General features: G+C 43.7%; 1 protein-coding gene, 1 long non-coding RNA gene and 1 pseudogene across 2 annotated transcripts; 2 read left to right on the forward strand and 1 right to left on the reverse strand.

Annotated features, from left to right (window-relative positions):
• Window positions 1–28,738: 28,738 nt before the first annotated feature.
• LOC116956556 (interferon-induced very large GTPase 1-like) lies at window positions 28,739–103,359 on the forward strand. The gene is made up of 9 exons (XM_032978252.2): window positions 28,739–29,650; window positions 42,378–42,674; window positions 44,126–44,194; window positions 59,465–59,549; window positions 74,259–74,357; window positions 75,152–75,286; window positions 92,711–92,830; window positions 94,312–94,434; window positions 97,950–103,359. Exons 1-9 carry the CDS (start codon window positions 29,632–29,634, stop codon window positions 102,763–102,765), a joined length of 5,763 nt encoding a protein of 1,920 aa, XP_032834143.1. The 5' UTR covers window positions 28,739–29,631; the 3' UTR covers window positions 102,766–103,359.
• Window positions 51,994–80,303, reverse strand: LOC142906495 (uncharacterized). Its single transcript, XR_012930337.1, has 3 exons — window positions 77,578–80,303; window positions 77,298–77,349; window positions 51,994–52,392 (listed from the first exon to the last, which is right to left on the reverse strand). It is a non-coding gene; the product is annotated as an uncharacterized LOC142906495 (long non-coding RNA).
• An 11,363-nt stretch (window positions 103,360–114,722) lies between the features above and the next one.
• LOC142906518 (uncharacterized) lies at window positions 114,723–120,027 on the forward strand (annotated as a pseudogene).
• The last annotated feature ends 15,493 nt before the right edge of the window (window positions 120,028–135,520 follow it).

Here is a 135,520-nt window from a genome sequence, read left to right on the forward strand (position 1 = left end):
TTCAACCGCCTTTCCAACAAGAAATCGGACCCACACACCGAAAAGCTAGACGTTAACAAAGTCGTAATTAATCGCAGTAACAGTTATATTTCTGATGGTCTGAAAGCTCTTTTAGCTAAAGGACTAAACTTTGCAGTCACACCTAGACACATACCAGTTAATGATATCATTGCCCATGTCGACGTGGCACTCAAGCGCCTGGGTCACATCGCTGCAGACGTAGCAAGATCTGAAATCGCTGCAACCCTCAAAAACGCTAAGATGCCACCTAGCAACATCAGCAAAGATGAGTGCTTTGAATTATCTCAATTAAAAAAGAGAGATGACATTGTCACCCTCTCAGCTGACAAGGGCAATGCCACTGTCATCATGGACAAAATAGAATATAACAACAAAATTCAGGAACTACTCAACGATGGCAGCTATACAAAAATAAGAAGAGACCCCACCAACAGCCTCATTACTAAAACCAACAGAATCATTTCTGATTCAACAGCATAAATTGATCAAACCAAACAGTTCTCGTTGAAACCTTCTGCGGCCAGGCCACCAAAATTATATGGCCTTCCAAAGATGCATAAAGAAGATACACCCCTTCGTCCCATCGTCTCCACTATCAACTCTCTGTCCCCAGATGACCTGCTTGTCAGTTTTGATGTGGTTTCCTTATTCACCAAAGTTCCTGTACCTGACACCAACGCAATCATTGAAGACTTGGTTCATCAAGGACTGAATACTGGTGTACCCCCCCTGGTGAGACACTGCTTAACCAACACATACTTCACCTGGAATGGAACTTTCTACAAACAAACTGAGGGCACCCCAATGGGCTCCCCCCTATCTCCGGTTGTAGCAAACGTTTTCAAAGAGAAATTTGAAACTGACGCCATCCAGACTGACACTCTACGCCTGACCTTATGAAAGAGGTACGTGGATGACACTTTTGTCATCTGGCCACATGGCCGGCCTGCTCTAGACCAATTCCTCGACCACATCAATTCCATACACCCAGCCATCAGATTTACCATGGAAGTCCAAAAAGATGGCAAGCTACCCTTTTTGGATGTCCTAATTAAAAGGAGACCTGATGGTTCAATGAGCCACTCTGTCTACAGGAAAGCTACCCATATGGATGGTTACTTAAAACCGGATTCCCACCACCATCCGTCCCAGAAGAACTCCCTCATCAAGACTCTATACCATAGAGCCCAATGCATTTCCGACTAGGAACACATTGCCAGTGAACTCAAGCATGTACACCAAGCTCTCAAGGCTAATGGTTACTCCGACTACACAATCCGCAAAGCCATCACTCCTGCTATGAAGAAGGCTCCTCTTGAGGAGCCATTCAAAACCATCATGTTACCCTACATTACGGAGGTCACAAAAAAGATCTCCAAAATACTGAATAAACACAAAATCCAGGTCCGATTCAACACAGTAAATAAAATCCATGATCTGGTTCCGTCTGTAAAAGATGTGGTTCCAGACATACAGTACCCGGGCGTCTACAAGATAAGTTACCTCTGTGGTAGCAGCTACATTGGAGAAACCAAACGACATATATCGGACCGCATCTGTGAACATGAAGAGGACTTGAAACACGGTAGGACGAACACCTCAGCCGTGGCAGATCACTGTTATAACTCAGTGGGCTCACATGACATTGACTTCTCCAAGACGGAGGTTCTCTGCAAGCCATCCGGCTACCATGAGAGATTCGTTCATGAGGCCATCCACATATACAAACACAGAGACAATTTCAACCGAGAAGATATGTATAATATTTAGATATATTATATCTACTATAACAATGACTATGAAATACAACAATTCGGCCAAAGTTGGAATATTGCTATTACATCGAGTAGAGACTACTCCGTCCCCAATTCAATTTGTCTCGATACAATCCCCATTTAAGCAGTCAGATTTTTGATGATCCCACACTCAATGATTCACTTTAGTCATTCGCTCACCGGAGGTCAGTCACCTATTTATCACCCTTCCTGCGCTTTTACCATCGTTCATTTTGAAATAGAATTTACTGATTTATTCCACCACCAGTGATGAGGAATACGTCTACAGACTGCATGTATGTTCTCATTTATGATCTAATGTTCGAATTAACTTTGTGTTCAACCACTGCGCTGCAAGTGAATTCATTTCTAATTCTGCTTCTTTCTTTGCACTCTTGGACTTTAAAATTACTTCCTTTTATCTCGGTTTCCAAGATCTCCAACCTTGCTCAGTTTAAGAAACTCAATCTCTTATCTCTGACAAGTTTAATCATATTGGACACTTTTCTTCTTCTCATCATGGTATGGGCTTCCTGATGCCTGCTACTTTCTATTTTAAACTGTTGGATCTTTGCTCAGCAACTATAATAGAATTAAACAAATCGTTCCTCTATTATCTAACGCAATCCTTTTAATTACAATAATGTTTCTATCTACTGAGGAAACGTAAAACACTTCAGTTCTGCATGAATCAACATGAAAACATTTCCTGGCTCCATCTCATTCAACTCAAGCTGGATAGCAATATGTTCTTTGTTCAAAACCACGCTACTCTGGCCCCATCCAGGCTGAAACAAACCCAGTTCATTCAGCTCACAAGTCTGGCTTGTGTCTGCTTGCTCGGGAATTCATCAGATAATTTGAAAAAATTCCGTTCAGGGTCTTGTCAGTGAGATTGAGCCCTGTGTATTTTCACTGATAATGGACTGGTTTTTCGATTTGCACAATGACAGCACCTACCTGGTGTTCCATATAATTATTTGCCATAGGATAATATGTAGCATGACAATGAGATAAGACTGCACGAACTTGAATGAAACTTTACCTGAGCATTGAAACATTGAAGTGAACAAAAAGGATTTTGACGGTTGGTAAATATAATGCACTCCAGGCATAAATAAAACAAGATTGTTGAGTCATTTCACGCACAACGCAATTTATCATATATTTGCAATAAAAGATATAGCAATGAAGATTACTTTCCAGATAGACGCTTGAATTGAAGACCACTGTCTTTTGAAGTCAGAAAATTTTCAATCATTGTTGACGAGATGCAACAACTATGGACATTATCAAATAAGCAATATATTATAATTTTTAAAAAACGTGTATAGCCTACCAAATATGTATTTCACACAATATAATTCCTGGCTCATTTAAGTTTAGAGACGACATATGATTTAGCTTCATCTGAGTTGCAAAAAACCACAACCAGAACAAAAAATGATTAGAATATGGTGAAACTGTTCCACGGAGATTATTAAGTAAATACATTGAACATAGTGAAACTGTTACACAGAGGTTATAAAGTATATAGATATAACATAGTTAAACTGTTACTCAGAGGTTATAAAGTAACAAAAAGCCAATAAATATGAAACGTATAATAGCCAAGAATCAGTAAGGCTATTTGTTGTCACACCAGATGATATCGATCCAAAACTAAATTGTGACCAGGTGAATGGATTAACCATCTCATATTTGTACATGCCAGTTATTACAGCCGCCAACCGGAATGAACGTGAAATGTTTTACTTAAACCGAGCGAAATAGTGGGACAAAAGAGAAATATGAGAATGAAAATGTCACGAGCAATGTAAGAGACATTGACTTCAATATCTCTTTTTTCGAACGCAACATTCCCATTTCATACACATGTTTGCGTTACTTGTAGTGCTTGTGCTAGGTTATTGAGGTTATTCTTTTACAATCCATCCCTGGTTTAGAGTTTGGGTCTTAAACACATCGGTCTTCCCACAATGTCACTCATTAGGAAAACCTAGGATGAGGTACATTGTAAAAAATCTCCAAAAAGTCCAACAAAATGCACTGTGAATGGTTATTTCAAGGTGCTGTACAAACAATGACACGTCACTCTTAGGGAGAAGGGGGTGTAAGTAGAAGTAAATATATTTCGACGATTTGATTTAAAGCTTTCGTGACTGCAGGGATTCATATTCTCGGTTCTTTCGGTAAAGTCACGTATAAGAGAAACAATAAAATAATAAAAATATAAAACAATTAAATTCTCACGACGTTTCATGCTGTGGTTTTCACATTTGATGATGATTGCTTGTGTTACAGTCGAAACGTCGTGAGAATTTAATGTTTAATATTTTTTATTATTTTATTGTTTCCGTTATACGGGACTTTACCGAAAGAACCAAGAATATATTTCGAAGCATTAAACCATAACGGCATAACATGGTTGCTGATTTATGACTGTCAAATAGTAACCTTGGCCGAGCAAGTTTACTCATTTTTTGCAGCATTTAATTTCATATACCTGAGAGGTTTTTTTAATAGGAAAATTGTGCCAGATAGAAAATTTAAAGAAGTATACAACAGCAACATATAACACATATAACACCATTGTAGCATCTAAAAGGATGGAGTTCCGTAACTGTGGACGTGACCGAAGATACTGTGAGCATGACCAAAGCAGTGTCATCATCTTCTAAAACAAAATTAGAAGTTTTTCAAACAGCTTCCAAGGGAAAGAAGATGGTAATTTATATGCTTCAAGTATCCAATGATATATTTGTCAGAAATGAGTGATGGATACCATTTGCCTCTTTTAATTCAAATCCATTATCTTTTTAATTAGGTTTTCACTGTTCATACCGTGATGTTTAACATTGCACCACAGATTACATGACACAACTGACTTAGCCACAGGTGACGTGCTTTACGGCCTCGAATGCATTGGGAGAAGACAGTGTCGAGTATAGAAGAGGGAATTCTGTTTCTGGACATTAATTATGAAACAAGATACGTATAATATTTAGATATATTATATCTACTATAAAATTGCTATGAAATACAACAATTCGGTTAAAGTTGGAATATTTCCATTACATCGAGTAGGGACTACTCCGTACCAAATTCACTTTACTGGAAACAATTCTCATTTAAGCAGTCAGATTTTTTATGATCCCACACTCAATGATTCACTTCAGTCATTCTTTCACTGGATGTCAGTTGCCTACTTATCACCCTTCATACGCTTTCACCATCGTTCATATTGAAACAGAATTCACTTAGTTATTCCACCACCAGTGATGAGGAATACGTCTACCAGTCTGAATGTATGTTCTCATTTGTGATCTTATGGTCGAATTAAATTTGTGGATCTTGTGTTTATTCAAGATTTTGGAGATCTTTTTTGTGATCCCAGCAATGTAGGGTAAAGTGATGGTTTTGAAAGGCTCCTCAAGAGGGTTCTTCTTCATGGTTTGAGTGATAGCTTTGCGGATTGTATAGTCGGAGTAACCATTAGCCCTAAGAGCTTGGTGTACGTGCTTGAGTTCACTGCTTATGTGTTCCTGGTCGGATATGCATTGGGCTCTATGATACAGAGTCTTGATGAGAGAATTCTTCTGTGATGGATGGTGGTGGGAATCCGGTTTCAGATAAGCATCCGTATGGGTAGCTTTCCTGTAGACAGAGTGGCTCATTGAACCATCAGGTCTCTTTTTAATTAGGACATCCAAAAAAGGTATCTTGCCATCTATTTCGACTTCCATGGTAAATCTGATGGCTGGGTGTATGGAATTGATGTGGTCGAAGAATTGGTCTAGAGCAGGCCGGCCATGTGGCCAGATGACAAAAGTGTCATCCAGGTCCGTTTCAACACATTACATAAAATCCGTGATCTGGTTCCGTCTGTAAAAGATGTGATTCCGGACATACAATACCCTGGTGTCTACAAACTAAGTTGCCTCTGTGGTAGTAGTTACATTGGAGAAACCAAACGCCATATCTCGGACCGCATTCGTGAACATAAAGCAGACCTTAAACACGGTAGGACCAACACCTCGGCCATAGCAGATCATTGTTCTAATTCAGTAGGCTCACATGCCATTGACTTTTCCAAGACGGAGGTTCTTTGTAAGCCATCTGGCTTCCATGAGAGATTCGTTCATGAGGCTATCCACATATACAAGCACAGAGACAATTTCAACCGAGAAGATGGATTCTATCTTAGCAATCATTGGAAAGATTTGATAAATCATTTCAGTTCTTGATTGATTGTTCACGCTTACAGTGGCTTTCAGACAGCATACATAAAAACAAATTTCGTCTCCCCCCTCCTCTTTTCAAAAAATAGATGGACGAGTCCTGGGCAAACTGCCAATCGTTGCGCGTGACGCAAACGTTATTTTTTTATATATATATAAATAAATATGCCGTTTTCAAAATAAATTTATGCAAACCGACACACCTGATGATGACCGTTTGAGTTATGGTCGAAACGTCGTGAGAATTTTTTATTGTTTTTTTTATTGTTTTATATATATTTTGTTATTTTGTTGTTTCTCTTCAACGTGACTTTACCGAAAAAACTAAGAATATGAATTACTGCAGTCACGAAAGCTTTAAATCAAAATTTAGGTTTTCACTGTTCATACCGTGATGTTTAACATAGCACCACAGATTGCATGACACAACTGACTTAGCCACATTCCACAGTTGACGTGCTTTACTGCCTCTATTGCATTGGGAGAAGACAGTGTCGAGTATGGAAGAGGGAATTTTGTTTCAGGACATTAATTATGAAACAAGATATGTATAATATTTAGACATGATATATCTACTATTACATTTGCTATGAAATAAAAAAAATTCGTCCAAAGTTGGAATATTTCTATCATATCGAGTAGGGACTACTCCATCCCCAATTCACTTTACTCGATACAATTCCTATTTAAGCAGTCAGATTTTTTTTATGATCCCACACTCAATGATTCACTTCAGTCATTCGCTCACTGGAGGTCAGTCACCTATTTATCACCCTTCCTGCGCTTTTACTATCGTTCATATTGAAACAAAATTTACTGATTTATTCCACCACCAGTCATGAGGAATACGTCTCCCAGACTGCATGTATGTTCTCATTTATGATCTTATTGTCGAATTAACTTTGCGTTCAACCACTGCACTGCAAGTGAATACATTTCTAATTCTGCTTCATTTCTTGCACTCTTGAACTTTGAAATTCCGTCCTTTTATCTCGGTTCCCAAGATCTCAACCTTGCTCAGTTTAAGAACCTCAATCTCGTATCTTTGACAAGTTTAATCATATTGGGTATTTTTCTTCTTCTCATCATGGTATGGGCTTCCTGAGGCCTGCTTCTTCCTATTTTAAACTGTTGGATCTTTGCTCAGCAACTATAATAGATCATCTACTATAACAGAATTAAACTAATCGTTCCTCTAATAATAGAGTTTTCTCCTTTTTTCTGGCAACAGAACTGAAACCTTTTTACAAGGATTCATGTCTGCATTAACCACAATACCTGCAGTCAAAATGCAAACAAAATACATACTATGATAATATATGCATTGTCCTTGAAACTGATTGGTCCACACCAAGGGACGCTTTCTTTTGAGCCTCGACCCAATTGGTGCTCGACCAGATGACGCCAAAAGGCGTACTCTATCATCCTCTATTATCTAACCCAATCTTTTTTAATTACAATAATGCTTCTATCTACTCAGGATACGTAAAAAAAAACCTTCAGTTCTGCATGAATAAACATGAAAACATTTCCTGGCTCCACCTCATTCAACTCAAGCTGGATAGCAAGATGTTCTTCGTTCAAAACCACACCACTCTCACCCCAACCAGGCTGAAACAAACCCAGTTCATTCAGCTCACAAATCTGGCTTGTGTCTGCTTGCTCGGGAATTCATCAAATAACTTGAAAAAATTCCGTTCAAGGTCTTGTCAGGGAGATGGAGCCCTGTGTATTTCCACTGATAATGGACTGGTTTTTCGATTTGCACAATGACAGCACCTACCTGATGTTCCATATAATTCTTTGCCATAGGATAATATGTAGCATGACAATGAGATAAGACTGCACGAACTTGAATGAAACTTTACGTGAGCATGGAAACATTGAAGTGAACAAGAGGATGTTGATGGTTGGTAAATATAATGCACTCCAGGCATTTTTTAAAAGAAGATAGTTGAGTCATTTCACGCACAAAGCAATTTATCATATATTTGCAATAATAGATATAGCAATGAAGATTCATTTCCAGATAACACGCGTGAATTGAAAACCACTGTCCTTTGAAGTTAGAAAATGTTCAATCTTGTTGACCAGATGCAACAACTCTGGAAATGATCAAATAAGCAATATATTCTAATAAAAAAAACGTTTCTTTCCTACGAAATATTTATTTAACACAATATCATTCCTGTCTCATGTCAGTTTAGAGACGACATTTGATTTTGTTTCATCTGAGTTGCTAATAACCACAACCTGAACTAAAAATGAATATAATAAGGTGAAACTGTTACACGGAGGTTATAAAGTAAATATATAGAACATAGTGAAACTTTTACACAAAGGTTGTAAAGAAAGACGAAGCCAATAAATATGAAGAATCACTAAGGCTATGTGTTGTCACACTAGATGATATCGATCCAAAACTGAATTATGACCAGGTGAATGGATTAACCATCTCATATTTGTATATGCCAGTCATTACAGCCGCCAACCGGAATGAATGTGAATTAATGTTTTACTTAAACCTAGCGAAGAAGTGGGACAAAAGAGAAATATGAGAATGAAAATGTCATGAGCAAGGTAAGAGACATCGACTTCAATATCTCTTTTTTCGAACGCAACATTTACCATTTCCTAAACATGTTTGCGTTACTCGTAGTGCTTGTGCTAGGTTATTGAGGTTATTTTGTTTACAATCCATCCCTGGTTTAGAGTCTGGGTCTTAAACGCCTCGGTCTTCCCACAATGTCACCATTGTGGAAAAGCTGGGATGAGGTACATCGTAAAAAATCTACAAAAAGTCCAACAAAATGCACTTTGAATGGTTATACAATCTCAATGTAACTCCATATCAAGGCGCTTTACAAACAATGACACATGATACTCTTAGGGAGTAGGAGGTGTAAGTAGAAGTAAATATATTTCGCAGCATTAAGCCATAACGGTATAATATGGTTGCAGATTTGTGACTGCCAAATAGTAACCTTGGCCGAGCAAGTTCACGCATTTTTTGCAGCATTTAATTTCATATACCTGAGAGGTTTTTTTTTTACATAAGAAAATTGTGCCAGATGGAAAATTTTAAGAAGTATACAACAGCAACATATAACACATATAACACCATTGTAGCATCTAAAAGGATGAAGTTCCTTAAATTTGGACGTGACCCAAGAAACTGTGGGCATGACCCAAGCAGTGTGACCATCTTCTTAAACAAAATTATAAGTTTTTCTAACAGCTTCCAAGGTAAAGAAGATGGTTACTAATATGCTTCAAGTATCCAATGATACATTTGTTATAAATGAGTGATGGATACCATTTGCCTATTTTAATTCAAATCCATTATCCTTTTAAATAGGTTTTCACTATTCATACCGTGATGTTTAACATAGCACCACAGATTGCATGACACAACTTACTTAGCCACATTCCACAGTTGACGTGCTTTACGGCCTCTATTGCATTGGGAGAAGACAGTGTCGAGTATGGAAGAGGGAATTTTGTTTCAGGACATTAATTATGAAACAAGATATGTATAATATTTAGACATGATATATCTACTATTACATTTGCTATGAAATAAAAAAAATTCGTCCAAAGTTGGAATATTTCTATCATATCGAGTAGGGACTACTCCATCCCCAATTCACTTTACTCGATACAATTCCCATTTAAGCAGTCAGATTTTTTTATGATCCCACACTCAATGATTCACTTCAGTCATTCGCTCACTGGAGGTCAGTCACCTATTTATCATCCTTCCTGCGCTTTTACTATCGTTCATATTGAAACAAAATTTACTGATTTATTCCACCACTAGTCATGAGGAATACGTCTCCCAGACTGCATTATGTTCTCATTTATGATCTTATTGTCGAATTAACTTTGCGTTCAACCACTGCACTGCAAGTGAATACATTTCTAATTCTGCTTCATTCCTTGCACTCTTGAACTTTGAAATTCCTTCCTTTTATCTCGGTTCCCAAGATCTCAACCTTGCTCAGTTTAAGAACCTCAATCTCGTATCTTTGACAAGTTTAATTATATTGGATACTTTTCTTCTTCTCATCATGGTATGGGCTTCCTGAGGCCTGCTTCTTCCTATTTTAAACTGTTGGATCTTTGCTCAGCAACTATAATAGATCATCTACTATACCAAAATTAAACTAATCGTTCCTCTAATAATAGAGTTTTCTCCTTTTTCTGGCAACAGAACTGAAACCTTTTTACAAGGATTCATGTCTGCATTAACCACAATACCTGCAGTCAAAATGCAAACAAAATACATACTATGATAATATATGCATTGTCCTTGAAACTGATTGGTCCACACCAAGGGACGGCTTTCTTTTGAGCCTCGACCCAATTGGTGCTCGACCAGATGACGCCAAAAGGCGTACTCTATCATCCTCTATTATCTAACCCAATCATTTTTAATTACAATAATGCTTCTATCTACTCAGGATACGTAAAAAAAACTTCAGTTTTGCATGAATAAACATGAAAACATTTCCTGGCTCCACCTCATTCAACTCAAGCTGGATAGCAAGATGTTCTTCGTTCAAAACCACACCACTCTCACCCCAACCAGGCTGAAACAAACCCAGTTCATTCAGCTCACAAATCTGGCTTGTGTCTGCTTGCTCGGGAATTCATCAAATAACTTGAAAAAATTCCGTTCAAGGTCTTGTCAGGGAGATGGAGCCCTGTGTATTTCCACTGATAATGGACTGGTTTTTCGATTTGCACAATGACAGCACCTACCTGATGTTCCATATAATTCTTTGCCATAGGATAATATGTAGCATGACAATGAGATAAGACTGCACGAACTTGAATGAAACTTTACCTGAGCATGGAAACATTGAAGTGAACAAGAGGATGTTGATGGTTGGTAAATATAATGCACTCCAGGCATTTTTTAAAAGAAGATAGTTGAGTCATTTCACGCACAAAGCAATGTATCATATATTTGCAATAATAGATATAGCAATGAAGATTCATTTCCAGATAACACGCGTGAATTGAAAACCACTGTCCTTTGAAGTTAGAAAATGTTCAATCTTGTTGACCAGATGCAACAACTCTGGAAATGATCAAATAAGCAATATATTCTAATAAAAAAAACGTTTCTTTCCTACGAAATATTTATTTAACACAATATCATTCCTGCCTCATGTCAGTTTAGAGACGACATTTGATTTAGTTTCATCCGAGTTGCTAATAACCACAACCTGAACTAAAAATGAATATAATAAGGTGAAACTGTTACACGGAGGTTATAAAGTAAATATATAGAACATAGTGAAACTTTTACACAAAGGTTGTAAAGAAAGACGAAGCCAATAAATATGAAGAATCACTAAGGCTATGTGCTGTCACACTAGATGATATCGATCCAAAACTGAATTATGACCAGGTGAATGGATTAACCATCTCATATTTGTATATGCCAGTCATTACAGCCGCCAACCGGAATGAATGTGAATTAATGTTTTACTTAAACCTAGCGAAGAAGTGGGACAAAAGAGAAATATGAGAATGAAAATGTCATGAGCAAGGTAAGAGACATTGACTTCAATATCTCTTTTTTCGAACGCAACATTTATAATTTCCTAAACATGTTTGCGTTACTCGTAGTGCTTGTGCTAGGTTATTGAGGTTATTTTGTTTACAATCCATCCCTGGTTTAGAGTCTGGGTCTTAAACGCCTCGGTCTTCCCACAATGTCACCAATGTGGAAAAGCTGGGATGAGGTACATCGTAAAAAATCTACAAAAAGTCCAACAAAATGCACTTTGAATGGTTATACAATCTCAATGTAACTCCATATCAAGGCGCTTTACAAACAATGACACATGATACTCTTAGGGAGTAGGAGGTGTAAGTAGAAGTAAATATATTTCGCAGCATTAAGCCATAACGGTATAATATGGTTGCAGATTTGTGACTGCCAAATAGTAACCTTGGCCGAGCAAGTTCACGCATTTTTTGCAGCATTTAATTTCATATACCTGAGAGGTTTTTTTTTACATAAGAAAATTGTGCCAGATGGAAAATTTTAAGAAGTATACAACAGCAACATATAAAACATATAACACCATTGTAGCATCTAAAAGGATGAAGTTCCTTAAATTTGGACGTGACCCAAGAAACTGTGGGCATGACCCAAGCAGTGTGACCATCTTCTTAAACAAAATTATAAGTTTTTCTAACAGCTTCAAGGGAAAGAAGATGGTTACTAATATGCTTCATGTATCCAATGATATATTTGTTGTAAATGAGTGATGGATACCATTTGCCTCTTTTAATTCAAATCCATTATCGTTTTAATTAGGTTTTCACTGTTCATTCCGTGATGTTTAACATAGCACCACAGATTGCATGACACAACTGACTTAGCCACATTCCACAGTTGACGTGCTTTACTGCCTCTATTGCATTGGGAGAAGACAGTGTCGAGTATGGAAGAGGGAATTTGGTTTCAGGACATTAATTATGAAACAAGACATGTATAATATTTAGACATAATATATCTACTATTACATTTGCTATGAAATACAAAAATTCGGCAAAGTTGGAATATTTCTATCATTTCGAGCAGGGACTACTCTGTTCCCAATTCACTTTACTCGATCCAATTCCCATTTAAGCAGTCAGATTTTTTTATGATCCCACACTCAATGATTCACTTCAGTCAATCGCTCACTGGAGGTCAGTCACCTATTTATCACCCTTCCTGCGCTTTTACCATCGTTCATATTGAAACAGAATTTACTGATTTATTCCACCACCAGTGATGAGGAATACGTCTACCAGTCTGAATGTATGTTCTCATTTATGATCTTATGGTCGAATTAACTTTGCGTTCAACCATTGCAGTGCAAGTGAAAACATTTCTCATTCTGCTTCTTTCCTTGCACTCTTGGACTTTGAAATTACTTCCTTTTATCTCTTTTCCCAAGATCTCAACCTTGCTCAGTTTAAGAACCTCAATCTCGTATCTTTGACAAGTTTAATCATATTGGATTATTTTCTTCTTCTCATCATGGTATGGGCTTCCTGAGGCCTGCTTCTTCCTATTTTAAACTGTTGGATCTTTGCTCAGCAACTATAATAGATCATCTACTATAACAGAATAAAACTAATCGTTCCTCTAATAATAGAATTTTCTCCTTTTTTCTGGCAACAGAACTGAAATCTTTTTACAAGGATTCATGTCTGCATTAACCACAATACCTGCAGTCAAAATGCAAACAAAATAATACTATGAATAATATGCATTGTCCTTGAAACTGATTGGTCCACACCAAGGGACGGCTTTCTTTTGAGCCTCGACCCAATTGGTGCTCGACCAGATGACGCCAAAAGGCGTACTCTATCATCCTCTATTATCTAACCCAATCCTTTTAAATTACAATAATGCTTCTGTCTACTCAGGATACGTAAAAAAACTTCAGTTCTGCATGAATAAACATGAAAACCTTTCCTGGCTCCACCTCATTCAACTCAAGCTGGATAGCAAGATGTTCTTCGTTCAAAACTACACCACTCTCACCCCAACCAGGCTGAAACAAACCCAGTTCATTCAGCTCACAAATCTGGCTTGTGTCTGCTTGCTCGGGAATTCATGAAATAACTTGAAAAAATACCGTTCAAGGTCTTGTCAGGGAGATGGAGCCCTGTGTATTTCCACTGATAATGGACTGGTTTTTCGATTTGCATAATGACAGCACCTAGCTGATGTTCCATATAATTCTTTGCCATTGGATAATATGTAGCATGACAATGAGATAAGACTGCACGAACTTGAATTAACTTTACGTGAGCATGGAAACATTGAAGTGAACAAGAGGATGTTGATGGTTGGTAAATATAATGCACTCCAGGCATTTTTTAAAAGAAGATAGTTGAGTCATTTCACGCACAAAGCAATTTATCAAATATTTGCAATAATAGATATAGCAATGAAGATTAATTTCCAGATAACACGCTTGAATTGAAAACCACTGTCCTTTGAAGTTAGAAAATGTTCAATCTTGTTGACCAGATGCAACAACTCTGGAAATGATCAAATAAGCAATATATTCTAATTAAAAAAAAACAAAAACGTTTCTTTCCTACGAAATATTTATTTAACACAATATCATTCCTGCCTCATGTCAGTTTAGAGACGACATTTGATTTAGTTTCATCCGAGTTGCTAATAACCACAACCTGAACTAAAAATGAATATAATAAGGTGAAACTGTTACACGGAGGTTATAAAGTAAATATATAGAACATAGTGAAACTTTTACACAAAGGTTGTAAAGAAAGACGAAGCCAAGAAATTTGAAGAATCACTAAGGCTATGTGTTGTCACACTAGATGCTATCGATCCAAAACTGAATTGTGACCAGGTGAATGGATTAACCATCTCATATTTGTATATGCCAATCATTACAGCCGCCAACTGGAATGAATGTGAATTAATGTTTTACTTAAACCTAGCGAAGAAGTGGGACAAAAGAGAAATATGAGAATGAAAATGCGTAAACTTTCTCGGCCAAGGTTACTATTTGGCAGTCACAAATCTGCAACCATGTTATGCCGTTATGGTTTAATGCTGCGAAATATATTTACTTCTACTTACACCTCCTACTCCCTAAGAGTATCATGTGTCATTGTTTGTAAAGCGCCTTGATATGGAGTTACATTGAGATTGTATAACCATTCAAAGTGCATTTTGTTGGACTTTTTGTAGATTTTTTTACAATGTACCTCATCCCAGCTTTTCCTCATTGGTGACATTGTAGAAAGACGAGGCGTTTAAGACCCAGACTCTAAACCAGGAATGGATTGTAAACAAAATAACCTCAATATCCTAGCACAAGCACTACGAGTAATGCAAACATATTTAGGAAATGATAAATGTTGCGTTCGAAAAAAGAGATTGAAGTCGATGTCTCTTACCTTGCTCATGACATTTTCATTCTCATATTTCTCTTTTGTCCCACTTCTTCGCTAGGTTTAAGTAAAACATTCATTCACATTCATTCCGGTTGGCAGCTGTAATGATTGGCATATACAAATATGAGATGGTTAATCCATTCACCTGGTCATAATTCAGTTTTGGATCGATATCGTCTAGTGTGACAACATATAGCCTTAGTGATTCTTCATATTTATTGGCTTCTTCTTTCTTTATAACCTTTGTGTAAAAGTTTCACTATGTTCTATATATTTACTTTATAACCTCCGTGTAACAGTTTCACCTTATTATATTCATTTTTTGTTCAGGTTGTGGCGTTTAGCAACTCGGATGAAACTAAATCAAATATCGTCTCTAAACTGACATGAGCCAGGAATGATATTGTGTTAAATAAATATTTTGTAGGATATACACGCGCTTAAATTAGAATATATTGCTTATTTGATCATGAACATTTTCTGACTTCAAAGGACAGTGGTTTACAATTCAAGCGTGTAATCTGGAAAATAATCTTTATTGCTATATCTTTTATTGCAGATATATGATAAATTGCTTTGTGCGTGAAATGACGCAAATATCTTGTTTTAATAATGCCAGGAGTGCATTATATTTACCAACCGTCAACATCCTCTTGTTCACTTCAATGTTTCCATGCTCACGTAAAGTTTCATTCAAGTTCGTGCAGTCTTATCTCATTGTCATGCTACATATTATCCTATGGCAAATAATTATATGGAACATCAGGTAGGTGCTGTCATTGTGCAAATCGAAAAACCAGTCCATTATCAGTGGAAATACAAAGGGCTCCATCTCCCTTACAAGACCCTCAACGGAATTTTTTCAAGTTATCTGATGAATTCCCGAGCAAGCAGACACAAGCCAGACTTGTAAGCTGAATGAACTGGGTTTGTTTCAGCCTGGTTTGGGCGAGAGTGGCGGTGTTTTGAACAAAGAACATCTTGCTATCCAGCTTGAGTTGAATGAGGTGGAGCCAGGAAATGTTTTCATGTTGATTCATGTTGATTCATGCAGAACTGAAGTTATTTTTACGAATCCTCATTAGACAGAAACATTGTAATTAATATGGATTTGGTTAGATAATAGAGAACGATTTGTTTGAGCTGCTGAGCAAAGATCCAACAGTTTAAAATCGGAAGCAACAGGCATCAGGAATCCCATAACATGATGAGAAGAAGAAAAGTATCCAATATGATTAAACTTGTCAGAGATAAGAGATTGAGTTTCTTAAACTGAGCGAGGTTGAGATCTTGGAAAACGAGATAAAAGGAAGGAATTTCAAAGTCCAAGAGTGCAAGGAAAGAAACAGAATTAGAAATGTTTTCACTTGCAGTGTAGTGGTTGAACACAAATTTAATTCGACCATAAGATCACAAATGAGAACATACATTCAGTCTGGTAGACGCATTCCTCATCACTGGTGGTGGGATAAACCAGTGAATTCTGTTTCAATATGAACGATGGTAAAAGCGCATGAAGGGTGATAAATAGGCGACTGACCTCCAGTGAGCGAATGACTAAACTGAATCATTGAGTGTGGGATCATAAAAATAATCTGTCTGCTTAAATGGGAATTGTTTCGAGTAAAGTGAATTTGGTACGGAGTAGTCCCGACTCGATGTAATAGCAATATTCCAACTTTGGCCGAATTGTTGTATTTCATCGCAATTGTTATAGTAGATATAATATATCTAAATATTATACGTATCTTGTGTCATAATTAATGTCCAGAAACAGAATTCCCTCTTCTATACTCGACACTGTCTTCTCCCAATGCATTAGTGGCCGTAATGCACGTCACCTGTGGCTAAGTCAGTTGTGTCATGTAATCTGTGGTGCTATGTTAAACATCACGGTATGAACAGTGAAAACCTAATTAAAAGGATAATGGATTTTAATTTTAAAGAGGCAAATGGTATCCATCACTCATTTCTGACAAAGATATCATTGGATACTTGAGGCATATAAATTACCATCTTCTTTCCCTTGGACGCTGTTTGAAAAACTTCTAATTTTGTTTTAGAAGATGGTGACACTGCTTGGGTCATGCTCACAGTTTCTTCGGTCACGTCCACAGTTACGGAACTCCATCCTTTTAGATGCTACAATGGTGTTATATGTGTTATATGTTGCTGTTGTATACTTCTTCAAATTTTCTATCTGGCACAATTTTCTTATTAAAAAAAACCTCTCAGGTATATGAAATTAAATGCTGCAAAAAATGAGTAAACTTGCTCGGCCAAGGTTACTATTTGACAGTCACAAATCAGCAACCATGTTATGCCGTTATGGTTTAATGCTTCGAAATATATTCTTGGTTCTTTCGGTAAAGTCCCGTATACGTGAAACAATAAAATAATAAAAATCGAAAACATTAAATTCTCACGACGTTTCGACTGCAACACAAGCAATCATCATCAAATGTGAAAACCACAGCATGAAACGTCGTGAGAATTTAATTGTTTTATATTTTTATTATTTTATTGTTTCCCTTATACGTGACTTTACCGAAAGAACCGAGAATATGAATCCCTGCAGTCACGAAAGCTTTAAATCAAATCGTCGAAATATATTTACTTCTACTTACACCCCCTTCTCCCTAAGAGTGACGTGTCATTGTTTGTTACAGCACCTTGAAATAACCATTCACAGTGCATTTTGTTGTACTTTTTGGAGATTTTTTACAATGTACCTCATCCCAGGTTTTCCTCATTGGTGACATTGTAGGAAGACCCATGTGTTTAAGACCAAAACTCTAAACCAGGGATGGATTGTAAAAGAATAACCTCAATAACCTAGCAGAAGCACTACAAGTAGCGCAAACATGTGTATGAAATGGAAATGTTGCGTTCGAAAAAGGAGATATTGAAGTCAATGTCTCTTACATTGCTCGTGACATTTTCATTCTCATATTTCTCTTTTGTCCCACTATTTCGCTCGGCTTAAGTAAAACATTTCACGTTCATTCCGGTTATCGGCTGTAATAACTGGCATGTACAAATATGAGATGGTTAATCCATTCACCTGGTCACAATTCAGTTTTGGATTGATATCATCTGGTGTGACAACAAATAGCCTTACTGATTCTTGGTTATTATACGTTTCATATTTTTGGCTTTTTGTTACTTTATAACCTCTGTGTAACAGTTTCACTATATTATATATGTACTTTATAACCTCTGCGTAACAGTTTCAGTATGTTCTATATATTTACTTAATAATCTCCGTGGAACAGTTTCACCATATTCTAATCATTTTTTGTTCTGGTTGTGGTTTTTTGCAACTCAGATGCACCTAAATCATATGTCGTCTCTAAACTTAAATGAGCCAGGAATTATATTGTGTGAAATATATATTTGGTAGGATATACACGTTTTTTAAAAATTATAATATATTGCTTATTTGATAATGTCCATAGTTGTTGCATCTCGTCAACAATGATTGAAAATTTTCTGACTTCAAAGGACAGTGGTCTTCAATTCAAGCATCTATCTAGAAAGTAATCTTCATTGCTATATCTTTTATTGCAAATATATGATAAATTGCGTTGTGTGTGAAATTACTCAACAATCTTGTTTTAATAATGCCTGGAGTGCATTATATTTACCAATCGTCAAAATCCTTTTGTTCACTTCAATGTTTCCATGCTCAGGTAAAGCTTCATTCAAGTTCGTGCAGTCTTATCTCATTGTCATGCTACATATTATCCTATGGCAAATAATTATATGGAACACCAGGTAGGTGCTGTCATTGTGCAAATCGCAAAACCAGTCCATTATCAGTGGAAATACACAGGGCTCCATCTCACTGACAAGACCCTGAACGGAATTTTTTCAAATTATCTGATGAATTCCCGAGCAAGCAGACACAAGCCAGACTTGTGAGCTGAATGAACTGGGTTTGTTTCAGCCTGGATGGGGCCAGAGTGCCGTGGTTTTGAACAAATAACATATCGCTATCCAGCTTGAGTTGAATGAGGTGGAGCCAGGAAATGTTTTCATGTTGATTCATGCAGAACTGAAGTGTTTTACGTTTCCTCAGTAGATAGAAACATTATTGTTATTAAAAGGATTGCGTTAGATAACAGAGGAACGATTTGTTTATTTCGATTATAGTTGCTTAGCAAAGATCCAACAGTTTAAAATAGGAAGTAGCAGGCATCAGGAAGCCCATACCATGATGAGAAGAAGAAAAGTGTCCAATATGATTAAACTTGGCAGAGATAAGAGATTGAGTTTCTTAAACTGAGCAAGGCTGGAGATCTTGGAAACCGAGATAAAAGGAAGGAATTTCAAAGTCCAAGAGTGCAAAGAAAGAAGCAGAATTAGAAATGTATTCACTTGCAGCGCAGTGGTTGAACACAAAGTTAATTCGACCATAAGATCATAAATGAGAACATACATGCAGTCTGTAGACGTATTCCTCATCACTGGTGGTGGAATAAATCAGTGAATTCTGTTTCAATATGAACGATGGTAAAATCGCAGGAAGGGTGATAAATAGGCGACTGACCTCCAGTGAGCGAATGACTAAAGTGAATCATTGAGTGTGGGATCATCAAAAATCTGACTGCTTAAATGGGGATTGTATCAAGAAAAAGTGAATTGGGGACGGAGTAGTCCCTACTCGATGTATTAACAATATTCTAACTTTGGCCGAATTGTTGTATTCCATAGTCATTGTTATAGTAGATATAATACATCTAAATATTATACATATCTTAAATTTCGATTTAAAGCTTTCGTGACTGCAGAGATTAATCTTCTTGGTTCTTTCGGTAAAGTCACGTAGAATAGAAATAAAAAAAATAAAATAAAACATAATAAAATAAAATTCTCACGACATTTCGGCCACAACACATGTGGCCTTCTTCAGGTGAAGGAACAGAACTGTCGGGACGACAGCACTTCAATGAACGCTGCTAAGATTCGCAGCGTCTTTTAAGCTCGGTGGGAGGAGCAGAGCGCCTTGACAAAGGAGTTTCCATATCAAACAGGATAATTTAGCATTCCTTATTCACCAAAGTTCCTATACCTGACACCATCGCAATCATTAAATACTTGTTTCATCAAGGACTAAACACTGAGGTACTCCCCAGGTGAGACACTGCTTAACCAATACATACTTCACTTGGAATGGAACTTTCTACAAACAAACTGAGGGCACCCCGATGGGCTCCCCCCTATCTCCGGTTATAGCCAACATTTTCATGGAGAAATTTGAGACTGACGCGATCCAGACTGCCACTCTGCGCCCAACCTTATGGAAGAGGTACGTGGATGACACTTTTGTCATATGGCCACAGGGCCGGCCTGCTCTAGTCCAATTCTTCGACCACATCAATTCCATACACCCAGCCATCAGATTTACCATGGAAGTCGAAAAAGATGGGAAGCTACCTTTTTTGGATGTCCTAATAGAAAAAAGACCTGATGGTTCAATGAGCCACTGTCTACAGGAAAGCTACCCATACGGATGCTTATCTGAAACCGGATTCTCACCACCATCCATCACAGATGAATTCTCTCATCAAGACTCTGCACCATAGAGCCCAATGCATATCCGACCAGGAACACATAGGCAGTGAACTCAAGCACGTACACCAAGCTCTTAAGGCTAATGGTTACTCCGACTATACAATCCGCAAAGCTATCACTCAAACCATGAAGAAGGACCCTCTTGAGGAGCCTTTCAAAACCATCACTTTACCCTACATTACAGGGATCACAAAAAATCTCCAAAATCTTGAATAAACACAAGATCCAGGTCCGTTTCAACACATTACATAAAATCCATGATCTGGTTCCGTCTGTAAAAGATGTGCTTCCGGACATACAGTACCCTGGTGTCTACAAACTAAGTTGCCTCTGTGGTAGTAGTTACATTGGAGAAACCAAACGACATGTCTCGGACCGCATTCTTGAATACAAAGCAGACCTTAAACACGGTAGGACCAACACCTCGGCCGTGGCAGATCACTGTTATAATTCAGTAGGCTCACATGACATTGACTTCTCCAAGACAAAGGTTCTTTGCAAGCCATCGGGCTAACATGAGAGATTCGTTCATGAGGCTATCTACATGTACAAACACAGAGACAATTTCAACCGAGAAGATGGATTCTGGCTTAGCAATCATTGGAAAGATTTGATAAACTATTTATGGTCTTAATTGATTGTTCACGCTTACGGTGGCTTTCAGACAGCATACATTCATTTTTCGTCTCCCACCTCCTCTTTTCCGAACATAGATGGACTCGTCCTTCTAAACAAACTGTCAAATCGCTATCCGTGGTGCTAACGTTTAAAAATAAATAAATACAAACCGCCACTTCTTTCAAATGTTCTTGCCGTTGGTTTTCACACCTGATGATGACTGTGTTACAGTCGAAACGTCGTGGGAATTTTATTGTTTTATATATATTTTATTATTTTATTGTTTCCCTTCAACGTGACTTTACCGAAAGAACCAAGAATATAATAAATGTTCTCAATATATTCTTCAATAAGTTGAGCTATTAACATAAAGTAATTGGGTATGCATTACACTATATAATGAGTCCCATATAGTAAACTAATAAAATAAAAAATAAATAAATACATAAACTACATCAATGTTATCAATAAACTCTATATACTCTTCAATCAGCTGAGTTACTAACAATAAGTTATATTCTTAGTTTTTTCGGTAAAGTCACGGTGTGTTATATATATTTTATTATTTTGTTGTTTCTCTTCAACGTGACTTTACCGAAAAAACTAAGAATATGAATTACTGCAGTCACGAAAGCTTTAAATCAAAATTTAACAATAATTTGTTATACATTACAATGCCATATGGCGAAAAATTGGGTGGCGTTTTTTTCTTTCTCTTTTCAACGTTAGCACCATGGAGAGGGACGAGCTTTGTTCAGACGGACGAGTCCATCTATGATCGGAACGGAGGAGGGAGAAACAGCCACGATGCGCTGCTCTGTCCTGTGTTGCGTTACAACTATGTTATAAACTAGACTACTATACATTGCAATGTTATACCTTCCAATCTAGACTAAATTGTATAATATCGTATACACAGCCCCATGTAAGCTCTAACATTAAGCATTATATTGATATGTCTCCAACTAAACTTTTTTCTACATTACGCGACTATTCACCGTAATATACACTGCCATAGACAAACCCACCCTTGAATTATACAATGCGTTACTATACATTACCCTATACTTTAGACTGTAAAGTATTATACTTGTAATAGTACACTATGTATTATTCTACCAACCCTACTGTATACCACACTGCTGTATATTCACTATACAATTACGATACTATACATTGCCTTATGAATTATGTTAAACATTACAATGTTATACTATTTATTATTAATCAACATGCTATAAACCATACCATTGATCGTCGTGTGAAAGATATTAAGAGGCAGTGCCACTGAATGGACTGCGGTCTGAAAGTCACCGTAAAATACAATCAATTAAGAACCGAAATGGTTTATAACGTCTTTCCAATGGTTACTAAGCCAGAATCCATCTTCTCTGTTGAAATTGTCTCTGTGTTTGTATTTGTGAATGGCCGGTGTCTTCGTCGGACCACAGATAAAGAAGATCCTGAAGTGAAATGAATTCCCCAAGAAGCTCATGAGTAAGGAGAAATCGGCTTGGAACAGCTTGGTCGCAGTGGTTCGTGGCTTCCTGGGCAATCACAAGGTCGAAAACTATGTGGAGCTGGTTGAGACTCTGGTGAAGAATTGCGGCACAATGAGCTTTAGGATGTCCCTCAAAGATAAATTCAAGGAGAACATGGGAGCATACTCGGAGGAACAAGGCTAGCGCTTCCACCAGGATATACTGGACTTTGAACGCCACTACCAAGGACAGTATAACGAGAACATGATGGGAGACTACATTTGGGGACTGATTCGTGAAAGTGATTTACAGTATATTCGTAAATCTCGAAAAACTTCTCACTTCTAAATCTTTTAATCGTCATTTTTGTATTACTTTAGCATAAATACATGTTAATTTTGATTCATATGTTACTTTTTCTGACTTTATGTAAACGAAAATACACAAATTCACCCGTTTTCTCATTGAAAATAGGTCAATTTCAAAATATCACTGTCCTGGTCACAAAAGCAAAGTTTGTGGGGAATAATAGCCATTTTCTATACTTTTTTGGCATAAGCAATTACAAAATAACACTTACTACCCAGGAACAATAAATTGTGTTACATAGTGTTATCACTCCCTTAGCCTCCCTGCGAAGGAAGGTGGCCTGGCCCTTCTTGACCTATTCAAATACCATAAAGCAGTCGCCCTTCAGAAAAAGCACTGATTTAACCCTGCAAAAAACGGATCAGTCTGTGAGTCTGGAGTCCCTTGTCGGGTTTTACCTTTCCTCGACTACGATAGGTCCCAGGGCCTTCAAGTCGGTGTGGACAGTCTCATCTATGCTGCGGATATGTATAGATAAACACACCACCTTCATGCACCCCTTCTTAGAAGGTCCCGTTTTAGGGTAACCCCTCATTGAAATCTGAGGGGTTAGGAGATATGGTGGCTCAGCTGGAGAGCGACAGGACTTGGAAAAGTTGGTGACCTCTTGTCTGAGCAGGGCAATGTGCTAACCTTTGAACAACTGCGAGCAGAATACAATTTTCCCTGGACACATTTATTTAGTTACCAAAAAATCAGGGATGCCATCACCAAAACCCCTGGCAAGAACATTGACAACTTTGTTCGTTCATCTCTCAGTCCGCTTTTCCTGGATTGGATCGTGGTGGCAGCATGTTGAGTATGGCAGTCTAAACCTCTCTTTCCCTGGCGACAGAGTCTAGCTCTTCCTGGGGAATTCCTAGGCATTCGCAGGCCAGCTCAGTGGCATAGTCCCGCCAGCATGTTCTGGGCAGACCCCGGGGTCTTCACCCAGTGGGACGTGCCAGGGTAGATTTCCAGGGGGAGTCTACAGGAGGGCATCCTTACCAGGTTCCCGAACCACCTCAACTGGATCCTCTCGATTCTGAGGAGCAGCGGCTCGACTCTAAGGCCCTCCCGGATTACCGAGCTGCTCACCCGATGCTGGAAAGTAAGCCTGGCAACCCTGATTTAACACCAATAATATGGATACGGCTCTCACTCTGGGAATAGAGGGACCAGATAGCACACAAAAGCTACACCAGTATATCATGCTCTAACAGCACCACCCACAAGACATTGCGGGGGACACAGTCAAATGCTTTCTCCAAGTCTAAAAGCAGAGGTAGACTGGAGAAGCATACTCCCATGACCCTTCAAATACCTGTGAGAAGGAAAAGAGCTGGTCCATTAAATTTTGATTTAAAGCTTTCGTGACTGCAGTAATTCATATTCTTAGTTCTTTCGGTAACGTCACGTTGAAGGGAAACAATTAAATAATAAAATATATATTAAACAAAAAAATTCTCACAACGTTTCGACCATAACACAAACGGTCGTCATCAGGTGTGATGACAACGTTTCGACCATAACACAAACGGTCGTCATCAGGTGTGATGACGACCGTTTGTGTTATGGTCGAAACGTTGTGAGAAATTTTTTTGTTTAATATATATTTTATTATTTTATTGTTTCCCTTCAACGTGACTTTACTGAAAGAACTAAGAATATAGCTAGTCCATTGTTCCATCACCATGACGGAATACACATTGTTTCTCCTGAATCTGAGGCTCGACCACCGAGAGGATCCTCCTCTCCAGGACTCTGGCACAGGCTTTACCTGGTAGGCTGAGGAGTGTGATCTCCTCTGCAGTTGGAGGACACTCTCTGGTCCCCATTTTTTAAAAAATGGGAACCATGACTCCAGTTTTGCCAATCCAGAGGTACTGTACCCGCCGTCCATTCAACATTGACCACTACACTTCTGCACTGTCCAGCGCTTTCTAAAATTCTGGGCGAATCTCGTCTACCCCAGCAGGTTTGCCACTATGACAGCCCTCGACCAAAAGCAGCAACTTCAACAGCCGTGATGGATCTGACCCCCCCCCCTCCCCGCAAGTTGTTTCCTTGGTTGCTCCCTGAGAGGTGGAATTTCCACCAGGTTGAGGTGCTCCTCAAAGTGTCCTTTCCACCTCTGAACTATCTCCTTAGTTGAGGTCAATGTTATGCCTGGGCCACGTCCCATTGACCCCTCCAAGCATGGCCGGATCATGGTCCCGTGGGGCCCCTAGGCACATGTCTTTTGGAGCCCCCCCCCCCACCACCCCCGCTTTCTTATATTGTTGTCTTTTTTTCCGTCGTCCTCGCAAAATCATCCACTAGATCGTCAAAATCTAGCTGTCTGACAACGTCTGACTCTATTGACATACATGCAAATGAGCTGAGACGTGTCTGGCACATGCTACTCCGCATCTCATTTTTTATTCTGCCTAAAAGGGAATATTTCCTCTCACACCTGGCAGTTTGTCACTGGCAAAGTTAGAAAAATCCGAAGTGCCACGAAAACATTTGGGAACACTGACTGCAGATTAAGTGCCTGCAACGTCTCAAGCAATTTAGTTGGGCACTTCTCAACCTCAGACATGAAAAACTTGAATTAGATGAGTTCGTTGGCAAAGTTCATGTCGAGTTCTGATGGATATGCAGCAGACAATGCATTTACCTTTCCCACTATGACATGACTGTTAGACACCTGATCTGACATAAACAGTACTCCAAAGAGACTGGTCAAACGCTTGTAAGCGTCCAAGCAATGTTCAAGGCATGCCACTAGCTTATCAATGACCACATCCAATGTTTCTATTTTTAACTTCTCCCTCCCCTCAAGTGTCACGCCTGGCTCTGAGCTCTCATCTGCAAATGTTTTGCGTTTCCTCTTTCGCTGAAGATCGTGCTGATATGACTGAGAGACACCTGTCACATTTAAGGCTGCCCTTTCAAAAGCCTCAAACAGGTTTCGCTGTCTTGCCACAAAATCCCGCAACGAAGACAAAAGCTGTGCTGCTACAGAGATGTCAATGTCACTTTTCTGTAGGTGCATGCTTGTAGCGTGGAACCGGTCAAGTATGATGTCCCAGAAATGTGCCATGAACACCATCTCTAAGGTGTCCAATTTAGCACATAGTCCAGTGGCCTCAAATCGAGTATCTCTTTTCTCATGATCATCATTGCACATACCACCGAAGACCTCTCTAATGTGGGTGTAATTTCTCCACAGTGCCTCGGTCGACTGCCCGAGCACTCCACCGAGTACTGGACAGCAATTTTAACGTCAGTCTGACATCTGTCTTCCCAAAGACTTTTCCCCATCCGTGTGTGGATGAAGAGCAAAATGTGTACAGTGACTGCAACATGTCAAAAAAACTCGTCAGCCTCTGGGCTATTGCCGTCTAAGGTGTTAACACCAACTAAGTTAAGCGAATGTGCTGCGCAAAGCACATACTCTATTAGAGGGTTTTTTTGTTTCAGGTGGGCCTGTAGCCCATTGCATTTTCCTGACATGTTGCTTGCTTTGTCATATGACTGACCTCTACAGTTTTGAGAGGTCCAACCCAAGGCCCTCCACCATCAAAGTCACAGTCTGCTCAACTTCTACCAGTGTGACTCTCAATTGGCTCAAAGCCCAGGAATCGCTCCACAACATTCTCAATGCTGTTAACAAACCGTAATATGAACGCCTATTGGTCCACATGTGACAGGTCTGGGTTGGAGTCAACAATTATTGAAAAGTATTTGGCATCCCGAATGTCATTTGCTATTGTTTGGCGAGTTGTCTGACCCATTAGCTCAATGAGTTCTTCACATATTGTCGATGACAAATAGGACACTGTACCTCTTCCTTTTCTGCCAAACTTTTTTAACATGTTCAGCTAAGAATGGGTCAAATTGTGATAGCAATTCTAGGATGACAAGGTAATTACCGTTACGGGTTGACCCAAACTGTACAGCATCTCCCCTAAAGGCAAGTTCTCTTTCACCCAAGAACTTGATCACTGCTACAAACTCTTTTCGAAATGTCCCTCCAGTATTTACGTTCACAATCAAGTTGCTGCATCAAATCTGCATCTATATCACTGCCCTTTGTCCGCTGGTGCAAGGCAATCATGCGTGATCTGTGTTCTACACTCTTTTCGTTTTCCCCTATTCGTTCAGAGTGCTTGCAGTCACTAAACCCCTGGCTAAAGCCACTGAGCTTGCTGGAGAACAGTTTGCATGCACAACAGCGCACACAACCTGTTGAGGGTGAGTACAGTAGCCACTGTCTAGAAACCTGCCCATTTAGGAATATACAGTTTCAAATTTCATTGTTTAAACTTCTAGTCTTTCAACCAATCGCTCTATCTAGGACTAAAGATGGGTATTTTTCACTGTGGTTTTGGAAGGGGACTGCTCCTTTTTCAATAAACACTGACTTAACAATGTCACTGGAAGTGCGTTGCCATAATGCAGGGTCAGTGACCTCATTGCACCAGGAATGGCTTGGTTGCTGATTTAATTCTTGTGAACTGCCCAACTTCCCCTGAGGTGGAAATGATGGTGCTTGTATACCATTAGCTGTTGAGGGTTCGCCTTCAAAGGATGGCTCTAGGCGAGTGACAACATTACTGGAAACTGAACTAGTGCTAGTTCCTTCTTCACAGCTGACAATAATGCTGCTGTCATCATTATTACTATCAGAGGGTTTTTGAAAGAAGTTGGTAATGAGTGGAACACTTTGAAGCAAATCTGCTTCTCTTGACTCCTTTTCTTTTTTGGCTTTCCTTTTGGAAGCACCACTATTCCAACGTTTGTGGTCCATATTTCAGACCTAGTATGCTATTTATCTGAATATGTTTATAGCATATCTCACTATTTATAAAATAATCATTGAATTAATATATATATTAACAATGACAATACCCTTCAAATACTGTTGTTGAAAAATACAATCACGTGGGCGTATTTTAAGGCCTACTTGTACCTAAAGGCAGCTTTGCGTAGATAAAAGAAAAAGATAGAAAAGCACATTAAAGAAAAAAAACCCTAACCCTTTACAAATGCTGTTAGAAAATAGCCCTTAGGAGGGAATGTTGAAATAGCCTTTAAAAAGGCTGATGTTTTAGACTAAGATGAAAAAGTCTCTGAATATATGACTGTGGCGTACCAAGCAAGAAAACAGGCGTCTGTCTGTGGCTTTACCTACCAATAAATGTCTTATATACCTGCCTGACAAAGAGAGAATCATGTTGCTTGAAATTCAAAAGATAACTTTTTTTTCATTGTCTGAACAACCAACAAAGGTTTCTGATAAGTCAGTGAAATTACTTGGTGGAGACTATGCACATCGGCCACACCCCATCGATGGGGAGGGGATAAAAATACCTCGTAAAAGCTGTCGACAATTTGCATGTCAACGTTAGCATTATGTACTCCCGTTAATCTAAAAATAGACGGTCTATGGAAAAAAAGAATGGAGTTTTCCTTAATCTTTAAGTATAGATTGGGTTTCATATATGCGTTAGTGTATTAAAAAATATAGCTTTGGCATATTATTTAATGTTTCATAAAACTGCGGTGTATTTTTAATGATTGATTTTGTCAACGGCTAACAAAGCTCTCAACAAACGACGACCCCTCGGTCTCACTAGCTGGCTTTTTCATGCCGCTAATTCGTTTTTCAGGGCAGCTCTCGAGGGAAAATGGGCAGCTAGCTAAAATAAAGGAATAGCTAGTTATGGTAAGTCAAATTACGAACGGCTTGCCATAATATGACGCCCTTCAAACTGTCCTGTTATGCGGAATGAACTGACTTGTTGGTGAATATTGTATCATGTCACAGCATATTGTTGAGTGCCAACCAGTGGCTCAGTTGTACAGAAGCGCTGTGCTCTACGAGAGGCTCTCGTTTTAAGCATGCATTGTATGTACCAAGGGGCCCAGGTGTTATTTTGGATGTATGCACCGAGGGGCCCTAGGGGTCAACTCACACTGTCAGCACCCAGGGTCCCGGGGGTCCTAGTGGTTAGCTCACGCTACAAGCACCCAGGGGCCTAGTGGTCAGCTTGCGCTGTGCGCACTGAGGGCCCTGGCGTTCAACTTCCTTGTGAAGTCTTGGGCCGCGCACCGTGCGTGGCCTGAGGCTTGGAGGCCCCCTGGCAGTCCGAGGCCCTGGGGCACTGGCCCCACTAGCCCGGTCCATAATCCAGCCTTGCTGGCACACCACGGACGCTGTTTTAATATCTGACACCCTACGCCATGTTTCTTTTCCACCCAACACTTTTCTCTGCTCCCGAAATGTTCCTCTGTCACTACGTAGCTTATTCCAGGCCCCAATTGCCCTCACTACAGCAAACCAAATGTTTTAACACGTACTCACTACCCTGCTGGCTCCTTCCCATCGTCCCTCATCTGTCACCTGGTTCCCCTTACCCAAGCTCCACCCACTCAGAAACCCTCACCAATTAGGAGACACCCTGCCTCGAAAACCATCCCTCTCTGACTGTCACAGGGTGTGTGGGAGGTGGTATTATTGGGTGAAATACTATATAAACTCCTCCACAACATATTGGTTGCATCAGTGGGCTTCGAGCACTGAAGACTGCATGGCAAGTCATTGAAAAAGCACGACTAGATGCTGTTATGCATACAGGCGACTCAGGTGAGTTACAATGAAATGCAGTTAAGTCAGTGGTGCCCGTATTGTACGTGTGAAACAGGTAATATTGATATATATACATCAGTCAGGTGGAAGTTTCGAGGAATTAAAGTTGTTTTTTTCCTATGTATGAGCATATGTAAACACGTAATTTTATCATTATTTAATTTATAAACAATGTTGAATATAAGTTTAGAGGACGTGCCAATGTGTCTTTTATTGCCCTTCAAAGTTTGAACAAAAATATTAATTTATGTATTTTATATATAAAAAAAAGAAAATATAGAACTTTATAAAAATCTACTACTTTTACTCATGTAGAAGTCTTGTGAGATTTTCTGTGGGGTGATCAGTGTCAATAACACTGTGGCCTTTAACAGAGAATATTTCTATATATAAAAGTTAGTAGTTTCGTGCGTGTGTAGTGGGTCAATGACAGAGAGGAAACTTATCTGAGGCAACACAGATTTATTGTAACAATTATTTTCCCGCATATAACCCGTGGGGTATTCCACTTTTTACAAACAAAATGAGATCCTGCGGGGTATATAAAGGTGCGGGCTATCCCAAAAATTATTTTACACGTGTGACATGTCATAACTCGTTTAATTTTTTCATGGTAGGACTATCCACTATGCAACACTTACCTTTGACTAAAGCACTGCTGAATAAACCACTCACACTAAAATTGCACATGTTATCACGTTTTAAATGTTTCGAAATGTTCATACAATGAAACGACAATGTTTGAAGGGCGCACACTTTGTTTACCACAATACTTTCAGTGCTGTAGGGGGGTGTGAAAGTTTCAGCTGAGGCTATGGATTGCACAATGGGTAGGGCCTTAACAAGCGTCTACCAGACGCGGAATCATAATTGCTGAGTCACTTAGGCCGCTGCTATTGGCTGAGCACTATAAGTCGCGACCATGAGCTTTGTTTCAAACTTCCAATGACTTTGTTGCCAGGAGGCAATGGCGTTACCGTAGTACCACTATTGTCTGCGCAGTGCACAATCTACCAGTGCTAAAACTGTACAGGGGTAACTATGGGTCCAGTAGCTGTAATATGATGAGGTCGAATGCTGGTAAGCCTAACAGTACGCTTACTTACTTATCTACCAGTAATGTGTTACTTATTTATCAGATATTTACTTTGTTACTTATTTACTGTTTTATGTTCACTTGTTTCCAGTTATTTTGTTTTCTTTGTGCACGTTATTATATTAATGTTAACAATTGATAGTGGAATGTATTACAAATGTAAACTTTGTGTTAATATGATGGAATTATGCTGCAGTATCGACGTTAAAGATATGAATGCATGCAGGGTATATGGAGGTGTGGGCTTTCTAAAATTTGTTTTACACAAAACGCTATTTTTGCGGGGTATATGCATCTGCGGGTTATATGTATATGCGGGCTATATGCGGGAAAATACGGTAAACACAGAGGGGTGCGGCCCCTCACACTTGATACACTATGGAGAGTGTGCCCTCCAGACTAATACGCCTCTCACTGGCTAATCTATAACTTCTCCTTGAGTGAAGCTTGGATCTTCACTGGTACATAAGCTCAGCCGTCCCTTGCCAGGGGTACGGCTCTGCCCTTGGGCTCTTCAATCTTTAGGAGCTTCTTGTCTTCAGCTGGACGACGACTGACTCAGACCGTTCAGGGTCCGGCTTTTATCCTCGGCCCGTGGTTCACTCCACCCTAGCCACGCCTTCCTTCCAAACCTTCGAGAAGGATCTGGGAGTGATCATCCCCCGCCCCCCTCCTGGGGTCTGGGGTCTGTCCCTTTAACATAACGATCCATAGGCTAACCGTTGGGTCCTATGGCCCAGTCTCTCATACTGGGGCTCAACCCCTCGATTGCCCTCTATCGGCATGTAGCCGTTACTGCGAGCAACTGCATGGGAACGTCTTATCTTTTCCAAATAGCACCATTATACGTGTGTCACACGGTACTCGCATACAAAATGTAACGTTGTTTATTTATGGCCTCATAGTTGGCCAAAACAAATTCTAAAATATGGATGTTAACACAAATACTTTTTTAAATATTTAAAACATTTACATGTTTAATGGCAATTGAATGAAATTATTTATCCACGATTCCTGCAGCTTTAACCCACGGAAATAGAAACCATTATCAACCACAGGGGTGATTGTATCCCATTTTTTAGCAATTCTACAAATAAAACTTAACCCTATTCCATTGGTTTACATAGTAATTGTTTAATTATTGTAAAATATCAGTTGCAGTGATTGTATAATGCTGTGTCTTGTTTTTTTATGTTTTAAAGTATAAGTACTTGCGAAATTGTTGGTATAATTCCCCTGGTGAGTGAGTGGTACATTCTGAACAGCGCAACAGCAATGGTGAGTAATGTGGATCAAAGCAGATACCGGTAATGCAGTTTATTTTTACAGATGTTAATTTGGCATTATTTGACTGACATATATTAGAATCAGAATTTGTATTCATACTGGAGGAATCCAGTAGGGGCGGGTAAAAACGTTACAACAACAAATAGTACAAAAACATCATAGTAGTGCAAGTAAAAGGAAAGTAAATAAATTTACGAAACACATGTATGTATAAAAGTTAGTAGTTTTTTGCGTGTGTTTATAATCGGGGATTGCCAGAAAGTGTCTGTTTTATACACCGTTTGATTCGACGTGTCTCCATTTTATCACGGGTAATGACTCGATGACAAGTTTTATGAAGGGCCCCTTTTATTAAAAGTTTACAAAATAAGGACCCCTATTAACTACTTCCACAATGAGGGACCCTAGGCTTCGTGCTTATCTTCCAGCTTTTATCTTCTTCCAAACGTCCCAACTTCTCGTGCTTTCCCCTTTTTCGAACCTTCTTCTCCTTAATCTAGAATTGAAGCTTTCGTGACTGCAGGAATTACTATACTCATTGGTTCTTTCAGTAAAGTCACGTATGTAGATTTTTTTTTAAAATAAATCACAAATAAAATAAAATTAAAATAAATCACGACGTTTCGAATGCAACAAAAGCACTTGTCCTCAGGTGAAAATGGTGCAAAACACATAGCGAGGGAACACACAGAGCGACATTACACACAGAGCATACGGAGAACGGCAAACTGCACGGAGGCAAATACAACAAGAAGATGAGAGACGCGAACTCAACAAAACTTAGAAACATAATGTGATGCAAACCAGTCGGCCAACAACACAGTTAGACACTAAACCTGGTTGACCACGTATTTCAAAAGACTGCTACATTTTGTGTTCATCTTCTGGGCTGAACATACCAACGTAAACAGAGGATAAGGACTCGTGAACAGACACGAGGTACAAGGTAGCAGAGATACATGCACAGAGAATACAAGGAAATATGTTTTGGGCAGCACAGAGGAAAAACCAGGGTAACACCACACCAAGAGACATACAAACATGGAGATGAACACAAAAAGTATCAGTCTTTTGAAATACGTGGTCAACCAGGTTTAGTGTCTAACTGTATTGTTGGCCGACTGGTTTGCATCGCATTATGTTTCTAATGTTTGTTGAGTTCGCGTATGTTGTATATGTGGTGTGTGAAAATTTGATGAAAATTAAACGAAATTTGAAATTGGCATAATTTTTCCGAAATTATGTTGATGTGTGTAATTATGCGTACACATTATGCTAATTCGAGTGATAATCGTATTAATTTATTTGAGTGGGTGTGGTTATGTTAATGACAGCCTTTATGATAATCAGGCCCCGCCTCGTTGACGAGGATCGGTTATCAATCGGTATGAGACAATTGATCGTAAGCAGTTATGCAGTGTGATGCGATCATGCCAGAGTCAAACTCGGCTTCGCTGTTAACTTCGTATTATCGATCCGTATAATACAATTATTCTCACTTTAACATTTATTGAGTATGGATTAGTGTGTTATGTTATACGTCTCCTGATTCATATCTCCTCGCAGAATACAGTTCTTACGCATAAATCATAGGAAAGAACACGCCACAACTTCTGCATTAATCATTTTTTTTTCTAATTAAACCTTAACTCTACAATATGCAACTCTCGGCTTGGAATTTGCACAGTATCAACACAGTATCATCACGACTGCGATTTTTCACTTTGATAACAGCAAATTGATTAATTTCTCCCCCGCGCAACGCGAGCAGTTGGTTGAGAGAGAGAGAGAGTTAAAACATGCATATTCTATTCTAAACAAAACCTTCACTTTATTATATGCAAATTCGTATATTAAAAAAATTGCCCACACTGTTCTGCATTCATTTATAGATCCATAAGCAATCCTTCCAGGCAATTCTTATCCGTTGTTTCCCTTTTGGTATCAGATCAATTACTTCTTATGCAGTGTAACCCGAACACGTGCGGCAATTATGAACGAAAGGTACTTAAAAATCATCCAGCGATATTCATATGAAAAGACAATCAAAAACAGTTATTCTCAAAGGCACAAATATCAATAGGTCCATCAGCAAGATTATATGATTCCAGAAATGGCTTGGAGTGAGGCGTGCGATGGTGTGCGCGCTTCCCTTGAGATTCTTATCTTGGGCCAACTTTTAATTAATTATGGACCAGATCGCCTGATACGAAAACCGGTTGAACACGCTATCCCCCCCGCGCTTGAGCGTAGTTCCGCGGTGAAAGGGGCGAGGATTAATTCGTATTGATGGATCCGTTGGTAATTTATGTGATTAGAAGTACAATCCAAATAAAAGAATTAGGAGGAAATTATTACTATACTTATAACCGATGGATGTTTATCACTGGGTCTGTCGTGATGCTTCACGGCCACTGTTGGTTCAGCAGTTGTATGTGTTTTGAGTGATATGGGTTGTGCGGAGTTGGTTCAAAGTTCGGAATTAATTTATTTGCATCAAGAAGATGCCTGGTTGTCGTGTGGTGGAGGGCAATGTATCATACGTATGGTTGATTCGTCTTGACAGTAGTTGATTCGATCCTCGCGGGTTGACGGAGTGGCACGGTGCTGTAGTTGCTGCGCTCGGTCGGTAGATGGCGGTCACAGCTCGCCGCAGCTGTCGCGGCCGTGCGCCGGCGTAATGCGGCCGACGCGATCACAGCTCGCTGCAGCTGTCGCGGCCGTGAGCCGGCGGCGTGATGCGTGGCCGACGCGTTGTTGTAGTTGCAATGGTCGTCGGTAGATGGCGCTCGTCTGCTGGTCGCTGGCGATGCACGTTCGCTGCGAGGTTCCCTTCTGATGATACTGACTCGCACTGCGTAGCCTGTCGCTAAACAGCGAGTCTCGCCGTTCTGGCGATCTGTAGAGGCTTCTTCTGCGTCAGTAGGGCTGGTCTTCTGATGGTCACCGTCTTCTTCTGCTGCTGATGAGGAGCTGGCCCGCAGCTGATGCTGTCCGCTGGTTGACGAGTTGATGCAGGATGATGTCTCTCAACGCCGGAGCGCTCTGTCTTTATGCCAAAATGTATCCCCTTAGCTCCTCCTCCTTACATGGGCGGAGCCCCCTTTGATCTAGCCGTGTGTTGAGTGGTGGGTGTGTGTGTGTGTCTGTATGTGTGTGCATGTGTGTGTCATTATGACATAGTTCTGTTGTTGGCTTCCTCGAGCCATAAACCATCAAAGGACACAGCTGTTTCAAACTCGTCTCGAAGGCGTCCCTTAGTCTGCGTTCACAATCTGGAGGGAGGGGCGAGATTCCCCCCCCCCCCCCTGCGGGACATTTTCCGGCGCACAAGGAGCTTAAGGTTTTTAAAGTTAACATTTTATCCCATCACGGTTTGGCATCGTACCATTCGCATCTATGATTCTGTTAGTGATTCAAGGTATTTGGTTTTATTCCCACGAGGAGACGATGCTCTCTCGAGCGTATGTATATTCTGATCATGTGGTTTATGTTCACCAAGGTTGTGATTCGCCCCGTTCCTGTATTCAGTTTTTTTTTTATTTCCGTCATTCTGTGTGTATGCTTATCACAATATTTACCCTACTTCCAATATCCTGGGTTAAGGGGTATGCTTCTTGACCCTGTGAATTCGTATTCCTTGCAAGGTTATATAACGGAACATAGTCCACAGTGAACAGCGTTAACATTAATGTTATGTATGAAATTGTGTATTGCAATTTTCTTTAACTTAAAACCTGCTCGCCTGGCTTTGCTGCCAATGACTTGTCTGCCCATGGTTGCGGGGTGGGATGGGGGGACCCCCACTGAGTCCCGTGATAATGATCTCCTCGCTTTGGTGTGAGATTCCTTTCTCTCTCGCGCTGCGGGAGAGACAAAGACTGTCGGGAGTCTCTTGGAATATTGTTTAACTCGTTTTGTAAGTTTGCCCATTCGCCTCATTCCTTCTTGATAACCCTTGATGTGACTGTATTTCCTGTCTCCCAACTTTGTGCTTTAACAGTAAAAGTATTAAAGGTGAAAATCATTTTATATCGAAATAATAAAATGGGTAATGATTCACTTATGTAGCTTATGGTCTGGTTTAATTGGAGTGGGTGTGTGATGGTTGATAATGTTAGCTTATTTTGTTGTGGAATTTTGAACTTTAACCGTGGTTTAATAGCAAAATACGAGGCAAATTGACTAACTTGTGGCGCCACTCTGTCTGCGGCTGACAAAAGGGGGGGCGAATTTGGGGCTTGGAATCAGAACTCCCCCCTTGGTGACCCCAACCCAGTGGCACCTCAAACAGCTTGTCCATCTGGAGATCTCCCAGCTAACCACCACCCTTCCTTCGCCTCGAGATTTTTTTTATTTGTTTATTTATAATTGTCCTATTTACAATCTACATCTGTTTTTCTCAGAGAGTCTGGTTTGTGTTGCATTCATTATTCCAGTTACAAAAAAAATCGGTAAATATTCTTAATATTAATTTTGAAAAAGGCTCATATCCAACACGTCTCCCATCTTCTTGCTGTATTTGCTTCTTGTCCTTGTTTTTACCTCTTGCCAATCCCAGCCCTTTCCCTTTAACGGATCCTTTTTGTTGTCCCATTCAACACTTATTCTCCACTCCCTTTAAAGCCTGCCTCCCGACCAATCACCGTGGAACACTCTTTCCCCCAATAGGAGACCATTGTTTATTTTTAAATATCTGTTTAGGATGCATATGGCTTGGGGTAATTTTTCGGTCATTACACAAGTGTAGTGAGTCACTTCTGAGACAATAATAGTAGGAGGCAACACACGTTTATTCTACACCTTAGGCACTTGTTCACACACAGGATAACTATTACTGGGCCAGGACAGCCGGCACGCTGCCTGACCCCAGAGACGAAGACGTAGCATGACGGGTTCCATTCCAACGACAAACAGCCCTGATCCAGCCTCGGGACTTCCCTTTTATGCCCCCCGGCGTGGCTTGGCTGTGCCTTCAGCCACGCCCCCTTCTGGAGTGGACACGTGGGGCTATACCCTACGTGTCCCCTCGGTCACCTTTGCCCCAGATCCTTTTTCCTGGCCTATAATGTTCCCTGTTAGCCGGCCCGGCTGCTACGTCCTCATATGCCCCTTTCTGCCAGCAGCCAGCGCTACACACCCTAGTGACCCATTTCGTAGCATTGCATGCTCTGCTGGCAGAACGGCTGTTACACTCTGCTCTGCTGGCAGGTTGGCTGTCACGCCAACAATTCCCGTCTGTCAGTAAACAGCGCAATAAGCCATAATGACCCATTCTATGTCACTACACATGTGCTGTATCTGTACCATATTGTGGCAAAGGGCGTATGAATGTGCAATGTTGATACATAGGTGCATTTGTTGCATACCATTAATGGTTGAAACCTCATCAATGTGTCTTTTATTTCTCAATGATCTATCACTTATGTGACTTTTCCTTGACAACTAACACTTTTTATTTTCTCATAATACCCTCACCATTTACTGTCTACAGATCAGCTATTTTACATGGTGAGGGTATGCAACAACATTACACACACGTTTATTATATCTGAGCAATATACAGTAGATAGTGTGATGTGTAATGTTACGAAACAACCTCATTCCTTGGGTCCAGGTAACGGGGCCCCCCAGCTAGTATACAAAAAATGTGACGTTTTGGGAAAAGGCGCTTCTTCACTCATCAAAGATCCATTTATCATTCTCAAAAAATATCCATTGATCATTTACCCATCAAGGTTGTGCATTCTAACCAACGACCATGATCTATCCAAGTTAGAAAATCAGCCAATTATAAAGCTTACATTTTGTTTCAGAATTATTGACTATATTCTCATACATGAGCATGGTGGGGAAATTGATGAGCCAATGCAACCCAAGGTCTCGCCGGTGCAGCAGGGGTCAGCCTGAGATAGCTCCCATCTCCTGCCAGTACTTGCACGCTGTCGTCGCTCGTCCCCGTTAATGACTCCACTGAGGATGCATCACGTGGCTCTGTGCCCGCAGCCGGAACTGACCACTGACTCGGCAGAGCTGACCTTGGCGCACCTCCAAGTCTTTGTCCATCCATGATGCAGTTTTGGTTAGATCGTGTAAATGTGTCATGAACTCAGCAAATCAATAAGGTTTTGTCACGTTAACAATGTGCCAATTAGTTACTACTTCAGCACACCATATTCCCATCTCCAAAATTGTAGAAAACCCCTTTTCCTGAGCGCCCGGGATCCCATAGCCCCACGGCCGGGTCGCGACGGGTGGTCACCGAGCCTCCGCACTCGAGAAGGAGTCCCCCCCTCCCCCCGGCTCAGGCCATTCATCTCCCTCGCTCTCCATACCTGGAGGCTTAGCCAACTCCCCATAGGAGCCTCGAGGGGGGGGGGGGGCGTATTTGGTTGCTGAAGGTGATCCATGCTACATGAGCACAGCAGCAATAAAAACAAAATACCAAAACGTCAATATTGGAGCAAGGGAACGAGTACAGGGTCCTTCAGGAATACTGCACAACTAACAAGCAAAGTATTAAACGGTCGTGAATGAAACCCATAATAAAAAAAACAGTGGATATATGCATCTGTTTATATGTTGAACCTCTTTCGCACTTGGCATACCAAACCATGCTAAAACAATGAGAGCAACATGCACTAGAAAAAGTTAGGTAAGCAAGCTCGCTATTTTAGTCTAACAGTGACAGACACAAGAACATCGAAAAAAAGTGCAAGCATGTGGGAGCAAGAGGTGTCATAAATAAAGTTAGATACAGGTGCAAATATGATATTTATGTGTTTGCCTAATAGGGAAATAAAAAGGGGGAGTTGAAGGGAGGGAACCAAGCTATAGATGAGTAGCAAAAGTATTCCAGAAACGTGGAACAGCAACGCATACAGCAAAGGTTTAGCCAATGGAATGTTCCAAAGGAATAAGGAGGCACTTTTGAAGCTACAGGAAGGATTTAGAGGAACTGGGTTATCTTTTAGGTACCGGTAGTTGGCAGATTTGTTTAAGTGGACCCTTAGGATGAAGACAACCCAGTGTTGGGTCTCCGGATATTCACAGGGACATATTTTAGTTAATATTAGTTAGTTAATGCAACTCAGTTTGCATTTGTGGTGATTGTTATATTGGGGAAACGAAATTACGTATCTGGCCGCATTCGCGAGTCAGATTTGAGCCACGGTAGGACGAATTCTTCTGCTGTGGCTGATCATTGCTACAACGCGGTAAGTTCTCATGATATTGTTTTCTCCGATACCAAAGTACTCTGCAAGCCGTCTGGATACCACCAAAGATGTGTCCATGAAGCCATCCAAATATACAAACATAGACATAACTTCAACTGAGAGGATGGTTTCAAATTGAGCAATCATTGGAAGGAGGCTATTAACAAAGTAAACTTTAGCTGCATATAGTTTATATTTATACCCATATCTCCAGTCTTTTACTCCTGCCTTACACACTACCACTCTCCCCCGCCCCCCTGCCATCTCCCCCTCCATCCGTTGTATATGAGTACCATGCCCAGGAGCTTCTCTGATCCCTGTCCCCCAACACTCATCCCCCCCCCCCCCATCCTGCATCCGTCCTCCCTGGCTCCTCCCCTTTTCTTACCCTATATAATCTCGTGTCACAAATAGCTCTCTTTACTCACCGCAGTAATTTTGCTGTGACTGTTGCCACCTAATGACGGAAGCTTGTTTTGCCTCTGAAACGTCGTAATTTGTTTTTGTAGTTGTTTTCATTTTTTATTTTATTTTTTACCTACGTGACTTTACCGAAAGAACCAAAGAGTATGAATCCTTGCAGTCACGAAAACAATCAAATCTAGAATTAACCACAAGGCTTGTTTGAATTTAATCATCATCCGATGGGTCTTCACTATGCTCCAGCCACCTTCCAGTGATTGATGGAATAAGTTATAGCGGGCCTCCAGTGGGACTTGTGTCTAACAGATCTGGAGGATGTTATCGTTTTCAGCCTTACGTTTAAAGAACATTTAGAACAGTTACATGCTGTCTTTCTTAAGATGCATGTGGCGAATCTCAAATTTAAACCACAGAAGTGTCACCTGCTCCAAAAATCGGTTCGGTATTTTGGCCACAGTCAGTAAATCAGGGATAGCGACAGACCCGGACAAAACCGCTTGAGTTCGTATTTGGCCCACCCTCACGTCGGTGGGGGAGGTGCAGAGTTTCATTAGATTTGCGTCCTATTACAGTGAGGGAAAAAAGTATTTAATCCCCTTCTGATTTTGTACGTTTGTCCACTGACAAAGAAATGATCAGTCTATAATTTTAATGGTAGGTTTATTTGAACAGTGAGAGACAGAATAACAACAAGAAAATCCAGGAAAACGCATGTCAAAAATGTTATAAATTGATTTGCATTTTAATGAGGGAAATAAGTATTTGACCCCCTCTCAATAAGAAAGATTTCTGGCTCCCAGGTGTATTTTATACAGATAACGAGCTTTGATTAGCAGCACACTCTTAAAGGAAGTGCTCCTAATCTCACCTTGTTACCTGTATAAAAAACACCTGTCCACAGAAGCAATCAATCAGATTCCAAACTCTCCACCATGGCCAAGACCAAAGAGCTCTCCAAGGATGTCAGGGACAAGATTGTAGACCTACACAAGGCTGGAATGGACTACAAGACCATTGCCAAGCAGCTTGGTGAGAAGGTGACAACAGTTGGTGCGATTATTCGCAAATGTAAGAAACACAAAAGAACTGTCAATCTCTCTCGGCCTGGGGCTCCATGCAAGATCTCACTTCGTGGAGTTGCAATGATCATGAGAACGGTGAGCAATCAGCCCACAACTACACGGGAGGATCTTGTCAATGATCTCAAGGCAGCTGGGACCGTAGTCACCAGGAAAACAATTGGTAACACAGTACGCCATAAAGGACTGAAATCCTGCAGCGCCCGCAAGGTCTCCCTGCTCAAGAAAGCACATATAAATGCCCGTCTGAAGTTTGCCAATGAACATCTGAATGATTCAGAGGACAACTGGGTGAAAGTGTTGTGGTCAGATGAGACCAAAATGGAGCTCTTTAGCATCAACTTGCCGTGTTTGGAGGAGGAATGCTGCATATGACCCCAAGAACACCATCCCCACCGTCAAAGATTGAGGTGGAAACATTATGCTTTGGGGGTGTTTTTCTGCTAAGGGGACAGGACAACTTCACCGCATCAAAGAGACGATGGACGGGGCCATGTACCGTCAAATTATGGGTGAGAACCTCCTTCCCTCAGCCAGGGCATTGAAAATGGGTCATGGATGGGTATTCCAGCATGACAATGACCCGAAACACATGGCCAAAGCAACAAAGGAGTGGCTCAAGAAGAAGCACATTAAGGTCCTGGAGTGGCCTAGCCAGTCTCCAGACCTTAATCCCATAGAAAATCTGTGGAGGGAGCTGAAGGTTCGAGTTGCCAAACGTCAGCCTCGAAACCTTAATGACTTGGAGAATATCTGCAAAGAGGAGTGGGACAAAATCCCTCCTGAGATGTGTGGAAACCTGGTGGCCAACTACAAGAAACGTCTGACCTCTGTGATTGCCAACAGTGTTTTGCCAACAAGTACTAAGTCATGTTTTGCAGAGGGGTCAAATAGTTATTTCCCTCATTAAAATGCAAATCAATTCATAAAAAAATTGGCATGCGTTTTTCTGGATTTTTGTTGTTGTTATTCTGTCTCTGACTGTTCAAATAAACCTACCATTAAAATTATAGACTGATCATTTCTTTGTCAGTGGACAAATGTACAAAATTAGCAGGGGATCAAATACTTTTTTCTCTCACTGTAACTAGCAGGAACCCGCAAGGATTTAATTATGAGAAGAGCGCTACTCATCAGTAAACTCTTACAATTTAACACGCACACACAAAGACAAATATCTCCCATAGCTTTAACATACTATCGGGGCAATTGTTGTTAGCGAACAGCACCTATGATGGCCGGCACGGAACATATTTTTGGTACTTTGCTGTTCTCAATAATTTTGGCAACCTTATGTGGAAGGTATCTTACCGCTGATTCTACCTCAGCAATTATCTCATCGACTGGAATTGTGCGTGGGGTAATGGCAAAGTTAAGCCTTTATAAAGTATGGAAATTATGCCGCTGGTTAAATCAGTGTTAGTTGAGTTCAATACAGATATTGCTTTAAAAAAATGTGGTTATTAGTTGGGAATTGTTTGTTATGAAGTCTAGAGAATTCATTAATTTGGTTAGTTTAAGTTAGATTAAAAAAAAATTTGTATTTTGCAATTGATGCTTTTGAATAAGTGAAGCAGAAACCTAACTTATTCAACTGTTGTGCTCCCTTTGTAATTGAACAGACACCGCAGAGGATGATTCTTATTGGCGGGAAGTGATCCGCGCAAGCAAAAAAAAACTGATTGAATGGATCAGCGACGTCCCCTCCGACTTGCTGGATGAACTTAACAGTAAAGAACTAATTAACCGAGACGTTTATAAACAGGTTAAGGAAATCAGTTACTCTAAGAAGCAATCTCGCATCCTGCTCGACCACTTCATTGACAGCCAAGAGGATAATTGCAAGAATTTTCTACAATCGCTCAGAGATGTGAAAAATAATTACCATCCGGAGCTTCAGGATTGGATTGAAAATCTCGGTAAGTAACCATTTCAAGTGTGAAATATAGATCTCCCACAAATAGAAGAAATAGCTATTACATAGGCATTAAATTGTTACATTCATTTAACTAAGCATAATCTAAGTTGCACTGAAAACAACTACAAGAGCATTTTGTCAGAATACAATGCATAATCAGACACTATTGTTTTCTAAATTCATTACAGAGCAACGTAAAATGCAAATACGGTTAAAATTAGCAAATGTGAAACGGGTGCTTAATTGACATCCCTTAAAGTACAAACACCAAATCACTATGTGCCTGACCTTATTGCACCCAGCAAAAATGAGACTCGGACTATATTCTCTACTATTAATCAATTAATATTCACCACGAACTGAGCTCCGTGAAATAACCCTATCCGAGATCACTCTTCTGATCTTTGAATCTCGACCCATTGTCAACTAGGTTTCGCCAAAACAACTTTACTCGTCTGGCTTCATTTGTGATTGATCTGTTCAACAGACTTCTCAGCTTGGTTATTGTTCATTTCAAATTTAATGTGGCAGCTATAATGCCTCTTCTTTATAAGCCAGGTCTTGACCTAGAGTTGTTGGTTAACTTCCATCCAATCTCTATAAGGCCCTGGGGTGCTGTGGCTAATGGTTTCCAGCAATATCTGTAATTGAATGATCTGCTTGACCCCAATCAACCGGGATTCAGATAATGGAATAGCACGGAGGCTGCTTTGTTTAGGGTGGTGAATGACCTGTGGAATTCTGCAGGCCACAGTATCATTTGGGGTTCCTCAAGAAACGACACTCAGACCCATTTGGTTCCACTTGGAGCTTTCCTTCGATTTCTGGGGTTTTACTCTCACTGTTAGAGATGACACTGACATAATTTCAGCTGAGACCTGACTACATCAGTGACAAATATGCTTTCATCGTAACTCATTCATAACTTCTTGGTTGCAGAAGATTTTTCTTCAGCTGAAATGGTGACAAGACTCAAGTCCTCTCTTGTTGGCTGTCCCCACCACTTGACCAAAATTGTATTACTCCACCTGGTGATCGATGGCCAGAACGTCTGCCAGACAAATGAGATTTAAAATCACGGTGTGCTATTTGACCAGTCTCATTCCTTTTACTTTTCTTCTGATTAGTTGTGGGGCCTCTCTAAACCTGTCGATGCAACACTACAACCAGTTTAGTATGACAGCCATACATCTTTTTTTTGCAAGCACATCTTCCATATGTGTCATCTCCCATATCGGCTATGTACCTGTTTTCAAATAAACTTTTGCTTCATCATCATTATCACTCCCCATCATCACCCTCACTACAATACATCCGCAGCATTACAACAACACAAACCTGTCACAACAGAAGCGCACAAGAAAACACTGTACACCACTATCCACGGAGTAATGGAAAGCCTGGTTCAAACCAGAAGATCTGCAATCCTAATGGCTTTGTCTCTACACCCAGGACTCCAAGAGCCAACGTATGAACATTCACTGAGTCTGCAACACTCACAGGTTCTTCAGAAGAGTAAAGGTTGGTGACTCTCACTTCACGAGAAGATGTGCCATACAAACTACGATTAATTTTACAACAGAGCACTCAGTACATGCAGGTGTAATGGGCTTAAATAGGCGCACACACTTCCTGGGAAACAACACTTTATTAACAACACCCTCGTTACACTAACATAGGGTGGTAACCACCGTTATGCTCTAACACACACACCGTCACTCTCTATCTCAGACTCTCGTATACACTAGTGTGACACAGCCAGGTAGGCTACTGGTGGGTCCACTGACTGGAGGCTTGACTCTTCTTCTACACAATCCCTCTTCATTCTTGACAAGGGCAGCCTCGAACCTCGTTCAGAGGCTACTTATATCGGCCTCGGCGTGCCTGAGCCACACCCCAGTCACGCCTCCCTTCGAAAACCCTCTCGAAGCATCCCTGCTGTGCACGTGCCCCCCAAGGTGCCCTCTAGGCCCCCGGCCCCCACTGGGATCTGGTCACGTGTCCAGCCGGGGTCACAGAGAGTTCCACGGCCTCACACCACCCTCGTGGCCTCCCGAGTCCAGAACCGGCCCTGACGTAATCCCCGCCTCCAGCCAGGATGGAGTCATGTGTGTGTGTGTCTATGCAATAGTGACGCTACTGGTCACTACATTAGCCCCCCCCCCCCGATCCGGCTGAGACAATCCCAAAAGAAAAACCCCATGTGCCTCCAACAACAACAGCAATAAATAACCGGAGGTATTAAATAAAGCAAGAACATATGTACATCATAACAGAACATGCAACAACCCAAGAACGCGGCGAGAGGAATGAACCAACCCCCAGCGCCAATCCTGTGGGGGGGAACCCATAACAAAGACGAAGCACGCTCGCCATAATAAATAACAGAACCTGACACCTGTGTGGAATGTTTATGTAAATCGTGCTGTGCGGGAGCGAGTCCGCGTGGTCGGACCCCCAGGCGATGCCGGCCGATGCATGCCAGAGGCTGATGGAGCCACGTCGCCACAGCTAGGTGGCCGCGTCCCCTCTAGCGGGAGCGACGAGGCTGGTGGGTGTCCCTGGGGCGATCCACGCACCACCTGGAGAGGGATGTCCGGACGGCCAGCTCCTGACGGCGTGGAGGGAGTCACGGGCTCTGGTCCTGCAGGCGGCACCACAGAGCCACCCTGAAGGAGCACCTCAACAGGCGCGTCCCCCAGCTCGCTCAGCGCACCAGACATGCGGCCCTTGGTGATTGGGGATGAATAACCGCGCCGGGGCGGAATGAACGCTTTAAGTCGTGACGGGTGCACAAACTACGACCGACGACCGAACCGAATCTTAACACATTAAGGGCGGTCGGCCTGCACAATATCGACCGGCCCATGCCAAGGTTTGTACAACTTTGGGGACGTCCCAACTCGTACCTGCGGGCAGTGTAGCCAGGCCCTGTCCCCAATGACCCACTGCTTGCCCGACACCTGACGGCCCCGCGAGCGCTCGTTGGCCTTCGGGTTGGCGTCCGAATAGGCCCTGGAGGCCTCGCTTGCCTCCGCGACCCGCTGAAGGGTGATTCGCATCGAATCGGGAATGACCACCTTGGCCTTGGAAGTGCTCACCCTGAGCTGAACGTCAATGGGGGGCTAGGTTCCCGACCATACATACATAAGGAAGAAAGGCGAGTAGCCCGTGGAAACAGGGGGGCCATCCTGTAGGCCACAAGCACCCTCGGGACGCGCAGGTCCCAATATTTTTGTGACTCGTCCATCTGGTGGATTAACATAGAACCCAAGGTCCGGTTAAGCCTCTCCACCATTCCATCTGTTTGTGGGTGGTAGGGCGAGGTGCGAATCTTCTCCTTAAGCAAGCTGGCCGAAAAATGTCACCCTTGATCAGTAAGGAGATGCTCCGGGGCCCCTTTGTCCAGCACGTATCCGTGCAGGAACGCCTCAGCGATGCTCACAGCCATCTGAATGCGGAGCGGCCAAGCAACAGACCACCGTGAGAAATATTCCACTCCCACAAGTAAATATAGTTACCCCGGGCCGTAGTGGGGAAGGGACCCAATATGTCAAGAGCCACCAGTTCATTTATACGGGACACTTAGATGGATTGTAAGGGCAGGCAGCATTTAACAGGCGGCTGCTTCCGGCGTGCACACTGCACACACCCAGACGCTATGCCAGGCCAAAAATAATCCAATTTCAGGGCGCAAGCATCTTCTGGCGGCCCAAATGTATCAGCCATTCATGAACGGCGATGACCAGCCAGCCCCTGAGGCATGTGGGCACCACAATGTTATACCGCTGCAGCCCGCCATCCCAACACATCAGTAAGCCCCCTTTCAGGATGACAGGAGCAACCTCCAGCCAGCCTGCGGCACCACGCGGCGCATCGCCTCGGCAGCGCAACTTGAGGAACGAAGCGTCCTTCACCCTGGAGGCGTCCCCTCTTGGAGTGGGACAACTCCAACACAGCATCGCAAATGAGCAGGGTCTCAGGGGAGGACATCGACGCTGCTGTGACAACGGGAGCTGGTTTTTGAGTCTCCGGGGACTGATAGCGGATCAAACCCAACAAGCAGGCACAATGGCCGCCCGAGGGAAGCCGCGACAACGCATCGGCGTTAGTGTGCCGGGTCCCTTTACAATGCGACACCCGGAAGGAGTAATCTTGGAGGATCTCCAACCAGCGTGACAACTGTCCCAAAGGCTGGTTAACACGCAATGCGTATTGTAGGGTGGCGTGATCGGAGCACACCTCGAAAGTCCGCCCATATAAATAGGGCTGGTACTGTTGTATGAAAAATACAATGGCAAGCAGCTCCCTCCGCGTCATGCAATAAAGCTGTTCGGCCGGCGAGAGCACCCTGCTCCCATACGCCACCACCCTCTTGACGCCGTCAATCACCTGGGACAGTACCGCCCCGATGCCCATATTACTGGCATCGGTGTCCAGGATGAAGTGTAGGTTAAAGTCAGTGTTCCGCAGGGGAGAGGCGCGCACCAACCCATCCCGGAGTGATACAAAGGCGTCCTCCTCCTCCTCCCTGCCCCAGTGAAATTTCTGACCCTTAGCCTGAGCGCGTGGAGAGGCTTAGCAATGCTGGTGAACCCCGGCACAAATCGACAGTAGTACGAGGCGAACCCGATAAAACTGCGGACCTCACCCATGTGCGCACGCAAGCAGTTTCATCAGGATCAGTTGTAACGCCTGACTCACTCACGATGTGTCCGATGTACCGTACAGATTTTTGCAACAAATGGCATTTTTGAGGTTTGAATTTGAGATTGGCCTGTCTCATTTTAAGGAAAACGGTGCAATCTACCGAGGTGTTCCTCAAACGAACGTCCGAAGACGATAACGTCATCTAGGTAAATTAGGCAGGAGTCCCACTGGAGCCCTGCCAAGACCAATTCCATTAGCCTCTGGAAGGTGGCCGGGGTGGAATGTAAGCCAATTGGAAGCCTGTTGAATTCGAACAGGCCTTGCGGCTTTCAAAAAGCCGTTTTAGGCCTGGACGATTCGAGAGGCAGTTGCCAGAAGCCGGAGATTAAATCTAACGTGGAAAAGAATTTAGCTCCAGCCAACGCATCCAACGAGTCATCCATACGGGGCAGGGGATATGCGTCAGCCACCGATACTTTATTGAGCTTGCGGAAGTCAATGCAAAAGCGCAGACTCCCATCTTGCTTTTTCACAAGTACTTTTGGGGCGCCCCAGGGACTCGTGGATGGGGATATCACACCGGCCACTAACATTTCCTCAACAGCGACCCGTACGTGTTCCTTCTCAGCCGGGCTCAGCTGGTAGGGGCTCTGACAAATAGGGGGAGAGTCCCCGGTATCAATGCGGTGGCTCAAGAGGGTGGAGCGGCCCAAGTCAAACTTGCCGTGACTAAACACGTCCTCATAGTCCAGCAACAAAGTTCGCAACATGGACCTCTGGTCGTGGGAAAGGTCCCGATTCTCATTACAAAGCGCGTCCACCCACGCAGTATTGCAAGGCCACGCGCGCACGCCACCCCGCGACCCATCAACAGCCACAACACAGTCAGCCCCTACTTCCACGGCCGACGCGTGGGTGAGTACCGTACCCGCCTGAATGACCGACACGTCGGAGCCAACATTTAAAACCTGGATGAAGGGCTGATGTTCCCTAGACACCAACGTCTGCGCCCCCACAAGCGCCATCGTTCGGGCTGCTTTATTCGCGGGCGCAAGCATGATACCCCCCTCGGTGTCATCCCAATCAAGCGGCTTGCGCAACCGGAGGGGGACGAGCATTTGTCCCCCTGGGGGAATCGTAACCGTGTCCGTCACCAGGGCCTGCATCGACGCACAGCCCTTGGCCACATCACTGGGCGACGACAAAAATGCTATCCGGCGTCCCGAAGGCAACTCCAGACACCTATGGTCTGTCAGGATTTTTAGGGGCATCTTCCCGAGGAAGTCTGTCCCCAACAGACACATATGTGTGTATGCAGTAGTGACGCTACTGGTCACTACACAGGTATTGAAGAGAGTAGGGGCATGGACATAGCCCTGATTCACACACAAATCACTGGGCAAAAGACAGAGATATACCCACTATACTGGACAGTGCTCTGATTTCCTGCATGCCGGCACACCATCATATCTCATATATTTTAGAATTCCAAAAAGTCTCAGGATTTCCTACAATGTCTCCTGATACACTGCATCAAATGCCTTCTTGTGGCGTAAATGCAGACTGTTCAGGCTGCTTAGTGGACACCATATAATGGAAGAAGCACATACACCGACAGAAGTCACATGATGAGTTGTTGCAGTCGTGCTGGTCACTCTTGCCTTTCCAGATAGGTATGACACAACTCTGCCTCCTCTCACCTGGATTGCAACCAGACTCCTGGGTGGCACACATATTTGCATGGAAAACCATGACGTCGTTCACCTGCAATGCCACCGACTCCAGTCGCTTTCCAACTCTTACATTCATCCTCCACCAATCGAGTTTCCTCAGCTAAGGGTGGAGCATCGATGATTGGAAAGTTAGCATCAAAACTTCTACTCCATTGGAATTAAACAGCTACTCAAATAAACTTGCCCAAATGGATCTGTACTCAGGAGTACAACCGACCACACACCTCTCTATTGGAAGTTCCTGAACGCATGGGCTTCAAACCGAGGAGTTTGAAGGGGTATAACGCGATTAATGTATTAGGGTACACATTTTAGTTGTATTTATGTTTTGGATGCGAATTGGATACAACGCAATTCAGTGAGCAGAACTACGTCACGCAGGTAGGCATAAGTAGTCTTACAGCTGCCACGACGTAGCATCACACAAGGCCGGATGCTGCTGGATTCTTCTAGATGCTTACGGCACACCTCAGTCTTTGTTTAGCCTGCGTACGAATCTAAAATGTTTTCAAGAACTGCTTCATCCTATATTACATATTTTCTACTATAACACGATTTTTTCCAAAACTCGGTGTTCTTCAGGAACACAACTACCTTGTTATCAGAGAACAAACTGTACTGGGAATCCAACATTACTTCTCCCTCCTTACAGAGGATTTCCCCTGACGACTCTGAAATCTGGCGTTTTATGACTTTTAGAATAGCGGTGTGCAGTCCACGCATTAGCCGGGCAGTGGTGGTGCATGTCGGTAATCCAGAATTGTTGTGGCAAGGGTTGGTGGATTGCACAAATGTTGCAAACCTCCTCTCCCATGGGTGTAGAGGTTGCATACCTTCTTCTTATGTTGACGTAGAGGAAAAGCTATAATTTTACGTTGGGGTGATTGAGCCAGATAAATGCATTAGCAGTAGTGGAATATATCTCAGTGATGCCTCCTTCATATTTGTGAATTGGGAATTGAGGCTTTACATGTTCGGTGGTTCTGTTATGTGTGACCATAGTCACACACTGGAGACTTTTCCCATCTCCATTGTGGAAAAAACCCTCCTACGTGCCATCTCTGCTGAAGGCAGTGGGGTCTTGTTGATAAATTTATGTCATTGTCTGGTAAAGTTCATGATGGATCTCTCAATTGGTGTTTTCGTAGTGTGGTCCTTTTGTGCTATCCACTAATTTGGAGGCTGTGCAATTGGGTGGAACTTTTGAGGAACGAAATTCATTCGGATGATTAGCTCCAAGACGTTCTAGAGTGAAGTGCAGTCCTTTAACTCATATATTATATTGCTGGCGTCTAGAAGCTTGAGCAGGGCCCTTACATCTTGTGTGCTGCCTGATAGCTTTGTACTGCTGGAGCAGAGCCTGGGTCTCTTTTGTTCAGCAGGGAGTATATTCTTCCCAGAACCCCCAGAGGTTGCTCTTCTTGGCAGAGATCAATGTTGCGGGGATTCGGATCACCACTTTCTATAGCTCTCCAACAGCAGTCCCAGTCGGCTTTGGCCACGTTCCCCTGTGGGATTAGTTTTGACATGATCATGGGGATTTCGTGATCATGTCGCATTATGATGGGCCTATGTTGGCTGTTGTGGAAGGCAGTGTGTATTTTGTGGGATATGTGAAGCATGCTTCTCGATGACCTTTGTATGCTATGGTAAGGTCCAGGTTGTAGTCTCTTTTCCAGCAGAGTGAAAATGTGCTGGTTTGGGATAAACGACTATTTGCATATCTTCTGCGGACATCTAGCTTGTGAGGTATTCGCCATCGGTTTCATTCACTTCATATCCCCACTAGAGTGGTGGCTGTTAAAGTCACCAATACACAGGTAAAGCGCTGGAATTGATGGACTTTGGATTTCTGGATTATGCCATTTCGAAGTAGGGGCTTTATGCATGATGGCAATGTGCAGGTCCCCTTTCTTGATGGCGGTGGTGTAGGAGGATTCTACTTCAGTCGCCGAGTTGACTGCATTAGCCGTGATTTCTCACTTACCAGAGTGGGTCACGTGCAGGTTGCTATCTTCTATTCTGATAGCTCTTGTTACTCATTCATGGGTCTTTAAAAAATATCGTTATGAGTCACTTAAAAACATAGTGAAAAATAAACACTTCGTTGTTTTTACATTTATCATAAAATTATTAACCTACATATCTCATCTTAAAAAAATAACAGATAAAGTAGAAGGTCACGACTAAACTTACATCAATTAGAAAAATATACAACTGTGATGTGTAAAATGTGTGGATCAGTGAGCTAGCACACACTCCCACTGACGTCACCTCACCCGTACGTGCATGCTAGTAATGATGGTGGCGTGTACCGGAGTGCTTCTCAACCTTTTTCACTCCATAGCACACTTTTGAGCTTGTTCGATCTTCATGGCACAAGAAATTCCCACACATCCGTGACAATAATTTTCCCAACTGCACGAGTATATCCATGTATGTGTTGAGGCGTAAATGACGACTCGGAGGCAGATCTTCATGTAGGGGCTTGCGCCAGCTGTTTTATTAAAGAATTCTCTTCGGACACGACTCCGTGTACTGCCCCCTCACTGTCTACGCTCCACACCCCAGGGTAAGGGTACTGAGGAAGTCCCTAGCACCCGCAGGCTACCCTAGCCTGGTGCCAATTTCCCCCTACCCTGGGTACCATCGCTCCCCCCAGGGTAAGGGTACTGGGGAAGTCCCTAGCACCCACAGGCTACGATAGCCTGGTGCCAATTTCCCTCTACCGTGGGTTCCATCACTCCCCCAGGGTAAGGGTAGTGGGGAAGTCTCTAGCACACCCCAGGCTCCTCGAGCCTGGTGCTAATTTCCCCCTACCCTGGGTCCCAACTTCCAACTTTACCCTTTCCTGGCTCCCCGCAATGACCACGAACACGTCACCGGTCCCAACCTAAATATCCCAGGAGGACATGATGTCACCGCCCCCCCCCCCCCGTGAAAAAAAAAAAATCAGCCGACCCGGCTGCAACCATTACGAGAGTAGAGCTCGGCAACCTGAATGGGAAGACAACTACATCAAAAGAGTGTAAGTGACATGTGTGTGAAGAGAACAGGACCGGCTGCTAGAACATAACCCAACACTGGGCAGCACGGTACAGGGCAACTTGGAGACGGTCCCCACACGGGACACCGGAACGTGTCCGACGAAGGTAGGGGACGAAGAACGGCCTCACTGGCCGTCACCGTATCCGCACGCCCCGCGAACGTGTGTGTGACGCCGGCCCGCTTTTCCGTGCCGCGTCGGCGTCTGAATCGGCGGTGTGCTGGCAGGTGTCCAGTCCGCCGGCCAATCTGCCAGGTGAGGTGCCGCTGGTGGAATTACTGGCGGGGCTTCTGCAGGCGCACACAAAGGCATGGCATCGCTCGCGCCATCACAACTCGTGCGGCCCGGCTCGGCGGACACAACAGACACCTGGCCCCTGAGTAGTGGAGATGAGGGGATTCCGGCCGGTGCGAGAGAAGAGAAAAAAAATAACAACACAAATTCAGACGCGTTGGATGCACAACCAACGCCGCGATGAACCCAAATACAGTAGAACCTCGGAGATGGAATGCACCAGAACCCGAACCAATTGGTGTTGGAATGGCCGTCTGGAACGAATTAAGTTTGATCTCCGGGGTACCCCTGTATGTCCACCTTCACCCACACAACACGGGTGGCAGGGTTCCTCGACCCCCAGCCACCGTTCCATCCACTAGACCAGACATGGGCAAAGTACGGCCCCCGGGCCGTATACGGCCCGTTGGGCTTTTTAATCCGGCCCGCCGAACTTGTCCAAATATTATTATTAAATAAAATTTTCCCTTTCTCCTGTAATGCTCCCATTTCCCCATTAGTTGGCACACTTTGACCAGGAGTTACGACATGTTTTTGTATTGTTCATGTTCGTGCAATTTGTTAAATTGCCTTGCAAATAAATGCTCTGCTACCTGTTAAAGGCCAAATCCTTTCATGTAATGATTTTTACATGTAATTTATATTAGTTCACACAAATACTCCATCCATCTGTTCCTGGCCCGGCCCCTCTGTCAAATTTTAGAGCCTATTGTGGCCCGCGAGTCAAAAAATTTGCCCACCCCTGCACTAGACGGTGATGAAGCGAAGATGGAAGAACCGCCTAGCGCTCACTTACTGCACAACATGTACCCTAACAACGGAGGGATACAGTCTCAACTCAACCGGACAACAACGCCCAAATACCACGAACCACCAGCCCTCTGTTGCAACGCAACCCGGAGTGTCTCGATCTCCAGGCTGGCAGGGCGAGCCTACAGCTCCAGACGCACCACGGAGGGTCTCAACCTCCGGGTCGCCAGGTCAAGCCGTCTGCCGTAGCACGACGGGACCACATTCTCCGAGCCATGTGAGCGCCCAGCCCACTAGGCTATCCACACCACAGAGTGTTTCAATCTCCGGGCGGCCAGGTCAAGCCGTCAGCCGACATGTCAGGCACGCAACACCCCCTGGACCATCCTGGTCAGGATCTGCGCCCCAAGAAATTTGATAGCCAGCACCACAATTCCAACACTGGCAGCATGTCACCATCTCGATTTAAATGCTCCGTACCAATGACGGCAGAGCCACAAACCAAGGCAATCATCCCCCGCACAATTGCAATCTCACACCCTCACAACACATACAATTTGAAATTTGCATTCCAAAATCCCCCTCAACATTTACCATGGGACTCGGGCATTCCAAATTGAGGAGCAGAATAAAAATTAATACACAAAACGCCCAATAATCGTCGAATGGGGTAATACAGTATATGCAGTCTATGCAGTCTGCATACAGCCAACCATCTCGAGCAATGCTCCATACAGTCCATACACTGTTAACAAACACAGCACAGCTATACATTAACAATGATGAACAGTTTTCCACAGTCACACATTGACAACTCACAAGCGAAGCGCCATACTGTATACCCAAAACAATCGCGACTCCGCAACGGCAACCAACAGTGTCAACAAATAATTATCTCGGCAATCCACTGGATCTTAACGGAGCCCGAGACACCCACCTAGCCGAAATGAACCAATAATGTAACACGCGGACACCCGACACGAACTTCACGGACAGACGCAAGTTATCAAAAGCAATTGGACGCCCCGCATACCGGCGGGAAAACAATAAAAAAATAACATTAACTCACATCCCGGAGTACGCAAGATGGATGAGGTGTCAACAGGGGCCGGTGTGCGTCGCGTCACGCCTCGCCTGACAAGCTGTGACGAGCGGAATACGGCAGGGTGGAGCGCTGGGATGCCCCGAAGAATCTTGCACGCCAACACGGACTCCTCTTGTGACTGCAGCCGCCGCCCGCGCTCGAGCAGAAGTCGGGGCGCCACTTGAAGTGTGGAGCTCCGTCTCCACAGGTGTTGACGTCGGCGGGAACGGCATTCTGGTGGGAACAGCGTCCCAGCCAGCCGCCGAAATGGCGGCCCCACCGCGGCCCCCGCATGCCCTCCGGGCCTCCCCGGCCAGCCCCCCGCAGCGACGATGACGTCCTCTCCTCGCGGCTCCTTCCCGCGCCACAGCTGCTTCAGCAGCAGGCTGCGCACCACGTGGCACCTCCAAAATGGCCGCTCCCGACCACTGCTCCGCCGCGATGGTCAAGATGGCGGCGGCCTGCCACGTGGTCGCTGGATGACCTGTAATGGAGGCCGTCTCCCCAGCGCACCCGATGTCCTCCACTGGTGCGGTAGATACACCAGCCGTGGGCGCAATAACTGGGGCCACGGAGCCCGGGGTCATCCGGTCCCGGGTCGCCGCCTCTGCGTCGTTGGAAGAAGCAACAGGTGGGTTCCGCCTTTTCAAGAGCATCGCCTTGAAAAAGTCCACTTCTGACGCCAGTTGTTGAGGGGTAAATGACGATTCGGAGGCAGATCTTCATGTAGGGGCTTGCGCCAGCTGTTTTATTAAAGACTTATCTTCGGACACGACTCCGTGTACTGCCCCCTCACTGCCTACACTCCACACCCCAGGGTAAGGGTACTGGGGAAGTCCCTAGCACCCGCAGGCTATGATAGCCTGGTGCCAATTTCCCCCTACCCTGGGTCCCATCGCTCCCCCAGGGTAAGGGTACTGGAGAAGTCCCTAGCACACCCCAGGCTCCTGGAGCCTGGTGCTAATTTCCCCCTACCCTGGGTCCCAACTTCCAACTTCACCCGTTCCTGGCTCCCCGCAACGACCACGAACACGTCACCGGTCCCAACCTAAATATCCCAGGGGGACATGTCACTGCCCCGCCCCCTGTCCATGACGTCACCATACGTGACGCCATCGTACCGGAGGGCGAGCGTGACATTACGTCACTAACTCCTACATATGTATGTATGTGTGTCTGTCTGTGTGACTTCATGTCTGTGTGTGCTTGTCTGTGTATGCATCATCATGTATGAAAATATGTTCAGGGGCTAATTGCCAATGTCACAGTCAGTTAGCCATGAGAGCGCATCGTGTAGTTTTGCTATTCCTCCATTGAATGAGTGCAGACTTCAGTGGTTCAATATATGGTCCATAGTTTCGGTTTCATGGCCACAATTGCATTGGTTTGTATTTAGTTCGTTTATGAATATGTGCATATTGGCCTGTTACTATTCTAAAGAAGTTGATGGTACACCGGTAGTTCGATATTTGGGTCTAAAATTAAGTGTTAATTGCGAATGTCCACGTTGTTTCACTGTTTGCCAGCATTCTTCGAGATCTGTGTGAGATTGTAGGATGGTGACAGTGATTCCAGAAGGGCAATCGGGAATCAATTCAGCGCCAATGTACATGTTTAAGGTCTTACAGTGAGGGAAAAAAGTATTTGATCCCCTGCTGATTTTGTACGTTTGCCCACTGACAAAGAAATGATCAGTCTATAATTTTAATGGTAGGTTTATTTGAAGAGTGAGAGACAGGATAACAACTACAAAATCCAGAAAAATGCATGTCAAAAATGTTATAAATTGATTGGCATTTTAATGAGGGAAATAAGTATTTGACCCCCTCTCAATCAGAAAGATTTCTAGCTCCCAGGTGTCTTTTATACAGGTAACGAGCTGAGATTAGGAGCACACTCTGAAAAGGAGTGCTCTTAATCTCAGCTTGTTACCTGTATAAAAGACACCTGTCCACAGAAGCAATCAATCAATCGGATTCCAAACTCTCCACCATGGCCAAGACTAAAGAGCTCTCCAAGGATGTCAGGGACAAGATTGTAGACCTACACAAGGCTGGAATGGGCTACAAGACCATTGCCAAGCAGCTTGGTGAGAAGGTGACAACAGTTGATGCGATTATTTGCAAATGGAAGAAACACAAAAGAACTGTCAATCTCCATTGGCCTGGGGCTCCATGCAAGATCTCACCTCGTGGAGTTGCAATGATCATGAGGCCGGTGAGGAATCAGCCCAGAACTACACTGGAGGATCTTGTCAATGATCTCAAGGTAGATGGGACCACAGTCACCAAGAAAACAATTGGTAACACACTACGCCATGAAGGACTGAAATCCTGCAGCGCCCGCAAGGTCCCCCTGCTCAAGAAAGCACATACATGCCCGTCTGAAGTTTGCCAATGAACATCTGAATGATTCAGAAGACAACTGGGTGAAAGTGTTGTGGTCAGATGAGACCAAAATGGAGCTCTTTGGCATCAACTCAACTCGCCGTGTTTGGAGGAGGAGGAATGCTGCCTATGATCCCAAGAACACCATCCCTACCGTCAAACATGGAGGTGGAAACATTATGCTTTGGGGGTGTTTTTCTGCCAAGGAGACAGGACAACTTCACCGCATCAAAGGGACGATAGACGGGGCCATGTACCGTCAAATCTTGGGTGAGAACCTCCTTCCCTCAGCCAGGGCATTGAAAATGGGTCGTGGATGGGTATTCCAGCATGCCAATGACCCAAAACACACGCCAAGGCAACAAAGGAGTGGCTCAAGAAGAAGCACATTGAGATCCTGGAGTGGCCTAGCCAGTCTCCAGACCTTAATCCCATAGAAAATCTGTGGAGGGAGCTGAAGGTTCGAGTTGCCAAACGTCAGCCTCGAAACCTTAATGACTTGGAGAATATCTGCAAAGAGGAGTGGGACAAAATCCCTCCTGAGATGCATGCAAACCTGGTGGCCAACTACAAGAAACGTCTGACCTCTGTGATTGCCAACAAGGGTTTTGCCCCCAAGTACTAAGTCATGTTTTGCAGAGGGGTAAAATACTTATTTCCCTCATTAAAATGCAAATCAATTTAGAACATTTTTGACATGCGTTTTTCTGGATTTTGTAGTTGTTATTCTGTCTCTCACTGTTCAAATAAACCTACCATTAAAATTATAGACTGATCATTTCTTTGTCAGTGGGCAAACGTACAATATCAGCAGGGGATCAAATACTTTTTTCCCTCACTGTAGTTGATGGGCAAGTTGCCATTGGCTAGAAATCACGTAAACTCCGTTGTAGTTTGAACGTCTCTCTGATGTCGGTTTCAAGTGTTCAGGTTATGATGACCATTGTGGAATTTAATTGTACATCTAGCAGTTGTGTACGAGGTCCCGGACTAGGTTGCAGCACAGCGATTCTGCCGCTGAGTGGATGAGTGAGAGGGTGGCAGTTCGCAGCGCATCAGCTGAGGCACCCCAGGCTGTTCTTACAAGTTTCTGTGGCAGGGCGATTTTTGATTTGGTATTTTCAGATTTGTTTTATGTGGGGATTGAAGGTCAGGCTTCTATCCATGATAACCCCTTGACATCCTGGAGTGGGGTCACAGCTCACTGGGCTACAAGTGACAGCTGTAATTTGCTGACCCGTCCCTATTGGACAACTGTGAAAAAGAGCGTCATGGCTCATCGGATTCCACATGCAGTCTAAATAAAGATTCTGATTCTGAAAAGATTTTGATTCTGCCGGATATATGCCTCCCATAAAGATCAGTTTTTAAAGTGTTGGCCTGTGCAGCAAGGGCTATGTTATCTACAAATATGAACTTGTGCGATGATGTGCACGGCAGTGCACTTATTAGATAATGTGCTGCACTGTAACACCTGCATAAGAGGTGCAATGAGTTGGGAGACTTTTGGGTATTCTCTGGCTGCTACAGCTCTCATCATGTGGCTGCCTTTCTGCGTATCTGTATTTCTCTGTATTATTGTGAGCAAATACTGTTGGCGTTACAAGTTTAAAGTATCATATCAGTGATAAGAATGTCAAGGTCTCAGATACATTAAACACATGCCAGTAATTGGTGATGCTGTGTTGGCAAAAGTGCATGTACACAAAAAAACTCACATTCGTCAAAGGTCATTGAATGTGTTTTTACTTGAGTAGCATTGCTCACAAAGCATTGGATATACAGAAGTGTCAAAACGACTGAGACTAGAGCATTAGATATAATTTTACCATGTTTGAAATGTGTTACCTTAACAAAAGGTTAAAGCTATGTTTTAGATACGTCTGAACACTATTTACAGAATTTTACAGTATCGATGGGATGACTGTGCACAGTCATAGGCTACTGCAGGAAAGTAAGATGAAGCTTGCTACCTGTATGATATTATTAAGCCAATAAATGCATTTTGTTGAATATGGTTTTCATTCCCTTGGCTGACCCTGCCCACTAGTTGCCCTGTGCTAGGGAACCTCTAGGGTGGAAGAGGAAGCCAAGGGTCATCTTGGTTGCATCAGATTGACCGTTCCTCTCAAGATGTAGGGAAAGAATAAGATCTTGCTTTGATGACTTTGCCAGCTAGAACTTTAGAACTAATAAAATTTACAAAAACTGAACAGATTGGATGAAGTGTGTAAAAATATACATATTTAAAACGAGAGTCAAAAAAGGTCACACTTTGGCCAAATGTACTCATGGCAAGATAGAAATGTAATAAAATGTGGAGAGAATGGTGACATTAACGATATTCAGTTAGACTATAGGAATACAATTTTGATTGTATTTACTTGGGCACGTAATTAAAGTGGGACTGAAAGAGAGTTTTGATTCCAGATAATGTCCAGATATTGAACGTTGTCAACCTGTTCAATACGTTTTGAGTCCAGAGCCACAATGCGCATTGGTGGCGAAACAGTTTTGGAGCAGCCGGAGAATAACATAACTTTTGTCTTTTTAACGTTGAGGACCTGTATTAGGGCATTAAGTAGAAATTAAGATAATTGAAATACTGTTGCAGATGAGATATAGCAGAGCTGTATCGACCATGACTAATGATGATAAATATTATTGCAGTATTACACAGTATTTTAAGTAATTTGGAATGGTTTGCTAGTTTGTTTATAGATGTTTCGAGAAAGTGATCTGACAGTTTCTGCTATAAACGCGTTCAAACGGGTAAACCGGAATTAACTGAATACACTTTGATGTCAGACAAACATAACACATCTGCAAAACCTGTACTGTTCACAGGTGGTTGGAATAAATCCAAACAAGACACATACAAGAAGTCCAGTAATACAAAATGTACAGATACAGGACCAGATTATCAATCCAGGTAATGGATGCTACACAATTGTCACGGCAAGTGATGTGGAAATAAGATAATTATAATTTAACAATGCAAAAAAACTCAATGAAAAGGTAATTAATGAAAGAAATATGATTCTAGCATAGTATAGAAAGTAATTCTAAATGCTATACATATAAAGTCATCCGTAATTATCAAAAATATATTATCATTAAACATCAGTTTTCTAGCTAAATATGTAATAATCTGCTGAAACTAAATATATACATACCTTGCAAAACTTCACACGTGAACAAAATACATCTCTCTAACTTGCAATGTACAGGCTATTTCTTCATATTTTATAGTTACAATTTTTACTTTACTCGATCTATCACATTTTATTTAGTAACTTTTTTTTAATTCACCACTACTTATATACTTTAAAACCCTTTAACACGTTTCATTAGTATATTTAGATTTACACTGCTCTACTGTATTATCCTACAAACCTACACTATCTCTGTTGAGCTATGCTGGACTGGTTTGCGATACTGTCTCCATCTCTATCTTGTGTGCACGACTCAGAGCTCTGTCTCTAACCCACTGATGCTCTTCTTCTTGTCTACAGGAAAGTTCGTATTGTCACAGAACATATTATTAAACCATAGCTAACCTTACGTTGTATATTTTAAGATTTAAACAGGTGTTTGTAACGTCTTGCCTTATGGGGCGTCCATAAATGACGTCACGCGATTTTGGACGATTTTTTACCCCCCCTTCGTTTTGTGACGTCACAAAAAGTCAGATCCCCCTTCAAATATGCCGTCACAAAGCTCTGCACCCCCCCCCCCCAAAAAAAAATAAAACATGCTTCAAATCGCTTTAAACAATTGTCATTGTAGCGCGAATTTAATGTGGCACTGCACTCTGCTGTTGTAGGAGAAAAACATTTATTAAAAAGTCTATTTTATTAAGTAGAACGTGTTGTCTATATTTATTTAAAGTTGCGCATTTTGATGTGACGTCAGATTTCTCAAACCCCCCCTGGTCATACATTGTCACAAATGTCTGACCCCCCCCCACCCCAGGTGCGTGACGTCATTTATGGACGGCCCCTTATATTAAATAGTATCTATATACAGTATCATGATTCCATTGTATGTGTGTGTGCTACATAGCGATCGTGTAGTGGTTAGTGTGCCACGCTACGAACCTGGCGACCCTAGTTCGATTCCCGTTAACGGCCAACACCAGTGACAATAATGATCTAAACCGGTCCTGGGCCTCCTAGGCCAACTCAGCCTCAAATGAGTACCTGATGTGATGTGTAAAAACATCGCTACTGGGGAGACAAAGGCGGTCGGGCATGGTACTGGCCACCCACCCCTCGTGTGCCATGCCGAACTTCATAGGTAAATGATGACGGCCGCTTGTGTTGCGATCGAAACGTCATGTGAGTTTTTGGTTGTCTCGAAGACAGCGCTGGAGTGAACACAGCCAAGCTCAGACCGCGACCTTTAAGCTGTGTGAGAGGAATTAAGGTGCCTTGACAAAGGAATTAGCATAAAAAATAGCATTTAATTGGCGACTTAGCATGATGAACGGTGTAGAGGGGGTGAACATGTGCAGGCCGGCGAGGGGGGGAGGGGGAGTTTACATATTGATGGTGTGAAAAGTTAATTTTAAGAAGCTGCGAAAGTTTGGGGTACCACTACTTGAAAAAATATACTGTACCATTGAAAATTAGTTTAATGTTTGGTTCGATTTAGAACATCTTTCCAATGGTTGCTTAATTTGAAACCATCTTCTCGGTTGAAATTGTGTCTGTGTTTGTAAATCTGAATTGCCTCGTGAACAAATCTCTGATAAAAACCCGTGAGTTTGCAAAGAACCTTGGTATCGGAGAAAATTATATCGTGATCCCCATAGCGTTGTAACAGTGATCAGCTACCGCAGAGGAATTCGTTCTGCCGTGTTTCAAATCTGATTTGTGCTCGCGAATTCGGTCAGAGATATGTCGCTTCGTATCCCCGATATAGCAATCACCGCAGGTACAACTCAATTTGTAAACCCCGGGGTACTGTAAGTCAGGAATGACATCCTTTTCACGGATGGGATCAGATCACGAATTTTGTGTACTGTATTGAACCGGACCTGGATCTTGTGTTTGTTTAGAATTTTGGAAATCTTTTTAGTAACGCCTGCTATATATGGTCGTGTGATGGTTTTGACAGGAGTATCAAGTGGTTGTTTCTGTATGGAGGGAGAAACAGCTTGGCGGATTGTACGGTCAGAGTATCCATTCCTTTTGAGGGCCAGGTGTACATGTGTTAATTCACTGGTCAGGTGGTGTTGGTCCGAAATGCAATGAGCCCTATGGTATAAAGTTTTGATGAGAGAATTATTTTGAGCTGGGTGGTGGTGGGAATCTGGTTTCAAGTAGGAATCTGTGTGGGTGGGTTTCCTGTAGACAGAATGCCCCAATGAGCCATCAGGTCTCCTCTCCAACGTACCTGCTGGGTACTAGTGCATTCCCCCCCCCCCGTGTCCCACACTCAGCTTCCCACTTCTCACCTCCCACTTTCCCCACCCCCCCAGCCTCACGTCTTCTCTCCCTAGCGCTCACGCAGCCCCCCCCTTCGCCCTACCCCACACCCCCCACCCCCCCTCTCTCTCTCTCCCCTTGCCTCCCCCCCCTCTTACCTAGATAACCTCTTGCCACGGCAGCTCTCTCGCCTACTTCAGCATTTTATTGCTGTGGTTGTTCCACCTGATGAAGATTGCTTGTGTTGTGATCGAAATGTCGTGATTTGTTTTGTTCTATTTCTACCTACGTGACTTTACCGAAAGAACCAAAGAATATGGATTCCTGCAGTCACGAACGCTTCAAATCAAGATTGTATGGATCTATGTTGAACTTCTTTGACACCGTACATAGCATTTCTAAAGAAATTAATTTTCAGTCTAGATTTAAAAGTACATAGCTCCAGTGTCTGCCTAATGTCAGAAGAGCATTCTAGAAGGCTACAGAATTGGATTTGAAAGCGGAAAGCGTTAGTTGCGGTGACCATCTTTGTCCAACGGCTAGCCAAAAGCCACTGTGAGGATGACCCGACTTTGCTTGATGGTTTATGCTCCTTGACGGGATCAGATATTGTGGTTCATTTGAGGTAAGAGCTTTGTGAGTAATGAGAGCGGCCTTGTAATTTATGTGTTCGGCAACCAGAAGCCCAATAGAAGCCAATAGAGCTCAGCGAGCACTGGATGGGTAGAGTCGAATATTTCAGTTCCCATAACAATCCGTGATAAATGATGTTGTACACGCTGCAGCTTGGTAATGTTTTGCCAGACATCTCGTAGAGTAGTTAATAATCGAGCCTTGTCGATACTACGCTACACACCAACGTGTTGGCTTTGTCACAACTCAATAGTGGTTAAATGTGTCGAGTCGTGATGAAAATTGCAGGACCTGGCCATATTTTGCACGTGGTGATAAAATTATATAATCTGGTTGAGTATACTTACAAGGCTCTTTAGATGAGTTGAAAACTGAATCCCGGATTCTGCAACTGCCAACCAGTAGAACCTCTAATTTTCCAGGAAAAATAAGCAGCATTTCCTTTAGCGCAAACCACACTGGTAATACACGCGTGCAATCTTCGAGGTTACCGAGCCTCTTCATATCAATTTAACGTAGCTATTTCTGTGACCATGTACAAGCTAATCACTCAGCTATTTCAATGCTAAATTCTATGCTAATTCCTTTGTCAAGGGGTGCCTCTGCGGATGTGTATGCTTTAACTTAGCTATTTCAATGCTAAATTCTATGCTAATTCCTTTATCAAGGGGTGCCTCTGCGGATGTGTATGCTTTAACTTTTAACATAGCTATTTCTGTGACCAGTCACAAGCTAATCACTCAGCCATTTCAATGCAAAATTATATGCTAATTCCTTTGTCAAGGCGCTTTGTTTCCTCTCACACAGCTTAAAGGTCGTGATCTGAACGTGGCTCTTTCACTCCAGCGCTGTCCTACCAGACAGTCTCGTCCCTTCACCTGATGAAGGCCGCTTGTGTTGTGGCCGAAACGTCGTGAGAATATTATTGTGTTATTTTATTTTATCAATTTATTATTTTATTCTCATTCTACGTGACTTTACCGAAAGAACCAAAGAAGATGAATCATTGCAGTCACGAAAGCTTTAAATCTAAATTCAGCATATAGTTATGGAACTTGATATCATGCAATACTATAACATCGGTGATCACAGAGATATATGTTGAAAATAGCAAGGGTCCAAGGATGGACCCCTGTAGTACGCCAACGAGGCACGGCATAGACGATGACTGTTCGTCACCCAGCTTGATGAACTGTGATTGACCATGTCGGGATGACTCAATCCACCCAATGCCGTACCCGATACTCCAAGGCTTGACCTTAGCCATGCAATGGGTATATCATGGTCAATAGTGTCGAAGGCAGCTGAGAGATCGAGGCCAATTAACCCTTTGGTGTAAGAATCAGCCATTTTCTTTTAGAGATCATCAGCAATTTTTCGTAGAGCCACCCCTGTGATTGTAACTTCCAGTACGCTGACTGCAAAGGGCCAAATCTGCCCATCGCAGCGACGTGGGAAGTAACCGCTTTTTAGTCGTGAAGTAGTATGCAAATTGATGTGCTGTGGGATTAGGGGAAGACGGCTGAGAGGGGCGGATGGATGAGATTAAGCGTTCAGAACAGTTGGCGGGTATTAGAGGCAAGGGACAAAATTATAATTAAGTAGTCCTGTTTGGCTACTTCTAAGGTGGCTAGAAAGTGAGTGAAAAGGGAGTCATAGGATGACCAGTTCTAAGCAGATGGGGAGAACTTCCACAATCATTCAGCTTTGCGTAGAGAACGACTATAAGATTTTAAGGGGGGGGGGGTAAACCATGGCTGGAAGAGCTGAGGTGATGGGGACAAGAGGCGTAGGGGGGCTAGGTAGTTGAGGGAAGATAGTACCATATAGAAGGAAGAAGTTGAAGAGTCAGGGCAGAGGGAGGAAAAGTAAGTGATAGAGGGGGGAATAGATGCGGGAAGTCAGAGAGCAATTGTCCAGGGAGCGAATGTTTCAGCATAAGATAGGGTGGGTAAGTGGGGGGATCGGAAGGAGTAAGAAAACGTAATACAAATTGTGAGGGAAAGGAGACAGTGGTTAGAGGAGGGGTGGAACTCAGTGGAGATAGATGATGCATTGTGATGAAGGTAAGATAAGGTCCAGTGTACTGCCAGATGTAAGCATAGGGGATGAAAGCAGGTGAAGACCAAACAAATTGATTAGGAGGGAGTAGGGCAGGGTCAATGGGGCTGCTAAGTTCAAGATTGAAATCAACAAGGAGAATAAAGAGATGGAAGAGGGGGAGGATAGAGAGAAGGCAGTTGAGGTGGTCAAATAAGGAAATATGGGGTCCTGAGGGATGATAGATAATGAAAAAAGTTTTGCAGTCGGGGGAGGTAAAATTGAGCTGAAATTAAAAAAAAATTAAGTGGTAGTTGTTACATTGGAGAAACCAAGCGCCATGTCTTGGACCGCATTCGTGAACACAAAGCAGACCTGAAACATGGTAGGCCCAACACCTCGGCCGTGGCAGATCACCGTTATAATTCAGTAGGTTCACATGACATTGACTTCTCTAAGACAGAGGTTCTTTGCAAGCCATCTGGCTACCATGAGAGATTCGTTCATGAGGCTATCCACATATACAAACACAGAGACAATTTCAACCGAGAAGATGGATTCTGACTTAGCAATCATTGGAAGGATTTGATAAACCATTTTGGGTCTTAATTGATTGATCAAGCTTAAGGTGGCTTTCAGACTCGCTCCATTAATTTTTCGTCTCCCTCCTCCTCTTTTCCGAACATTGATGGACTCGTCCATCTAAACAAACTGTCAAATCGCACTTCGTGGTTCTAACATTAAAAAACCGCCACTTTTTTCAAATTTTCTTGTTGTGGTTTTCACACCTGATGATGATTGCTTGTGTTGCAGTCGAAACGTCGTGTAAATTTTATTGTTTTATATATTTTTTATTTCATTGTTTCCCTTTTACGTGGTGACTTTACCGAAAATTAAGTAGTTACAGAGTGCAGAGATCCACGAGGGGTGGGGGGTATGCAGGCCAATGCTGCCATTCTTGCCAACTGGATGGGGAGGTGTGAAAGAATGAAGTAGCAGAAGAAGACAGGGCAGCGGGGGTGGCAGTGTTGAGTGGTGAGATCCAGATCTCAGTGAGAGCAAGGACATGGGGGTGTAAAGAAAATAAGGCATTGAGGGTGTCCACAGGTTTATTCCAAACAAAACGTGCATTAAATAGGGCTAGTTTGAATGATCGGCGGATAGTCGGAGGATAAGGTCAGTGGTGATTAGTGTGTAATGGGGACAGCTGGCAGATAGAGAAATATGAGATGTGAGTTTGGAGATAATAAGTGGTGGTAGTATACTTGAATGGCCCTGCGACCAGAGTGGTATTGATCCTCCTACAACCAGACCCCAGGTGATTGTAGGTGGGCCATCTCAGGATACTGAAGCTTTTGCAGACCAGTTACAGGCCAACATTCCCAAAATATGGAGTCAAATTGCTCCAGCAGGGAGGCCCGGCAGTAGACTGCCATGAGGGAAAGTTGGAGGGTCGGGTAGCCGTAGTTGTGGTTGTGGAAGCGGTGATGATAGTGGTAGTGGTTGAGATAGGGGTTGGAAGTGGCAGTAGTCGAGGTAGTGATCGTGGCAGTAGTTGAGCTAGAAATGTTTGACGGTACTGTATGTGTGTAATATAAAATAAATATATATGTACATCAATGCAAGTGTAGGGGAACACTATCTCAAGGCGTAAGTGTGCATATGATCCTTATGGCGGTACCCCAGGGTACCAAATAATAAAAAAATGGCCGAGGCAATTAAATATGTTATTTCTGGGACACTATTTTTCCAGGGGTGTACTTAACTCCGCGAGTGTGGTACCAATCAATCCGAAATCAGTGCTACTCCACGATGTCGAAATGCCAAACATTAGCATTTAAAAATCCGTTATCGAAAAAATCAACTTGAATAGTGCATCGTGTACAGCTCGTCGAGATGAGTCGATTGCCGCATCGCCGACCATCAACAGACTAAATATGACTACATCACGGACATTGTGCGTGAACCGGGGTACTCTGGTACCCCAGGGTACCACCATAAGGTTCATACACATGAGTGAAGAAGTATTTTGAGTCTGAGTGAATATGTGTGTGTGTGAATGTAGAAGAAATAATTTTTTTCACAAATGTATTTTATGAACAAAACAATTCAGGTACACACATAGGGTATGAAAAAAAAACATATTACGGATTACAGTGCAAATGGAAACCTGTCTAAACCGGATGTTCAATACACTCTATAACTCGTGTCTTCCTCAGCAATTCTACCCATGTAGGAGAAGAAAGAAATTGAAAGGTGGGGGAGGAGTGCCTAAATGCCCGAATAAATATCCACTGGTGGAGAGTTAGTAAAGGGGTTCCATGTTTGGTGGTAAGCTTCCTCCTTGCCCCTTAGTTTTGCACTTAGATGTTCGAAAGTGGCAATTTTTTACAATTTATTGGCCCATTCCTGCAGTGTGGTGGGAACATGCTCTTTTCAGTTGGCTATAATGGTGCATTTTGCCATAACATTTGGAAGTAGCAAGCGATAATAAAAAAAAACTTCTTAATGTCAGGATATTCCCAAAAGACATGTCTGTATGTTTGAGGGGTGTCCATTGGGCATCGTGGGCTGTTTGGGGAGGCTGTTTTGTCGAATTTGGCTCTTGTTTGGTGAGTTAAGTAATAGCCATGGAGACATTTAAATTGTGTTTCTCTGAGAGGGGCTGAGTAAAGATTGTGTAGCATCCTAGCCCAGAATGTCTCTTTCGGCACTTCATATTAGAGCATCATTAAGGGAACAACAGATTTTGTCGGTGTTCATTCATATTACGGAAAACTTTTTTTTTGGTTACAAGAGCATGACTGACTAAAAGCATGTTTTTTGTTCGGGATCCATGAGCCACGCCGTTGTTTTGGGGGCAGTAAGGTTTAGAGATAGTTTCTTATCCTGTGAGTTGGACATACCTAAGAAATCGGGAAGTGGATAAGTGGTTTTCTGTGCATAAGTTGTGGAAGGGTCGTAATTGTCCTTGTGAGTCTACTATATGTCGAATTAAGCTTGTGTTTTTATTTTGCCATTCCTGCCATATTATGGGTTTCTTATCTATTTTGAGAGATGGGTTTTCCCATAGAGCAGAATACAAAGCTAGCCCTCTTGGATATCCTAATAATAATAATAGGGTTTTTCCCCTTTTTTTCTGGCAACAAAACTGAAACCTTTTTACGATGATTAATGTCTGCATTAGCCACAATACTTACAGTCAAATTGCAACAACAAAAACCACTCTGATAATATAAGCATTGTCCTTGAAACTGATTTGTCCACACCAGAGCCCTCATCACTTTGATAGTGCATTGTCTTTGAGCTGGATTCCTTTTGGCGTCATCTGGTCGAGCACCAATTGAGACGAGGCTCAAAAGAAAGCTGTCTCTGGTGTGGACCAATCCGTTTCAAGGACAATGCTTATATTATCAGAGTGTTTTTTTTGCATTTTGACTGTAAGTATTGTGGCTAATGCAGACATTAATCATAGTAAAAAGGTTTAAGTTTTGTTGCCAGAAAAAAGGGGAAAAAACATATTATATTTTGATACTGGCAAAGGAGTTCTAATAATGATATCCTAATTGTTTATGGAGATGGCTCCAATTTCGTAATCCTATCTGTAGGGACCATAAGTTGGCTGAAAGAGGGGTGTAGTTGCTTGGGTCCGCGTGTATTTGCCCCTTCATCTGCGCTGGTTTAGCTTGTTTAAAAGCCCAGGCCACGTCATCGATTTGTCATGGTGTATAAAAAGATTTAATGTAGTAGCGCGATTGGTAGCAACTGAAGTTCGGGACGGCATAACTTCCTCCCGTCTTTGGAGCAGTTAAACTCTTTAGATCTATTCTAGGGTTCTTGTGGCTCCATAGAAAGTAAAAAGTGGTTGAGATTAGTTTTTGCAGGAAGGTTGTTGGGTTAGTGACAGGGAGCGCTCGAATCAGGAATATAAATTTGGTCAAAGTCATCATCTTAATTATATCTATTCTGGTTGAGAGAAGCAGTTTAAGTTTTCAGTTTATTTATTTTGGTAGAGCCCTGTGAGCCATTAGGCTCTTGAATCGGTTGCAACTACAACAACAAAAAACACGAACAAGAAAAACTTCTTAAAGTGACTATGTGACTGTGCAAACAGAAAATCCATGAAAAAAAGCAGCAAAATATTCCTGAAAAAAGCATCGTACACCAACGCTGTGTGCAAAAAATCCCAGCAAGTCAAACAACAACAACCACAATAAAAATTAGATTAAGGCCATCAGTCTAACTCCGTACTACAACAAAACAAACATGTCCAAACCAAAAAACTTTTCCAAATCACCAAAAAAAAGCCATAATTGCAACGTAACAGTGATCACAGGGACTGTGATCGAATTTTTACATTAAACTACATAAATAACATGTAACACCAAATCCTAGAGCCATAGCTGGCTGCATGAGTTACTCCACAACAAGAGAAGCATCAGTCGGAGTATCAAATTTTTCAATGCACCTTTAAGATCAGCACGCTAAATCAAAACAAAGATAATACTTTGCAGCGTCATCCGGAGCGAAACATTTTATTTTATTTTACGCTAATGAATAGCAGTGGCAGCTAGGGGTGTACAACTCCTCTAGAGCAGTTTTGAGAGAAGATCTCAATGGTAGTAATTCAAGTTGCAGTTTGTTGGCAATAGTATTCCAGACTCTGGGGGCATCAATAGCAAAGGCCCTTCCTCCAGTTTTTGTACGGCAATAGGGAATGTGAAGCTGGTAAATGAGCGAAGACCTGAGGTCAAATTTGTTCTTTGAAACAGAGAGGAGATCCAGCAGGTAGTCTGCGGATTTTTTTGGAAGTACATCATGAATAAATAAGATCTGGTGCACAAGCCGTCGAACATTAAGAGATGTTAAGTTTGACCTAATGTAGAGATCACAGTGGTGAGTCCTATATGGGCAGTTCAATGTAAATCTTAAGGCCGAGTGATAGATGGAATCAAGCTTCTTCAGTACAGTACTTGGGGCTGATTTATACACGATGTCACAGTAGTCAAGTAGAGGCAGTACGGTAGCTTTTATCAATTCCAAACGGAACATTGGGGGGAAGCAGTGCTTGTGTTCAATACAGAAAACCAATTTTTATTTTTGTCTTTTTACCAATATAATCAATGTGATCTTCAAAATTCAGTTTTGAATCCAGGATGACCCCAAGATACTTATAGATCTTGACTTGCTCTATTTGATAATCATTTAAGGAATGTAATCGGGGAAAAATAACTTCCTGCTTTAGTCCTGGTGAGAAGCATAGCACCTTGGTTTTGAAGGTATTCAGGACTAGTTTAAGAGCAACTAGCTGATGTTGTAGTTTGTTGAAATCACCCTGTAACTTAGCAATCACGTCATCCAGAGAGCGGCCAGCAGTAATCAGTATCGTGCCATCTGCAAAAAGATTTACCCTGGAATGATCCAGGTCAGAAGCAGTGTGCATTCCAAACATTGAAGTGAATGCAAGTCGACTATAGGAACGAATGGAAGTTAGCAGCGAAAAGAGAAGGTAGGTTTTTGTTATTTTCACCCCTAAATACTTTGTTCTGCTTAGTGACCAGACGAACTGGGCATTCTAAATCTCAGGAAAAGATTGCATAGATGGTGTCAGTAGCATAATCTCTGAGTTTGCTATATTTAGCTTATATCCTGCTGCTGTGCTGAAAATATTGATAGTATAGAGCATGTTTGGGATAGATTCAGAGGGGTTGGTTAGTGTTAGGAGAATGTCGATAGCATATACAGTAAAGGTATTTTCATACTTTCTCTCCCAGGACCTTGTACCCCCCTTTATTTTGTTTGATATCCTCAGGGCCATTGCCAGTCGTTCTATAGCTATTGCAAAGGAGTGGCGATGGAGGATATACCTGTCTCGTGCGTCTACTTAGAGGGAATCCAAGCTATTAATGCTTTGATAGTGCACTGTCTTTGTGCTGTTCGCCTTTTGGCGTCATCTGGTCTAACACTTTTGGAATCTAGGCTCTAAAGAAATATGTCTTTGGTGTGGACCAATCAATTTCAAGGACAATGCATATATTGCCGAAGCATGATTTGGTTTGCATGTTCACCACAACTATGTGTGGTTAATAGAGACATGATTCCTTGCAAAAGGTTTTGGTTTGGTGTTTTAACATCTTAACATCTGATTTATTGCCAGAAAGGGTAAAACCTTTGTTATATTTTAATACTGGCAGGAAAGGTCCCAAGAATTCCCAAATGTCGTCTGAAATCTGCATCAGTAATTACGTCTTTAAGAAGCGTTGCATTGAGTGACCATGTTCTGTGAACAAGCTTTTCTCGGTTAGAGAAAAATGGAGGGTAATAGGAGCATAGTCAAATAGTTGAAATTCCATGATTTTGGTCTCTGTAATTTGTGGGAGCAGTGTTCTGGGTATCAAAAATAAGCGAATTCGAGATAGCCTTTTGTGGGCTCGGGATATGTGAATGTAGTCGTTTTCAAGGGGGTGGGTTGTATGCCAAGAGTATATGAGATAGAGTTTTGACATCATAGCTAGTAGGGCTTTCCTGTCCTTTTTTCTCTTTAGGTGAAAGGGGAGTTTTTTTTTCTATTCTAGGGTTGAAAATCAGGTTCTGGTCCCCCCCTATTATGACAATATCATGAACGTTTGAATGTAGGTGCTTTGTGACCATTTTTATTGTGGAGGTGTTAACTTGAGGGGGTTATGGATATTGCAGTGTCAAAGGGGTTCAATCTTAATTTGAAGCTTTCGTGACTGCTGGAATCCATACTCTTTGGTTCTTTTTGTAAAGTCACATAGGTAGAAAAATTAAATACAAATAATATAAAATAATATATCGCCATGTATGATATATTGTTTTTATTTAATTTTTCTACCTACGTGACTTTACTGAAAGAAACAAAGAGTGTGTCAAAGGCGTGTCTTCTATTTTTCAACACACTTTTATGGAGGATGTGAAGGTAATTTTTTATGGATGAAACTGCAACACCTCTACTTTGAGATGTATGCGTTGCTGTAAAAACCTTTCCCACCCATGCAAGCTCTAGTTTAACTGAGTCAGGTAAAGTTAAGTGGGTTTCTCGTAGAAAAGAAATCAGTTTGTAGATTGTTTAAGTATCTCAGTGTTCTCTCTCTTGATTGGGTGGTTGAGACAATTAACATTTAAGGAGTAACTTGTCAGTAGGCTTGGTCAGGGATAAGAGGCTGCTCATCCCCGGATATTATGGAGGTTGAAAGGGGGAAGTCGGAGGGCAAAAGACAAGGGAAGGAGATAGGGAGGGTGCACCAAATACCGGTGGTACAAACTAAAACTATTCTTGCTTCCCGCATTGCATGTTGGACCTCCTATTTCTGACCCCCAACAGTTGAGAGGGGTTCTATGTTTATTTATCAGGTCTGAATGCTATTCTCAACACCTTAGTGGGGTGGTATTCCCCTCTCCAACTTTCCCTTTGTATTTGAGCTTGATTCTGGCCTACTGTCTAGGCCCAATGAGGCATTCTGGTCTATGGTCAACTAACTACCAACAATTCAACTAGCTTAATCCGCAGATATTTTTTTTATTCAATTGGACTATACTCTCTGGTTCTTTCGGTAAAGTCACGTAGATATAAAAAATAATAAAAGAGAACTCGACGTTTCGGTCACAACACAAGCGTCTGTCTTCAGGTGAGAAAATTATCTGTATTTGTAGCTGTATATAGGCACGGGAAGGGGGAAGGAGTTTTGGTGCGGTTTATCATCATGATAAACCGCACCAAGTTTTGACTGCTATGATTTTCACCCACCCACCCCGTGTGTCTTGTTGTCCAATTACAAATTGGAGCTCCTTTACTTGCTAATTTCTCCAGCCCCACCCTTCCCTGCATGCCACAAACCCTCCCCCCTCTCCCCTGTGAACTCCTACAGCAATGATTCGACAATACTCCTTCGCCCCCCCCCCGTGCCTATATAAAGCCACAACAGCAGAGGGACGCTTGTGTTGCGACTGAAATGTCGTGTTTTCTTTTATTATTTTTTCTATCTAAGTGACTTTACCGAAAGAACCTGGGAGTATAGATTCCTGCAGTCACGAAAGCTTCAAATCAATTGCACTAGTTGTTATATTTGTAACTATGAGAAAAATAAGGCTGTCCATTACTAACGGCTCAGTAGGCAGAGGTGCGGTATGTTTTCATCTTTTGGTGTGAAGGCTAGGAGGTGCTTACAGTATTCTGCACTCCCCGTTGTGAGCATCTTACCACATCTTTAATCCCTTCTTTAGTTTTGTAAGTGAAGCACACTGAACTGGGATCACCGAAACAATGACAACACTGAAAATTGTAGACAAATTTTGACATAATAAAAATATATATAAATTCTACATTTGAAGTTTTCGTGACTGCAAGGATCCATACTCTTTGGTTTTTTTGGAAAAGTAACGTAGATAAAAAAATAATAAAAATGAAAAGAACTAAATTACATCACAAATTTAAATAACATACAAAATGAAAACAACTAAATTAAATCACGACGTTTCGGAAGCAACACAAGGCTCCGTCTTCAGGTGTAACCGCCACAGCAAAATTACTCTAGTGAATAAAGAGAGCTGTTTAGAGAACCGTGATGGTGTGCTGTTTTTGAGTTGTACGCCTTTTGGCGTCTTCTGGTCCAACACCAGTGGAGACTGGGCTCTAAGAAAAGCCGTCTCGGGTGTGGACCAATCAAATTCAAGGACAGTGCATATTATCAGAATTGTCTTTTTTGTTTGCATTTTGACTACTTGTGTTGTGGTTATTGCAAACATGATCCCTTGTATAAAGGTGTCAGTTTTTGTGCCAGATAAAAGGGTAAAAACCTATTACTATATCGTGTTACTGGCAAAGGAGGTCTCATAATGCTCTTATAGTTGTTACAATCTGTGCGGTTCCCCTTCTTAAAGACGGGGACCACCAGGGCATCCTTCCAATCCTGTGGAACCCGTCCTGTGGTCCAGACAGTTGTGATGATGTCATGTAGGGCAGTCTGCAAACAGATGCCACCCTCAGCATTTCTCTTGGGAAATCATCTCTTCCCGGTGCTTTTCCTAATCTCAGGCTCCGAATCGCCCCTCACACTTTCTCCACAGATAGCACCTCAGCCAACCATTCAGAATGAGTGGCTACTTCTGACAATATTTTAGACACGGCAGCCCTAACAGGGTCGTCCCCACCTCGCCCCATGATGATGTCTGGGCTGAGGGAATTCCCCTCCCCCAAGACCTCACAAAATGCTCTTGGCTACGTACAGTGTGAAATAAGATCAACATACATTAACATTGGTTGACAACGAGGAAACATTGCATTAGTATAACAGCAAACCGCTCAGTTTATTATGCAGAACATTTAATACAAGATCTTTCAGATTATTATTAACAAATCTGCAGGGTATAAGTGTTGGAACTAAACACATTTTATTTGCACGTACCTTTGTTTAGAATATGACCTAAAGGGCAGATAATGAAATGAGAATAACCATGTGTGAAGAGGAGCCATATTTACGACGTTTAGTGATGTATTATTTCCAATTATATTTCAGAATATCTTCAACTTTTCCGAGAAGTCAAGACTATCATGATGATGCCCAGACAGATGAGCCAGGTGAAGAACAAGGCTGCATCAAGAAGCATTCACAAAGGTACCTCCAAAGAATTCCACCACGACATGGCATACACAATGTACTCTGTAAGGTACTATTAATTGCAAAAATAACTTAAATAATAACGTACAGATCCACAATTCAAGCCTATGTGCATGAATTAGATTGAGATCATTAAATTGATAAACTCATCTAATGAATGTTTCTCCAAATTCCGCCTAGATAGGGTGGGTTAAACTAATTGTGATCGATTGACAAAATATGTTAGTGATTGTATATTAATGTATCAAATATCAATTATACAACCCCATTTGGGCTGAATTGCATACGAATTTCAACAAATAATCCAAATCCAACCAAAGCTGACTCATTGCTTGAGTTTCAACAGCACAAACGTAAAACAAATTGCAATTCACATAAATTATAAGCACTAAATATACTGCGCAAAGTGAATAAAACAAACTAGTTCCTTAACGACATTTCCATCAATCTACTGGGTGGCTGTGGTATTGCTCAGATACAACGTGCCACTTGTGTTCAAGGGAGGGAATGGAACCCAGGTTTCTGGAAGCCTAGAGTGTTGCACTAATCACAACACACCATTGTAAATGTTTTCACTTTCACAACATGGTAACTTTTTTACATATATGTGAATATCAAATGCTTCACCTGGAAAGTCCGTTGAGATGCAACACATAATTTGTAAGGTTGTCAACAGAACTATTCAAAATAGACCTTAGACTGAAAATGTTCCACTGTAAACTAAATGTGTTTTGTGTATGGAGCATTAAAGTGTTTTACAATGGTAACACTGTGTTTAATATATTTCACAGTGTCAGGGACAGACTTCACATATTTGAGGCTAAAGCACAAACCACAAAAGCAGTTATCAAGCGATCCAACTCCTACTATGCTGAGTCAAGTTATTCAAAAGAAATTGGAGATAAAAAATCCACATCCACATACAGGTAAGCATGGTTCATGAAGGCTGTGAAAGAAAGTTGTGGCAGTCAAAATCTAGTCATGTAATTTATCATCACATGCCAGTTCTCAGAAGACACTTTTCTGTTTATGGGCTGTCACGTGCTCATAACAGAACATCAATTTATGCACTTGATGTAAAGCGTTTTCACTAGTACAAACAAGGATCAAATGAAACAACGAGTGTAGTAATTGAAATAACGTCTAGGGCAGTTGGGTATCTTCAAGTGATCAAAAACACCCTTCAAGTCACAACACAGCAGCTGGATTCCAAATCTAAATTATAACAGACACTTATCATATCTTACAAAATTTAATATGATATTTTTAACAAGCATTTTACAAGAAATATTTTAATATCTAAAATAAAACATCTGCCCAAAACATCTGTTGTACCTCCTACAGTCCCTTATAATACTGCATAAACGAAACAATACGTATTTACATAATTGATAAAAAAATATGCAAAATTGTCTTATCAATATGTAAATTAGAGTAATTATATTTTATACTCTTTGTTTTTTTTCGGTAAAGTCACGTAGGTTAAAAGAAAAGAAAATACAACTAAATTAAAACACGACGTTTCGGAGGCAACACAAGCTTCCGTCTTCAGGTGGTACAGACACAGTAAAAATTCGCTGTATCCTCAAATAAAACGGCTCTGGAATACCAGGGATTATATACAGGTTAAGGGGGGGGGGGGAGAGGAGCTAGGAAGGGACGTGGGTGGGGAGGGTAGGTCTGTACCACCTGAAGACGGAAGCTTGTGTTGCCTCCGAAACGTCGTGTTTTAAAAACAAAGAGTATGAATCATTGCAGTCACGAAAGCTTCAAATCTAGAATAAATTATATTTTATTTACAATAAACACATGATACAATTATTATTTCTTATACCAGTGTAGTGGGCCCAACTGAGTCGCAGACGAACTTCTAAGAGGCAACGCATTTATTACACCAACACGAATACACAAAGGGGTAGCTGCCCCTTTACCAGATACAGCCTAGGGTGTTGGACCACCTATCTAATTACACTAACATACTAGGAGTTAGATACAACTGACCGGACCCCTCTCGGGTCCCGGACCACGTGTTGGAGGCTTCTTCTTGACGTAGAACGTAGATCTTCAGATGACGGTAGCAACAACAACCGCGGTCCCTGCGGGGACCCGGCTTATATGCTCCCGGGTCGGGGCCGGCTCCGCCCTTGGCCCCGCCCACCTTCGAGAGAGCTCTGGCTCTCTCTCGACTCTTCTCGAGCACACTTTCCCCCGGACACGTGACCACCCCGTAGCCCCCATCTGGGGGCCCCCTGTCGACTTTACCGGTCACGTGCCATCGGGGTCAACCAGAGTGCCATTGCCCAGGGTAACAGTGTCCCTGGGCTGACACTCTCCCACTCCCTCTGGTAGGAGACAGCACTGCACGCCCATGCATGGTGCCACTGTGCTATCCCAGTGCTCACCAAGATCACACTAGGGCTGGTACTACACCCACCTACGTGGTGTTCGCAAAGACGGTGCATCGCACGCCATGCCTTGCTAGAGCCGGCATTACTCGGTGACATGCACGATCCTACTAAATATGTGATATCCACGATGTGAGTACATCGCACACCTTGCCTCTCTAGAGCCAGCATCATACAGTGACATCTGTGACGTCACTACACCCGTATCAGGAATCTAAGCACTGATAAAACACCTGTTCTGCCCCCCACATAAGCTCAATGTTAAAATTAAACTAAGTCAGCCATTTTGTTCCTTCCCAATGAATAGTACAACGCAACACAACATCAAATGTTAACGGTTCCAAAAACAACTTCTATTTTCATCACCAAAACACTCTAATAATCTTCCAATTACGTTATATCTATCAATTCTAGTTATTATTCACACTCATAGAACTAATTAAATTGCTTACCACGAGGCCGATTTCTCAAGGGGAAACGTCATGGAAAAACGGCAACCAATACAACTAAAACATAAGTGAAAATCTCGTACCTGCAAGTGATCAGAAACACCCTCCATGTCACAACACCGCAGTTGAATTCTGCTGTTAATGAGAATGTGCGCCAGTGTTAATGTTGTAGACTCAATTATTATAAGTATCTTATCTATTGAAATTAAATTTATCAACGTCTTAATTGTGCACATTTTCATTGCCACCAATATCTCAATCAACAGTCAATTAACATTACCAAGTTCCTGTCAGTTGATTGACATTCAAGTAAATATAAATTTAAGTTTCATCTTATTGGAGCAAATGTAATCTAAAGCTTACCAGTACGGAGTCAGCCAAAATCTAAACTGGGGGCATACCCCATACCCTGCTGTGCACGTGGGGGTCCGCGTCTAATCGCTGATAACCTTTGACGTCACATAGAATAAAACACGCATCTGGCTACCCGTAGCTATTACAGCTGTGAAACGTAATACAAAAAATGTCTTAGATTGCATCAACTCTTTGAGTGTTTTTTCCTTAAAATCCCTTGGTGGTTACTATTAAACCCATGCACAGTGAGTCAGACATTTTTCATACTATTCGTCATTGTATTGTTCCTACTAAATTACTCGCGATTGGGAATGCACATTAATTAATTATATAAGCAATCACACTAACTGAAATCTAGATGCGTGGCCCAGCAAAAGAGTGAGTAACATCTGGTGTGCTTATTTGATTATGTCCAGATGTTGATCTACCTGGTCAATGAGCATTCCCCAATGCCATCCTTGACATAGATGAGCTAAGTTCTTGAAGTGCGATATCCAAAATTTCATCCTCTTCATATATGAGCTGAGATCAAAATAATGAAGAAAGAAATGGACCTCAACAAGATGGAGTGATTTCAGAAAATGAATCCTATTTTATTGTACTCTTGCATATGACAAGATATTCAGGAGCTAAATGCCAATAGATGTTTTCTAACCACGGGAGTGCTCTAGGAGAAGGTTGGTGTAGTTTTAAGTAGCACAAACTACAGTGGTACATTGTAGAGGGCTTGGATGAGGGGTTGATGGTTATCCTTGGCAAGAAAACATGTAAATACCCTTTAGTTTGCATGTCTCCGCTGATATTTGGTGACACAATTTGACTAGAAAAGGAATCAATGTGATTGATATCGGTTTCAGTGTGGTTTGGCGATAGTGTACATTGTGTTTTTTTAATTGTACATCTCTCAGTTTTGTGTACGAGTTTCTGGACCAGGCTGGTGCACAATACTCTGCCACTGAATAGATCAAAGATATATAGGGTGGCAGTTGACAGTACGTCAGCTGAGGCATCCGAGGTTCATCCTGCAAATATTTGCAGCAGGACGATTCTTGATTTGGTCTTTCCACAGAACTGTTGTATGTGGGGCTTGATGATGACCCCTGGATATCTTGGAGTGAAGTCTTAGCGCACTGGGCTACCACAGTGATGGAAATATGCTTCTAATAAGTTGGATCAGTTGTTAGAGTATTAGCAATGTTCTTAGGTTTATACCCTGTGCGGCAAGAGCTATGTCATCTGCACATATACTCTTGCGAGGTAATGTATAATGTAGGCTACTTAAATATATATCCGTGTATCGTCAGTTCACTTACCTGTGTGTCTATAGCTCAAATGTAACTTTCCATTTTTTATTGAGGGGCTGTGTGTTGTTTTGGACTGTATTTTATGTTGAAAAAAATTAATGCACTTATGCAATTTGTACTTATATACTTAATGTCGTATTTATTTATAGTGACTTGCTAAACTTTTATCTACATTGCACTCCTATTTTTTGTATTAGCTGTTGTAATTCGCCATTCCACACCTACTGGACATCTGTGAAAAGGGCTTCACAGCTCATTGGATTCGTTCTCCAGTCTAAACAAGAATGCATTTCTAATTCTGATATAAATGCGAATTAGTGACAGTCTTATTACCGAATATGGAGGGAGCCCATTCAAAAATATGTTGCGGCTGTGTTCACTAATGAGGTGTACCCTGAACGTACAGTTGCTGAGCATCGCGACTTTTATGTGTAAAGTAGAAAGCCATCTTATCATTCTGACCAACATCAGCAGCAGGCCATGATGTCAAATGGCGTCATAGGCAGCAGAGCGATCATTCATTGTTGTGCTGGTTTTCTGTTGACACTGGAAACCAGCTTCCATGAGGATGCTGAAGGCAACGATCTGTACGCAGCAGCTATGGCCATTACACAATCCAGGATTATTCACAATGTAGTTGGGGGTCGATAAGGAGAGAAAGTCTGGAAAACATGGTATGTTCCATGAGCTTGTAAGTGGAGGACATGCGTGATTTCGGCATTCAGGGTTTCAGAATGGCAATGAATATGACTTGCTTCCAGTCTGTTGGGATACTGCTTGTCTTGTGCATGGCGGTGAAGAGGTTTGCAATCAATTCTTGTGCATACAGTCCCAGGTTCTTTAGTAACTTGGGACACAGGCCATCACATCCGGGTAATGTAAACCAATTAAAAGTAACCTATCAACGTGTTTAAAGGGCAAAGTGTTATCTTCAGTGTAACATAAGGACTTGCTCCAAAGAACTTGCAGACCTTTCACGTGAAAAATTTCAAACTCTCACTGAAAATAGTTTGTGGTCTGATGTATGGAAACATTCATGGACCCAGTATAATTTGCATCGAGGCTGTCATGAAGTTATTGGTCGAAAACTTTCAATAGGGTTTCTGGTTTTCAGTCCGTTACGGTCTTGGATAATTTAGCCTTCAAAAATGGAGTGGGGGGCCTTGCAATTGGTTTATCTTCAGCTATTGTGACATTTGTCCTAGCGATTAAGCAGGAAAGGCTCCCAATAAATTCAGGGATTGCCTCTTGGAACCTGCATAGTATTGAGTGTTTTTGTTCGAACGGCCATTCATTCATCTGGTTATGTCATTAAAAATCTTTAATGTCCAGTTATTTTGATTTATTACGATAACGTCTGCAAAGAAAAGCAGTCAAAATTAGGCCTTGAATGTTTATTCAGGAACCTCACCTCAGTGTGTGCCGAAAGACATCTGACACGGGGGGGGAGGGGGAGGGGAATTTACAAATGTACATATGATGGTGTGCGAGGAAATGACCGTACAGCAACATAATGGACCGCACGGGGGAAGGGGGGGGGAGTTTACAAACATTGTTTTGAAGGGAAATAAGCTGCTGTGAAAGTTTGGTATATCACTACTTGGATAAATATACTGTACCATTCAAAATTAGTTTAATGTTTGGTATGATTTGGAACATCTTTCCAATGATTGCTTAATTTGACACCATCTTCTCGGTTAAAATTGTGTTTGTGTCTGTGTTTGTAATTCAGATGATTGCTTAATTTGAAACCATCTTCTCGGTTGAAATTGTGTCTGTGTTTGTAATTCAGATGATTGCTTAATTTGAAACCATCTTCTCGGTTGAAATTGTGTCTGTGTTTGTAATTCAGATTTACAAACACAGACACAGCTGCTTTCCCTTCAGACACAATTCAGATTTACAAACACAGACACAATTTCAACCGAGAAGATGGTTTCAAATTAAGCAATCATTGGAAAGATGTTTTAAATCATACCAAACATTAAACTAATTTTCAATGGTACAGTATATTTATCCAAGTAGTGATATACCAAACTTTCACAGCAGCTTATTTCCCTTCAAAACAACGTTTGTAAAATCCCCCCCCCCCCCCGTGCCGGTCCATTACGTTGCTGTGTGGTCATTTCCTCGCACACCATCATTTGTACATTTGTAAATTCCCCCCCCCCCCTCCGTGTCAGGTGCTCTATCAGCACTTTATGCTAATTCCTTTGTCTAAGCGTTTTGTTTCCTCCCACACAGCTTAAAGGACGCGACCTGGCTTGACTTTCTTCATTCCAACGCTGTCTTCGTGACGGCACGATCCCTTCAGCTGATGAAGGCCACTTGTGTTGTGGCTGAAACGTCGTGATTTTTATTGTTTTATTTTTTACCTACGTGACTTTACCGAATAGAACAAAAGAGTATGAATAAGGATTATGTTTGGTGTTTTAACATCTTGACACCTGTTTCATTGCCAGAAAGGGTAAAACCTATTATTATACATTCTTTACCTGAATTGTGTCAGTCTGGCAATTTAAGAGTCATGTATTTTCCCTGAAGCACTAAAAGGCTTGGAATAAGTAGGGCTTGAAGAAGAGATGGGAGCTGGCTTTCAAGCAAGCCGTCGCCTCATGGTTCTGTGAATGCATCAGGGAAGCCTACAGAGTAAGGGTTCAGCGTTGGTTGGTAGATGCAACCCACATGGCACTCGGGCCATGGCAGTTTCCTGTGCAAGCAGAGCTGGTGTTTCCTTGTCCAAAATGTCTAGGGTAGCAGTGTGTAGTTCTCCACATATATTTACAAGTCACTATATGTTGGACATGCTGGTGTCATAGGATGGCCATTTTGGGAGAGCTGTTTTCTCAGCGACTGCTTCTCACCAGTTGGTAACTGTGGTTTTCTGTTTTTTCCCACTGCCTCGTGGTTCATCAATCTATTATATGAGGAGTGTATCGATGGCCAGTGTATGAACTATAGTGCTTTTCTCCTTATGAGCCGGTTTTCAGTGACGTTTATGTGCTCTGGTCTCCATTAGGCTAACCGTAGAAATTGTGCACGCATGAAACACCATAGAGCAACATTATTTGGTTCTTTAGCACATACTATTCATCATCTTATCTATATAAGTATTTTTTGTCTGTCTGTCTGCGTGTCGATCTGCGTGGGTACCTTGAGACGTTTTTAAATGACTAACTGTGGGGTTTACGGATCAAAAAAGTACACGGATACCACGCCGTATGCCCCGGGACAAAAAGCGCTATTCGTATTTCACATCTGTCAACTGTAAAGTAGTTTAATTAACAATTTATTCACTTTCATAAGCACAGGGTGGCGCCAGAGCACGCATCTGTGCATGCTCGAGAAAGCTGGCTCCATGGTGGTGGTTGCCCTAGCAACGTACACTCGCAATCGGTTGGGGGGGAATTCTCATTCGTATTAAAAATGCAAAAAAATACACAATGCTGAGGTAAATTCTTCACAGTGTGATATCCTCTTCTCCCCAATGTGTGCACTTACTACTAAAGGGTCGGTAGATACTACTATTATAGTCCTAAGATAATATTATTGTAGAGCAGGTGGGGGGATGGTGGGGGGGGGGGTAGCAGCCCAGCTTGCAAAGGTGCCACCTCGGCCGGCTGGGCAAGCTAGGTGAGGCCGGGGGTTCTGCACGGGACTAGACCTCACCATTACACTCTGTGAAGTTAGTATTATAGAGTCGACATGTACTATTATAGAGTCGTTTTATACGACTGTAGATGAGGTAGATACTACTGTAGAGTTTGTAGTTACTGCTACTGTAGAGCGGGCGTTGTGGGGGGGGGGGGGGGGGGGGGTGGTCAGTATAGCAGCCCAGCCTGCTAAAGTGCCACCTCAGCCAGCTGGGTAATCTAGGCAAGGGGGGGGCGGGGCTCTCCACGGGACTAGGCCTTACCACGTCACTTTGTATACTTACTATATACTATTATAGAGTCGATATATACGATTATAGGGTCGGTAGATACTACTACAGTCAGTAGATACCACTACAGTCAGTATATACTGATGCAGAGTCGGTAGATATGACTATAGAGTCTGCAGATACTGCTATATAGTCAGCAGATACTACTATGGAGTTAGTAGTTACTGCTATAGTCAGTAGATACTACTATTGAGTCAGCAGATACTACTGTAGTGTCTTGTAAAATCACTTAGACTGACACGTTGTAACAAGTCACCTGTTTAAACTTTATCAGCCTATTCTTGCATCAGTTGTAGGCACTCCTATCACTGTCTATAGGTCACTTCTGTTAGCTAATTCCCCCTATCTACGTTACACCTCGCTAACCTGCACACAGCAGCTCTCACTTTGAGCAGCTCCGCACTCAAGGCTTCGCACACCGCAGCCCTCATACAGAGACTTGCACCCAGTAGATCTCACACAGAGGCTTGCACTCAGCAGCTCGCTCTCACACAGAGGGTTGCACACAGCAGCGTTCACACAGAGACTTGCATGTCTTAATTAAAAGGAGACCTGATGGTTCAATGAGCCACCCTGTCTACAGGAAAGCTACCCATACGGATGCTTACTTAAAACCGGATTCCCACCACCATCCATCCCAGAAGAACTCCCTCATAAAGACTCTATACCATAGAGCCCAATGCATTTCCGACCAGGAACACATTGCCAGTGAACTCAAGCACGTACACCAAGCTCTCAAGGCTAATGGTTACTCCGACCACACAATCCGCAAAGCCATCACTCCAGTCACGAAGAAGGATCCTCTGGAGGAGCCATTCAAAACCATCACCTTACCCTACATTGCGGGCGTCACAAAAAAGAACTCCAAAATCCTGAATAAACACAAGATCCAGGTCCAATTCAACACAGTACATAAAATCCGTGATATGGTTCCGTCTGTAAAAGATGTGGTCCCAGACATACAGTACCCGGGCGTTTACCAACTAAGTTGCCTCTGTGGCAGCAGCTACATCGGAGAAACCAAACGACATATCTCGGACCGCATCCGTGAACATAAAGCAGACTTGAAACACGGTAGGACGAACTCCTCAGCCGTGGCAGATCACTGTTATAACTCAGTGGGCTCACATGACATTGACTTCTCCAAGACGGAGGTTATCTGCAAGCCATCTGGCTACCATGAGAGATTTGTTCATGAGGCCATCCACATATACAAACACAGAGATAATTTCAACCGAGAAGATGGATTCGGGCTTAGTAACCATTGGAAAGATGTTATAAATCATTTCGGTTCTTAATTGATTGTATTTTACGGTGACCTTCAGACCGAAGTCCATTTGTCGGCACTGCCTCTTAATACCTTTCATACAACGGTCAATGGTATAGTTTATAGCATGTGGTATAATAATAAATAATACAACATCGTAATGTTTAACACAATTCATATGGCAATATATAGTATCCTAATTGTATAGTGAATATACAGCAGTGTGGCATATAGTGGGGTTGATAAAATAAGACAGTGTAAAGTTACAAGTCTAATATTTTATAGTCTAAAGTATAGGGCAGTGTAGAGTAATGCATTGTATAATTCAAAGGTGAATTTTTTTTTGTCTATGAATATGATATACCATGTAGTTTAGATTGAAAGGTATAATATTACATTGTATAGTAGTCCAGTTTATAGCATAGTTATTAACGCAATACAGGACAGAGCAGCGCACCTATCCTATCCCCCTTTTTTCTTTCCGTTTTTTCTGTGTACCCACCGCCACCCTCCCCCGATCCGGGGGTGCTGCTGCTGGTAACATGCTAATTCATATGTTAATTCCGCCCACACAGCTTAAAAAGATGCGGTCCAGGCTTGACAATGTTCACTCGAGCGCTGTCTTCTGGACAGTCCTGTTTATTCACCTGAAGAAGGCCACTTGTTTTGTGGCCGAAACGTCGTGAGAATCTTATTTTATTATGTTTATTTTTATTATTTTATTTCTATTCTACGTGACTTTACCGAAAGAACCAAGAAGATGAATCCCTGTAGTCACGAAAGCTTTAAATCGAAAATTAGGTGGCAGTTTGCTCATGCAACCTAATGTTGCACATGCGCACGTGTTTGTCCTTAGTTGCCCTCAGTCAACAGTGTGCGCCACATAGTTAACCACACTACACTACGATACAGTTAGTAGTTACTACTATAGAGTCGGTAGATACTACTGTAGGGTCAGTAGGTACTACTATGATCAGAAGTTACTAATACAGTTAAAAGATACTACTATACAGTCAGTAGCTACTACTGGGCCCAGTAGATACGACTGTAGAGCCAGATCCTACTGTATAGTTAAATAGTACCATAGAGTCACTAGATGATACTCACTCTCTTCTTTGGTTCTTTCGGTAAAGTCACATAGAATGAGAATAAAATAATAAATTGATAAAATAAAATAACACAATAATATTCTCACGACGTTTCGGCCACAACACAAGCGGCCTTCATCAGGTGAAGGGACGAGACTGTCTCGAGGACAGCGCTGGAGTGAAAAAGCAACGCTCAGATCGCGACCTTTAAGATGTGTGAGAAGAAACAAACGCCTTGACAAAGGAATTAGCATTGAATTTAGCATTGATTAGCTTGTGATTAGCTTGTGACTGGTCACACATCTTAAAGGTCGCGATCTGAGCGTGGCTTTTTCACTCCAGCACTGTCCTCCAGACAGTCTCGTCCCTTCACCTGATGAAGGCCGCTTGTGTTGTGGCCGAAACGTCGTGAGAATATTATTGTGTTATTTTATTTTATCAATTTATTATTTTATTCTCATTCTACGTGACTTTACCGAAAGAACCAAAGAAGATGAATCCTTGCAGTCACGAAAGCTTTAAATCGAAAAGATACTCACTCTATTGTGAGGCGCGTGATACAACTGAAGATGTGGAGCCCGTCCAAGCCTACGCATCGACCCAAGATGGAGGCTAACAAGGGGACGGCATGGTGCGACGGGATGAACAACAACGACCTCGGAGTGGGCTCTTTGTGTGCTAAAACTTCGGCCTAACGGGACAAGTCTTGTTGGGATGCTGCATACCACAACGATGCCTCCCCCGACCACCGCCATCGTTTGCTCGACCGTCCTCCTCTCCACTATACCCGAAGGCGAGTCGCGACCCATCACATACTCGGCCCCTGAATCCACCTCACTCATCTCGTTCTGTTGGTTTTCATTCCCGTTGTGCGTCGGTGCGAGAGGGTTCGGACTTTGATAGGGCCGACTGGTCAGTGGTCGGAGTTGGCCCGTAGAGTGGTTGCCGCGACTGCAGGTTCATCCACTGTTAATTGGATTGATAGAGGGGGTTGAAATAAGAATTCTCGTCAATACTGGTGGGTCGGCAACTATAATTTCCGAGTTGATTTTTAACATCTTGCCTCCTAAATGTCGTACCCTATGTCCTGTCGAAACTTCATGCCTTGCTGCAAACGGCGGCTCGTTGGGCATTGCGGATATCAAATTGACGGGACCAGTTCTTCTATCGATGTCCCTTGTTAGTCCTTGCTTGCTCGGGACTTACTTTTTGGGGAAGATGTCCCTGAAAATTATGATTGATCAAGGGTGCCTTGAGTTACCATCTGGCCGTCGATTGGCATTTTTACCTTATCCCACTCGTTTGTGCACAGCCAACGCTACCGTGCAAGCACTTGTGCGTAAGACCATAAAATTCCCCCAGGCATGCAAATGTTGGTTCCTCAATGATTGCAGAAGCCGCGAGACGAGGAGGCGACTGCGGGAAGAATCCTCTTGAGTCCCTCAAATAAAGCCATTCATGGGTTGACGTTAGTAGGGGCCCAGATGTTGGTATACAACGATCTGGAACCTTTTATTCAGGTCCTTAACGCAGGGTTAGACACGTCAGTCATTCAAGAGGGCACCGTGGTAGCTCATGCGTCACCAGCACTTCACGAAGGAAGCGTCATTGGCAGTGTGGGGGCCGCATCAAATACGCGGCGGCAAAAGGATTCTTATGAGAGGTGGATGGATAGGCGTTGCTCAGAAAATGCGGACTTGTCTGAGTTCCAGAGGGGGGAGTTGAGGGCACTCTTGTGTGAATTCTCTGATGTATTTAGCAAGGGCAAATTTGACATTGGTGGCAGTATGCTTCTGAGTTACCACATCGATACGGGCGACGCCGCTCCCATCCGGCAGAATCCCTACCGGCGGAGCCCTACGGAAAAAGAACACGTAGGGCTGGCGGTTGATGAAATGTTAGCCGAGGATATCATTTTGCCATCGACCAGCCCGTGGGGATCCCCAATTGCTCTTGTTAAAAAGCAGGATGGTAGTTTGCGCTTCTGTGTTGACTTCCGTAAACTTAACAAGATATCTGTTGCTGATGCATACCCTCTCCCTCAGATGGATGATTCCCTGGATGCTCTAGTAGGAGCAAATTACTTTTCCACTCTTAACCTCCTATCCGGATTTTGGCAGTTGCACGAGATGAAGTATCTAAGCCTAAAACAGCCTTTTGTAAGGCTTGTTCAAATGTAATCGGCTTCTGATGGGTCTTCACTCTGTGCCGGCTACGTTCCAGCGATTGATGGAACTGGTTCTAGCTGGTCTCCAGTGGGACTCGTGCCTGGTGTATCATGACGATGTTATCGTTTTCAGCCGTACGTTTAAAGAACACCTCAAATGCTTATGTGCTGTCTTTTTTTAAAATGCATGCAGCCAACCTCAAATTTAAACCACAGAAGTGTCACCTCAAAAAAATCTGTTCGGTATCTTGGCCACATTGTCAGTAAATTAGGTATTGTGACGTACATGGCCGACCCCCACGTTGGTGGGAGAGGTGTGGAGTTTCATAGAATTTGTGTCCTATTACCGCCGTTCTGTCGCCGAACCTCTCCAAGCCTTGACAGCAAAAGGTCAGAAATTCCATTAGGGGGAGGTGGAGGAGGTCGCATTTGTTGCACTCCTGGATGGCTTGGTGAACGCCCCTCCCCACCGCTACCCCGACTTTTCCTTGCCATTCGTCCTTGATTCTGCTGCGAGCAACACCGGAATTGGAGCTGTTCTCTCTTGAGTTGTCAATGGAGTCAAAAGTGTTGTTGCATATGGAAGCAGAATGCTGTCTCCGTCCTAACAACGGTACTGTGTCACACGCCGGGAACTTTTAGCCATTATTTTTTTTGTGCAACAGTATCGCCCCTATTTGTATGGTAGAAGCTTTGAGGTGTGCTCTGACCATGCAGCACTATAGTAAGAACTGCGTATTGTACAGCCATCTGACTAACTTTCACTTTGGTTGGAAGTCCTCCAGGACTAATCTTTTACTGTTTCTTAATGCAAAGGCACGCTACACACGAACTCAGACGCCCTGTCGCGATTACCAACGAGCAATGGGTGCGTGTGTTTTTCGGGCTTGGCGGCCGAGGTTGGAACATCTGAGGTAGCCGAGGGTCCTGTGGCTCGTGACACCGTCGTTGATTTGGACCATGCAGAATGGGGGTGCCTCCAGGTTGAGGACTCTTCCCTGCTTAAATTGCTACGCCATGTCAAGGAGGCTGATGGGGGTGGGGATAGATGGGGTTGTTGCCTCTGTCATTCTCAGAGGCGGATTACTTATGCATTAGGGCGGAGGGTTGCGCCGTTACAACATTGTCGTGCCCACTGCCCTGAGAGGTAAAGTCATTTGGGCATTGCACGAGTGACTGGCTACTCTTAAGCTGGACTTCTTCTGGACTGGCATGGCGGCCGATGTTGCAAATTTGTTGAACGGGTGCGTGCAGTATGCGCGGCGGAAACCACCGTCTAAACCATGTTGTCCACCATTGCAATCCATTCAGGTATCCTGCTTAAATGAGCTGGTTGCTCTGGATATCCTTGGTCCATTTCCTACTACCCCTCGTGGGAATAAGTATTTGCTAGTGGGAGTCGAGTATTTTTCATGATGGCCGATGGCCTGGCCACTCCCCCACCAGGTAGCGGCAGCGATCACGGAAGCATTCCTTAATGGTTGCGTGATGGATAAGGGTGCCCCCTAACATTTTCTGACCTATCATGGCAAAAATTTTTCTACGAAATCACTGCGTGAGGTGTCTGATTTGTTGGGAACAAAGAAAGTATGCACATCACCATCCCACCCACAGACGGATGGAATGGTAGAACGGCTGCACAGGACTCTCACCTCCATGTTGAGCCATCAGGTCAGCTAGTCCCAACTTGACTGGGACTTGCATATTCCCAGAGTCCTGGCTGCCTATATAATGGCCACTCACTCATCCACCAGCTACTTACCTTTTTTGTATTGGTCGGAAGAGAACACAACTCCCTGATTGATGTCCAATTACGAGCCGTGCCAAACAAGGCTAAATAAAAAAAAGTATGACTCCATGCGCTTTACCCTCCAAAAGCTTTCAGAAGCGCGGGAGGCGTCAAGAGACAATTCCAATTCGTGCCAATTGGCAAATGAGCAGCTGAGGGCTTCCCGTCCTTTCGCACATGAGTGGGTTCCAGGTGACAAAGCCTGGCTGCACTGTCTACAGGTGCCAGTGGGTACATTACCCAAATTGTTTAAACCCTGGAGGGGGCCTGTTGATGTGATTCGGGTCCTTCGGCCCCAGTGTGTTCATATTCGTTTGGCTCAGCGGAGTTAGTTTGTACATCCATCGCGCCTCAAGCATTTCATTGCACTGCATGGATTCATTCCATCTCCACTACGCAGGGGCCGAGTGTCAGATGTGTCTGGTGAGCTGAGGTGTGTACCCGCTGAGGTCGATCCTTAGTAGAGTCATGTGATCCCGTCCTCAGGTGCCGTGCGTCTAACGCCCCGCAAGCCGCCACCTGCACTGTCTCCACTGGATTTGGGAGAGGAGAGCCCGTCCACCCAGCCGACTGCTTTTTTTGAGGAGCCGGGTTCGACGGGACATTTGCAAATTCCCCCCGGGACCTGCAGGGAGAGTGAGCCCATCTCCCCTGGGGGCCCGGCCACAAGGACTTGATCAAATAATCTTTGGTTTTCGTTATCCCCATACACACATGCTCCCACACCGTCAGTTGGTTGTCGCACTCGGCAGGCCGTATCGGTTATAAGCTGATCCTAGCCTTTATTGTGCTTACGGGTGTTTTTACATAGTGAGGGTGGGAGATGTTGGTGATGGAGGGGTCCCAAGCATTCGCGTTTTTCTGCATTTTATTTTTCTCTCTCTCTATCTCCCCTTTGTTTTCTGTACTTCCACCCCCTTTCCCCATCCGTTACTGTACATTTGTAGATAGTGTATGTATTGTATAGGTGGGTTGGAGTATTTATTTGTTGAGGCACACATAGGGGTTTTGCTCACTTGTTCACTTTGTTCAATGTTAAAGGGGGAGGTGACAGCCGGAACGGCTGAGTGCAACGAAGGGGGAGGGGTGAGGTAGTGACATCGCGGGATGTCACTGATTTGTGCCGGCCCTAGAGAGGCACGGCGTGCGATGTATTGTCATCGCGGACACCACTTACATTTGGGTGAAGTACCGGTCCTAGTGGGGCCTGGTGAGCGCTGACTGACAGCGCTGGATGGCACCACGCTCTGCGTGCAGTGCCGGCCCCTACAGGATAGGGAGCGAGAGTGCCGGCCACGGGAATGGGGTTACTAAGGGCCGTGGCACTCTCGTTGACCCCAGAGGACACGTGATCTGTTAAGTCTACACAGGGGCCCCAAGTGGGGGCTAGGGGTGGTCACGTGTCAGGGTCGAGATCCTGCTCGAGGATTCTGGAAGGTGGTCGTGGCCAAGGGCGGAGCCAGCCACGCCACAGAGGATCTAAGCCGGGTCGCCCAGAGGGACGGGCGTTGTTGTTCATCCTGAAGAAACCTTTGTCTACGTTCTACATCCTATAGAGTCTCCAACGCGTGGACCGGGACCCAAGCTGGGGTCTGGTCCATTGTAGCTAGTTACGTTGTAATTAGTGTAGTTAGCCTGGTGGTCACCACCATAGGTTGTTATTTTGTTAAAGGGCAGTTACCCCGTGTGTTGGTGTTAATAAATGTGCTGCCTCCAAAGAGTACGTCTGCGACTCAGTTGAACTCACTACCTAGGTATACTGTATGTTATGTTTTTAAGAGAAGTTTTGAAGTATATTTTTCCCCCGGGCAACGCTGGGTACTTCCGGCGAGTCTTACCTATAAGAGTAATTTTTGTCTGTCTGTGTGTGTGGACACACCTTGTGACGCTTTTACCTGACAAACTGTGGGGTTTACGTATCAAAGGGTACCCAGATACCACGCGATAAGCCCCGGGATGAGACAGCGCTATTCGTATTTCCCATCCGTCAACTTTAAAGTAGTTAAATTAAGAATGTATTTATTTTATAAGCAGAGGGTGGCGCCAAATCACGCATCTGCACATGCGCGAGAAAGCTGACTCGGTGGGGGGAAATAAATTCTCATTCGCGTTCAAAATGCAATAAAAAAACAACGCTGAGGTAAATTCTTAAAAGTGTGATGTCCTCTTCTCACCCCCCCCCCCCCCCCCCAATGTGTGCAGTTACTACTATAGAATCGGTAGATACTTCTACTACTATAGTCCGTAGATACAACTACTGTAGAGCGAGCGGGGGGGGGGGGGGGGGTTAGCAGCCCAACCCCAGCCTGCCAAGGTGCCACCTCGGCCGGCTGGGCAATCAAGGTGAGGCCGGGGGATCTGCATGGTACTGGGCCTCACCACGGCACTCTGTTAAGTTAGTGGTTACTGCTATCGAGTCGATAGATACTATTATAGAGTCGGTATATACGACTATAGAGTAGGTAGGTACTAACATAGATTCGGTAGATACTGCTATAGAGTCAGCAGATATTGCAATAGGGTCTGCAGATAGTACTATAGAGTTAGTAGTTACTGCTATAGTCAGTAAAGACTACTATAGAATAAATAGATACTACTATAGATTCAGTAGATACTACTGTAGAGTCAGAAGATACTACTCCTATAGAGTCGGTAGATACTACTGTACTCAGTAGTTACTACTGTACAGTTAGTAGATACAACTACAGAGTCAGACGATACTACTATAAAGTCAATAGATACTATATAGTCAATAGATACTACTATAGAATCAGTAGCTACTATTGTAGAGCCAGATACTTATGTAGCGCCAGACACTACTATAGAGTCACTAGATACTACTCACTCTATTGTATTTAGGGTGTGTAGGGATATATGCCTATGGGGGGTAAAAACATTTTTTGAGGGGGGTGGTCGACAATTTTTGGAAACCTTTTTGATAAGATATTTACCCCCCACTTTCTATTATTTTTTGATTCAGGACTTCTGCAAGCCTCTTCTCATTTTGTTGACAGACAAATGGACAGACAAACGGGCTTTCACAATAGCTTTGTATTTATGTACGTATATGTTATGTTTTTAATTCAAGACAAGTTTGGAAGTATATTTTTCCCCCTGGCAACGCCGGGTACTTCCCGCTAGTAAATAATAAATAGGAAATAATTTTCAATGATTTTCTGCAATTTGCCCAACAGAACTGTGAGTGCCTTCTAGTTCCAAAATACATAACATCCTTGCATTTAATCTACATATTTATACATTACATGGGAAATGTGAATGCAGATAAGGGACAAGAAATCTTAATCTGTATATTGCTGACATTGGTTGACAACTCGGTAACCTTGGAAGTACCATAACAGAAAATCACAGGGTTTTTTGTGTGAAACATTTAATACAAGGTCAGCTAGGTTATTATGTAAATAAGTCTGGAGAGTGTAAGTGTTGGAACGATTCAAAATGTCATCACACATATCTTATTTCGGTATATGATCAATAGAGAAGACAATTCAATAAGATGAATAATGTGTGAAGAGGAGCCATATTTACGTGACTGTGTAATGTTTTATTCTCTAATTATATTTCAGAAAATCTTCAAGTAATCAGACAAATCAAGAATTTGTCGATGCCCAGAGAGACGGACTAGGTGAAGAACAAGGCTGCATTACGCAAGCATCTACTGTTGTAAAATCTACACATTTTCCAAGGTAAATCCAAAGAATGCAGCCTCTACATCACATCCACAATTTACTTGATAAGGCACTTTAATAAATAACCATTTATATTAATAGCGAACATTATTTAAATAATTCCTGTAAGGATGATATTATCTCATCAATGTTTCTACAAATCTTACCTAGATGTGGTGGATTCAACTGATTTTGATAAATTGGCATCAGATTTTAATTATTACATATGTATGCAAAAAGTAGCAATCAGATAAAACCATGAGGGGTAAATCGCATCCAAATATCAGGTAAGACTCCGAATCCGACCAAATCATAACAGAAAAACAAATTGCACTTAAAATACTGCCAATAGTGAATAACAAAAACCTACTAACACCATAATGGATATATCTATATGTATGTGATTACACAATGTAACACAATTTTTCTTCCGGGGTAATAAGTGTTATGTCGCAATTGCTTATGCCTAAAAAGTATAGAAAATGGCTATCAGTAGAGACAGGTGATGCATTGTCTGAAAGTAAGATACAGTTCAGGATACTGCCAGATGTATAAGTATGGGGGGATGAAAGCAGGTGGAGACCAAACGAGTTGACTAGGGAGAGTAGGGCAGAGGCAATGTGTCTACGAAGGTGGAGGTTGAAGTCCTCCACTTTAGCAAGGTGGAGGATTTCAATCACCAAGGTGGGGGGATAGAGGAGAAGAGGAAGTTGAAGTGGTCAAAGAAGGAACTATGGGGTCGTGATGGATGGTAGATAATGAGAAAAGTGATTAATGAAGTTAATTGCAATTCAAAAGAAGAACATACTTAGTTGAGTGTAGAGAAGCAGTCGAGCCGTTTACAGTAGTACAATACCATTTGTATAGACTACCAATATCACCACCACTCCACAGAATTCTGAAGCTTCCATAAAAAAAGAAAAAAAGGATCTATAAAAGGCGCACTGCAAGATGACAGATGGCTGTCGTAATATTTCTGGATATGTGAAGGAAGATTTATATTGCCGTCTATGACAATAGCTGGTTAATTGGGCATTGCAGATGGTAAAGTGCCAGACAATAGCGCTTTGCTGTATATATGTACATTACCTGAGAATGTTAATGCAGGAATGGACAAGAAACATTATTCGATACATGATTAACCTCCGATTTTCTCATGTACCTAGATCGAGCTAGCGCACCTCCAATTAGCACGGTTGGCTACATACGATGCAAAATAAGTAATCTTACGTACGTACATTAACATTGATCGACAACCAGGAAACTTTACTTGTAGCATAACAGCAAACGGTACGGTTTCTTCTACAGAACATTTAATAAAAGATCTGCCAGATGATTATCTAAATACATCTTCGAAGTGTAAGTGTGGGAAATAAACAATTATTCTTGGCATGGACCTTAATTCGGCATATGACCTACAGATCAGATATTGCAATAGGATTAATACTGTGGGAAGAAGAGCCATATTTACACAACTTTTGCGATGTTTTATTTTCCAGATTATCATCAAGTGTTCCTACAAGTCAAGACGTTAATGATGGTGCCGGGACAGACGAGCAAAGTGAAAAACAAGGCAGCATTAAACCAATATCTTCGTATGCAGAAAGTACAAATTCGCAAAGGTAAATCAAAATCATTTCATGTCTACATCACATGCACACTTGATTTTGTAAGGTACTCTTAATTAACAAGCATTGATATTAATTGCGACAATAATTAAAAACATACCTGTAGGGATTCACAGGTAATTCCTTTTTCCGTGGATTATTTGAGATCATGAATTTGACACTCAACTGGTCTATGTAATCAATGTTTCTCCAAATCCACCTTAGATGCGAATGGTTGAACTGAATCTGATCAATTGGCATCATATGTAATTGATTGCTACTGAAAATATCTTGTGGCAATGAGACAAAACCATTTGGGCAAAAAATGCACCCAAATTTTAATTGAGACTTCAAATCCAAGCAAGTCTAGGAGTGCAAACCAGCAGAACTCCAATTTTCCAAGATTGAGCAGCATTTATACTCTTTGTTTTTTTCGGTAAAGTCACGTAGGTAAAAAAATGAAATAAATTAAATTACGACGCTTCGGGCGGAACACAAGCATCCTTCTTCCTGAGACACACTTAAGCGAAAGCACACCGCTTAAGTGTCGCAGGGGGATGGGGGGAGGGGGCATGGTGAGTGTGGGGGCGGGGTGTGGGCTGGGAGGTAGCGTTGTGTACTCCAAGCAACGATTGGAGTTCAAACTGAGGCTTTGTAATGTAGATGGTGGAAGTAGCTAAGTCGCCTTTTGTTATGCTGCCAGGTAAATTAGTAACGCATAGAGTTCAAACTGAAATGTGCAGGCTAAAAAACGTGTGGTAAAGTGGGGTAACAGACTGGGAGTATGGATATGTTTATAAAATTTAATCTAAACTAGCTTTATCGCAGTGTATAGGATAATATACAATGTAGTTTAGATTGGAAGGTATAACATTGTAATGTATAGTAGTCTAGTTTATAACATAGTTGTAACGCAACACAGGACAGAGCAGCGCATCGTGGCTGTTTCTGCTCCCTCCTCTGTACTGAGCATAGATGGACTCGTACGTCTGAACAAAGCTCGTCGCTTTCCGTGGTGCTAACGTTGAAAAGAAAAAACCGCCACCCTTTTTTTTTCGACGTAGAATTGTAATGTATAACGACTTATTGTTAGTAGCTCAGCTGATTGGAGAGTATATTGAGTTTATTGATAACATTGATGTAGTTTATATTTAATTTTTTTATCAGTTTACTATATGGTATTCATTATGTAGGGTAGTGTATACCCAGTTACTTTATGTTAATATCTCAACTTATTGAATAATATATTGACTACATTTATTATATTGATGTAAAATTTTGATTTAAAGCTTTCGTGACTGCAGTAATTCATATTCTTAGTTCTTTCGGTAAAGTCACGTTGAAGGGAAACAATAAAATAATAATATATATATAAAACAATAAAAAATTCTCACGACGTTTCGACCATAACACAAACGGTCGTCTTCAGGTGTGTCGGTTTGCATAAATTTATTTATTTTTAAACGGCGTATCTATCGCTTTATTTATTTATTTAAAAAACGTTAGCGCCGCGCGCAGAGATTTGGCAGTTTATTTAGAAGGACTAGTCCAGCTATGTCTCGGACCGCATTCGTGAACACAAAGCAGACCTTAAACACGGTAGGACCAACACCTCAGCCGTGGCAGATCATTGTTATAATTAAGTAGGCTCACATGACATTGACTTTTCCAAGACAGAAGTTATTTGTAAGCCATCTGGCTACCATGAGAGATTCGTTCATGAGGCTATCCACATATACAAGCACAGAGACAATTTCAACCGAGAAGATGGATTCTGGCTTAGCAATCATTGGAAAGATTTGATAAACCATGTCAGTTCTTGATTGATTGTTCACGCTTACAGTGGCTTTCAGACAGCATACATTAAAAAAAAAATTCGTCTCCCCCCTCCTCTTTTCAGAACATAGCTGGACTAGTCCTTCTAAATAAACTGCCAAATCGCTGCGCGTGGCGCTAACGTTTTTTTTTATGAATAAATAAATACACCGTTTAAAAATAAATAAATCTATGCAAACCGACACACCTGAAGACGACCGTTTGTGTTATGGTCGAAACGTCGTGAGAATGTTTATTATTTTATATATATTTTATTATTTTATTGTTTCCCTTCAACGTGACTTTACCGAAAGAACTAAGTATATATATTGATGTAGTTTATACTTCGTTTTGTCACATCGGTTTATTCTATGATAGTTGGGTAGTTGCAGTCCTTTAGCGTCAGTATACTAAATGCCTCTGTTGATATGTAAACTCTGACTTGAACATATATATTTCCATGACCAGTTACATGCTAATCCCCCACATTAACATCATGCTAATCTCCCAGTTGCATGCTAATTTATGACTTTAACACCCTGTTGATCCAACACTTTAACACAGCTATTTCAATGCTAAATTCTCCTGTTGATATGTAAACTCCTTTGTCAAGGCGCTCTGCTCCTCCCACCTAACTTAAAAGACGCTGCGAAGCTTAGCAGCGTCCATTGAAGCGCTGTCGTCCTGACAGTTCTGTTCCTTCACCTGAAGAAGGCTACTTGTGATTTAAAGCTTTCGTGACTGCAGTAATTCATATTCTTAGCTCTTTCGGTAAAGTCACGTTGAAGGGAAACATATATTTTATTATTTTATTGTTTCCCTTCAACGTGACTTTACCAAAAGAGCTAAGAATATGAATAAGGCTACTTGTGTTGTGGCCGAAACGTCGTGAGAATTTTGTTTTAGTTTTATCATTGTATTTCCATTCTACGTGACTTTACCGAAAGAACCAAGAAGATGAATCCCTGCAGCCACGAAAGCTTTAAATCGAAATTTAACTTGTAGGCAGTGATGACAAAACTCTGCTTAACACTATCACCAATATGCTCTCAGCATCTCGTCTATGATCAGACATTAAATGTTTTAAAATCACATTCAACCCAACCCTTGGACATACACAAAGCCGAATTACATGATGGCCTAATCATTTGTATTCCATTTCGAAGTTCAAATGATCAAACAACACCTGAAACAAAACAATGGCGTGTGTCTCTAAAGTTTAAACTACACACGTTCCTATTTAAAGCTTTCGTGACTGCAAGGATTCATCTTCTTTGGTTCTTTCGGTAAAGTCACGTAGAATGAGAATAAAATAATAAATTTATAAAATAAAATAACACAATAATATTCTCACGACGTTTCAGCCACAACACAAGCGGCCTTCATCAGGTGAAGGGACTAGACTGTCTGGTAGGCCGCTTGTGTTGTGGCCGAAACGTCGTGAGAATATTATTGTGTTATTTTATTTTATCAATTTATTATTTTATTCTCATTCTACGTGACTTTACCGAAAGAACCAAAGAAGATACACACGTTCCTGTCTGTTGGGTATTGTGAAGGAGAGAACAAGACCTAAATATGTGTAATGATATACGTTTTTAGTCGTAAGAATTGTGATCAATTTAGTAGAATTATCTGAATACCACATTTGCTATTAAACACAAATGAATGTGATATCCAATGCTGTATTGTAATGTGACGTGTTTATTTTTCAGTGTTCTCGGACGGAGTAGAGGAGGCCGCATATTGGAAGAAAGCGAGCTGCATAGTAATCAAGACACGGTTGAAAAAAATGTCTCTTCAAAAGTTATATTTCAGACTGTTTTGAAGAAACTCACTTTGGACAAGTTTTACCCTAAAAAAATATCAATAAACCATGTTTTGAGCATAACTGGCTGTGAGGAATATCCCAAATCTCTCGAGGAAATTTCAAAACATTTCCTAAATAATTTAATGAGGGCAAATCCCAAGGCAAGAACCACAGAAAATGGCAAGTGTAGAATTGAATATGGAGATCCAAGTGATGACGATTTAATAAATCCACTGGACATGATAACTGCGGTTTTTCTCTGCGCTGACAGCTTCTTACAGCAGGTGCTTATGCAGAAGATGGCCCAGTGTCAGTTTGCCTTGCCTCTCTTACTGCCCGATTCGGGCAAAGGTGACGTCACATTTATGTTGTGGGCCATGAGGCAGATTGTGAAAAACTGGAAACTACAGAAAAATGCATCCAGTATGGAGGAGTCATTAGTCAGCATACAAATGCCTTTCATTTCATTTATTCGGGTTGGAGAGTGCAGTATCTCAAAATCAAAATTGCTAAATTCAATTCTTAGCAATGACAATCATGATTTATTTGTTCATCGAGACATGGAATGTGGTGATATCCCACGAAAATGTTCTGATGGTCTAGTTGAAATGGCTATGTTCTGTCCTTGTGGGAAATCAAATATAGATGTTTTCGAAACAGCGTTCAGCATTTTAAATCTCCGTGGTGATGCCCGGGATCACTTAGATCAGCTTAAGTTTTTAAAAGCAATCTCAAATGCCATGTTCATTGTCATTGACGGAAAAGTAGATGAAGAAGCAATGTCTATTCTTGCCGATTCGAAGGCTCAGTTGTTTATAATTACAAACCAGAAAGAAAATAGCAGAAGCAGCAATACAAAAGCATTCACCGACACTTTGTCTCAGCTGAAAATAAAGGCAACATTTATTGAGAAAGGGCGACACAATGACACATCATTTACTAGAAAACTACGTTCTGATATTACACATTTTTTACAATCTACTGAAAACCACGAGACATTAGAACGCATGGTTGACGTTGTTGGAAAGCTAAATATTAGAATCGATGAATGTAAAAGTAAATGCAGAGAAAGCAAAGATAAAGTCAACAGCATAATTGATATCATAGAAAAATCTCGCGTGAAAGAAAGTAAACAACGATATCTCCCTTTACAAGGAGATCTGTGGCACAATTGGGCAGAGACAAATAAAGAACAGAGTCGAGTGAAAAATATCGGACGTGAGAATTTTGAGGACTATATTATTGCAAATAAAATCAAACAAATCGACATTCGCAAAGAACAGAAAACAAAGGGTTTTTCAGATGTCGTGAAAATATTTGTTGATTTAATATTGAACGAGTCAATAGAAATGAAAATGTTTGTTCTTCAGTGGATGCAATTAAAACTAAATAATCTATCCAGAGTTACATTTTCCAAGTTAAGAGATGATTACAAAAAAATATATGTTCATCTCGATGTTGATTCAAAAATTAATGCAAAGAAATTGGAAGAAATTGAAGAATTAATGTCGTCCAGTTCATTGGGACTGGAACACTTCATACGGGAAATTGGGCAGTTTTACGAAGCAACTAAAGAAGTTCAGAAATATGCAGTGCCCAATAGCAAAGAACCTACCTACCGCAAGGCACTGACACTCCCAGCTGTTGCTGCGGAGTTGTTCTTGGAGGGGTTTCCCTTGGAGCTAATGGATGGTGACGTTGGCTGTATTCCCATTGACTGGGTGACCGACGTGCTTAAGGAAGTGAGGGCTACGCTTGGCCGAGATCCCCGCGTGTTCGTACTGACCGTGCTGGGGGTGCAGAGCACAGGCAAGTCCACGCTTCTCAACACCATGTTTGGGCTGCAGTTCACAGTGAGCAGTGGCCGCTGCACACGCGGCGCTTTCATGCAGCTCATCAGCATTGAGGATCACCTGAAACAAGAACTTGAGTGTGACTTCATCCTGGTGATTGACACAGAAGGGCTGAAAGCCCCTGAGCTGGCAACACTTCACGACAGCTACGAGCACGACAATGAGCTGGCCACGGTTGTTATTGGTTTGAGTGATGTCACGCTCATTAATCTGGCAATGGAGAATGTAGAAGAAATGAAGGACGTTCTGCAAATCGTTGTCCATGCATTTCTACGAATGACGGAAGTTGGGAAAAAAACAAAGTGCCTATTTGTGCATCAGAATTCTGGCGATGTCGCTGCTTCTGATAAGAACATGAGAGACAAGAAATGTCTTATTAATCAGCTGAATGTCATGACGGTGGCAGCTGCAAGAATGGAGCACAAGGAGTCCACTTACACTAAATTCACCGACGTCATGGAGCACGACGTGAGTCGGGACAACTGGTACATACCTGGTCTCTGGCATGGAACCCCTCCAATGGCTTCAGTCAGTGCTGCATACAGCGATCAGGTTTTTCAACTCAAGCAGCACCTGATAGACCATCTTAAAAAGAGACCAAAAACACAGAGAGCTTCAACACTAAAAGATTTCAGCACTTGGATAGGAAGCATCTGGGAAGCAGTGAAGAAAGAGAACTTTATTTTTAGTTTCAAAAACAGCTTGGTTGCCGATGCTTACAACCAACTGTGCATTCAGTATACTGGCTGGGAATGGGAATTTCGTAATGACATTATTTCTTGGACACAAGAGAAAAATAATTACATAAATAGTGTTAAATATGATCATCTTCAGAACCATTTTCAACAGTTGGAACGTGATTTAAGTAATGAGATTTCAAAAGGAAAAGCCACCTTACAGAGCAAAATAAAAAGGCACTTTGAAAACAAAAGCCAAAATGCGCATTTAGTTGAGAAATACAAAGAAGACTTTAACATCAGCGCAAAACAACTGTGCGTGAAGTTACAAGAGGAAGCCTTGAATAAATTCATGGAGTTGGTTTGTAGGAGACAGTCTGGACACTCCATTGAAGAACTTGAAACGCAGAGTAAAAAGACAATTGGATCGGAAGTCTGTAAACTCCTTCAGCGCTGCAAAGATGATGAAGTGAAATTAAATGAAATACGTCTAAACAAAGAGTTTAACGACATGTGGTCAAACGTGGTTACGCACCTTCCAAAAATTAATTTGACAAAACACGACGTTTACAGCGATATGGTGACATCACTGCGTGACATTAAATTAGAACATGCGTCAGCTGTCAGCCATCTTTTGTGTAAGTTTGGAAGCTCTGCAACATATTTTGAAAAAAATCGCAACAAAATATTTCAACTAAACCCAGAGCACTTCATTAAAGACGTATCTAAATTTAAAAAGATTTGCAATATATTCACAAAGCAAAACGATGCAACTGTGAAGGAGTTGACCAACATTTCACGTATGATTATCGAAAGCAGCACTAGGTTTATTAATGAAAAAATAAAAATGCATGATTATTGCTCATCCTATAATAACGATCTTCTGCAACACATCCATAAAGAACTGGAACAACAGCAGAATCAAATATTTACCAAAGACTTTTCAAGGGACATTACTGTATTCATTTGTTTTAAAGCCATAGTAATTTGGCAAAAAGGACACGACGTTTTCTTTGACAACAACAATCCAACTACTAAGATTAATAATATTAAGAAGAAATATTTTGTTATTTTTAAGGAACTATATCGTCAAGGGGATGAAAATATTAAACATGCAAAGACATTTTGTAACGAGTGCCTGAAGCCGTCTCTACTGGAGGCTGTCGACAACAAATTGGGGATGGATATTGCGACGAATGTGAAGAGCGATAGCGGTGGCCCAACGTTTTCGAGCCGAAAACACCTTCAGCTGGCCATGCATCTTCATTTGTTGGATGAAGACGACTTTGAAACTCACTATAGATACATAAACAAATATGCAGATTTTACAAAGGAATGGATAATGGCTGAGGTCATACAGCACTGCCAGAGAGAGAATGGGTCACACTCTCAGATGTACCATCTCTCAAGCGCCATTTTGAGCAATCTTATTAATGAAGTGAAGAAATCTGTGGACTCTGTGACCAAAACTATAACCACTCCGACCACACTTTTGGAATTCGCAGACAGCTTGGGCGAGTGTCTACTCAAGCACATTATTATCAATAAAGATGTCATTGACGTAGTTGGGTTTTTATCCTTCATAGACAAAGAAAGTGTCAAACAATTTTCGGAAGAGCTCAAGAGTTCGCTGGACTCTGCTGAAGAAGAAATGTTACAAGGGTTCAGTGTCGCCAGTGACACCGAGTGCGAGGCGTGGTTGAGTCGTCTCAGTGTGCAGCCGCACATAGAGCTCTACAAGAGCCTGGCTGGCTGTGAGAAGCAGTGTCCTTTCTGTGGGGTCCCTTGTGACCAGGGAGGTGGTGGACATGAGACACACTCTGCGGAGCTGCATTATCCTCAAGGCCTTAATGGCGTTAGTATAATTACTAACGACAAGTTGGTAGCTGAAGTTTGCACAACAGATGTTGCTGGCAATGGGCATTATAAAAGTTCAGCTACAAATGACCAATGGGTTCCCTACAAGGAATACCGCACTATCAACGATTACTTTGCCTCCTGGAGCATTCAGCCAGACACCAGCCTAGAGGCTACGACTTTCTGGAAGGTCGTATTCTGCAAATACAATCGCAATTTTGCTGAAAGACATCATGTTTCACCAGCAGATATTCCTAATGCATGGAAAGAGATCGATACAGATGAAAATAAGATGAAAGAAGACTTGATAAAATCATTCGCATTAACATTGTGAAAGCAGTAGCTAATTAAAAATATTAATCATAGTCATCACCCATCATCATTTACATTGCAAAGACCCCCACCACCCCCCCCCCCCGACCCCCCACACCGCCTCATTCACGCCCGTGCCTGTCCAAGTTGTCGCTGTGCCCACTCCTCATGGCCCCGTAGAATTCTATCGTTCTAGCACACCTATCTTTGTTAGCGTATGTTGTTTTTGGGTGCGGTTGCTGTTATTAGTTTACTTATAAATACAATTTATATTGTTGATCATCGCAAGATATTGCTATTATCGTTATGGGTTAAGGGCATAACAATTAGCCTACAGCAGTGTCTTAAAGGAATGGCCACGAGAAAAAAAGTGGTTACAAATCTTCAAACTTAAACGTCTTCAGAATCCATCATTTTGGTTATACTATGTTCTTTTTCAGGTCATTGTCTGGAACTTTAAGGTTTTTTTGTAATATACATTTAGGCTGTGCTATGGGTGAGGTGATTTTAATCTGTCTTTAATAACACAATTCTTATACTTGTGTTTATTATGTTTGTAATCAGGTGGTGTTGCTTGTAATCCCATGTGTGCCTAATAAATCCAGAATGTAATCACTCATTCCTCAGAGTGCTACTGAATGTCTGTGGCTTTAATATTTAAAAAAAATCTCCCAAGTATCACAGTAAGCATCTGTTTAGTTTTGAGAACACGGTCCTGAAAACGTCGTGACCTTCATTTCCAGGTCATCCGATTACTATAGTTGGCTACGTACGATGTGAAAGAAGTTCAACATATATACGTCAATCTCCAATTAAAACTATTTCTATAACATGCAGATTACATTTTAAATAATATAATAAAGAAAGACAATTTGCAAAAAATAAAACATGCTGATAAAACAAAACTGTAAAATGGATGTAGCTGGTAGTTTTATGTTAAAAGAAAACAGTATATGAGAACGAACATTTTTTGTACTCCTTTGGAAGTTTTGGTTTGCTCTCCTGCTCTTCACGTTCAAGTTCAAGTTTCATTTATTAGGTATAGCCCTGTGAGCCATGCGGCTCTTGAGTCGGGTGCAACCGCAATAAACTAAACATGAACAGAGAACATCTTAAAGTGATGATGCGCAACAGAAACATTCTGGATAAACCAGCAAATATTCCAGAAAAAAAGAAAACCGTATTACAACGCTGTGCAAAAATCCCAGTGTGATGCAAGTCAAACAATAACAACCATAAGACAATTTAGATAAAAGTTATCAGGCCAACTCCGCACTTCTGCAAGAAACATGGCTTTACCATGTTTTCGAAATCACCAAAATAGAGCTATAAAACAATGTAACAACAGTAATTATAGGACCTGTGATTCAAATTTAACAATAAACGATATACATAACATGAACGACCAAACTTGCAGCCATAGCTGGCAGCATGACACTCCCAGTGTATGATGTGTGAGTGAATCAGTGGTAGTGTGAGTGAGTGTATGATCTGTGAGTCAGCGTATGATGATTGAATTATTGTATGATGAGTGAATGGGTCAGTGGTTGTGCGAGTGAGTGTATGATGTGTGAGTCAGCATATGATGAGTGAGTCAGTGTATGATGTGTGAGTGAGTCAGTGGTAGTGGGAGTGAGTGTATGATGTGTGAGTGAGTCAGCGTATGATGAGTGAGTCGTTGTATGATGTGTGAGTGAGTCAGTGTATAATGTGTGAGTGAGTCAGTGTAAGATGAGTGAGTGTATCACGGCATCCTCCACACCATCACGGCCTCCTCCCCACCAACACAGCCTCCTCCACGCCATCACGGCCTTCTCCACGCCATCACGGCCTCCTCCACGCCATCATGGCCTCCTCCCCGCCATCACGGCCTCCGCCCCGCCATCATGGCCTCCTCCACGCCATCATGGCCTCCACCCCGCATCATGGCCTCCTCAACGCCATCACAGTCTCCTCCCCGCCATCACGACCTCCTCCACGCCTGAGGCGCGCTCTCAGCGTGCACTCCCAGCGGCTGACGGGGCCATTTCTGGTGGGCGAGAGGCGCGAACAGAGGGAGCCGACAGAGCCGACGGAGCCGACGGAGCCGACGGAGCCGAGGAAGCCGACGGAGCTGAGGGGAGGAGGCCGTTGATGGCGGGAAGAAGGCCGTGATGGCGTGGAGGAGGCCATGATGGCGTGGAGGGGGCCGTGAGATGGTGTGGAGGAGGCCGTGATACACTCACTCATCTTACACTCACTCACACATCATACACAAATTCACTCATCATACTCTGACTCACACATCATACACTGACTCACACTACCACTGACTCACTCACACATCATACACTGGGAGTGTCATGCTGCCAGCTATGGTTGCAAGTTTGGTCATACATGTTATGTATATCGTTTATTGTTAAATTTGAATCACAGTTCCTATGATTACTGTTGTTACATTGTTTAATAGCTTTATTTTGGTGATTTCAAAAACATATGGTTAATCTAAATTGTCCTATGGTTATTGTTTCACTTGCACCACACTGAGATTTTTGCACACAGCGTTGTAATACGGTGGGTTTTTTTTCTGGAAGATTTGCTGGTTTATCCAGGATGTTTCTGTTGCGCGTCGTCGCTTTAAGATGTTCTCTGTTCATTTTTTGCCGCATGGCTCACAGGGCTATACCTAATAAATGAAACTTGAAACTTGAAACGGCCTCCTCCCCGCCATCACGGCCTCCTCCACACCATCACGGCCTCCTCCCCGCCATCACGGCCTCCTCTACGCCATCATGGCCTCCTCCACGCCATCACGGCCTCCTCCACACCATCACGGCCTTCTCCACGCCATCACGGCCTTCTCCACGCCATCACCTGCATAATATATCTGTGTCAGATGTGAGCAGAACAATTAAAGATCAGCTAATATTTTTTTGGGTTAGATCGCATAAATATAAATGTGTCGTTACTCCCGAAACCACTCGATTAATATAGCAAATACAGCCATGGATGTCTTTTTCACTGCCCTGAATGGGTCTCAAACAACGTGGCTAAAATGTGAAGCTAATGGCAATGAATGAATGGAAATTTCAGCTGCCCAGACACCTCCCCGAGGCACAAATTACACTGTGTTGCAGCAGTTTCCAATATGAACAACTTAAAGTGTTATATTGATTATTCAATTCACGTTGAAAGAATCATTATTTTTTTTATTATCATAACAAAACTATTTATATAAAAGTCATTTTTCGATTTAAAGCTTTCGTGACTGCAAGGATTCATCTTCTTTGGTTCTTTCGGTAAAGTCACATAGAATGAGAATCAAATAATAAATTGATCAAATAAAATAACACAATAAAATTCTCACGACGTGTCGGCCACAACACAAGCGGCCTTCATCAGGTGAAGGGATGAGACTGTCTGGAGGACAGCGCTGGAGCGAAAAAGCCACGCTCAGATCGCGACCTTTAAGCTGTGTGAGAAGAAACAAAGCGCCTTGACAAAGGAATTAGCATAAAATTTAGTATTGAAATAGCTGAGTGATTAGCTTGTGACTGGTCACAGTAATGGCTATGTTAAAGTTAAAGCATACACATCCACAGAGGCACGCCTTGACAAAGGAATTAGCATATAATTTAGCATTGAAATAGCTGAGTGATTAGCTTGTGACTGGTCACAGAAATAGCTATGTTAAAGTCAGAGCATACACATTCACAGAGGCACCTAGTACAAATCAAACAGGAGAATTTAGCATTGAAATAACTAGGAGAATTTATCATTGAAATAACTGAGTGATTAGCTTGTGACTGGTCAAAGAAATGGCTATGTTGAAGTCAAAGCCTACACATCTGAGCTATTCACAGTAACTGGGTATACACGACAATATATAATGAATACTATATAGTGAACCAAGAAAAAACTAAAATATAAATTACCTCAATGTTATCAATAAACTCTATATATTCTCCAATCAACTAAGCTACCAACAATAAGTCGTTATATATCACAATGCTATATGGCGAAAAAATGGGTGGATTCTGACCCTCAACTTTAGCAACACGGATAGCTACGGGCCCCGTTCAGACGGACGAGTTCATCCATGGTCGGAATAGAGGAGGGGGAGAGAGAGACAGCTGCGAGGCGCTGTTATACTCCATGTTGTAAACCATACCATTAACCGTGGTGTGAGAGGTATTAAGAGTCAATGCCAGCGAAAGAGCTGCGGTCTGAAGGTCATCGTAAAATACAATTAATTAAGAACGGAAATGGTTTAAAACATCTTTCCAATGGTTACTAAGCCAGAATCCATCTTCTCGGTTGAAATTGTCTCTGTGCTTGTATATGTGAATGGCCTCATGAACGAATCATTCATGGTAGCCGGTTGGTTTGCAAAGAACCTCCGTCTTGGAGAAGTCAATGTCATGTGAGCCCACTGAATTATAACAGTGATCTGCCACGGCAGAGGAGTTCGTTCTACCGTGTTTCAAGTCTGCTTCATGTTCGCGGATGTGGTCCGAGATGTCGTTTGGTTTCTCCAATGTAGCTACTACCACAGAGGCACTTTAGTTTGTAAACGCCCGAGTACTGTATGTCTGGAACAGCATCTTTTACAGATGGAACTAGATCACGGATTTTATGTACTGTGTTGAATCGGACCTGGATCTTGTGTTTATTCAGGATTTTGGAGATTTTTTTTATTGACCCCAGCAATGTAGGGTAAGGTGATGGTTTTGAGTGGCTCCACAAGAGGATCCTTCTTCATGACTGGAGTGATGGCTTTGCGGATTGTGTAGTCGGAGTAACCATTAGCCCTGAGAGCCTGGTGTTACGTGCTTGAGTTCACTGGTAATGTGTTCCTGGTCGGAAATACATTGGGCTCTATGGTATAGAGTCTTGATGAGGGAGTTCTTCTGGGATGGATGGTTGTGGGAATCCGGTTTCAAGCAAGCATCTGTATGGGTAGCTTTCCTGTATACAGAGTGGCTCATTGAACCATCATGTCTCCTTTTAATTAAGACATCCAAAAAGGTTAGTTTGCCATCTTTTTCGACCTCCATGGTAAATCTGATGGCTGGGTGTATGGAATTGATGTGGTCGCAGAATTGGTCTAGAGCAGGCTGGCCATGTGGCCAGATGACAAAGGTGTCATCCACATACCTCTTCCAAAAGGTCGGGCGTAGAGTGGCAGCCTGGATGGCGTCAGTTTCAAATTTTTCCATGAATACGTTGGCTACAACCAGAGATAGGGGGGAGCCCATTGGGGTGCCCACAGTTTGTAGAAAGTTCCATTCCAGGTGAAGTATGTGTTGGTTAAGCAATGTATCACCAGGGGGGGGGGGGGGTACATCAGTATGCAGTCCTTGATGAACCAGGTCTTCAATGATAGCGATGGTGTCAGGTATCGGGACTTTGGTGAACAAGGACACCACATCAAAACTGACAAGCAGGTCGTCTGGGGACAGGGAAATGCCTTTGATTGTCGATACCAGGTGAGTAGAATTTAGTACCGCAGAGGTGGTTTTTCCAGTGAAAGGTCGCAGTATATCAGCAAGAAAACGTGCCAGTTTATAGGTGGGGCAGTTGATAGTAGAGACGATGGGACGAAGGGGTGTATCTTCTTTGTGTATCTTTGGAAGGCCATATAATCTTGGTGGTCTGGCAGCAGAGGGTTTCAACGAGAACTGTTTGGTCTGATCAATTAATGCTGTTGAATCAGAGATGATTTTGTTCGTTTTGGTAACCAGGCTGTTGGTGGGATCTCTTTTTATTTTTGTATAGCTGCCATCGTTGAGTAGTTCTTGAATTTTGTTGTTATATACTGTTTTGTCCATGATGACAGTGGCATTGCCCTTGTCGGCTGAGAGGACGACAATATCATCTCTCTTTTTTAATTGAGATAATTCAAAGCGTTCGTCTTTGCTGATGTTGCTGGGTGGCAACTTAGCGTTTTTGAGGGTTGCAGCGATTTCAGATCTTGCTACGTCTGCAGAGATGTGACTCAAGCCGTTGAGTGCAACGTCGACATGGGGAATGATATCATTAACCGGTATGTGTCTCGGTGTGACAGCAAAGTTTAGACCTTTAGCTAAAACGGATTTCAGACCATCAGAAATGGAACTGTTACTGCGATTAATTACGACTTTGTTGACGTCTATCTTTTCAGTGTGTGGATCCGATTTTTTGTTGGAGAGGTGATTGAATTTGGAAATCAAATTGTCCCTACATTTGGTCGATATAGTGGCAGCCGAAGAGGTAGTCATATTGTCTACATGTTCCCAATCCGATGTAGACATTGTTGCTGTCAATGTTAAGTGTGATTTGTAGAGTGTCTTGTCTAACTGATCGAGTTCGGTGCGTGTAAGTCTGATTTTTTCCGAGATAAGAGCGAAGCTAGTTTTAGCTAGAATTCGTTTTGCATTGAGAGAAGTTGCAGCAGCAGAGGTTAGAGTAAATGCGGTTGGTATTACCTTAGAGTAGCGGCATCTCTTCAGAAAGGTGAGAGACTCGATTAGTTAAGCCTTCTTATCCCGGAGTCTGTTAAATGATCTTAAGGTTGTGTGGAATCCCTCCCCGTAGAGGCGGTAAAATTTCGATTTAAAGCTTTCGTGACTGCAAGGATTCATCTTCTTTGGTTCTTTCGGTAAAGTCATGTAGAATGAGATTAAAATAATAAATTGATAAAATAAAATAACAATACATTTCTCACGACGTTTCGGCCACAACACAAGCAGCCTTCATCAGGTGAAGGGACCAGACTGTCTGGAGGACAGCGCTGGAGCGAAAAAGCCACGCTCAGATCGCGACCTTTAAGCTGTGTGAGATGAAACAACGTGCCTTGACAAAGGAATTAGCATAGAATTTAGCATTGAAATAGCTGAGTGATTAGCTTGTGACTGGTCACAGAAATGGCTATGTTAAAGTTAAAGCATACACATCCACAGAGCACCCCTTGACAAAGGAATTAGCATAGAATTTAGCATTGAAATAGCTGAGTAATTAGCTTGTGACTGGTCTCAGAAATAGCTATGTTAAGGTCAGAGCATACACATTCACAGAGGCACCTAGTACAAATCAAACAGGAGAATTTAGCATTGAAATAACTAGGAGAATTTAGCATTGAAATAACTGAGTGATTAGCTTGTGACTGGTCACAGAAATGGCTATGTTGAAGTCAAAGCCTACACATCTGAACTATTCACAGTAACTGGGTATACACTACAATATATAATGAATACTAGTGAACCAATAAAAAAACTGAAATATAAATTACCTCAATGTTATCAATAAACTCTATATATTCTCCACTCAACTAAGCTACCAACAATAAGTCGTTATATATCACAATGCTATATGGCGAAAAAATGGGTGGATTCTTACCTTCAACTTTAGCAAAACGGATAGCTACGGGCCCCGTTCAGAGGGACGAGTTCATCCATGGTCGGAACAGAGGAGGGGGAGAGAGACAGCTGCGAGGCGCTGTTATGCTCCATGTTGTAAACCATACCATTAACCGTGGTGTGAGAGGTATTAAGAGTCAATGCCAGCGAAAGAGCTGCGGTCTGAAGGTCATCGTAAAATACAATTAATTAAGAACGGAAATAGTTTAAGACATCTTTCCAATGGTTACTAAGCCAGAATCCATCGTCTCGGTTGAAATTGTCTCTGTGCTTGTATATGTGAATGGCCTCATGAACGAAACTCTCATGGTAGCCGGTTGGTTTGCAAAGAACCTCCGTCTTGGAGAAGTCAATGTCATGTGAGCCCACTGAATTATAACAGCAATCTGCCATGGCAGAGGAGTTCGGTCCGAGATATGTCGTTTGGTTTCTCCAATGTAGCTACTACCACAGAGGCACTTTAGTTTGTAAACACCCGGGTACTGTACACAAAGAAGATACACCCCTTCATTCCAACGTCTCTACTATCAACTCCCCCACCTATAAACTGGCACGTTTTCTTGCTGATATACTGCGACCTTTCACTGGAAAAACCACCTCTGCGGTACTAAATTCTACTCACCTGGTGTCCCCAGACGACCTGCTTGTCAGTTTTGATGTGGTGTCCTTGTTCACCAAAGTCCCGGTACCTGACACCATCACTATCATTGAAGACCTGGTTCATCAAGGACTGCATACTGATGTACCCCCCCCCCCCCCCTGGTGAGACATTGCTTAACCAACACATACTTCACCTGGAAAGGGACTTTCTACAAACAAACTGAGGGCACCCCAATGGGCTCCCCCCTATGTCCGGTTGTAGCCAACGTATTCATGGAAAAAATTGAAACTGACGCCATCCAGACTGCCACTCTACGCCCGACCTTATGGAAGAGGTACATGGATGACACCTTTGTCATCTGGCCACATGGCCAGCCTGCTCTAGACCAATTCCGCGACCACATCAATTCCATACACCCAGCTATCAGATTTACCATGGAGGTCGAAAAAGATGGCAAACTACCCTTTTTGGATGTCTTCATTAAAAGGAGACATGATGGTTCAATGAGCCACTCTGTCTACAGGAAGCTACCCATACAGATGCTTACTTGAAACCGGATTCCCACCACCATCCATCCCAGAAGAACTCCCTCATCAAGACTCTATACCATAGAGCCTGCATTTCCGACCAGGAACACATTACCAGTGAACTCAAGCACGTAACACCAGGCTCTCAGGGCTAATGGTTACTCCGACTACACAATCCGCAAAGCCATCACTCCAGTCATGAAGAAGGATCCTCTTGTGGAGCCACTCAAAACCATCACCTTACCCTACATTGCAGAGGTCACTAAAAAGATCTCCAAAATCCTGAATAAACACAAGATCCAGGTCCGATTCAACACAGTACATAAAATGCGTGATCTAGTTCCATCTGTAAAATATGCTGTTCCAGACATACAGTACCCGGGCGTTTACAAACTAAAGTGCCTCTGTGGTAGTAGCTACATTGGAGAAACCAAACGACATATCTCGGACCGCATCCGCGAACATAAAGCAGACTTGATACACGGTAGAACGAACTCCTCTGCCGTGGCAGATCGCTGTTATAATTCAGTGGGCTCACATGACATTGACTTCTCCAAGAGAAGGTTCTTTGCAAACCAACCGGCTACCATGAGAGATTCGTTCATGAGGCCATTCACATATACAAGCGCAGAGACAATTTCAACCGAGAAGATGGATTCTGGCTTAGTAACCATTGGAAAGATGTTTTAAACCATTTCCGTTCTTAATTAATTGTATTTTATGATGACCTTCAGATCGCAGCTCTTTCGCTGGCATTGACTCTTAATACCTCTCACACCACGGTTAATGGTATGGTTTACAACATGGAGTATAACAGCGCCTCGCAGCTGTCTCTCTCCCCCTCCTCTGTTCCGACCATGGATGAACTCGTCCGTCTGAATGGGGCCCGTAGCTATCCGTGTTGCTAAAGTTGAGGGTAAGAATCCACCCATTTTTTCGCCATATAGCATTGTGATATATAACGACTTATTGTTACTAGCTTAGCTGATTGGAGAATATATAGAGTTTATTGATAACATTGAGGTAATTTATATTTAAGTTTTTTATTGCTTCACTATGTAGTATTCATTATATTTTGTAGTGTATACCCAGTTACTGTGAATAGCTCAGTTGTGTAGGCTTTGACTTCAACATAGCCATTTCTGTGACCAGTCACAAGCTAATCACTCAGTTATTTCAATGCTAAATTCTCCTAGTTATTTCGATGCTAAATTCTCCTGTTTGCTTTGTACTAGGTGCCTCTGTGAATGTGTATGCTCTGACTTTAACATAGCTATTTCTGCGACCAGTCACAAGCTAATCACTCAGCTATTTCAATGCTAAATTCTATGCTAATTCCTTTGTTAAGGGGTGCCTCTGTGGATGTGGATGCTTTAACTTTAACATAGCTATTTCTGTGACCAGTCACAAGCTAATCACTCAGCTATTTCAATGCTAAATTCTATGCTAATTCCTTTGTCAAGGCGCTTTGTTTCTTCTCACACAGCTTAAAGGTCGCGATCTGAGAGTGGCTTTTTCGCTCCAGCGCTGTCCTCCTGACAGTCTCGTCCCTTCACCTGATGAAGGCCGCTTGTGTTGTGGCCGAAACGTCGTGAGAATATTATTGTGTTATTTTATTTTATCAATTTATTATTTTATTCTCATTCTACATGACTTTACCGAAAGAACCAAAGAAGATAAAAGTCATTTTTACTTGAAAAAATACTTCTCATCATCTGCTTGGTGGCACATCACCCCAACGTTCCTAGTGGATGAACCGCGCCTGGATTGTGAGTCTATCTGACCACTCTGCCGTTTTCTTTGAAATATCATTATTTCGCCCTGCTCGTTCATATTGTCGGATCTCCTTTCGTAATTTGAAATCACTTAGTCCCAACTGCACTTACGGATGCTTTATCTATTTCGGTTTCATCAGAGCCCAGTCTACTCCGTATTGATGAGGATGTGCTTCAGTGTAACAGTACACTCTCTGACATTCTCAACTCCATGGCTCCACTTAGGTCCCGGTTAATTTCAGGCAGCCACCCGTCCCCTTGGTATGCAAGAGAGCTACAGGCCCTTAAAACTAAAGCTCGTCAATCTGAACGGATTTGTAGGAAATCAAGCCTCACCATTCATTTTCTTATGCTTAAACAATTTCTCTGTACTTATGTAGAGGTGCTAACTACTCACTGTTCAGTAACCTGCATTGCCACTAGGTATCAAAGGGGCAGTGCAGTGTTACCTCTGTGTGAATAACGGTTGGGGTCAGACGAGGTGAACTGGATCGTAGCCACAGTTTGGTAAGAACCCATCAGACAGTTCCACGTGGGAATGTGGGATTGGTTAGACTTGGCCATAAGCGGGTATAAGGGTGAGCGCGCAGAGCGCAGGAAGTTCTCTCCCTACACGAAGACCGAAGCCCGGGCTGAAGATAGACAGGACCCTGGACCCAGCCTCCCAGCCCTTCTGAGGTCTAAGGCTCGGCATATCCAGTGGTCAAGACCCACCGAGCCAGCGGTGGGTCAGATAGCCTCCCGTAGGTCCAAGCCGGAGAACTCTAGGATAGCGGTAGACTCGAGAGTAAGTCACGCCAAGACAGGAGGCTGTACCTCCTTAGGTTAGCAAGAGACCTGTGTGTAGGTCCCGCTAAGTCTGGAGGCTGTACCTCCTTAGGTTAGCAAGAGACCTTGTATGTAGGTCCCGCTAAGTCCGGAGGCTGTACCTTTTTAGGGTATCGGGTGAGGGGACCATATGCCCCTTTGTGTGTTAGGGACTGTGTAATATAAGAAAGACAATAAACAGAGTGTGCCTCATAAGAAGTTTATTCGTCATTATAAACACTACATCTGGAGTCATAAGTGGTTGAAAAATTGAAACAAGAAGTTCAGCCCACGTGCGAGGTCAGAATAGAGAAAACACTGACTCATCTGCGGGAACCGCCAACTCTGCTGAAAATACCGGCGCATTGCCAACCGCCCAACCACCGGCTCAGCAGCCGATTGCTCCTCCTGCCATGGGGGATGGACTCCGGGCAGCACACAGCCGTCTTGCCCAACTTCTACATGCTGTAGCCTCAATTCTTGATGAGATCAACTTGGAGGCTGTGGGCAGATCAGATCAGCCGCCGGCGGATGTTCCCGCCATTGGCAAAGACGGACATTTTGAAATTCCCGCCGAGGCATTACGTGGTTCCGCCGGAAGCGGAAGCCAAGGGCATTCTGGGAATGATGGGGGCCAATCGCACCTCGCAGCATCATCAGCGGGCGACACTGTCAACTAACGCTACTCAGCCAACGCAGCATCATCACAGTACCTACAGAGTACAGTAGACGCTATCGGCCAGGCGATCACCGATTTCCAGCTCGAGTCTATGCAGGCTGATGAAGAAAAGCCGGCCGCCCTTCAACAGTGCCTGCCCATCTTTCATGAATTCGCGTCTACAGGGGGCGACTGGGCGGCGTTCCAGCGTCGCTTCCTGAGCCACCAAGAAATGATGGGCTGGTCGGACGCAGAGGCGCTTCGAGCGCTGCCGGCCACCCTGGACGACGACGCTCTCGCCATGCTCATCACCATCCCCAAGCAACAAAGGGCGACTCTACAATCGGCCCTTCAACGGATGTCCAACGTCTACGGGCCTCCGTCCGATGTCTGCAACAGGTTTCATGACAGGCGACGCCACCCTAAAGAATATCCACTATCGTTCCAGACCACTCTACTCGCGATGGCAAGAGCGACTTACCCTCGCATGAACGATGAAGCCATCGATGCTCTCGTCCTCCAGGAGATGCTGGAACTGGCGCGCAAGCTGTGCATCATCATTCAAGCAGTGGACAAGGATAATATGTGCTCGCTACGAGCCGCACGGTGCATCCACGTGCATCTATTGCTCCAAACGGATTCGACCATCGCTGCCTCGGCTTCGACATCGGAGCCTGCCAGCAGGGACGACGGATTCTCCCTCGACTGGGCCTTCATGGCGACCAGGGCAACGGGCCGGCGATCGTCCGACCACGCCGGTTGCTGCGACGACCAGCAGCAGGGACGGCCTCCTCCACGCAGCGACATGACGTGCTTCAACTGTGGCCGACGAGGCCACATCTCCTCCGACTGCCGTGCGCCTCGACGACACTCCTCCAGATCCTGAGGCCTGACTACAGGACTCCAACGGGATAACGGCGCAATCAGGCAAGCCGCGACGCCTTTCACGCTCGGCCCTCATTCACACCATACACACCGCAACGCACCATAAGAAATATTCGTGATTCGGCGTGTGATGTGCGGTGGTTCGGTGATTCTCCGTGGCCACTCCGACCTGGGCAGTGGTCTGAGCTGGCCCATAGGGTAGTCGCGGCGACGGCAGGTTCCTCTGTGGTTGTGGGCTCGATCAAGGGTGTGGAATTCCGTGTTTTGGTTGATACCGGTGCGTCGGCTACCATCATTTCGGATTTGATTTATAATATACTGCCCGTACGATGCCGACCCTTGGAACGGGTATCTATCCCGTGTTTCGCCGCTAATGGAAGTTCGCTGGGTATTATTGGGCAAATTCGCGTGCAAATTTCGATTGGTGACATTAAATTTGCGGGTCCTATTTTGGTCTCTTCCTCCCTCGCCGTGCCATGTTTGTTAGGCACTGACTTTCTCGCGAAAATGCCTATTAAAATCTTTGTGGATCAAGATTGCATCGAACTCCCGTCGGGCCATCGAATGACGTTCTTGTCCACGCCCGCACATCCACGCGTGGCAAATGCTTCTGTGCAGGCGTTCGTCGCTGGCACAGTACGTATTCCGACAGGAGCACAAATGCTCGTGCCCTTGCGATTAAAGAAACCGATAGCCCCGGACGCCTCGGCACATGGCGTTTTGCTGGGGCCTTCAAACACAGCTGTTAAAGGGTTGGATTTGGTGGCAGCACAGACGCTCCTAGCAGCTGACAGGGAGCCGTTCTTGCAGGTTTTGAATGTCGGGTTGTCCACAACCGTCATTCCGCAAGGAACTGTGCTCGCTCATGCGACCCCGGTGCCCCTGGGGACCAGGGTCGTGGGACACGTGCTTGACAGGCCACAGGTTCAACCTCCTTCCAAGTCGGGTGAGGAATGGTTGGATGCGCTCTGCGCAGACACGAGTGTTCTGTCCGGTTCGCTCTTCTGCGAGAATTTTCTGATATATTCAGTAAATCTAAATTCGATATTGGCTGCACCAAGTTGCTGCATCACCACATTGATACTGGTGACGAAGCCCCTATTCGACAAAACCGGGTTCGGCTTAGTCCGGCGGAGAAGCAGCATGTTGAATCGGCAGTGGAGTACATGCTGGAAGCCGATATCATTTCTCCTTACACTAGTCCCTGGGGTGCTCCAATAGTGCTGGTCAAAAAGCACGATGGCAGTCTTCGTTTTTGTGTTGATTTTCGGTGCCTAAATAAAATCTCGGTGGCTAACCCCTACCCTCTCCTTCGTATGGACGTGTCATTAAATGCCCTGGCAGGGGCGCACTATTTTTCCACTGTGGACCTTCTGTCGGGGTTTTGGCATCTTCCCCTCGATGAGACGTCAAAACCTAAGACTACTTTTCGGACACCACAGGGCCTTTTTGAGTTTAATAGACTTCCCATTGGTCTCCACTCGGCCCCAGCGACGTTCCAGAGGCTCATGGAGCTTGTCCTCGCTGGGTTCCAGTGGGAATCATGTCTCATTTATCTTGACGATGTCATCGTTTTAGACGCACGTTTGGCGAACACCTTGAGCGATTGCGTGCTGTCTTCTTGAAAATGTGGGCCGCTAACTTAAAATTCAACCCGCAGAAATGTCACCTTCTGCGTGAGTCTGTGCGCTATTTGGGCCACATAGTCAGCCGCTCGGGAATTTCTACTGACCCTGAAAAAACAAAATGCGTTAGCCAATGGCTGACCCCGACATCCACGGGTGATGTTTGCAGTTTTATTGGTTTTGCGTCATATTACCGGCGTTTTGTTGCTGGCTTCGCGACGATGGCCAAACCACTTCATGCCCTTACATCCAAGGGGGTGATGTTTCATTGGGGGGACGCGGAACAGGCTGCATTCGACTCTTTGCGGAACGCACTCGTGACAGTACTGTCCCTGGCATACCCCGATTTTCTGTACCATTTGTATTGGACACCGACGCTAGAAAAACGGGGATTGGCGGTGCTTTGTCCCAAAAGGTTGATGGCATTGAAAGGGTCGTTGCCTATGGTAGCAGAGTTTTGTCTCCTGCTGAACAACGATACTGTGTTACCCGACGTGAGCTGCTGGCCATTGTTTTTTTATTCAGCAATACAGGCCGCACCTGTATGGTCAGCATTTTACCGTGCGATCTGATCATACGGCATTACAGTACGCTCTGCGGGTTGACCAACCATCCGGCCAGCTTTCTCGGTGGCTCGAAGTCCTTCAGGACTATGATTTCAATGTTACTTACCATAAGGGTGCACAACACACGATTGCCGATGCATTGTCTCGCCTCCCGCCGGCTCGAAAATGTGCATGCTTTTTGGGCTCTGGCCGTTGTAAGCCGCCACTGCCTGAGCAGGTCGCGCCTCTCGAAATGGTGTCCACCGCGCTTCCCGTCGCCTAAGCGCCGATGTCGGACCATGCGGATCCAACGGCCAGTGACGACTTGCTGGGGCTGACTTTGGCCGAATGTAGTCAGCACCAGAGCGACGAAATGTCATTGTTGCGGTTGCGTCGTCACGCAATTAATGCGGCTCCGCGTCAGGGGAAATTAAATTCATTTGTTATGAAGCACGGCTTGCTTATGCATTGGGATGCTGACTCATGCCAACATAAAATCGTCGTGCCCTCAGCCTTTGCGATGTAAAGCCGTATGGGCAGCGCACGAGCGCTTGTTACACCTGGTGTTCATATAACCATTGGGTTGTTGCGGTTGCAATTTTTCTGGCCTGGCATGCTACGCAATGTGTCCGACATTCCAATGCGCGCAACGTAAACCACCGGCTAAACCGGCATGCCCGCCCCTGCAACCCATTTCGGTGTCTCGTATAAACGAGTTGGTGGCTCTTGATATTTTGCGCCCTTTTCCTACTATGCCACGTGGTATAAGTACCTTCTGGTTGGGGTAGAATATCTTATGCGGTGGCCTATGGCCTGGGCCATCCCCAACCAGTTGGCAGCGGCCATCGTGGACGCCTTTGTTCAGGGCTACGTCCTGGACAAAGGCGCATCAGAACGGTTGCTGACCGATCAGGGAAGACATTTTTCAGGAGTCCTTTTGAACGATGTGTGCCGCCTGTTGGGCACAAAGAAAGTGCGCACTTTGCCCTACCATCCCCAAACCGACGGCATGGTGGAGCACTTGCATAGAACTATCACTGCTATGTTATGCCATCAGGTCGATGAATCCCACCTCGACTGGGTCTTGCAGGTTCCGGGGGTCCTTGCCACATACCGCATAGCGCCTCACGTGGTCACGGGATTATCCCCGTTCTTTTAAATGTACGGCAGGGATGCATTCCTCCCGCCGACATTCGGCTGGAGATAGAACAGCCGCCTCAGAAATCCAAGCTTGTTGACCACTTGCGATTTAACCTCCGTAAGTTGGCTGAGGCACGGGAGGCTGCCATTGAATATTCGGCTTCCCGCCAGCGAGCGAATTTGAGACTGCATGATGTTCGGACGTCCACGCATCGGTGGACACTGGGAGACAGGGCATGGCTTCACTGCCCCCAGGTACCGGTGTCCACGTCAGCAAAACTCCTCAGGCCATGGCGGGGTCCGGTGGAGGTGGTTGAGGTCCTGCGTCCCCAATGCATTAAAATTTGCTGGGGACGGCGTCGCTGGTTCGTCCACCCTTCTCGGTTAAAACCCTTTATAGCGCTGCACGCCCCTGTGACACTGCGACACACACACAACACGGGGGCCGAGTGTGTGATGCGTCCAACGAGCCAGATGTTGCCCCATTGGTGCCTAACCCATAGAGCAGACGTGTCGTACCTCCTGCAGATGACACGGGAGTGACAGAGCCGTGCAGGCCACGTTCGGCCTCGATGGATCATGGGTCGTCAGGAGTCCCCACGGAGATGCCTCCAGACCCACCTGACGCTCTTGTTAATCTTCCTGAACCTCCTGTGCCGCCGAAGAAGCTGGCCGTCCCCTTCGATAGCCCCGCGAAACACACGCGCACTAAATCTCGCAGGTTTTTGTGATGTTCACCTTGCTTGCTGACACGTTCCCGGTTCCAAATCGGTTCGCAACACACGCCGCCTGCTCTATCGCGTCGTTTGTGTGTTCGGTGTCATTAATATTTTGCCTTGTACATGCATTGTGTTATTAGGGGGGGTATTAATATATGGGTTTCTCTTGTTCTGTTTTGTTCGCGAGGCACATTTCTTGCGTTGTTGGGGTTTTCGAGGTTCACATTCTAGCCCTCGCTAAGGCAGCTTTTCCATGCATGGACTGCGAAGGCATCGATGCTATGGTGACAGAGAAGCTTTAAGCGCTAGCACAAGAGCTGGGCATCATAGTCCTTGCTGCAGACGACGCTGACATATGCTCCTTGCGCGTCGCAAGGAACATTCATGCGCATGTGGTCCTGAAACGGCGGTCACGCCTCATCGCCAGTGCTTCGACTTCAGCATCCAGCGGAACATCAGACGCCCAACCTTCGGAGGAGGTTTTTGCCGCCGATCGACCCGGGGAGTGGAGTTCCGGTGGCCAACTGCCTCAGCACTCGGCACGCAAGCAGGAGCTGCCGAGGACTGCCGCAGCCCTCGTTACCTGTTACAACTGTGGCTCCACGACAACGTGCATCGAGACCTAGGCCAGACGATGCCCAAGATAAAAAAAGTCGACACAGCATTCTCCGGCAAGTCGCGGAATCACATATGCTCGGCCCCCACACACACCACACACGACTCACCGCATTGCGCTGAACAGTTGTCATGATTCGGGCGTCGGATCTACGGGGGTTGTCAGGTTCATACGGGCGATCGGACCGGGTCAGTGGTCCGAGCTGGCCCATCGGGTTGTTGCTGCATCGACCGGTTCATCTGTTGTTACGGGGTCCATCGAGGGTGTCGAGGTTCGCGTGCTGGTCGATACAGGGGCGTTGGTAACGATCATCTCCGACATTATTTATAATTTTCTTCCCGTCCACTGTCGGCCATTGCAACCGGTTGATGTCTCATGCTTTGCGGCAAATGGAGGATCGCTGGGTATCATTGGTCAAATCCGGGCAAAAATTTGCATTGGCAACATTAAATTATCCGGTCCAATCTTGGTCTCATCCTCTCTCGCAGTCCCATGTTTACTCTTTGGTTCGATTGGGTAAAGTCACGTAGGTGAAAATAAAATAACAAAAAATCACGACGTTTCGGCCACAACACAAGCGGCCTTCATCAGGTGAAGGGACGAGACTGTCTGGAGGACAGCGCTGGAGTGGAAGAAGCCACGCTTAGATCACGACCTTTAAGCTGTGTGAGAAGAAAAACACCAAGCGCCTTGACAAAGGAATTAGCATATAATTTAGTATTGAAATGGCTCATTGAAATAGCTAAGTTAAAGTATACACATCCGCAGAGGTACCCCTTGACAAAGGAATTAGAGCTGGAGTGGAAGAAGCCACGCTTAGATCACGACCTTTAAGCTGTATGAGAAGAAAAAGACCAAGTGCCTTGACAAAGGAATTAGCATATAATTTAGCATTGAAATGGCTCATTGAAATAGCTAAGTTAAAGTATACACATCCGCAGAGGTACCCCTTGACAAAGGAATTAGCATCGAATTTAGCATTGAAATAGCTGAGTGATTAGCTTGTAACTGGTCACAGAAATAGCTATGTTAAAGTTAGAGCATATACATTCACCGAGGCACCTAGTACTCATCAAACAGGAGAATTTAGCGAAACACAACCACGCTCAGACATCGGACCTGTGTGCGAGCAAACAAGGTGTTCTGACAAAGAAATTAGCATAAAAATTAGCATTTGATTGGCGGATTTTAGGAAAGAGGTGGTGTACGTGCCGGTGGACTTGCAGTTTGGCGCGGGGGGGGGGGGGGAAGGGGGGAGGGGGAGTTTACCTATTGATGGTGTGAAAAGGGGGAATTTATAAGAGCTGCAAAAGTTTGGGGTACCACTACTTGAAAAAATATACTGTACCATTGAAATTAGTTTGATGCTTAGTTCGATTTAGAACATCTTTCCGATGGTTGCTTAATTTGAAACCATCCTCTCGGTTGAAATTGTGTCTGTGTTTGTAGATCTGAATTGCTTCACGAACAAATCTCTGATGAAAGCCCGTGGGTTTGCAAAGAACCTTGGTATCGGAGAAAATTATATCGCGATCCCCCACAGCGTTGTAACAATGATCAGCCACGGCAGTAGAATTCGTTTTGCCGTGTTTCAAATCTGATTTGTGCTCGCGAATTCGGTCAGAGACATGTCGCTTTGTCTCACCGATGTAGCAATCACCGCAGGTACAACTCAATTTGTAAACCCCTGATTTACAGTACCCCGGGGGTTTTGGCATCTTCCCCTCGATGAGACGTCAAAACCTAAGACTGCTTTTCGGACACCACAGGGCCTTTTTGAGTTTAATAGACTTCCCATTGGTCTCCACTCGGCCCCAGCGACGTTCCAGAGGCTCATGGAGCTTGTCCTCGCTGGGTTCCAGTGGGAATCATGTCTCATTTATCTTGACGATGGCATCGTCTTTAGCCGCACGTTTGGCGAACACCTTGAGCGATTGCGTGCTGTCTTCTTGAAAATGTGGGCCGCTAACTTAAAATTCAACCCGCAGAAATGTCACCTTCTGCGTGAGTCTGTGCGCTATTTGGGCCACATAGTCAGCCGCTCGGGAATTTCTACTGACCCTGAAAAAACAAAATGCGTTAGCCAATGGCCGACCCCGACATCCACGGGTGATGTTTGCAGTTTTATTGGTTTTGCGTCATATTACTGGCGTTTTGTTGCTGGCTTCGCGACGATTGCCAAACCACTTCATGCCCTTACATCCAAGGGGGTGATGTTTCATTGGGGGGACGCGGAACAGGCTGCATTCGACTCTTTGCGGAACGCACTCGTGACAGTACTGTCCCTGGCATACCCCGATTTTCTGTACCATTTGTATTGGACACCGACGCTAGAAAAACGGGGATTGGCGGTGCTTTGTCCCAAAAGGTTGATGGCATTGAAAGGGTCGTTGCCTATGGTAGCAGAGTTTTGTCTCCTGCTGAACAACGATACTGTGTTACCCGACGTGAGCTGCTGGCCATTGTTTTTTTATTCAGCAATACAGGCCGCACCTGTATGGTCAGCATTTTACCGTGCGATCTGATCATTCGGCATTACAGTACGCTCTGCGGGTTGACCAACCATCCGGCCAGCTTTCTCGGTGGCTCGAAGTCCTTCAGGACTATGATTTCAATGTTACTTACCATAAGGGTGCACAACACACGAATGCCGATGCATTGTCTCGCCTCCCGCCAGCTCGAAAATGTGCATGCTTTTTGGGCTCTGGCCGTTGTAAGCCGCCACTGCCTGAGCAGGTCGCGCCTCTCGAAATGGTGTCCACCGCGCTTCCCGTCGCCTAAGCGCCGATGTCGGACCATGCGGATCCAACGGCCAGTGACGACTTGCTGGGGCTGACTTTGGCCGAATGTAGTCAGCACCAGAGCGACGACATGTCATTGTTGCGGTTGCGTCGTCACGCAATTAATGCGGCTCCGCGTCAGGGGAAATTAAATTCATTTGTTATGAAGCACGGCTTGCTTATGCATTGGGATGCTGACTCATGCCAACATAAAATCGTCGTGCCCTCAGCCTTTGCGATGTAAAGCCGTATGGGCAGCGCACGAGCGCTTGTTACACCTGGTGTTCATATAACCATTGGGTTGTTGCGGTTGCAATTTTTCTGGCCTGGCATGCTACGCGGTGTGTCCGACATTCCAATGCGTGAAACGTAAACCACCGGCTAAACCGGCATGCCCGCCCCTGCAACCCATTTCGGTGTCTCGTATAAACGAGTTGGTGGCTCTTGATATTTTGCGCCCTTTTCCTACTATGCCACGTGGTATAAGTACCTTCTGGTTGGGGTAGAATATCTTATGCGGTGGCCTATGGCCTGGGCCATCCCCAACCAGTTGGCAGCGGCCATCGTGGACGCCTTTGTTCAGGGCTACGTCCTGGACAAAGGCGCATCAGAACGGTTGCTGACCGATCAGGGAAGACATTTTTCAGGAGTCCTTTTGAACGATGTGTGCCGCCTGTTGGGCACAAAGAAAGTGCGCACTTTGCCCTACCATCCCCAAACCGACGGCATGGTGGAGCACTTGCATAGAACTATCACTGCTATGTTATGCCATCAGGTCGATGAATCCCACCTCGACTGGGTCTTGCAGGTTCCGGGGGTCCTTGCCACATACCGCATAGCGCCTCACGTGGTCACGGGATTATCCCCGTTCTTTTAAATGTACGGCAGGGATGCATTCCTCCCGCCGACATTCGGCTGGAGATAGAACAGCCGCCTCAGAAATCCAAGCTTGTTGACCACTTGCGATTTAACCTCCGTAAGTTGGCTGAGGCACGGGAGGCTGCCATTGAATATTCGGCTTCCCGCCAGCGAGCGAATTTGAGACTGCATGATGTTCGGACGTCCACGCATCGGTGGACACTGGTAGACAGGGCATGGCTTCACTGCCCCCAGGTACCGGTGTCCACGTCAGCAAAACTCTTCAGGCCATGGCGGGGTCCGGTGGAGGTGGTTGAGGACCTGCGTCCCCAATGCGTTAAAATTTGCTGGGGACGGCGTCGCTGGTTCGTCCACCCTTCTCGGTTAAAACCCTTTATAGCGCTGCACGCCCCTGTGACACTGCGACACACACACAACACGGGGGCCGAGTGTGTGATGCGTCCAACGAGCCAGATGTTGCCCCATTGGTGCCTAACCCATAGAGCAGACGTGTCGTACCTCCTGCAGATGACACGGGAGTGACAGAGCCGTGCAGGCCACGTTCGGCCTCGATGGATCATGGGTCGTCAGGAGTCCCCACGGAGATGCCTCCAGACCCACCTGACGCTCTTGTTAATCTTCCTGAACCTCCTGTGCCGCCGAAGAAGCTGGCCGTCCCCTTCGATAGCCCCGCGAAACACACGCGCACTAAATCTCGCAGGTTTTTGTGATGTTCACCTTGCTTGCTGACACGTTCCCGGTTCCAAATCGGTTCGCAACACACGCCGCCTGCTCTATCGCGTCGTTTGTGTGTTCGGTGTCATTAATATTTTGCCTTGTACATGCATTGTGTTATTAGGGGGGGTATTAATATATGGGTTTCTCTTGTTCGGTTTTGTTCGCGAGGCACATTTCTTGCGTTGTTGGGGTTTTCGAGGTTCACATTCTAGCCCTCGCTAAGGCAGCTTTTCCATGCATGGACTGCGAAGGCATCAATGCTATGGTGACAGAGAAGCTTTAAGCGCTAGCACAAGAGCTGGGCATCATAGTCCTTGCTGCAGACGACGCTGACATATGCTCCTTGCGCGTCGCAAGGAACATTCATGCGCATGTGGTCCTGAAACGGCGGTCACGCCTCATCGCCAGTGCTTCGACTTCAGCATCCAGCGGAACATCAGACGCCCAACCATCGGAGGAGGTTTTTGCCGCCGATCGACCCGGGGAGTGGAGTTCCGGTGGCCAACTGCCTCAGCACTCGGCACGCAAGCAGGAGCTGCCGAGGACTGCCGCAGCCCTCGTTACCTGTTACAACTGTGGCTCCACGACAACGTGCATCGAGACCTAGGCCAGACGATGCCCAAGATAAAAAAAGTCGACACAGCATTCTCCGGCAAGTCGCGTAATCACATATGCTCGGCCCCCACACACACCACACACGACTCACCGCATTGCGCTGAACAGTTGTCATGATTCGGGCGTCGGATCTACGGGGGTTGTCAGGTTCATACGGGCGATCGGACCGGGTCAGTGGTCCGAGCTGGCCCATCGGGTTGTTGCTGCATCGACCGGTTCATCTGTTGTTACGGGGTCCATCGAGGGTGTCGAGGTTCGCGTGCTGGTCGATACAGGGGCGTTGGTAACGATCATCTCCGACATTATTTATAATTTTCTTCCCGTCCACTGTCGGCCATTGCAACCGGTTGACGTCTCATGCTTTGCGGCAAATGGAGGATCGCTGGGTATCATTGGTCAAATCCGGGCAAAAATTTGCATTGGCAACATTAAATTATCCGGTCCAATCTTGGTCTCATCCTCTCTCGCAGTCCCATGTTTACTCTTTGGTTCGATTGGGTAAAGTCACGTAGGTGAAAATAAAATAACAAAAAATCACGACGTTTCGGCCACAACACAAGCGGCCTTCATCAGGTGAAGGGACAAGACTGTCTGGAGGACAGCGCTGGAGTGAAAGATGCCACGCTTAGATCACGACCTTTAAGCTGTGTGAGAAGAAAAACACCAAGCGCCTTGACAAAGGAATTAGCATATAATTTAGCATTGAAATGGCTCATTGAAATAGCTAAGTTAAAGTATACACATCCGCAGAGGTACCCCTTGACAAAGGAATTAGAGCTGGAGTGGAAGAAGCCACGCTTAGATCACGACCTTTAAGCTGTATGAGAAGAAAATGACCAAGCGCCTTGACAAAGGAATTAGCATATAATTTAGCATTGAAATGGCTCATTGAAATAGCTAAGTTAAAGTATACACATCCGCAGAGGTACCCCTTGACAAAGGAATTAGCATCGAATTTAGCATTGAAATAGCTGAGTGATTAGCTTGTAACTGGTCACAGAAATAGCTATGTTAAAGTTAGAGCATATACATTCACCGAGGCACCTAGTACTCATCAAACAGGAGAATTTAGCGAAACACAACCACGCTCAGATATCGGACCTGTGTGCGAGCAAACAAGGTGTTCTGACAAAGAAATTATCATAAAAATTAGCATTTGATTGGCGGATTTTAGGAAAGAGGTGGTGTACGTGCCGGTGGACTTGCAGTTTGGCGCGGGGGGGGGGGAAGGGGGGAGGGGGAGTTTACCTATTGATGGTGTGAAAAGGGGGAATTTATAAGAGCTGCAAAAGTTTGGGGTACCACTACTTGAAAAAATATACTGTACCATTGAAATTAGTTTGATGCTTAGTTCGATTTAGAACATCTTTCCAATAGTTGCTTAATTTGAAACCATCCTCTCGGTTGAAATTGTGTCCGTGTTTGTAGATCTGAATTGCTTCATGAACAAATCTCAGATGAAAGCCCGTGGGTTTGCAAAGAACCTTGGTATCGGAGAAAATTATATCGCGATCCCCCACAGCGTTGTAACAGTGATCAGCCACGGCAGTAGAATTCGTTTTGCCGTGTTTCAAATCTGATTTGTGCTCGCGAATTCGGTCAGAGACATGTCGCTTTGTCTCACCGATGTAGCAATCACCGCAGGTACAACTCAATTTGTAAACCCCTGATTTACAGTACCCCGGGGTTTACAAATTGAGTTGTACCTGCGGTGATTGCTACATCGGTGAGACAAAGCGACATGTCTCTGACCGAATTCGCGAGCACAAATCAGATTTGAAACACGGCAAAACGAATTCTTCTGCCGTGGCTGATCACTGTTACAACGCTGTGGGGGATCACGATATAATTTTCTCCGATACCAAGGTTCTTTGCAAACCCACGGGCTTTTATCAGAGATTTGTTCATGAAGCAATTCAGATCTACAAACACAGACACAATTTCAACCGAGAGGATGGTTTCAAATTAAGCAACCATCGGAAAGATGTTCTAAATCGAACTAAACATTAAACTAATTTCAATGGTACAGTATATTTTTTCAAGTAGTGGTACCCCAAACTTTCGCAGCTCTTATACATTCCCCCTTTTCACACCATCAATAGGTAAACTCCCCCTCCTCCCTTTCGCCCCCCCCCCCCCCGCGCCAAACTGCAAGTCCACTGGCACGTACACCACCTCTTTCCTAAAATCCGCCAATCAAATGCTAATTTTTATGATAATTTCTTTGTCAGAACACCTTGTTTGCTCGCACACAGGTCCGATGTCTGAGCGTGGTTGTGTTTCGCTAAATTCTCCTGTTTGATGAGTACTAGGTGCCTCGGTGAATGTATATGCTCTAACTTTAACATAGCTATTTCTGTGACCAGTTACAAGCTAATCACTCAGCTATTTCAATGCTAAATTCGATGCTAATTCCTTTGTCAAGGGGTACCTCTGCGGATGTGTATACTTTAACTTAGCAATTTCAATGAGCCATTTCAATGCTAAATTATATGCTAATTCCTTTGTCAAGGTGCTTGGTCTTTTTCTTCTCACACAGCTTAAAGTTCGTGATCTAAGCGTGGTTTCTTCCACTCCAGCTCTAATTCCTTTGTCAAGGGGTGCCTCTGCGGATGTGTATACTTTAACTTAGCTATTTCAATGAGCCATTTCAATGCTAAATTATATGCTAATTCCTTTGTCAAGGCGCTTGGTGTTTTTCTTCTCACACAGCTTAAAGGTCGTGATCTCAGCGTGGCTTCTTCCACTCCAGCGCTGTCCTCCAGATAGTCTCGTCCCTTCACCTGATGAATGCCGCTTGTGTTGTGGCCGAAACGTCGTTATTTTTTATTTTATTTTCACCTACGTGACTTTACCCAATAGAACCAAAGAGTATAGTCCCTGAGATCCCTCTCTCGCTGGAAGGCAGGGATGCATTACTCAATTTGACTCTTACCGATTGGGGCCGCCTCCAAATGGAGGACGTGTGCCTTCTTATATTGCATTGTCAGGCGAGTGGATCCACTGAGGGCATGGTCAGGGTTGAATCTTGGGTAGTGCGGGGTGGCCTTCTCATGCAGTGGGACGGTATGTCCCTTCGTTATAGGATCGTTGTGCCATCCGCTCTGTGGGGTAGGGCTATTCTGGCCATACACGAGCGACTCTTGCATCTGGTGGACTCACAAGACCCTTGCCATACTCCAGCTTGAGTTCTTCTGGCCAGGCATGGCAAGGGATGTCGGACATCCTCATGGGTTGTACTCAGTGCGCCCAGCGGAAACTGCCACCCAAGGTGTCCAGTCCGCCGCTACAATCGATTCAGGTCACCCGCATCAACGAGCTCGTTGCGCTCGACATTTGTGTCCAGTCCGCCGCTACAATTGATTCAGGTCACCCGCATCAACGAGCTCGTTGCGCTCGACATTTTGGGGCCGTTTCCCACGACACCTAGTGGTAATAAGTACCTACTGGTTGGCGTTGAATATTTCCCTCGATGGCCATGGCCTGGCTGCTCGCCAACCAGTCGGTGGCAGCTGTTACTGAGGCTTTTGTCTTGGACAAAGGTGCACCGGAGCGGCCGCTGACTGACCAGGGAAAGAATTTCTCTAGCTCCTTGCTGCGTGAGGTGTGTGACCTCTTGGGTACTAAAAAGGTGCGCACCTCTCCATACCACCCTCAGATGGAGGGGATGGTGGAGCGGCTCCGCAGGATGCTCACGTCCATGTTATGCCACCAGGTGTGCGACTCACAGTTAGATTGGGATCTTCAAATTACCGGAGTTCTCGCCGTGGAGGCCCAGCTGCAGGTTTCCACACCCCACGCAAGGTCTAAATTGGCTGACTACGTTAAAGTCAATGTTTTGAAATTGTCTGAGGTATGGGCGGCTGCCGTCCATATACTCGAACTCTCGCCAGAAGGCAAATGAACGTCTGCGTTCTTTGGACACACACACATGGGTGGAAGCCGGGCGACAAGGCCTGGCTATATTGTCCCCAAGTGCCATTGGCGTCATCGCCCAAACTGCTTCGGCCGTGTCGAAATTGTACAGGTCACACATCCTCAATGTGTCCGGATCAGGTAGGGAAAACGTTGTTGGTATGTTCACCCCTCACGTCTGAAACCGTTCGTCGTGCCACATACCTCCACTACATGCCACAAGGGACGAGCATGTGATGTGTCCGTTGACTCTGAGAATGTGGTACCGCTGCCTGATCCTCACCTGCCACTAACCGTTCCGCCTTCAGATGCCCCGGAATTGACGGCTTCCCGGATGCATCCACCACCCAATCCCGATGGCAAGTGTGCAACCGGGAAGCACACTTCGTCCCCTCAGGGGCTACCCGCCTCAGCCACCGGACAACCCAGCCCTGCCCCTTACGATGGACCAGCCCCTCGGACTCGTGCTAGATTGCATCGTTTTTCGTGATGTTTTTGGCTGGATCCATCGCACCCACACGCACGTCGTGGCGACCACTTACCTGTTCACGTGTTCATTCTCTCGCCACGGATTGTGCGTTGATTTCGGGCAGGATGCATCGTCTGGCCGGGTTGGGGGATGGTGTGTATAATTGTTCATAGTGTTTATTTGTACAGGTGGGATGGGGTAAATTATTGCGGGTGTTACTGTTCTTGTTGTTCTTGTTGTTAATGAGGCACACGGGATTCCGGTTCGTCTTAAGATCTTTTATTGTAATTATTGTTGTTGCAGCCGGGACGGCTGTGGGCTGTACAGGGGGGGGGGGGGGGGGGGTGATGTGGTGGTAGTATTGAGACGCGTGCACACCAGCTCCAGTTAACTCCCATTACTTACCTGTGCGGGGCGATTGTGATATCCCTAGCTGGGGCCCCTCCCGGGGGGAGGGGACTGTGTGGTGTTTGGATCCCCCGCGCTCCTCCCAACGGGTGGGGGCTGCGGGGTGTGCTGTGATCCCACAGAATCCCGCCCCTCGGTGAGGAGTTTGTACAAAAGGTAGGGGCCCGAGAGAGATGTTGTATACGGCCCTTTTTCCACAATTAATTAATTAATATCCATAAGAATATTTACGGGTATATATACATATAGATTTTTTTCTTCCTTTTGTGACAAACAAAAAAATAATTAATAAAACCCGTAAGCCAGAAACACGAAAAACCAGATGTCAATCATAAACAGGCCATAAATATATAAAGAAATAATAAAACTCTCAAGGCGAGGATGTTAACAGCTATCCGCGAAAATCTCCAGATGAACAAGAGTTTGATGTGGCCCTAAGGAAAGGTCACGCAGAGGGAAGCCTCACAGGCAGATACGGGGGGGGCAACAGGGTAAACCATATATTTTTTTCCTTATTTGCCATTAAAACAATGGTTAAAATTTTAAAGGCAACAACAAGAATAAGATAAAATTAGCGGTCCTAACGCTCACTCCAATTAAGAACAGACCACCAGACACATCAGTGAATCCTTATCCAATTATTAATTCGACATCAAATGATTTTCACCTTTTAATACTCTTACTGTTAAATCACAAACTTGGGAGCAGGAACACCGAGTCACATCAAAGGTTATCGAGCAGGAATGAGGCAAACGGGCAAACTTACGAAAGAGTTTAAGCAATATCCCAAGCAACCCCGACCACCTTTGTCTCTCTCGCAGCACAAAGAAGCAGGAATTACACCTTATCACCACGGGCCATCTGGAAAAGCCAGCCGGGTTTAATGAGAAAACACAACCCACCCCACCCCACACACGGCAACCAGGCAAACAAAGTTTTAAAGAAAATTGCAATATAACATTAATAATAACGTGTTAACCTTAAACGATATTCAATTATATAACCTTACAGAACCAATGGATATGGATTCCAACAATCTGGAAACGGACCTCTTAAACTCAGGATGAAAATTATTTTTCTTTTTAATAACTCCATCATAACAATGCGAATCTCAGTAACCCGAGAGGTGCGTCGGGAGGACGTAGTTAGAAACACGAGTCTTGGTGAACATGGGACCAAATGGTATTTGAGCGATGTTAACTCAAAGTATAGAGAGAAGAAAGTGCTCCCGACCATCTTTGTCTCTCCCGCAGAGCGCGAGAGAGGAGTTTCACGCCAGGGCAAACAGATCGTTATCGCAGGAGCCATCTGTACACACACACACGAACGCACACACACGAACTCACACACACACAGACCACGCCCCCCCTTCACTGCACAGAGAGAAGAATGTCTTTGAATATAACGGTCAGCCGCATTTTCAAAAAGTGCAGTCGAGACGGATCAATGGCAAGAAGTCAGTCCAGCAGTCAAGCAGTCGCATGGAACGGCTGGCTCCGAGCCTTGCTGAGTAGCGAGGATCGTTGAGTCGCGTTGTATCAACGAAAGTGAGTCCAGGCAGGGAACAAAGTATCACTCGAAACTTTATTCCTACATCAAGTGCCAGCCATACAGCAGCGGAAAGAGCCTGTATCTGCCAGCACGAGCAGCCAAGCCGACGCCTCGAACGAGAACATACAGCAGTGGAAAGAGCCTGCTTACAGCACCGACAAGAAAGCGCGTGTGACTTGAGTCATCCAGCAGTGGAGGAAAGCTGCTGTCAGCGAACCAGCACGGGCGCGTTCGCGCAGCTCAACAGAGAGAGCGCGTGCGACTCAACTCACATAGCAGCGGAAAAGCTTGGCCAGCCGCCAACAAAGTGTCAGCATCTCCACAGAGAGAGCGCGTGCGACGTGGCTCGAATCAGCAGCGGAAAGAGCGCCGCCGGCGCAGCTAATCCAGCAGTGGAGAGAACTGTCAGCGAACCAGCACGGGCGCGTTCGCGCATCTTCAAGGAGAGGGAGCGCGCGCCATCAGCACCAGCGCTGAGAGGGCAGCAGGCCCGCACTCGACACCCATCATCGTGCGACGACGGCGAGCGTCGTGCTGACTCATCCAGCCAGTGGTGGACAGAAACTGTGGCAGCCTGTTGGTATGCCCCACTCCTCCCCCACACTCCCCCCCTCACTCCCCCACCGTTACACAACGCAAAAACATTGTTTTTTTTTTGACAAGGAATGTCAACCTAGGCGTTTGCTTAACGGAAGAAATCAACAACACTCATATTAAAACATACAAGAAGACTCATGCTAAATGTGTCAACTATTAGCTGATAAGGATCTCAAAGGGAAACATCGCCACCCATTGAGTTACGTTGATAAGGTCAAATTAGAAGTATTTGAGCTATTTTCTTTTTCTCTCTGCATAATCTTGCTGGTATCCATTAATGAAATGACGGATCTATGGACGCATATTTGTGCCTTTAGAAATAATAATGGTTTGAGTGTCCTTTCAGATGTCATTGAGTTGCATTATAATCAATCGTCCTACTGGTTAACAACGTGACAAGAATTTGCATTAAGGGTCGCTTATGATCAATGACCGAGTGCCTTGCTGTGTAACCATTCAAGCATACGAATTTACGTATGATAAAGTCCAGGTTTTTGTAGAATAGTTTGACGGTTTTAATCTCTCTCTCAACAACCGATCAATTGCGTTACGCGTCGGGAATTAACCACAGGTGCCGTTATCAAAGTGAAACAACGCAATCGTGATGGTCACCGTGTTAATGCTGTGTTGAAATTCCGAGATCGAGAGTTTTCATATTATCCAAAATTAAAGTTTAGCTAGAAAATAAAATTGATTAAAGCAGGAAGGTTGAGTGTGATTCTTTCCGCGATTCTGCATAAGATTGTTCTGCGAATGAGATCTGAACCTTGAGGGGACCTATCACTAAATCATAACCCACACATAATCCATAATGTTCAATCGAGAGTAATCGTATCCTTATCGATTAATTGCATTGTTCCAATTAATAACCAACCTTCGTCACCGAGGCTGGACCTAATTATCATAACGAACTGCATTATCATAACCACGCCCACTAGCATAAATTATGCACATAATTACACAAATTAACATAATTATGCAATTTTCATTTTTTATCTATTATAACAGTAATTTTCATCAAATTTCCATAATCTACATATACAAAAGAGAGCAGTACGGACAAGCCGAAGCCAGAAGAACCAGCTGAAGACTGAAGTCCAGCTAGCTAGACCCTGGGATTCTTCTGACCCGCTGTCCTTGTAAGGGCTGGGCAGAGCAAGCCAGTGGTGTGACCCCACAGCCTCGGAGCCGATGTCCTTGTAAGGACCGGGTCCGTGTGTCTGGTGTTCGAGACCTGCGCCTTGGCTGGGCCAGGTCAGGCAGTCTCATTAAGAGGAGGGTCGTGGTATAGGTGGGGAGTAGGCGAGTTAGATTGCGAATACCTCCCTTGAGAGTAGCGAGTGGAGAGTCTGTTACCTCTTCGAGTGTTAAGCTGTAACGGGGCTAAGTGTTAATAAAGCAGTGTTGCCTCTACTTCAACGTCTCTGTCATCACGGTGCCCACTACACAAGCACTTGTCCTCTCGCGAATTAATTACTGCAATGCCTTGCTGGTTGGTGTTTCAAATCAAGTCCTTGGTAGACTATAAATTATTTATAATGCGGCAGTTAGTGTGCTGACCCGAACCCCATTACGTGACCACATTTTTCTGTTTCTCTTATCATTATACTGGCTACCGGTCTTGAAACGAGTAGAGTTTAAGGGCTGGGACCACCACTATATATTCACGAGTTAATTCTTCCGTACACCCCCTCAAAGTCGTTAATATATGTAGACTGTGCTCTTCTGTGCTTACCTCGATACTGGCTGCGTTCGTGGGGTGAGTGGGCATTTACTGTCTGCGCCTCGATTGTGGGATTCCCTCCCGTTAGAAATTCGCTTATCTGACAATGTAGATACTTTTTAAATCCGTTCATTCTATTTTGCTCTTCTTTTCTCTTGGCCTTTCCTTAACCTTATCCTTACAAGATGTCTTGAAACATTAGAAGCGGTTAGCGCGCTGCGCTATGAACCTGGCAACCTAGGTTCGATTCCCACTCACGGCCAACACCAGTGACGATTATCTGAACCGGTCCCGGGCACCCCCTAGGTCGACTCAGCCTCAAATGAGTACCTGGTGCGGTGAATAAAAATATTGCCACTGGGGAGACTAAGGCGGTCGGGCGTGGTGCTGGCCACCCACTCCCCTCGTGTACCGTTCCGGCCTTCATAGGTGCTCGCTAACAGCACTTGCCCTACAGTCTGTTAAGGCTATATGGGGGATCTTTGATAGACACACACACACAGACACACACACAGACACACACCCAGACACACACACACAGACACAACAATAACAACTGCCATTCGCCACTAAGTGGCGGTGACATCACCACGACGCTTGTGACAGGCCATGTGCACCTTGAGGCCACGTGAAGTGTCGAACGCCCACGGGCAGGAGGTCACGGGGCAGACCCAAGTGCCACGGGTCGACTGACTAAGATGACTGAGATGACTGGCTGATGCACCGCCTGTGCCCCGTACTGTGACAACCTGCTGTGCTTTAGCCACCCAGCGCTCCGCTCATTGTTGTGAGCGTCGCTCCTCCGCCCTCTGTGAAGGACGCTGCCCAGTAGCGTCCTTCACGAGCCTCCCCTACAGAGGCCGATCTTGACACCGCTGGTACCAGTCATCGGCAAGTCCACATAGCTTCACGTCCTCGTGTACCACATCACTCCATCTCTTCTCTAGCCCGTGCCGCGCCCGTTTAGCCCGCTCAATCCGGCCAAACAAAAGCTGTTTCGGCATGCGGTGGCTGGGCATGCGGGCTACATGACCCAGCCAACGCAGCCTTGCCTGCCGGAGGAGCTCACCGATGGGACCTTGGCCAGATCTTTCAAGGAATTGTGAGCTCCTCACACAATCCAGCCTGGTTAAACCCAGGATGGATCGTAGGCAGGCCAGCCTAAATGTTTCCAACTGGCGAAGATGCTCCATTAAGGGGGTCCACGTTTCGCAAAGCGTAGAGAAGGGAGGGAATGACCGTGGCCGAGAAGACCTGAAGCTTAGTGCGGAGCGACAGACCAGGTAGCTTCCACACAGCGTTACGCAACCGATGAAAAGATATTGCCGCTCGACTGATTCGGAGTGAGACCTCTGCTGTTAAACTGGAGCCGGTCATAAGCACACTGCCCAGGTATGGGAAACTCTCCACTCTCTCCACAACTGCCCCAACACCGATTTGGAGTTGTGGGGGTGGAGTGTCCGATGGTACAAAATACCCAGGCAGGTGCTTAGTTTTGGTGCGGCTGATGGTAAGGCCCCATCTCTTAGTGGCACGCTCCAGTTTCAGCAGCAGCGTGTTGTATATGTGGGTTATGAAAATTTGATGAAAATAATGATAATTAAATGAAATTTAAAAGTATATTAATTTGTGTAATTATGAGTATAAATTATGCTAATTCGAGAGAAAATCGTATTAATTTATGCGAGTGGGTGTGGTTATGATAATGTAGGTCGTTATGATAATCGGGCCCCGCCTCGGTGACGAAGGTTGGTTATCAATTGGAACAATGCAATTAATCGTATGCATTTCGATTTAAAGCTTTCGTGACTGCAAGGATTCATCTTCTTTGGTTCTTTCGGTAAAGTCA

This window comes from Petromyzon marinus, chromosome 66 (genome assembly GCF_048934315.1).
Source record: "Petromyzon marinus isolate PM22_M1 ecotype Great Lakes invasive population chromosome 66, UKy_Petmar_22M1.pri1.0, whole genome shotgun sequence".
Taxonomy (NCBI): domain Eukaryota; kingdom Metazoa; phylum Chordata; class Hyperoartia; order Petromyzontiformes; family Petromyzontidae; genus Petromyzon; species Petromyzon marinus.

Coding starts and splice junctions, on each gene's coding strand:
- LOC116956556 (XM_032978252.2), top strand. Junction 42,675..44,125: donor GGATTGGATTGAAAATCTCG/GTAAGTAACCAT, acceptor CTCTACACCCAG/GACTCCAAGAGCCAACGTAT. Junction 44,195..59,464: donor GGTTCTTCAGAAGAGTAAAG/GTTGGTGACTCT, acceptor TACTGTTCACAG/GTGGTTGGAATAAATCCAAA.